The sequence below is a fragment of the Chlamydotis macqueenii genome, chromosome 7, assembly GCF_036417535.1.
Source record: "Chlamydotis macqueenii isolate bChlMac1 chromosome 7, bChlMac1.mat, whole genome shotgun sequence".
In the NCBI taxonomy this organism is placed as follows: domain Eukaryota; kingdom Metazoa; phylum Chordata; class Aves; order Otidiformes; family Otididae; genus Chlamydotis; species Chlamydotis macqueenii.
Window position 1 is genome coordinate 617,555 of NC_141562.1, and position 139,941 is coordinate 757,495.

A 139,941-nucleotide genomic window follows, 5' to 3' on the forward strand; every position below is an offset into this window, starting at 1 on the left:
ATTAAAACAGTTCCTTCCCTCTTCCCAAATTCCCCGCATTTTAGCATAGGCTCAGCAGCCTTTATTTAAGAAGTGGCAGGCACTTACCTTGCACTTCTGTAGCTCACTTCTCTAAAACAGAGTGCATGTTGGTTAACTCACTAGTGCTGTACACTCCAGCACATTTGAACAAATCTGCTTCTCAGCAAGTCTGAGTGATTTCCATAAACAGTGTGCGCAAACTCTGTTGCCTTCAAGAGAAGGAACTGCGCTAGGTAGTTCCTTTTCCATAGACAGGATTGTATCCACACAAATTTGCTACTGCTAGAACACGAAGTTACTCTTCATTTTATTATTGCTCTTCTTTGTCCCCTACACAGCCAAGTCTAAACACAATGAGAGATCATACAAATACAGGGAACAAGAAATTTATTTTTAGGAGAACAGAAATTAATTTTAAAACATAAATTTGAGTATGTGGGGGTTTCATTTCACTTAATTCCATCCATTAACCTACTCTGCAGCCAGACACAGATATTTTATGAAGAAAGCCCTGGTTATGTTGCATCAAAGTCTTACAAGCTTTATAAACTCTAAGAAGAAAGACTGTTCCAAAATAGCTGCTTAATTCCTTGCGGAAGCTCCCTCACCTTTCTTAGAGGCAACTGAACTTCAATGAGCTATTAAACTAATATATAATTGATTCTTCAAGAATTTAAACAGCCCATAAATATCAAAGACTTACAAGTTAGCAGTTAGTCAAATGAATTAGGAGGTAAATATTAACTTACTAACCTAAAACCTGCCAGGCAGAAGCTACAGATGAAGTAAAGGTATTTTTCCAGCTTCACATATTCTCCCATGTTAAATATATTGCTGAATCTGCTTCAGTGTGTTTCTGTTCTGATATGCTAACGTACTGCTCAGAATGGAGATATTTCAGAGGTTATGTCCCAACTTTTTATTTTCAGGCCTCTGATTGAGTTAGTTTCACAGTAATTTATATACACGGGAGATTTACAAATCAGTTTTGAAACATGGTAGATAGAACTGATGATGGAATAAAAACAACAGCTGCCTTTATAAAGAAAAACTGGATACCACCAATGACTACAATGAGTTGCATCAACTCAGGATTATTCTGCAGAGCTTTATGGAAGTGTACCCCTCCTTCCCTGTAGCTAGGATTAAACAAAAAATAAATTCAAACATGGACATTTTCTTTATTTGAAAATGTTTCATACTCCATATTGATTCTTGTACTTTATTTTGGCAGATTATTTTTTTAGATAATTGAGTTCAAGACTACTTAAGCCTCACTCTGCAACATGAATTTTTTAAAGCTATAGTGAAGCAAAGTGTCAAATACTTATCCCACTCGTTTGCATCCTGAGGCTACTGTAACTTTCTCCAGTTGCTGAAGGTAAAAGAAACAGGGTGAAAAGGCCAAAAAGAAACAGGGGCTGCTTCTGCCCAGCTTCCCTCTACTCCAATAGTACCGTTCTACCAACAAGAGAGAAAACTGCAACAGGAATGTTTCTGTCCAAATACCAACCTCTGCATTGCAGTCACTTCCAAAAATTGTCATTTCTATAGCCAGAAAATTAGCCTTTGGCTATGGGATGTTACTGTGTAGCCAGAGAGACTAACAATTTCGTATCTGTTGGGAAACCTTAAATAATACTCCATTGGTTTTTATTTAGAAAATTAGTAAAAACTTAATGCTGTTCAAAGTTTCATGTCATTAAATTGGCAAAACTGTTATGTGAAAAAGTCAGAAGTTTGTAGGGCCTTTTTGGAATGGAGGGATGGAAGAAGAGAGTGCTTTGTTCTAGTAGTCACAGCTAGCAGGGGCAGTTAAGTACAAATAAGTGTGCAACATAATCCCAAATATAAAACACAATTTAGCATGATGTAGTTACATGCAGTAACAATAACAGACACAATAGCAATTATTTAGAAATGAGAATCTGAGAAATTACATTTATTAAAATGAAAGAGACTCAGACTGAACAGCAAAACCTGATGAAACTCCATCAAGCACTGTGGTGCAAAACATGAAATTAGCATGAAGACCCTCACCTAAAGCAAGAGTGAGAGCAGGTTCCAAGGAGCACCATGCACTAGAGGGCAGTCCAGACCTTCCACTGGCTGGCTGGGCCAGAACCACCACAGCTGCAGTCCCACTCACTACAAGCGTGTGACAGGACCCTCCACATTTTTAACAACTCATAGCCATTGCATCTGAAAGCATTTGCAAGAGCAGGAGTGCAACTCTTAGTAAAATAACACTTCTCACTACACCAATCTTTTCTAATGACTTTTTTGCATGAAAGTCCTGTCTGCATACACTACCATCTTGCACAGATTCTATATTCCCTCCAACAAAGAAGTCACAAAATACTTTTCAAAGGACACTTAATTACTGTCCATTATGAGGGGAAAGTTAAGCACAGATTAGGGACAAAATTAGACACGTCCTCCAATCTAATTAAATATTTGTTATATAAACTTTGTTAATAAACTAGAATAAACAATTTACTCATGTTTGTTAGTATGTAAGAAAATGCATCAACAGTTTCAGGCCAACTGATGAGTAAAGCCAAATAGCAAAAAAAGCTCATACACAGACAGGTAAATAGAACTATTTTCATAGATTTATTTGAAAAATACTTACAAAAGCAAGTATGTTTGACACTAAAATAGTTAAACTTATTCTGTGTTTACATTGGTGTAAATAAGCGTGCAGCATTAACAGTCTTTTCTGTTTGTAGCATTGTTAGTTTGCCTTAAGGAAGTAGGGAAAATTCTGGTTTACTGATGAACGATATCTCCCTGCCACTTCCTCAGCAGCAACTACAGCTGTGATCTCTGCCCAAGATCTCAGCACACCGAAAACTGGGTTTGGTTTGCTTTACTAACTGCCAGCCTGCCAAGTGCAGATTTACTGGAACCTGGAAGGTGGGTCAGTTTTTTCCCCTAGGAAGAACAGGAGAGAAAAAGGAGAAGAAAACAAAAGGACTGGGTTTTTATGTGAAGAATTTACCAAAGCTACATTTCATGAAAAAAAAGTCCTTTAAAATGTCCTTTTGTTAGCGGCCATCTTCCTTCAAAATGCGTGCATACTTCCAGACTTACCCGTAAACCAATGACCCTGAGGCTTACCATTCCTACAGCACATTTTTGCTAGGAGAGGCCAGGACTAGAATAGCTAAGATTCCCCATCCAGACAACAGTTCAGTAGTGTAAGAAATGAAATACAGTGCAATTAGTTTCCACATACTGTATAGCTACATTTTTAGACAAAACTGGCACAGATACTGACTGAAAAAGTTTGCTGTCTCCATGTAATCCATGCTCTGGCAACAGCTATAGTTTGTTCACAGAGCGTTTTATTAGGGCACATGGAGTGGATGATATCTCACCAGCCATTATTTTGCATGGTGCCAGTAGCTGCTGCTGCTTGAGCCAGCATATTTCTGTGTGCCCCCGAAACAGGAGAAAAAGTCCCATCCATCACATGCATTGGCAGCATTCGCCTTCTGCCAGGCTGAGGGGTGTAGCTGTTCTGTCGCCAGTCATCTTCTGGGGGCATATCAACTCTTCTGGGACCCGGGGCCTTAACGCAAGAAGGGGGCACAGGACAACCTTGAGAGGCACCGGGGTCCCAAGAAGGCTCACGTGGTATTCTTAAAGTGCTGTAATCTGTGCTGGCTGGTAGCCTGCAACTTGTAGCATAAGATTCATGCACTTGATGTTGTGAAGGCTGCTGGAGGAAGCCTTCCTGTAAACTCTTTCCTGGCTGGCCAGCATGTTTCCCCCAGTGCATCATTCGTTTATCAGGTAACGTGGCTGTTTGCCTGGCAGAGTAGCTCATGTTCAGCCTATGGCCAGAGACACTTGATGCTCCACTTCCTAAATGTGGATTAACAAGAGGCTTTTGCCCCTGGGAGAGGGTGCCTTTGGGCGCACAAGGGAGACTCCCATAGCTCAGTGCCACACCTGGGTAGTCTTCACCTTGGAAAGCTTCACCCCCGTCAGGCACAACCAAAAGTTTCTGGATGATGTTCTTCTGATCTCCTGGCGGGGAGGGGAAAAAAAAAAAAAAAAAAAAAAAAAAAAAGGGTTGCTAAGTTATGTTTTTTATGGTTTTTTTCGTTTCACCCTCTCAGAACTTTTAGCTATGGCCAACAGGTGACAACAGAAAAGTGAAATCCCTACTACATCCAGTTACTGGTTGACATGCAATTCAGAATAAAAGCTAGCTGTACCCTTTCTAGCATTCACTTTCCTCACTGCATTTCCTACCACAGCTGCTGTCACAGACTTCAGATTTCTTTAATAGCCCTTGTGTCATCAAGGAGGAGCCCAACAAAATATTTAAAGGCTGGCAGATCAAACTGGTTTTGATGGCTGTCGTAGGGAAAATAATTATCATGCAGGAATTAGTTCTTTCTATTGGCACAATTACACGCGTGATTTGCTGGAATGACTAACTTGTGGAAGTACTCTTACGAGTCTTGCTGCTACTTTCACACCAAATAAAATATCTTACAAAAATGTGAATATGATTTTATATAAAATCATCATAATGTTTCCATAAAGATTATTCCCTGTTATGTCCACTTAGCACAGAATCACAGAACAACTCAAAAGGGCAGAGAAGAAAAAAAAAAAAAAAAAAAAACCACAACAAAAAAACCCAAACAACCACAACCAACAAAAACCAACAAAAGACACGAATGCAATTTGTCCTTCCAGATTTCTGGAGGAATTCAGGCAGATGGTGAAACATTATTATGAATGACAAGATCTGAAGAGTTGTATTTCAGCAATATTTCTGATCACGAAGGAGGATGAAAAGTCCTGTGATTACCTGACGGTTTACGTGCCTTGCCCACCATGCTGGGCATCAGTACATCATGGGGTAGGTGCTGCACGTGGTTTGGGTTGTGCTGGGGATCAAAGGGAAACACAGGAGGATCATGGGGAAAAGGAAGGGAAGTGGAGCTGGAAGAACGGTGGCTGGTGTCCATTGGCATTTTCCTCGTACTTGGTGCTTCCTTTTATAACATGAGAAAGGAGAAGAAAAGAACATAAAATGATGAGTAAACACAGAGTTGGGTTGAATTAAGCAAAGATGGTATTGATCCAAGGAAAGGGATGAGTCACTAGAACGAAAGCATGCATCTGTATGTGAAAGAGAAATACAAATAGAAACTCCATCAATCCAGTAAGGCTCTCTTACTGCAGTGGTGGGCTACTTGGGAGGATCATGACTGGAAATACACCAAGGAGAGAAAGTCAAAACAAACAAACTACTCCTGGAGGTTTGGTTTGCAAACTGAATCCACAGAATGACAGCAGGCCAGTCAGCACTGGAACCGTGATACTACACAAGCCATGAAACAAAGAAGGGTACTGCTGATCCTTCCTGCCTGTTTTCTAGCAGGCTTTACTGAAAGTCTAGACTATGAACAGATTTACCTGTTGCGGCTCAAGTATATACCAGCGTTAGTACTATTTCCCTCTATATGGAGGAATTGGCTCCCCTTTATATTTATTTTTACTCTCCAAAAATGCTACTTTTACTCTCTAAAAATGCTACATGCTGAAATATTCACAAGAGAGCAGAAACTTGCACATGGTTAGTGGTGTCTTTTTGAAATTATAGGTGTATTAGAAGCTTTCTTGAAAATACTCTAGGTCAACTGAAAAAACGTTTATCCTAGATGTCTTTGGATATTGGCAAGTAATATTAGCTCACATGCTTACCAGCTGCAGCAGGTACTACTCTGCAATGACTCCTGAAGATGGATTTGTTACCTAAATAAAAGCTCATTCTTCTCCCAAAAGAGAACAAAAATTCACAAAGACAAGCTTTCATCATGGCTTATTATTCAGTTGTCTGCCGTCTTGTTTGTTAACTACTAAATGCAGACAGAGAAAATAGCAACCCAAGACACAGGTGATGGCTCTTTGGAAAGTCGCACATCACTCTACTTACAAAACTGTGAGAAGAGACCAAGGTCTCTTCTCTGTTTGAGATGACTGTCCCACTGAGACTGCGAGCAATGCGACGAAAATTCTCTGCACTGTACATTTCCTCCTCTTCTGGTTCCCTGCTATGTTCTCTGGTATACGTGACCTGCAGACAATATCACACATTTCAGAAGAGGCTCTCCATAATATAAATTTCATAATAATTATAAGGAAGAGATCAATATAAATCTCCCAGACTATACTTCAATGAAACTCCATGACCTTTTATTTTTTTGAACTCCTTTATTACAATACTACCTTGAAAACTTAAAACAAATGGATCTGTTTGGATCTGGTGATTAAAAATATTATTCCTCATAGTCTTTCTTTAGTAAGTATACACTGATTGTTTTGTCTAAGCCACATTCATTATTTTATAAATATCTAAAGCCAGGACAAGAAGTCTCTATTGGAATGAATCTACCTAAAGGACTGCCTGCTGCTACAGGCATCACTGCCCCTGCAGAGACAATCGGCTGCAGCTGACAGCCACTCTATCACAGTACTACAGTCTTCTCGTAACTGAAAAGAATGTAGGGTTATTGGATGAGTGCTGGAAGCTTATTAATCTTAAGTTAGCAAGGGAAATGTTTATTCCTTCTTTCTTTTCCTCTGTTCTATATAAGCAAGACCTTTTAAGCTCCTTTTAATGAGTATGGAATTACTATAGGAAATGCCTTTTCCCCCTTGAAAATACTTGTATGTTTTCACGTACAGGCACTGATATGTAACTGCCAGTTATTTAAACAGTTTCTCCCCAGGAAAGAAAAATAAATAAATAAATAAAAAACACCTCCTCCCTCTGAGGTGACCAACTATCAACTGTAGCAAATAAATACCAGATTATCCCCCACTTTCAAAATATGTAGTGACACAGTAAAAAAAAAAAAAAAGTCTGTGGTCCTGCAAGTGGCAACATCAAGCCGCAGTTATTATAAGTTGTGATGCAAGGCAGTTCACGTTAATATGTTCAAAGATACTACCTCCTAAAGTTCTCAGGGATATGTTCCTCAAAGTCACAATTTAGATAATTTAATTACATACAAGCTGTATGTAGCACAACTCACGTTTTCTTAGCTAACTTATCCTGAGGAGCTAGACTGCAGGTAAAAGTCTCTCTAACATTAGTATCAGTGACCCCAGTACCTTTTTCATAATACATTCCACTTCACCCGTTGTAAATTCTTTCACTTGCACAGGCCAAGCCCTTCCCCCTCTAGCACATCTTAAGTAACAACATATCACCTTGGAGACAGAAGAGACAGCGGATCCACACAGACTGCGCTCGATCTCTGCTGTTGGGGTTTTCGAGAGACCCATGCCAGCTGCAGCATGCAGCTGCCTCACATTCAGGTTCGCAGAGACTGGGAAGGAAAATGCTGTGGTTAAATTCAACACTTGATTGCACGTTATGGCCCATTTCTGACTATCTTAGGTCTAACTTCAGCAAAGACAGACAACTGTACACACCGAATGAGAAGTCAGAGATCCTCTGAACATTAATCCATAAGCTCACTCCCAGCATTGCAAGGGGAGACAGTCTATCAGCATCCTCACGCCTGCTTCACTTGCCCTTTTGCAGGCTGCTGGGGAGCAGTTAATGGAACTATTTAGGAGTTAAACAATTTAACTGCATACCAACACTTGTTTGATACAGAGATGAAATAGTTTAGGGGGCCTAAAGGGACAGAAAATCAGCTACCAGAAGCAAGTTACATAAAATTACTTGGGCTAAACAAGACTCATCAGCTTTAAGTTCCCCACACATTCTCACCTGCTTTCTCCCACCCAGTGCTACAGTTTGTCAGCCATTTGTTGTGCTGGTTAAATACTTAAAAGTGTTATTTCTAACTAGGATTGCTACAGTTACCTCACCTTCAGTGCGATCCCCACCAATCAGTTATAATCCTAAAATTTCTCATAGAATAAACAGGCAGATCAAAGGCCTAAAAAATGGTGACAGGGAATATCTCTCTAAAGAAAGAAAGGTGATGTGCTGGTAACAACAGATTTTCTGCATTGAGGTGGCATTTGGAGGATCAAGTCTTTGCTTTAATCTCGGTTGTAAAGCTCCAGTAATGAAACAGAGGCATTTTCACCACTATTCTGAATGCAAAGGTCTGACAAAACCAGTTGATATTTGGCAGAGAGCTTAAACAGCACTTGCAAATGAATACGTAATCCAAGTTAAAAGTGAGAAAGAGCTGTCCCAGACCCTCTCAGGTGATTGTCATCCAGTTCAGAACAGTAGATGCACTGGTTCAAACTTTTTGTTTTACTGAATTTGTAGAACTTGGGAAGAAACACCTGAAAGTCACAGCAAACCACAAGTAAAGATCTCAAACGCAAACTTCACTTTAGAAGAATATCCATATCTCATATCCCTCATATTCGTAGTGTGAAAATAGGCAAGAAAAGTATCGGCATAAGAAATAGGGCATTTGATGACAGAACTCTGAAGCTCCAGATAACACTAAAGCAACTGGGCTTTATCCTGTTAGATTTCGAGAAAGACCTTCCAAAATCAGCAGGCTAAGTAGGAACACATAAGACCTCCTGATTCCAGCCCATGCAAGAGAGTTATCTGCAAGTTTGTGAGGTCAGATCTTGCCTAACTGAAAGAAAACCAAAAGGACAACAAACAGGAAATGGCCACCTTAGGATGTGTCACCTGGTCTGCCAGTGGACTGCAAGATAAGAAAGTTTCATAGAAAACTTGAGCTGTTGAATAAAAACCTGTTCAAGAGTTTACTGCAGTATTCACTCTGGTCACAGCCAGGCTTGCTTTGTCAGGAACGATGGAGGCTCCACGTCCCCAGGTGCAGGGCAGGGGAAAACCTCTCTTGTGTATGTACTGCAATATATATCGTGTGTGTGTGTGTGTATATATCTATATATCACTTTGGTACCCATCAAGTTTCAGGCTGCTTTGTATTTAACCAGAAAATTCGTAGCTCTAATGGTATAACATGGATTATAAAGAAATTTGCTTCACTTGTGCTATGCAGAGAATCAAGTTTCCCCTATCTGAGGAAGGAGATTAGATCAGCTTAAGTGGAACCAGACTGCTGTCATCAGACTAACGGAATGTCTTCAGTAACAGCTAGATGTTCTCACCAACAGCAATAGAATCTGTCTTCTTTCGGCACCAACTAATCTACAAGGTCTCAAGCACATTAACTCATACCATGTTCCCCCAGTGCTGCTTTCACAAGTCATTTTCCAGAACTTAAAGCTGGTAGTCCTTAGGAAAACACAAGTTCAACTCTCATAGATCCAGAAACACTTTAAAAAGTTATTCCCCTCAACCAGGTACAGACTCAGTTCTCATAGACAATGCAATAAGTTAAAAATTCAAAAATGTGGAGAACATTAACTTCAGGTACAGAAACAGTTTAATAAATTCCAGAGGTGATGTAGGACTTTCAAAGAGCAAAATTCAGCAGCCTAACTCAAGCAGCTACCTCCCTACTTGAAAACAGGATGAATTATTTCTATGTTACTCTTAACAGATGTTGCTCTCCATTTGCCAAGATCAACAGCTACTCTGCAGCCTCCTCAGGCAGTGCTATCACACTGCTTCTCCACCTAGATAATTAGAGTGTTTTCAGAATCCACGACCTGAATCTTTCTGCATCTGTGCACAAATTCATGCCCATTTAACCAAATCAACTGGAAAATATACCTTCACCTATACTGAAGTACATAGGCAGGTCAACTAAGAAAAACAGCTGCACGATTCTTACCTGATTGGACAAACGGATACCTAGCACTGTCCTGTCTTCCCAAGAAAGGCCTACTGGCCTGAGATGCCTGCAGACTAGTCTGATAGAGGGATTCCAGTTCTGAGAGCTCCTGTTCTGTGTCTTGATTCCACTGTGGATGCAGATGTACTGGGATCCTGCTCAAGTCATCTCCAACTGCTCTCTGATCAGAAAGGGGTGGACTCCTTCTAGGTACAGGAAGCCATTCAGTATTCTTATTAGCCTTCTGAGAACTGTAATACCTAGTAACATTATCCACCCAACGGTCCACAGGCATAGAGGCAACCATGCTACTAGTAGCTCCATCATCCACCCGTTTCATTCCTCCATCATGACAGTGCCTTTCCAGGGAGGGTGCAGGGTCTGCTATATTCTGTCCACCTCTTCTACACAGCTCTTCACTGTGAGAACAAATACTCTTAGAAGCAATAAGCTGGGCACTAAAACCCTCCAAAGAAACTATCCCATCCCTAATATCCACAGTTGAGTGTAATTTTTCAGAAGACTGGTTTTTGTTCTCTTGGTTTTGATGGATTAGCTGTCTGCAACCAGAGGATGAAGGGTTGATGAAAGATTTTTGTGTTAACTTTGGAGACTTCTCATCCTGACACACTGCAGCAATCCAGCCTTTATCATGAGCACCTTTTCTCTGGGAGACTGCGTGCATTTTCTGAAACTGCTCTGCCAAGGAGCGAACATGTCCCTTTGTACTAAAAGCCTCAGATTTGCAACCATCTGCTGTGCCATATTCATCCTGTGAGGGCAATAAAATCTCATGGCTGTTTGCTCTGGAGCACTTAGTGGTTTTCTGCAAAGGATCCAAGGAGCACTGCCGTGTAGGGGATGAAGTTGCAGGGGTCATTGCATGATAGGCCCCTAAATGATCAATGCTGGGCCGCACTGGAGAGCTTGCAAGTTTGGAACAAGGACTGTGCTGGCTGTCCTTTTCAGGAGATGCTGCTTGTGGTGGATGTGGACAGGGAAACAGTGTAGGCAAAGACCCAGAGTTTACTGTGTTAGCCTTGGATTTGTACTGAGGTGTGAGAACAGGCATGATGTTATGAACCTCTTCTAACTTGCTGCTACTGCAGCATTCCCTATAGTCTTTTGGCCCTGTGGCTGCAGTGTCAGCAAATTCCACACTACGGTGGGCATCATTCTCAGTTCTTGCAGACCTTTCTGCCAAACCTTGCCTACAGGGAAAAGAGGGAGCTTGGTCATGAAAATCAGCAGAAGCAGACTGGAAGTTTGCAGAGATCCTGTTGGATGGATTGCTTTCAGAAGGGGGCAAGGAGGAAGACTCTGGATATAATGATGAGTGCAATTCATGGCAGGAAGCAGGTGGGTGGAATAAAGAACTGGACCCAAATTCCACTTCTTTGTTGGGTTCCAGTGGTACCTCCTGGCTCAGCAGTACTTGGAGCGGGCCAGTCTGTTCACTAAAACACACAGAAGGGTAAACGATTAGCAGTAGTCATTGCTTACATTTATTCCTAGGGTACAGAACTCGCACTAGGTGACATATACCTCAACACGCTTTTCTTTGCTAACTGTATTCTGATGAAGACTTTGCATTAATTCAGTAGATACATACATGTTAGTCCTTTGCTTCTAACTCTGATTTCCTATTATAAGTGATCTACTGAATCCATTTCATACTTTTAAGAGCATTTTGCTACAGTTCTAAATAAAGTACTCTTGTACAGCACCCTAGGCGCTTCAACCAGCAGACTGAGCATGTGGGGAGGGATAACTGTAAGAATAGTAAAAATAGCATTTATATAAAATAAAACAACTGTTTCCAACATTAACACCTTTGATATTTTTGAAAATACTTTGGACACATTCATGATCTGAACATGAACTGAAAATAAGGTCCCTCTCTCCAGGCAACTTCATGAAGAATGGAAGGAACAGGTTGAAATTTCTCTATCTCTGCATCATCATTTGCACCGAGATATTTGTCTAACACATTAAATAAAGTTCAAGCTAAATATGTAACTATTATTTTGTAATAATTTGTATTCTAAGTATACTTCTAAAATAATTTGTATTTTTATGTACCAATGCAAGACAATAATACTCTTTGGTCATACATGGCCTTGGCACTCTTCTGCATTTAGTTAACATTTTAACATGCAGACAGAAAAAACAGTACCAAGTTCATGTGCCTCTGAGAAAATGACAGGCTACAAACACCTCCAATAGAGAACTTAAGGAAACTGTAACATCATTGCTTTGTTTCCTCCTTGAGATGCACAGAATGAAAGTTATCATGAAGACTTAGTTGGTATGTGTAGCAGAATGACTTTGTCCTTGAGTAATTCAAACTTTGCGAGGTCTACATTGTTATTTAAAGCAAGAATACAGAACTCTGGCTATGAATAAATTCTTTTCATTGACTGCAATATTAACATTGGGTCGGACAGAACTTTTTGCAATACTAATGTTCTTTTCATAGAGCAGCAGTGAGCAAGTTCAGCTTTAATAAAATTAGTTTAGAAAGTTCCTTTCTTTAATTTTCTTAAAATCTGCCAAATGCATAATTGGGGCTCTGCATTTCTCCTGTAAAGAGGATGTAACAGACCCCCAATTGACAAAAAGATCAGCCCTCATTACATATAATTCAGCTACTGCAGGAAAAGAAAAGAACATTATGAACTATAGCCTGCCAGGTGTGCAAATTAACTGAGTTTTACTACAGAGCTGTATGTGGCATTTTAAAAAAATAACATCTCAGATGAGAATCCTTTTCATCTAAGCTTCTAACAATACAACATGTAAGAAAGGGAAGAGGGAAGAAAAATAACAGTTCAAGAAACAGCCTAGAAATTGTATAGGGATGGTCTAATGCTGGGAAGGAATGGCACAGGAAGAAAGAAGGATTAAGCTGCATGCTAAAGAGGGTAGGAAGAAAGGACCGGTTACAGCAGAGAGTTAATTATGCTATAGTTAAAGTCAGTATGGAAGAAAGAATCATGAAGAGATAGTGAAGAGGCTTCTAAGCCAGGCTACAGGATGCTGGAAAGCACAGAAAGAAAATGAAGAATGATACAGCATAGGGAGAATATTCAAGGTCCCAGGATCAGGATCCGGATCCAAGAGTTGTACCAGTGCACCACTACAGAAGTGGACTAGGAAGAAAAGACCAGTGTACTTGACACTTCTCAAACTACAGATGACTAAAACACACTGGTTTCTGTTCCCAATATAAAAGCAATTATAGCACGAGTTTTATTGTAGTACACTCTTTCACTGAGTCCTGAAACTGCTGCTGATTATAAACAGTTGCACATTTCATCCTAACACACACTCCATTTTAGCCAGGTTATTGTCTATTGTATCCTTTCCCTTGGTACATAAAACATCGATGCTGCCAGGCACCGACTGCTACAATTCTGTCGCAGATTGCATTTTGAACACGTGCACATTGAATTATTCTATAAAGACTGGGGGGGGGGGGGAAGGTGTAGTAGACCATCTTATAATAGGATTTAACCTAAAGAAGAAAGGAATAGGGAGTAACACTGTAGGATTTGGACTATCCAGGGGAAAATATATAGTTTACTATTTCTTTCCAGGCTGCGTTGCTCAAAGATGCAGCTCAAGATCTGGGTCTAGGTGATACACTTGGACTACCTTGTAGACTGGGCCATGGTGCCGCCCTGTGGTGGGTGGCAGGTTGGCGGCGGCAGCGGCTGCGATGGCTGTTGGTGTTGCATGCGATCCTGGAGGCTCCGGGCTTTTCGGATACTGATTTGCAGCTTCTTATCGACTAGGGCTCTGCTGTGAGTGCTAGCGCTGGCATCATGCATGGCAAGTCTTAGTTTAGCTAAAATGCAAAAGAAAACATAGCAGAAAACAAACAGAAAAAAAGGAATAAAATTGAAAAAGAAAAAAAAAAAAAAAAAGAAAAAATAGGCAGCAAGAACATAAAACATGGACCATGCAAATACTGCCACAAAAGAGTTCACAAGGATGCTATTGTTTCCATTAATGCACATTCAGCTTAGCCAGGTGTCCAAACAGGTTAACTGAAACTAAACCAAAATAAAATGAAAAAAAAAAAAAATTATCCATGTTTTAGCCCAACTTCTCATCCCCTTCACATCGGCTCTTTCCAACCCTACCACATTGATGCTTCATTCTGTCATCTACCCTTCTCCTGTATCCTCCGTACCTGGGACTCCCTTTATGTACAGGAATACCCAGGTGGAATTTGAGATTTAGAACATACCTTGCTGGAATGGAAGCTAACACAGCTATCCCAACAGCTGTATGCTGCGACCCTTTTTCTGCAGTCCATAAGAGCCAATTTCTAAATACAAATGCACAGGAGCTACCCACTCTGTCTGCAGCCATTCTACACAGACAAAGGGGAGCATGGCGTGAGACAGCCAGCCAGTCATAATGGAAAAAGACAAAAAAAAAAAAAAAAAAAAAGTCACATAGCACACATTCTCAAAGGTCACAATGCATTTAAGCACTTCAATGTTCTAATGCTTTCTCTTCTATGAAGAAAGGCTGAGAGAGTTGGGACTGTTCAGCCTGGAGAAGAGGAGGCTGCAGGGAGACCTTATAGCAGCCTTCCAGTACCTAAAGGGGGCTTATAAGAAAGATGGGGAGAAACTCTTCAGCAGGGTCTGTTACCATAGAAGGATGGGTAATGGTTTTAAAGTTAAAAAGGGTAGATTTAGACTAGATACGAGGAAGTCTTTTTTTTTTTATGATGAGAGTGGTGGAACACTGGCACAGGTTGCCTGGAGAGGTGGTGGATGCCCCACCCCTGGAAACATTCAAGGCCAGGTTAGATGGGGCTCTGAGCAACCTGATCTGGTTGGAAATGTCTCTGCTCCTTGCAGGGGGTTTGGACTAGATGGTCTTTAAAGGTTCCTTCCAACCCAAACTATTTCATGATTCCACGATTTTTTCTTCATGAACATTAGGCACGGCATAGCTCATTTCTGTTAATTCAGAGGACTCAAGAGTGGGCTAACCATATTCTTCCTACGCTACACCCTCTATGAAAAACAGGGGAGCTTAATGCACTTTGTAATTTGGCCTGAGGATGAGGAAAAATTTTTAATTTGAGGACTGAGTGGCAGGGGAGTTACCTACTAGGTGCTTGCTGAAATGCACCATTTAGCACCAAAAAGACCACATCAGCACTCCAGTGCTATTACTGCCATAGCGCTGGAGAGAAAACAAAAATGGATGCAAACATGAAAAAAAAAAAAAAAAAAAAAAAAAGATGAAGAGGAACAGGACTAAAACTTCCAAAAGGGAATGCTTGTAAAAAGGAATTATTCTATCTCCCTGCACATTCCTAAAGATCAGCTGGATCCCCATATTACTGCCCGACCATTTAACATGATTCTATGTTTCAGACTTTCTTCTACGATGTTAGTAAACTGTCAAAAGCGCAATAGCTGAGGCAGTTAGAGTTACTTACATATAGCTTCGTTACAGAGAGCCAAAGCTGCAGCACAATCCCCCTTCTGCTCCTGATTCAGCGACTCTTCAAAGATTGAGTCTGCCTCCTGCATCGACTTCTCAAAGCCATCACTCCTCCCTGCAATGGGCAGCATCCTTCATTTTGCTTTAATTCATTGCAGAACCCTCACTTACCCTCATCACATTTGTGACTGCCAAATTCTTCCACATACAGAGTCTTGCAGAAGCTGCACATATCCCAGACCACACCATCTAACCTTCCCTAAGCAGAAGTACAGCTTGAGCATCCTAATACGCTTGATATTCACACAGCAAAACAATGTGAACCAGATTTTTTCCCTCAAATTTTGTTTACTTGAGAGAGTTGTATTGGCTCATTATATTAATTTAAACAGTCTAAATCAATACAAAAGATGGTACAGACATATCATAGAGTCAGTTCACATGACTTCTGTCAAGCAGGAATTAATCTAAATTTAGGATTAAATCTAAATCAAAATATATCAGTAAATGAAATATTGCAGGTCAAGGCTTTCCTTGTACGTTAAGTCCCCTGCCAAAAATCATCTGTCTCCTCTTCAGATACCCAACTACTGCCATACAAAATGGAAACAAACTAAAACAACTGAGATGTTCGGGGAACAAAACTCAGACTTGAGTACAAATGTAAATACCTGAACAAAATGCTTTTACAAGTATGTGTTCAGTGCATACACTCAACTGCTGAGAGAGACATAGGGAATATGAAAACCCAACGGTCTTGCAGCTTTAAGAGTTAAAACACAGCTGTAAGAAGCTGGAGAGGAGAAAGTGTCCAAACAATCTGGTGTCACCTATTGGGCACTATGCAAGTTATGCACATTTAAACAAGGCAGGGCAAAAGAGAAAATAAAACTTGACTTTTTTTTTTGTTTAGGGTGGGGTTTTTTTAATGGAATGTTTCTGTCATTGTGGTAGAGAATGTTAGTATCTTTATGAGCCAACAATAAATCAAGGTTTCTTAATTTGCATAATATATGCTATGGCCTGGCCTGCTCCCCAACACCCTTGTGCACAGAAACACAAGCGCTTTTATACCATAAATCCCAAGGAACTCACATGAAAAGCAAGTACTGCAGAGAGAAGTGAGAGTTGTTAGAGCAGTAAGTTAATCAAGCAGCACATTCACTTTCAAAATCAAGGCTACTGAGGCTTGTAATCAAGGCCAGTATACTAAAGTTAGCTTTTTTTTTTTTGCATGAATTCAGCAGTTTACTTGAGGGAAAAATGAGTCACAAGTGTTCTGGAGTTCTGTATACAAGCAAGCCTTCCAGGCAGTCAAGCAGCCTGTTAATGTTAAGCTATTACATCTCTGACTGGGGTGGGGAGACTGAAAAGGAATAAACAAAAACTTCCCCAGATCTCAAGTTAATGCCTGTAAACTCCACATTCTACTGAAGTCTTTTTTGATTAAGCATTACTCTAGTTTACTTTCTTTTTAACAAGGAAAAGCTAAGCAATTTTTGCTTCTACCAACTCATACAGCAAGAGATCAAAGAGGGGCCGCGTCCTGGAAAACATGCTATTTTCTTTCAAGCAGGAGAAGCAGAGAAGACAACATCCTCATGCTCAACAACAGAGGTTTACATTTCAATTTTTACATCATTAGCATCTATGCTACAAAAGTAAATACTAATAAGAAAAGATAGCTGCCTACTCTGGTACATCAAAACTATTCACCTAGTTAACGGCAGGTCACAGCAGGACTGTAAAGGATAACTAAGTGGCTCACTGATGGTCAGCAAAAGCTATAAAAACATTCCCACAGTCAGACATTCTCATAGAGATCATATATTTGAGCTGCCGTTGGCACAGTGACATTCTGGCTGCAGAGCAGTTGGCATGGCTGTAGGCTGCAGGGCACTGGCCGTGTTGTGCCCAGAGCTGCCACTGCTGTGGGGTGCCCCTCTTCTTCCTGTCCTGTAACAGTAAACCAGCACCCGAACTCTTACCTATGACAGGTTTCAGTAAGCAGTATGGGGATGCCAGGAGGTCTGGCAACACAGCAGGCCACCGTGGGTTTGCCCCAGTCACGCAGGCATTTGTGGCAGCAGAGCCTAGGTGTTCACTGCACCTTCCTTGACTCTGCTGACTCACAACCTCCCAGTTAAATGCTCTACCAGGCTTCAGGCTTCACTCTTGACTGAGCCAGTGCACTTCATCCCACCTTGTCTCTGACTCCCCTTACTGGCTGACAGAGATTTAAGGCTAAAACAAAGGTGCTACATGTGAATCCTGCCATCAACTTCCCTCTGCTGCAGCTCCATCCTTCCAATTAAATCTCTTCTGCTGCCATTCCCTGCCAGAAACATGAGGAGTCATGGGAAAGGCAATCAACCTTCGTATTTGGCTTTTTAATTCTTTTTTTTTTTTTTTTTTTTCCAATTCTTTTTCCTTATAAAAGATATGTAAGATAAACCTAGCTCAGATTTTCAATTAGATCCAGCTTAAGCCTTCCACAGTGCTTGTTCCCACACCCGTGCTGTGGCTGCACAGCTGGGCAGGGAGAAAGTGGAAAGTACAAGGGCAGCTCCATCCTTCCAATTAAACCTCTTCTACTGCCATGCCCTGCAAGAAACATCAGGACTCACGGAAAAGACAATCAAAGTTAGTATTTGGCTTTTACTTTCTTTTTTCAGTTCTTTTTTCTTAGAAATGAGGAAGCTTTTGTAATGTAAGCTCAACCCAGCTCAGATTTTCAATTATTTCCAGCCTAAGCCTTCCACAGTGCTTGCTCCCACTCCTGTGCTGGGTGCATATCACCACAAAAACTGAAAGGAGCAAATATATTAAAAACACCTCTGTATTACTGTGTTCTCTCATTTAAGAATGAATTTGGTCAAAATACCAAATACAGTTTTTCCACATCCTACAGGCTTTAAATTGATGATCTTTCACTAACTGAAGGTATAAAATTGTAATGTGGGAAGGGGGGGGGGGGGAGGGGGAGAGAGACAGAGAGAGACTTACAATAGGAATTAAGTTCAAAGGTTCAAAAAAACATTAGCAAAATTTTATCTTGCAAAATATACTGCATTCCAGAAGTTACCCTGATTCTGCAGTTCATCTAGATCCATGAATCTGCTGGGACGGGGATTAAAGCCCATTGCTGCCTCCATTTCCTTTTCTCTTTTTCTGCGTAGTTCTTGTTCATGTGCTCTCCTTGCCACCTCCTCTTGCAATTCATCCAGTTCACTCTTTAAAGGGACAAACATCTCCCCTCCTTAAAAAAAAAACCAAACAAACGTTTTTTGATATTAAAATCTCTTAAAGTATTCCTTAAAAATATTAATGGAGAATACAATTAACATTAGAAGATAACAGATTGACCAAGCAAAGACCACAGAATTTCAGATGACAAATTTTGCTTTGTTAAACTTTACTTCTAAAACCCTGCCCAAGCCATTTGGTTTCCAATTGCCTTCTCTGTGTCAGCGACTGGCAGAAATGCTGCAATGTTGCTTCAAGCTCCCCTGCAGCACAGCTTGTCCCTGAATTCACTGACCTAAGAAAGAGCAAGTGAAACAGAATCATTGGAAGAGATTACCCTAAGCTGATGCCGAAATCTTGAGGCTTCTTACTGTGCTTATAATTTGTAAATAATGTTATGTTAAATTAGCCAGATCATTAGCTTTAGTAAGTAAAATGGATTCCAACTAAAACACTTTTCATCTAACTGCATAAGCAGATGAAAACGGGAGGAAAATAATACGTATGGAAATCCTAGTCAATGCAGTAGAAATCAATCAGTTGTCATTTTCTCTTCAACTACGATCTACATTCAAAAAGTGTCTCCCCTCCTCCCTTCCCTAGACATTCTCTGGAATAAAGTAATTGTTCAGAACGATACATAATCAGAATGCCTATCTGCAAAAAAACCCTCAGCCTTAGCACAAACATCTTGTAAATTCTAATTTCTGACAATTTTGCATTTTGTATAGCATTATGAGCTTGTTTTCAGGACTTGTCAACCCTACTAAGTTATTGTGAATTATGCTTGGGAAGGTGTTTTCCACTAATGGCAGAATACTGAGTAATGGGAGAGAACAGGAAAAACAGCTTTACTTTATCAATTAAGTCAATACTCAAAAAGGATGACAGAGCAACATGATCAACGGAATATCGCAACAAAGTTTTTTGCAACCCCCTTTGGTAAATCTTATAAGTTATATCTTGTGAAACTGTGTTATGTTCCTCAGTTTTTCTTCTCCCTTTCCTCACAATTTCACTGTGAAGACAAACATCAAGAAAGTAAAGCACAACTCCCACGCAATTTACCTCGCAAACTCACTGCTACCGAGTAAGTGTCTTACCATTTCCAATGGTGTGAGGGCTGTTTGCCCAGCTCCCAATTGATGAAGCAGACTCCACTTCCAAGATGCTGCTACTGTGAGACTTTGGGATGTTACGCCACGCAGGAACCAATCCACCTGCTCGTTTCATATGAACGTCCCTCCAAGGAGAGAGTCATTATAAGTTTACCATTTTATTAATCTCTCCAGAAGAAACTGTATCTACCTTTTTAAAAATCATCAAATAAATATTTACTTGCATTTTAATTTCATTAAAAAACATCTACCATAAGAAAAATCGGAAAATGTGAAAGATTTCTGTACGAGACTTGATTTCTCATTTTGCATACAGCTTCTATCAAGAAATGATTTAACTGAAACAAAAAAGTCTGCGAGCTGTTCAAAGGACAAGCACAGATTTTGGTATTTTAGTCGTTTTTAAATCTTAGACTAAGGGTATGACTATTTCAGAGGCACCATTTTAGTCAACGTTCCTCATTCAACTTAATCTCATTTCTTTTCTTTCTCATTAGCAGTAAGCCATCTGACAAGAAAAGGAATTAAATTCGCTGAGATCCTCTTTCCCTTATATTTCTCCCCTGCCCCAATAAGCCTGCAAGCTAAGAGCATCATTTTGTATTTTTTAAAAAATGGTTTACACCACTATGTAACTACAAAAAAGAAATCAAGAAGAAATCACTCCAAAAATCAAGTTTGTTGAAATCTACCTGTGAATACTTTCAGACAAGGGCATGTCCAGACTAACGGGGCTGTTGCTGTTGCGTTCACTGCTTTCATAGCCAGACTCCATCCTCTGTATTAGATGAGGATGCTGATCCACCGCACGATGCTGGGTGCCCCGGCCTAGCACACCACGCTTGTATCTGATATTTGACTGACTTGATCTTGTTTCTTGAAAAGAGTGTTCCTTCATTTCATTCTCAATAAGCTCTTTACCTGTCAAGACAAAAGAGTATAGCTTCGTAGAAAATCCAAGCTCCAACACCAGCAAATCATCTTCAGGTTAGCTTCTCAACCATGCTTAAACCAGAAGCGCTGTCTTTAATTTAGTGTAAAACTAGCAATATTAAGCAGAAAAAAAACCCCAATGCTTTTACAGCATTCCCAGTAATATTAGGAATATTGAATAATCTATTCAACAAATTTATTTCTGAATCTCTCCCCTTTTGTATAACTTGCCATATTCCCCCCCAGGTAACAATCAAGTCTGGAAACAAAACCTCTCCTCCCTATAACAATTTCTATTTGTACAAGATCATTTTACAGAATACTCAACTGTATTTCCAGTTTATATTTGTCATTGTACTCTGTCATATCTATTTCAGATGCTCCACTTTTTACATCGTTTATTTTACGATTTGATGAGCTTTATATAACATTAGTTCACAAAGGACAGGAAAACTTTTCTTCTTTTTTTATTTTAATTCTTCTTTCCTGATTTCACTGTGTCTTCCCACTTGCCTCTTGTTTGCTCACCCTGCTTCCTTCCCTGGCACTGTGTTCTCTTCTCCCTTTACTCTCTCTATAAGTATTTCTTTATGCTTCCTAATTCTTTTCAACCTTTAGCTCGTTCTAGTAGGTATCATTTGTCTCTCCCTCTCTCCAGGCAGCCCCCTCTTTCTGCAACAGCATCCTCACTAACTACAACTCTACTGCTAGTCACACAAACTTCTTCCTTCTCATCCACACACTGTCCTTCAAGCACTCTGAGATGGGAGCACAGCAGCTCCAGCAGCATTAAGACCATAAAAACCAGGAACTGGCAAACATCTGCTCTCCACACCCTTTGCAGTTTCAGGACTACTCTCATCTTAACAGGGAGTAAAATAACTGTTATATTCATTTGCAGACTGAGAAAAGGGAAGTGGGAGGGCTGGGGCAACAAAAGACAACTCAAGTCGTTTTGCAACAGATTTTATTACCTTCAAAACCAGCAAAACTAAGGACAAAGTCTCTATGTACAAGTTGCATAGCTGCTATGGTGTAAAATGGTCCCAAATAATCACTGGTTGCCATGCTCTTATTCTCATAACAAGAACTCAGCACTGATACGTGAAGTACTCGCCACACCATAGTCTGAGCCATGATGCAAAAACACCGTGACGAGCCAGAGAAAAAACTGGACCAATACAAAAGGCCACTCCAAGGGATGAACTTCCAGATACTTAGCAGTCTATCCCTGTGTCCATTTAAGCAGCACAGATGGTAATGTTTCCCTTATTATTTCCTTACATGTGAAATTTAGCACACAGAAAGCAAAGTATCATACATGCAACATGAATACCCACACAGAAACTCGCCTTCAAGAACATGACTCACCACTGACCTAAATGCCACGTTCAAAATTTCACTTTCCTACTTTATTTAAACAAAATCGGATAGTGGATTAGTATAAAATTCACACATTCTGAGGAAAAAAAGAGAAAAAAAAAAATTAAAAAAAAAAAAAAAAAAAAAAAAATCTTTCTTCTCAAACTCTTACCTGCTTCTTCAGAGAAGGGGCTAAGCTGAGTGTAGCCACAATGTTTCCTCTTGTCTTTACTGAAGATGCTGTCTATATTGAGAGATTCTCTTTTGGGTCTCCAGGTTGGCCGGTACCTGCTGGATGAACTGGATTTAGACTCACTACTGGTACTCTCCACTTCCCAGTCCCGAGAGTGCGCAGATAGGCTTTTTGAGGGTCGTGTTTCTGCCTGATCCATGCTACTCCCTCCACGAGGGGAATTCTGGATGGTTTGAGAAGTCTGCTGTGGTCTGCTGTGGATCATATTGCTCACTGTCTCTTTAAATTCCCTCAGCCTGCTGGTGCTGCTGGATGGTTTGGGGGCAGTTCTAGGGGCTTGTTTCTCCTTCAAGGTTTCTCCTGCAGTTTACAGAGACAGCAAAAGCCACAAAAATAACTTCAGATTAAACCTGCAGCCTTACTTGCAGCATCTTAATGCAGACTTTGAAAAGTAAAAAACCAAAAAAACTCCAACAATATAAAAAACCCCAACCAACACCCCCCCCAAAAAAAAACCAACAAAAAAAAAGCAAAGACAGGACAAAAATGTAGACAAAGATGTAAGAAACAAGGAGGGAAATGCATGTACAAACTGAGGATCTTAAAAACATGCAGAAAAATATATTGATATTTGAAATAAAGTAATATCTCTTGCCTTCACTATGGTATCCTGATGACTGAGCCTCCTCTCCTTTTCGCCGAGATCGGCTAGAACTCCTCTTGCGGTCTGCCAGTGAGCCCTTTTTGGAAACATGCTTCTGATTGCACTCACTGTCAGTCAGGTGCCCTGGAAGGACAGAACACAGTAGAGATGACAAGAGCCTTTGGACTGAGTGTTCTGTGTGCTAAGAGCAGCAGGGCTCTCCTGCTCCTTAGGAGCTGCAGACGCTTCAATGCTAACTGCCAGGTCTGGGTAAGTTTTTGTACCCAAAAGTTTTTGGTTTTGTCTTGGGGAGGGAAGGGTATTCTGGTTTTAAGGCCATAAAAGAGCAATACAGCCCCTCCAAGGACTCTGGTTAATGAGAGCTCATCCACAGGCAGAGGAAAAAGTTGACTCTGCCTTCTCTTCTAATAGTCTAAGGAAACCACTTTCTTGCTGTCTGAATACTTTTTTGGTTTTAATGGCCATGAACATGAAACTCCTAAGGACAGCTCCTTGACATTACTCTGTTGAATGAAGACTCAAACCACATGAAACAGTTACTGTGTAATAATAAATTACTGCACATCATCAGCTGCTCTGCACTAACTATCCATCTGCAGTCTCTTCGCCTGTAGCAAATACTAAGTAATCTGAGTTAGCTTAGTCTACAGTGAAGAAGCCTCAGTTGGCTCTCCAGGGCTAAGCCAGCTAATTCACATCTGCCACAAGCTAAGAGCATACACACAAACCATCAACATGGATCAGCTGACACACGACAACGTTCCCTTATTACAAGCTCATGTGTTTGAGTACTAATGTTTTCTCTTGCACATGATTTATTCCCTATTTCCTCACATCAAATGCAAATTAAGAGTATTTGACATCACAAGTTTTCTGTATCGGCTTTTCCTAATTTTATGGTTGTCACACATTCACAGTCCTAAACCTGCTGCAAGCACAAACACACGCATAGCTTTACTCACGTGAGTTGTCCCAAGCAGAGATGCAGGATAAGAAGGGAATTTATGAATAAGCTACAAAGACTTTTCTCTAGCCTTTACATCACCAACTTTCACCTTGCATAAGATGATAGGAAAGGAAAATCCCTACTACCCAACAGTGGATTAACAGCCCCCGGACTACACAGCTGACTGTTCCGAGCATTCCCCCTTCTCGAGAAATTAACATAAAGATCAACAACATTTAAAGCAGACTTTACACATAAAATTGTACCTTCAACAGTTGAAAAAGTAATTAACTTCAACTACAATTGCTACAAAGATACTACAATAAATGAGTGGGAAAGAATCCAAACAACAAAAAGCAAGCTACACAAGACTGGCACTTCTATTCATTTACAAAGTGGAGAGTGATTTGGTAGCCAAATTCCGTAGAAACAAGTATATTATATAAAAGAAAAGGAATTAAGGAAGTAAAATAGAAATGTTGGTAGTGAAGATAGATGTGCAACATTTAGGTGACTCAGTCAGTGCTTTGGCATAATTTTTTTTTTTTTCCTTCACAGCATGGACTGTCACACATCTTTTAAGGACCGAAAGAACAGCATTATCTTATACCTTGTAGTGGCTCCCTCTCAAGACAGAAGAGGCTTATGTTTCAACTTTAGAGTGTGTAACTTCTCTTGTTAAACATTTTCCCTGCCAAAGTTCTCTCAGCCTGATAGGGAGTGCTTGGTTAGCGTCCTTCAGGAACTGTGATAAAAACTATTTAAAGATATTTAGTGCTACTGGAGCAAGCTTACGGTTTGCATATACTAATTAGAGCCCATCTTAGCCTTGTAGAATGAAGGCTGCTAGGTTTGCATAAGTATTTTCTCCTCCTTTCATAAATTGCAAATTTTGTCGTACTGTCATGGACATTTAATAGCAATGGAGGAGATGCCAAGAATCAAAAGTTTGCAGGACATAGGCTTCACTGTCTCTATTTGGATCCGCCAGAACAAAGACTAAATCCAACAAAATGTATGAATATAGCAACTACAATCCCAAGAACACTGGCTAACACTTTACACTCATTTTTAAAATTTACTAAAATAACAAGACAGTATTTCTGTTGGAGTACCCAATCGTGTACTTAAAAGGTATCCCTTGCTGAACGTATCACTTAAATACCTTATCCTCCAGAGATGGGATGGCTTCATAAGCAAACAGTGATTTCAAAGGAAAAGTTTGTTTTTGTAGGGGTTGTGTGCATGTCTAAGAATATGTTAAAGAGAATGAAATCAGACAGGTTAAGACAGAATGCCCCCCTACTCCCTCCCACTGAAATCTCAGTTGCATGAATAGGGCAGTCAGAATACGCACATTTTTCTCAGCAGCACAGGTTGGTAGGAGCATGAGAGGGCTTACGCAGCCACTCTTCATGTCCCCATTCTGAAGTACCCAGGTGCCTGAGGTCATACGACCCAATGGTGGTCCTTCTCTGGAGGACGATGTGGGACAGGGTCCATAATTTTCTGGGCTGGAGTAGTGAGTAAATGGCCATTAAATGAAGAATCCTGCTCTTGCCCAGAACGATTCAGTTGACAGGTCAATGTGGATGGCTTCTTTATAGCCCCACGGATCAGCATTTGATGACTGAGCAGTTGTATGAGTTGGCAGACTGACTTTTTTGGAAAGGTTTTGGGTGGGTAAAAAAAAGGGGAAATGTCTAGATAGGTGGCTAGCTAAGGGGACAGACTGACTACAGCTAAGGCTGAATCAAGGGAAGATGAGGACAACTTAACTTAGGTGGTGAGACAGGCTAAGCTGAAGGGAATAACATAGGATAGAATCAGTAGGAGAAGAAAGAAAAAGAAAAGGACAAAGTCACTAAAAATGACAGAACAGAAGTGTTACATGCTGAACTTCATGCTTACATGTTTGCAACCATCCCCCTACCCTCCCTTTTCTGTTGATTTCTCCTCTGCATTGCAAATTTTGCAAGGGGAAACCTAATCCAATAAACTCTGTGCCACTTTTGCAGACTATACAAACAATATTCCATTAGCATTTTCAATTTTGTCTTCTTTGTACTCTGAAGATCAACATAAATTTTATTTTCTCATCACTCAAATTCTGCTCCAACTTTCCCTTCTTTCTGACACTCCACTTAGGACTATGACTGGAATCTACAACGTTAAGTATTTACTAAAATATTAGAAGTACTGTTGGGCTACCTAAAACCATATATTAGAATTACTTGAACCTCTGATGAAGAATCAAAGTACTAACAAAAAAACAACTTGAAACATTTCTTCTGGATTTTGATATAAAAATATTTGTACTCTAGATTGTTTCAAACAAAATATGCATAAATCGTCACAATTCAACAGAACAACTATTTTGCAACTAAAAGGATGAAATGGTATGATAGCTGTTGACACTGGTGCAAGAAACAGTTGTTGATTCAATTCTTATGTCTTAGAAAGCCTATTTAAGGTACAATAAAGGAACTTTTCAAACAGACTTAATGGATCATATTTCTGATGCTCGAGAACTCTGACCTTCACTCATACACTGGTTTTTAACAAGTCGTGTTAGAACTTACTGTATGCAGGAACAGGCTGACTAGGGTCACTGTGCATGAACAATAGAGCAGATCTAGGCCTTCAGACTTCCAGTTAACCTCTTTTCAACTAAAGAGTGCTCAGGCAGACTGTTCAGTTGCCCGAAGGAACATAATACAGTTGCCTTCTCATTGCAGATTCTCACTTAACTTACTTCCATGGCACAGGCAGGAAATCATCTTATGCTCCTCCCCGGTGCAGTAAATACTACCAACACCCACTTACACAAAAAGTCCTTAGGGCTCAAGTATGAGAGATTCTGGTCCTGAAAGCCCCTTTCCCACACAGCTGCAACTCCTGAAATGAAGTAACTGCCTGTGGATGAGTAAGTAGCACACACAACACTTACCAAACTGTACAATGGCACTGTGCAGACTCCAACGTACAGAATTATACAAACAAAGAGAGCAGGTAGGATTGTGGACAACAGAAAACATGTCTGTAAATGTTTGTCTGGCTAGATACAAGTCTACAAAAGCCAACAAGACATTTAGAATTATGCTTATTTTTGGTGAATGCAAATGGTTCATTAAAAAGCAAAAACATTTAGGATAATAAACACTGTTTGCTATCCTGTTATAAGTTGTAGATAGAGAGATTTTTCACTGGAATCCACTGCAGTCATCATATTCAATGACCACGATCACACATATATAACAGCATCTGCTACCTGTGTCCCTGCTGCTTTGTGAAGCTGCATCATTCTCCACATTGTAGATGACGGTCCCCTGCGAGTCAGAGGAGAAGTGACTGACTGCAGACTCATGGTGCGCCTGTTTATAAGGATAGCTCTCTGTAGAGGAATCTGTCCTGGTATCACTCGAGATGGAAGGTTCTCTCCCTAGGGAAGGAAGTAATGTCAAATTTCAATCTTTCAGAGCTATTATAAAAGACAGGAAAGGCTAAAAAAAAAAAAAAAAAAAAAAGAAAACAGAGGAAACTATAGAGAAGTTAACAGAAAAACAGAGTACCAAACATACAAACCCAGATTCAAGGTTGCCAGAGCTTATGGGAAAGGTCCTCTCCTTTGGAATGGAGGAAGAACGTAATTCCTTCTAAAAAATTTCTCTCTGAGAACTCCAAATTTACCAAATCCTTTTATTACGCAAAATTAAACTACATCCATTGGACTGAAAGTACACATTAGTATGACACAAACTATTTTTCATTAAATTTTTGACACTGTCAAATATAATTAAAATATGAAATACATTACTTCAGGGAAAGTCAAAGTTAAAAAATTAGCCAAGTACAAAATATTAATAAAGATAAGAACATCACAAGTTACAATGATTAACACACTTCAATCTACTATGAATCAAAAGCTTATCTAGTAAAGCTTTATACTTTTCAAAGTATAAAGCTTTTTTCAAAGGTTTCAAAGCTTTTTTTTTTTTATATATTTTTCAAAATAACCTGTTCCTTTTCAAGAAGTTAGCATTGATCCCCTGCACAAGTGGGACACTGAAAAGAAAGAAGCATCATGATTCAACTTCAGTACAGTAATTCTTAAACTCATTAAAAGAGGAGAAAAAGACAAACTCCTCCCATCACTTTCAGTACATAGAAGTAAAAATTTGAACAGTTTGAAGATTATTGATCTTTTTATGTATGTGACACATACACTCCTGAACACACAGGATATTCACTTCATAATTGTTTCTCAGTGGAGAAATCAAGAAAGAAAAAATAAATTAAAGAAGAATGTGAATGTATGCAACAGGAATCAGTGCTGTGAAACAGAGTACTAGAAAACAATTTGTAAACTGGAGTCTTTATTCAACAGAAAACAAAAAAAAACACTAAGAAGAGTTGTTTGGACTTAGCTTCACAACATTAGGTACTAGCATCTTTGATAATCTAATCACATCAAGATCTGATACTGCAAATTATAGAGGAAAGATGCATTTATCAGATTCCCTTGACAAAACTTCAGGTACAATATTGTAACTAACAATTTAAGAATAAGCAATCTCTGTTCATTTCTGAATTATGGGCTGTGGATATCTGATAACATCGAGGAACCCAGAAGAAGCTGTAGTTATACTTAGTGAGATACAAAAAGGCCATTCTGAAAAAGGTATGTTAGGGTTGAAAACTTTAGATATCTACAAGGTCAGAAGATAATTCACTTCTATTTGACAGGAAAATGTGTAGGGTATGATTTCTCCTGGCACCTTGACCTACAGTATCTCACAAATTCTCTCAGGAGTTTGGTATCAGTGTTGAAGACGGCCGACTACAGGAAGAAGCCTTGAGGACTCACCAAGTGTTTTTGAAATGAAAGACAAGGTTACTCACTAGAGCCTTCTGAATTTTATTTGAAAGGAAATATCTTTTTATATATATATATATTTTTGTATTCAGCTTCCTGAAATCATTTTAGAACAATAATATTAGATATTGCAAAGACAATGAGCAGAAGAGTTAACTGTATTTGCTGGAGATCAATCAGCAGAACAGCAAGTCAAATTTACAGCCTATCTCCCTCCTCCAGACTTCTCTTTTTTTTTTTTTTTTTTTGAGAACAGGAACAGGAAGATGCATCTTGTCAAGTAAGAAGTGAAGGTCGTCTTACCAGTGGGTTTATTTGCATTTATTTTAAGAGGAGTTGGAGATTTACTGGTAGATTGGCAACATATAAGGAGACAGCAGATATTCTCTACAGATTCATTGCCAGGAAGCATAAAGTTAGGTATTGGCCAGAAAACCATAAAATATTCTTGGAACTACAGTTGTATAAAGAGGTTAAAAACCTGGAAGAAAGGTTGCACTTCTGGTTTTAGTCACACCTTGCTGTTCTTGGCAACTTTTAAACCCATCTCTAACTCAGGATATTCTCTGCAAACATCCAAAAATAGAAAAAAAAAAATAAATCTTCTTTTGCAAAGCCATTACAATATAAACTTAGACCCAGTTTTTATTTTCACCCTACCTGGATTGCAATTCCATATATTTCTCAGAATTTATCTACTCCTCTTTAAATGAGGTCTCAACCCTCATGGTGTGACTAAATGTCCGAAATTATCCAGAACTTCAGTAAACCAACAGCCTATTCAGACCACTACGGATACCTTGAGCAGACCGAGTTCTAACCTCTGAAGCACCTTACGTGGGCACCTTCCTAACTGAATGGACTACCATTACAAAGAATTCAGGAAGCAGCAATGTGTTGAAGGTCTCATATGTTAAGTGCTACATATCTATAGTTGTACATCCTTTTTGATGCAAAATAGACCATGAAAAATGAAAAAGTAAACATGACCTATGCACATAAGCCTTTGCCAATCCCTTCCCCTTCAGACTCACACAAATCAGTTCATATCTCTTGCACTGCTTTATCTGATTAAAAGACAAGCCAAAGGCTGAAGATAAGCTGTACTGATTCTCTCTTATTTTTAATATAACAGTGTTTCTTCCCCTTCTCCCCACATCCCTTCATCATCCTAGCAAAGGACTCCTCTATGACATTTCCTTAATATTTCTTCTCCCTAACTTCCCTCCCAAGTTTAAATCTGCAGCTTCCTTTAATTTATATATGTGTTCATGCACCTCTGGTCTCGTTCCCTTCCTGTTAAAATTGCTGATGGATTTATAAACTCAGTCATTGAAGTAATCAGTTATTGTTTTTCTCTACATCCATGCTACAACAGGTCACTCTTTTTTTTTTTTTTCTTCAGTTTGTTCCTCCACACCTTTTTGAAAAAGATAACCACCCAAACAATCAGGTCTTGGACTGAGAGAAAGGTTCAAAGGTGAAACACTGAAAGTTCTCTTCAGAATTCCAAACAAGCTTTTATAAGCAACAAGGACACAGGCTAACAAAACCACACTCAAAGGAAAAGAACTTTTCATTTGCAGCATTACAGCATAAAGGCATAAGGCACATAGTCCAGACTGCTTACCCGAATCCTCACTATCATAGCAAGTCCTGCTATATTGCTGTAAATTCACTTGAGGGGGCAAGTCTTGTGTTGACACTGGAGTTCCTCTTGGATCTGCATACAGTAGCAGCAAAGGCTGATAGTGACCCTTAATGCACTTTGTCACAACATCTTTCCATTTTGGACCAATCTGAATTAACAATAACAATTAAAAAAAATGCAGAAGAAAGGTTTTCAGTCATTATTTTCTAAAATAAGCTCTCTTTTTTTCCCTTGTATTTCCTTCAGAGTTTGATTTTCCACCAACATTCTTTAACTCCTCCTATATCCAGCATTGAACTGGACTCACCAAGAAAGCTCTGGAACCAACCCAACTAAAATCAACGTATTCACCATGTTACAACTAAAGGAATTTACAATTCCTGCTAAAAAAACAACTACAAAAATAATCCTTCCCTTTCAGACTTTTTTCCCCGTAAGAAGCTTTTCATCCTCTGAAATGTTTTAACTTTGCATCAGTCAAAAAAAGAAGAATTTGTTAACAAAGTTTCTTAATGTATCCATCAGCATAAACAAAATGAACAATAAAAGACATCAACAGCATGAAGGCAAAACCAAGTCAAAGCTAACCACTTTGGTATGTGAATTTCTGCTGTTACAGAACCGCTGCAAGCATTTTGATAGGCCAGGCAATAATTCATACAGTTATATTCATCTCAAAAATCTTCTCCATGTTTCTAATATGTTTCACGTAATACACTGAAGATCTATTCCAACACATTTGCTCCATATACAAGTATTCCACTAAAGCACTGCAGTACCTGTCCTTGGCAAAGGTTTGCTGCAGAAAAATGTGACTGAACAAACACAAGGATTAGAGTTTTCCCTTTGAAAACGTGCTTGGCATGACTACAGGAGAAAAATTTTCCTCTCTCATCATTGTGCTTCCATGACTAAAAGGAATAAAAGGAGAGTGGTATGAAATAATGCCAAATAAACTAATGGGATGTAACAACTGTGCCAAGATCCCAGCACTGGTATCTTTAATGTCAAGGGCCTCATGCTTGATGAAAAGAGGCGGGGTGGGGTGGGAGGGGTGGTAAGTACTAACAGAAGAAGCAGAAAATTTGTTGTGGGAGCAGCCACAAGGGAAGACTAGCATCTAGATACTTCAACAAAAAACCCAAAAAGCAGGCACTAGTAGCTATATTGCTTGTCAGCAAGGGAAAGAGATATATGTTAGCTGTGTGCACAAGCAAACTGCAGGCTTTCAATCAACAGCATAAAAGCAAGACTGGCAGCCAAAAGAACAGAACTAAGAATAGGGCTTCTGAGATTTCTGGTATGCTTTTTTGAGAATGCTTTACTTTGCTCAGAAAAAGGAGCAACAGATTAATTGGTCTCAAGTGGAAAAATAGACAAAATTTCTCGAAATCTGTAGAAAATAGTATGGATCTACACACAAGTAGCTAACAAATTTCTAACAGATTATTTTTCTAAACATTATTTTCTCACCTCTTTTACATGAGCATCATCAAAGTACATCCACTTGCGGATTTTAGTTTGGAAGAAGAAGGTAGAATAATGTTTTCCATAGTAACAGATCATTCCCACCAAATACAGCTCTGAGTGTTTTGCTCTGTCATCAGTTACTCTGAAGAAGAGCTTCAAGAAGGGAAGTAAGGAAAATAAAAGGAGAAATTAATTAAATATCCAGAATTTTACATATTGCATTACATTTGAAGACCTCAAAGTACTATAGAGAGGTGTCAGGTTTTTACTTCAAAAAGGATAGAGAAAACAAGGCAACAAATATGTACGTAATTAAGCAATGTTTAAACAAATCCAGTGACATAGACCAGGAACAGACTCCTACCAACTCACCAGATACTCAAGAATCAAGTCAGTCTTGGAGATTGTGGCTGTACTTTAAGGAAAACATTTACAATGATATAATACTATTTCAGAATTCAAAGTGTGGTTCTATTCTGAAAATTTGTATTCTCTATGTCATGCCTGCTGACTATATCAAATACTGCTTAAAATATTAATTCCTCTTTGCTTTGCAGAAACGAAGAGGTTCTGACAGCAAACAGCTGGCATTTATTCTAACTTAAGCAAAGACAAATTTATGACAATATCACATAAAAGATGAACTGAAGACATTAGTAGATCGAAAGAATTCGGCACACATTAAAAAAAATGTTTTCTGCCTATTTAATTGACTATGTTTTCTTTAAAGATGCACAGGACTAATTTTTTAGTGCATTACTGCTTTACTACGCAAGGACCATTGATCAAGCACTGGAATAGGCAGTGTGTGTAGGTTGTGTCAAAATACAAAATACTCACATCTCCCAGTTTTAGGCAAGTGCCCAGACTGTGAATCACATCCTCAGCCAGATCAGAGTGGTCAGAGTCCCAGACCAAGCCAATGGTGATGATCTGTGGAGAGTTCATCAGCACACGACGAATACGGATCTTTTCCCCACAGTTACTCTGAGGATTTAAATAAAACAAAACATTGAATATAATCCTTCTCTTACTATAATGTTAAGGCAAGACGTTACCAAATATAAGTTTCCAAAGAGGCAGTGGTGAAACACAGCACATATAATAAGCTCGCTACCAAGATATGACCTTCTTATGTCACAGATGAGGAGCATTATCAAGACTATCCAGTATTTGCAAGCTTTAAAGTGAACACTGCTGATTCTTCCTCATACTACTGATAAGGATCACAAGGTATAGTGCAAAAGTCAGCTTATTTAGAAGAAGATAAGCAAGCATACATGAAAGATCTCAAAAACATCCTCCGAAATTGCAGGGAAAGCCCACTTTCTTTTGATCAGAATCTCAGATTAAAAATTTTCTTTACAGAGATTGATGCTTTATATGACAGTATCAGAAAAAAACCTTAAAGGTGCTGCTTTGCTGCTAAAATTAGATGGTTGTTATACAAGGTACCTCAAGCATCTCATCTTAGACAGGACAGTGAGGGGCACTATTCATATAAAGACGAGAGCAGCAGCTGGGAGATCAGGAGAAAAGGAGGTGTTTTACTAACCCATAGCAGCTCTTTTTTTCTTATTTCCTGTTTCCCTTCCCACTCTAATCTTTTATTTTTTTAATAACTACCAGTGCTTATTCACTGCCCAGTCTCCCCTCACTCTCTAGTCAGAACACAGAGTTGTTCAGCTTGGAGAAGAGAAGGCTCCAGGGAGATCTAATAGCGACCTTCCAGTACCTAAAGGGGGCCTACAGGAAAGATGAGGAAAAACTCTTCAGCAGGGCCTGTTGCAATAGGATAAGGGGTAATGGTTTTAAAATAGAAGGAGGCAGATTCAGACTTGATATAAGGAAAAAAAAATTTACACTGAGGGTGGTGGAACACTGGCACAGATTGCCCAGAGAGGTGGTGGACGCCCCATCCCTGGGAACATTCAAGGCCAGGGTGGATGCAACTCCGAGCAACCTGAACTGGTTGGAGATGTCCCTACTCCTTGCAGGCGGGTTGGACCAGATGGCCTTTGAAGATCCCTTCCAGCCCCAACTACTCTATGATTCTACTTCTCAGAAATAAGTTTGATATAAAGCTAAGACAATTCTCAGTGGTCCTTCCAATCCATCACCTGTTGGAATTGTGGGCATCTTTAAAGTATCATGAAAAGTTCACCATCTGAATTAAGATATTATCACTGTAATTCTAGTAAACAGTGCTTTTTTTTTTTTTTGAGGGGGGGACAACTATGACAAAGTCCCTTTGCAACACTTGCTTTCCTCTGGTGGCAAGTCACAAAGATACCTCTACAAGATTCCAGAGGAAAAAAAAATAAAAAAAAAATAAAAATCATACTCCGAATACTTTCTCATGTCTACAGAGACAAGCAGAAACAAGTTTCACAAATGGATATAATCATTTCTGACACTAAACTAGGGAAGAGATCGTAAAGCATTTCTTCCCCACAACAATCTAGAAAATTAACCAGAATTTCAGTCCCAATTATCAGTGAGACACAAAAAAGAAAAATTAAAAAAAAACAGAAAGAAACGAGCTTAACAACAAGTCAATAAAGACAGATTTAATTTTTTTTTTAAAGACAGAGGACTAATGTTTAAATGTAGATATGAGGTTTTAATATTAAGATGACTGTATTCACACATATTTTGCAAGGGTCATTCAAAGTACAAGCATTCCTGTGGATTACCTCACAACAAACCTATCTCACTCTCAAATTGTCTTCTTTGCTTCAACTAGCTATCATCAGCATTTTCTGTAAGACAAGAGGAATATGGCATCCTGATAAAAAGCTTCCTTTGCAGGACTTTTAGGACATCCTTAGCTAAGCCTCAATAGAAAAAGAAAGGGGCAGCAAGTACTGGCAAGCAATTTTATCCAACCAATTATTTCACAGTTAAATAGCAGTTCATTCTGAAAAAGAAAGTCTTTCTAGTAAATTTCCCATGCTTTAGTTATTGAATAGCTGGACTCATATGAATCTTTTAAACAACAACACAGTATCTTAATTTCTTTTACTCAGGTAAGTGAGCCACAATTTGCCAATGTTAAAAAAAAAAATAAAGTCATGTTTTAATGGAGACTAAAAGTGAATGTTTCAGAGTTGGAAGATACAGAAAGTGAAGGAGGATAAAACAGAAATACTTATACTGCCTCCAGGGAACAGGCACACAAGATATTCCTGTTAGAGCCTGTATTGCTTCACTGAGGACTGGTGAGGCATTTAACAGTAGCGTTACATGAAGCAGCAATTACACAGCTGTTTCCTGCCCTACCTATTAATCAATACATTAAAAAGTTTGATCATTCTTCTTGCACACTTATCTAAAGCCCTCGATCTGGACACACTCAAATTAAAAGGCAGAACAAGACACCAAAGTCTTGCTTTAGGAAACAAGCCCTTACGATTTATATTTTTTTAATCATTTTATATTTACATGAACAAAAATTTATTTTTCTTAACCCAACTGATATATGGACTTAATTCAGCTGAATTTCATCAGACATTTTTAAGAACAGCAGCCTGTGACTATCAACTGGACACAGGCAGTAACTGTTTCTCAGTGGTTAAACGGCAGTCATCACTCACAACAACCATAGCCTACACTTCTGGTCAATACCTCCCACACTCTGAACAGCAAATCTCACTCAGATAAACAAACCAACACTCCCCGAACTTTTTTTAGCTGATTCCTGCCTTTGGCATAGCCTATAAGCCCTCCACTGTTGGGATATGCTCTGACAGTTGGAAGCAGCAGTCTTTTTCTCTTTCCCCTGACCAACATTTTGGCTGTATGATGCAGGTACAGCAGTTTAATGTATTCCAACTGAAAAGCAGTAATGAAGTTGAATGGAAGCTTATCTAGGCAAAACAACCAATCTTGTACACATGATTACAGTGACTGATAGAAAGGTTCTGCTATCTGTGCCATAGCATGGTACTGCTGGAAAGATTTTACAAGAAATATGTACTTATTTTCTCATGTTATTACTACAAACGAAGCACACTCCCCTCAACAGAAAGAATCACCAGAGAGACTGGGATGAACTGTGGGAACACTGTTCTAAAAAGCCTAGCTAATCAAAACCACTATCAACACACAGAAATCTCCTATAAAACAATACAGCCTTCAAATTCTTTGTCTTTTCTGTTTCTTTAGGTAATATCCCACAACTTTCACCATAGGATGAAAGTAGCATGATTACAGCCTCATGTATGCTAGTGCTGGAGGCCTCACCAACTCTCAGTGAGGCTGAACAGCAAATACGATAGGTGCTTCTAGCAGCAACACAGGCTTGACCAGGAATGGATTGTGCGGCCATTCCTTGGGAGCAATGTAAGCATTTCTAATTTATTCCTCCATATCCTTTTTCTGTGGTTTCTAACTCTCTGCAACATTCATTTTTAGTTTCCATCCAAACACTATGTCTACTCCTGGTCTCACTACTTGTGTCTAGTCAAAGAGGCACTTAACATCAGTAGTTTTTCCCTTCCTTCATTTAATAACTGATAGGTACTGAATTTAAATCCAAAGAATACTCTCTTACCTATCCTTCCATCTTTTTTTATCATTATGATGAGCTAAACCTTGAAAGTGCTCACGAGTTAAAGGTACACACCAGTGTAACTAAATCTTCTCTGTTCTGCCCATCCCGCAAAAGGAAAACTAAGGATACTAACTGGACAGTTTCGCAGGTCTCCCATAGTGCTGGCGTTCTGTAGTAGCTCTCCAAACATATCTGGAGTAGGCTTCTCTCGTCTCTCCAGCATACAAATAGCTTGATTGCTTCAGTATAGAGAAAGCATGGAAAGTAAAAGTTTAATACTAAAATAGAAACACAAACCCACATTAAGTATATGTTTCACTTGTATTTTAAGGTTCTTAACTTCTCATAAAATTTATAACACTTTCATATTTAATACTGTAGTACAGAAAAATAAAATACGTGAACAACTACAACTTCCCTGATAACACCGCATAAAGAAAACAAGTAAACCTTAAAAATAGGAAGTTTCTATATTGGCTTATAAATTTATGTCTTAAAAGCACACTTTAGTATTTTGACAAATACTTGATTTCAAAATCAAATATTTGCTTCAAAACACTTTTCTTCAGTAATCGCAACCCTAGTAAAGTAGCACAGTAAAACACATCCTTAATAACAAAATCTGTAGACAAAAAATAGCATATTACCCAACTGATTTCACTAAGTTGAAAAAAGGTGACAATAAGCACCCAAGAATACTAGCGCTCAAAACAAGTTCACGCTTAAAATGGTTTGAGTGGTAAATAAATATATAACTCTTTATCCGTGCTTTTAAAATAATGCGTGACTTAATACTTAGAGATATTTCATATAAAATATGAGTACCACTTACATAATTATTTCTTGGTTTTCTAATAAATAATATTCTGATACACAGTGTCTGCTGGTAACCTAAAGAAAAACTACAGCTCAACAGAACGGCAGGTAGCAGCCACCAGGGGATGCAACACTCCTGATACACCAGTGATGTGGTAGCTTCTAACGGAGATTTGCATGAGAAGAGCAACTAGCAGTTTTCAAGACAATTTTTTCAGGCTTTGTAACTTCATGTCTCACACGCAGGACAAGAAACAAAGAAATTTTGCACCGCAATCAACATTTCACGAAAGAAGCAAATAACCAACTCCTGCCTCGTTCAGATTTAAGCAACTTTTAACTGAGTAGCCATCTACTAAAAGAAAGAAAAAAAAAAAATTTCTCTCCTCTAGCATTCATTCAAACAAACTCCTACAGAGCTAAAACTACTGCTCTGTGCACTGTCTCTTTTAATGAAAGGTCATGGTGACCAAAGGAGTTCCTCAATAATTAGAAAAAGCAAGACTTATATCCATCCAAGAAAGAGGATTTGAGGTACTACAGGGCGGTCAGTCTCACTCCAGTCCCTAAGGCGATGACAGACCAAATCCCCTTAGAAATCATCTCCAGGCACAGGAAGGAAAAGAAGGTCAGAGCAGCCAGCGTGGATTTACCATGGGCAAACTATGCCTGACCTACTTGATTATCTCCTATCATAAAATGATGAGTTCTGTTGAGAAGGCGAGAGCAGTGAATATAATTTGGTCTCTAGCAAGGTTTCCAAGTCATCTACAGCGTTCTTGTGGCCAAACTGGGAGGTGTGGACTGCACAGGTAGAATACAATGCAGACAAAAACCTAGCTGGACCTTCAGGCTCCTAAGATCAAAACATAACTAGCAGTTATTTAAGATTTGTGTTCCTCAGCAGTTAATATTGGGGCTGATGCTATTTAACATTTTCATTAACAGCCTGGATGATGAATCAGAATACATTCACAGCAAGTTTACAGATGACACCAAACCAGATGGAGCAGTCATCCAAAGAAAGAGAGTGCTGCCATCCACAAGGATCTTAACAGGTTGGAGGAATGAGCTGACAGGAATCTAATGAAGTTCAGTAAAGGAAAATAACAAAGTCTTGCACCTTAGAGCACACTCAGTGCAGAGTACTGCCTGGGCACTGAATGGCTGAGGAGCAACATCACAGAAAGCTGGTAGAGAGATCAGGCTTTGCCAAGGCGAATACAGAAAACACAAGAGGTAAAAGAGACAGAAAGTGAAATTCTGACTGGATGGAAAGAAAAAAAAATTTCACACCGAGTGGTTAAGTGCTGGAACTGGCAGCCCAGAGAAGTCATGGAATTTCTGCCCTTGAACATTTTCAGAAATCAGCTGCACAAAACCCCAAGCAGCCTGATCTAGCTTTGAAGTTAGCCCTGTTTTGAACAGGAAGATGGAATAAATGTCCAAAGGTCCTTTCCAGCATATATCATTTTTCATTTTTCTTATCTTGTTTCTTAACTCACCTGCTCACATATTAAGGTCTTTCAAAATGTACATGAGTCCTTGCCTCTACAGTTGTCAGATGCAGAACCAGAAACAAGTAGACAAACTGATCCATGCCTTAACTGCTATCTAAATCCTCATGTTCTTTATCATAGTTATCAAAGCTCCATCAACTCTGAATAAATCATGTTCTGGACATTTAATCTTGTGAAGCTAAAGATCAAACTGCAATACCAGTATAAAAAGAGAAGTTCTCTTCCCTGTAAAAATCTGAACTCACCAGAGTGAGGTTGTGGAAATATAATGTACCATCTGGATGAAAGGTAACGGGTCAGAGGTGGCACCACAGCTGGTACAAACACACTAAAGGGAAATAAAACATAATACATTGACGAGATTAAACAAGTTATTTCCACAGCAACACTTCTGCTTATATGTTTTTTACCATGGCAATGCATGTCTTAGCAATGACAATCTGACACTTGAGAACTGGTGATTTGTATAAAGCACCATTACCTCACCTGTTCAAACAAGGTCATTGCAAACTTCTGATGGGAAACACAATGTGGTGCAGTGCAAATGTCTTCCTTTGTCTCATCTGCAATGTGGAAGTGAATTCGCATTAACAGGTTTTCCTAGCCAAAGAGAAGAAAAAGCAAAAAAAGCATTATATCATTTCAAATGTAGACAAAAGTTAAAACATAACCCACAAAGCATATGAGATGCAATAATGTTATAAGTGTTATTTAGAGAGACAGAAGGCTCCTGCAAATTTTTAAAAGTTGCTTAGGAAAACAAAGAAGTTGACAAGTCTTTGATATAAAAGAAAACGGCTACCACTTCTGATTTGAAATGCTACGTCAGGTAATAATTTATTTTATTTACTAGAACAGCTAAAGATTCTGTCATAAGATGGTCAAATTTTCAAGCATCCATGAATTTGACCAAGTGTAACAGCCAGAGCAGCTCTGCAGTTTTAAAAATCACCGGGTTGCCACTAACTTCTCATCAACACAAAGCAACCCAAATCAATTTCTATATGCCACAACGGCTTTGAAATATGGCAAATAAGCGACACTCTATCAAAAAGGGGGAGAAGTAATAAATGAAGAGGCAGACTAAATTCTGCATGAAACAAAAGGACTGAACATTTTCTAGATATTGTTTCACACAATTGCACCTCTTTTCAAGTTCCCAGGAGTTCCTGTCCTAAGACCTCCTCTCCTCCTACTGTTGCCAACGTTAATCTGGGGTGCCAGAAGTCTACTATGATCTCTTCCAGCAGCACATTTTTCACTATCGCTATGAGCTGCCTGGATGGTTTACAGGCCTGCAATAAGCAGTTCACGATTAATTATTAGGCAAAATAGCTCTGACTTCGTACAATTTCCCTTCAACTTTAGAACCTAAGCTCTTCCATCATTTAAATTAAATCTCTGCCTTTAGGGCCGAAAAGGTTAACTAAGTGAAAAGCAATGGAATTATCTCTGCGTTTAAGCTTAACCTCAAAAGGGAACTTGTACCCGTTTTAACTATCCTTGTGCCAGTACGGTTAACCTAACAAACCTGCTTGTGGGGCCTCCCACAGCAGTATGAGATAGGCCATTTAGATCAGCTTTCTGAAGGAAGGAACTAAATCAAAAGTTCCCACGTTCTACTGCATACAGAGTTGTGTTCAAGTGCCGAACTATACAGAAAGCTTTTACACAGCTGTGCTCACAGGGGCTCCCGTTTAGGCCAACGTAATTTATTTCACTTTGAGTCTTTACTCATATGATCTACTTCCATTTTAAGCGAGCTCATTGAACTATTGTTTTGTTAGATTAGTATTCTACAAACACAGGATACTTTGGGTTATCATAAGCCCAGAATAAAACCATTTAATTTAAGAGAAGAAATACAGTAGCTCTGTGCATTTATCCCATTTCTACGCAAGTACAAGTGTCAAATTAGGTAGGTACAGGAAATGAAAGATTTAACATATTAGAAAGGACTCCACTCTGATAGGTGCTTTACATGAAAGAAGTTTTACCTTGCAGTAGTTAATCCAGTATGTTTGTACTTTGGTGAAGAATTAACTTCTCTGTAAACAACCAAGTAGGACACAAATACACTTGGGTGAGCCCATGGACACCATCATTTCCAAAAAGGGGAGTAGCCAAAAGTTCAGCAAGACAAAAATACCTCCTCATTAAGTTAAAGAGATTTAGGAGACTGAAGAAGGAAAAGGAGGAAATCTGGGCGAGAAAATCTTAACATACTGGATGCTAAGAACGACTGTGAGTATAAAAAGAAAGCAGTTGGGTAAACCTAGGGATGCAACCACACTGGTGAGATAACCCACTTAAAAAAAAAATAATTTGTCCGATGGATTGCAAATACAGTAATCATAGAATAGTTTTGCTTGGAAGGGACCTTTAAAGGTCATCTAGACCAACCCCCCCTGCAAGAACAGGGGGGGTTGGTCTAGATGACCATCTCCAACCAGACCAAGCTGCTCAGAGCCCCATCCAACCTGGCCTTGAATGTTTCCATGGATGGGGCATCCACCACCTCTCTGGGAAACCTGCTCCAGTGTTTCACCACCCTCATTGTAAAAAAATGTCTTCCTTTATCTAGTCTAAATCTACCTCCTATTTTAAAACCACAGAAGACATTTGAAGATGATTCATTTTACTGTTGCTTACCCCAAACAAACAACTGTGTTGGGTTGTGTTTGGTTTATTTTTACTTTCCCTTAGCTAGAGTTTGTGAAAACACAATTTCAGAATAACTGGCAAACAAAATGTCTTTTCATGCTTTTGAGAGGATCCTTAAAACTAGAATTCTGGATCGTTCTTGCAGTGCAATTTTTTTTACAATTCCTGTTCAAGACATACTTGAGACTGCAAGCATTACGAATGCAAAAGTAACTGTAAAAATGGATAACACTGATGTTTCAATTTCAAAATAATTAACTGATGACAAAAACCAAATACTGATTCCCCACTGAATCACTTCAAGCTTGGAGTTCTCTGTGGGCTTTTTGCGGTCACGCATAAAAAAGTCTGCTGGTGAGGGGAGGAATGGGGTGGACGGAGGGAAGATTGTGTAGTGGGGGTTCGCATCTATGCTTGTCAAACCATCTTTCAGTTACACTCACAAAACATTCAGCAGCATCATCCATGATGCCCAGCTGGAAGCGTTGCTCATCCTGAAATGTCTTTGCAAGAGCAGTGCGCAGGGCATCAGAAGGCAGTACCTTCTCACTGCTACATTGAAACTGGTTGAAGATACCCTAGTAAGAAAACAAAAAGATGATTAAGTTACTGTATTTTCAAAACATTACTCAAGTTATCTGAAAATAAACACCACACCTTTAACTCATTTTAATCAAGCAACAGAGATATTTGTATTGTACAGGGACTACAAGAGAAAAATCCCAGAAGTTTTTCCTTTGAAATTACATCCACTGCTGTGTATTCCTTCCTCTCCCTTCACATATCCAAGGGAGGGTGGGGAGCTTAGGGGGTAAGTTTGCCTCAGTGTCAATCCCCTTTAGATCTTCCTCCAAATTTGATTCCTGAAGCAAACAAAATGGGCGCCAAAACTTCCTCACTTTTTATTCCTATTTCTCCCTCTCCAGTTCACTTTTTCACTCCCATCTTGGAAGCTTTCTTCTTACACATGCCACCTTCTTCCCTTCCCCTCTTTCAAGCAAGTCTTTCCAAATGTCTTAGCCCTTAAACAGCCACAACTTGCTGCTTGCACTCTTCAAGAAATTTACCTTCCGGGAAGTCCAAGAAGTGGGTAAGAATTAGATGACTTTTGGGTCAGCATGCAGGAGGGAAAAGGCACAACGTGAACAGCAGTTCCTAAGTATGGCCAGTTGTTCACTGGTTGACGTAACCCTGCATTTTCATAACTGTAACTCACAGGTGATGTGGGTAATCATTTGCAAAGACAAGTGGTTCTATAAAGAAACACTAATGTTTAAAATGTGGGTTATATGCATAAAAGTTCAGTACATATTCTCAACTGATTAAAACCCCACTTTTATTTCGTATGTGTGCGAGGTATCCAAAAGATCTTCTGAACAGTTATTTAACTTTGCGTCCTTCTACACGAACAGGAACATAATTCTGTATGCAAGATCCTCAGTTTAAGTAAAAACTTCTAGCCTTTATTTTCATAGAAGACCATTCTGTCTCCATCACCACTCTGCTCTACTTTCTACTTCATTTCATACGACAAACAACCATATTCATCAATGTCGATATCAAAATTCTGCTTGTCCTTTCCTATAAAACTTCCCTCATATTTTCCCAAAAGATTGCAGAAAAGCTCCATTCTTACTGCAAAAGAAAAAAAGGATCATCTTCAATCGTACATCACTTGGCTTTTCTGCCTTCTAAACTTAGTCAAACAAGGAGAAAGCTAACCTCAAATTGGTTTGCCTGTTCGGTTTTCTTTCAAACCTGCACTGAGAACCTGTAGCAAAGTTGATCCATGTATCACTTTCTTCCTTAATTACAGAAAGCTTCTCACCAGTATACTTAGGATCTGTATTAATTGTAAATAAATAATCTGAATATTTCTCCCCTTTAGTTATTTTTATTTGTTTCTTATCAGGAAACAAGCAGGTGAACTGGGAGAAGGTTTGTCAAACGGTGCAATTTCTGTTGCTTTGAGGAAGACAGAAGAACACAGAAAACAGCTGCCATGGCACAGCCATGTCCCTGCCATTTCTGGCTGTAGGAATGGTATAATTTACAGTGTTGACATATTATCTAATACAGGTGTAAAATGTCCATCTCTCTTTACTGCTGTTTTTATTTTGGTAGTCCTTACGGTGCTCATTCATGGGTGAGGGTCTGCTGTGCTGAAGGTCATAGCTCTTCTAATAATTGCCTTTATTAGAGTATCAAACAATGATGAGGAAAGTAATGCAGAGAAGGCTGCGAGGCAGCAAGTCTCACACTTCATGAATTACAGAAAATACCTATCCTGAGTTACCTTTCATAAACACACATATAAAAATGGAAAGAATGACAAAGTCTCTGTACTTAATAACCTTGATTCCCATTTCTGTCACTCTGATAACAGAGCAAGTTTCATGTTTCATTCATAAATTTTCTCATTTCAGTGGACCTCAAAAAAAAAAAAGCAGTGAAACATAATTCCATCCTGCTTCAGCAATTTTGATTTATTTAAGAGCACTTGAAAATATTCATGACTATGCTTTAGAAATATATTTATTCTGATTATCAATCTCACTTCACAGATGTGGAAACTGAGGCACTTGCCATCGACTGGCACACAACCTCACTGCAGGGAACTGATGAACAGGTCCTGGTTCCCTTCAGCGAGAGCTCTGAAATGGCTCTGCACTCTTGGTGGGGAGGAGAGAATCAATGCAAGCTCCAAACAAGGTAAAGCAGAAGCAAGTAAGCAAGCCAGAACTCTTATGTTAAATTTCCATCTTTAAAGAAATAGTAGACTTTACTTTTACCTGTAGCACGTGAACAAGTTAACTTACATAGACATAGTAAGGACAAAGCGATTCTGACGATTATAAGCAACTGTTTTTCATAAGATTCAGCATTTTTTTTTTTGCATCACAAAATAATTACAGCCTTCACAATTAATACAAAAAAACCCCTTTCATTAAATACAAGCAGTAGAAAACTGAAATAGGTTACTACAACCACAGAACATAAATAATTCAGTAATATAAAATAATTCTGTGAAGAATTCTAAAACATAAAAATCAAGGAGTAGAAGATCCCAATATTATAGAGAGGAACGCTTCCTAACATTTATAATTATATAGCACACAATGGTATAGTCTTATTTAGATTACGAGGAAAAAACAGTCTTAAAAACCAGTAAGTGTGCATTTTAATGTAACAAAGATCAAATCTTATCATGCCATTGCACAGTGTAGTTTAGACCATATTGGAACACAGGGCTTGTAGGAAGTCCCAGAAGCAACTCAAATGGAGTCAAAAGCACTAAGAACACAGAGGGGTTTGGTTTTCTTTGGATTTTGTGGGTGGAGCTTTTGAGTTTGGGGTTTTTGTGGGGGATGGGGTGGGGTTGTTTTCCCTTTTCCTTATGTTTCAAGATAGGTTCTTTGCTCACCCTCAGAACAGGTCTTTCTTGTCTCTCAGCCTTAGATGGACAGGTGTGGCACTTCCTGCAGCTTCATCACTTCAAGTTATCTATGTCAGATCTCTCCTTAATTTCAGGTCTTGCCCTTCAGTGATACTGTTAATCATTAACATATTTGTTCCATATACAGGTCTGAAAGCCAGCTAGGCACAGACCAGGAAAGCCCTGCTGATTCCGCCCCAGGAGTTTTCATAACACCTTTTCTCCAAGTGCTTCTGGAACTTAACAAGAACTTTAAATATGAAACATTCAAACTTTGTTCTCTTTCAAAAACTTCTTCACCTGAATTTGAAGATAGTGAAAACCCCATTAGTGTAATCACCAAATTAATGATCTCTGTGGCTCCATTCCAACATAAATGAGCATATCCCTAACAGCAGCAATATGAAAAGACACTGCCTAAAAGCTTCATGAACAAGGGAAGTCTCTCATATCGTACCAGTTTTCTGGTAGCTTAACTCTCCTAAATATATATTAGCTTAACACAAAACCTGAGCAATTATTAATATTAAATTAGTGGCAGTACTTCAATTTCTACACTGATGACCTATTCTTGGCACGCTGGTAAGTCTAAGAGCCAAGACAGAACAGCATGAGCAAGGGATTTTTCAGACAGGAAGTTTACCTTCTGGTTACACTGCATTTCTGAGCTCTATATAAAAAAATAAACCCATCTCCCTCCATAACTCCTTCCTTACAGATCTTCAAAGGTTTGGAAAGAGTAGCAGAGACAGCAGAATTAGGAAGCACCAGCATTCTTTAAGAGGAATAAATTGCCAAAGTCCACGTAGCTGCATTCAGTCCTTCCGAAGTACTAAGTCAAGATCAACTACAACTACATAATTGATCTTTCACCAGCTTGCTCTCAGAAGCATCCAAATCTGAAAATTCCTTACCATTCCAGGCAATCTATTGTAGGGCCTCATGTGGCTTATTACATTCAGAAGGCTTCTTCTAGTTTTTTAACTGGAAGCTTCGTGTCCTTTCTACTACAGGTCTGGGACATCAGAACAAAGGCTTGCAAAGTCAGTGGTCTCCCAGTATAACCTCCTCTAGTTTGGGTAGTGTGGGGATCAACCCAAACTTTCTAAAGCTTCAAAGGAAAACAACCTAAGGTTTGAGACAAATAATCTTTATCATACAACTACTCAAGTTAAAGCCTGGCATTCTATTTCAGAATGCTAAAATTCACATGCATGATCATAAAACAAGTTGTTCTTCCTTTGGTTAGAGAATAAAAAATAGCAATTATTCTTTGAGGTAATTCATGGGATTGGAGTTTTTACATTTTAAAGATTTGGAAGCTGAAATATCTGTGAATCTCCCCCTAGTTTAAATGATCTGCTCTAAATTGTCTAGCAGTGTTTGGAATTAGTTTTCTCCCTAGGAAAGAAGTATTGTATTTATTTGGGGTAAACTGACATCTGCAATGTGTATCTAACCATATTGGTGAAACAAACCCCAGACTTGATACACATGCACATATGACTTTTTAATCAAGCATGTAGAAGCAGGCTGGCATAAGAATAAATTGACAGCTGACGACAACAGGCAACAGCTACTGAATCAGATCCGTGTCTATGCACTGTAAATTTGAGTTCTGTCCTTGGCTGCTTTCTGAGAACTAATTATTCTCTTCCAGCATTGTGCAGAACTTCCTTTTGGATGGGGATATCGCTGCAGCTCTACCAGTGTGGTATCTCTTTCAAAGAACAAAACATGTTCCTCCCAAACACTTCTTTCCAGTTTCTGCCTTTTAGCAAAACCTACAAATACTACAATGGCCAATCCTTATCCTTCTCTCGCTACTCAGCATGGCAATATTATTCTTGCTATCACTCAATTGTGACAGTATTTTTTTTCTTTAAAAAAAAATCTCTCTCTCCATTTCAATAGCATGCTCTTCTTAGTTCATTCCATTCACACTTTTTTCTTGTCTACAGTACCTAATCTCCCATTCAGACCATCACACTCTTCTCCTGATGCAGCCTTACTCAGTACAACAACCCGTTTCAATAAAAATTCTAGCTGCTAAAATAACTTTTCTCCCCTTCAACCATATCAGCCTCCACTCACAGAATTCCCACTGCCTTGCATTTCTTCCCCACATTTCCTCATTTTAAATTCACTTTCATGGGTGCAAATAATTCTAGCTTTATTTGGTTTTGTGTCTTTGAATCTCTTTCAAAACCTCCAAGTCTGGTAACAATCAACCTAGATTTTCCCTTTCTTTACAGTCTCTCTCCCATTTTTACTCATACTGTGCCCTAAACATTAACATAAGGTCCCCAATACGGACTGTAAAGTCAGGCACCCCTGGCTACTACCAAAATCAAATAAAAATATACTTTCCATGAGTTTTGTTTAGGAGGGTGTCAGGTTAAGAAACCCAAAATCACAGAGTGTCCACATCAACTAGGTGATACTTTATTAACTGCTTGATCAAGATCAAAAGAGGAGGTCATTATTTGGAAGCTTCAATTGCCAGTTTACTAACTCCAGAAACTATACTTGCTGCTAGTTTATCTGTCAGGCAGTTAACTGCAAGTGCAAACTGGAAAAAAAAAGTTTAAACAATAAAAGTAATTATTTCATATATTTTTTCCTACTGTTTTGCCCTGAAATGCTACCCTGATTTGGAAAAAAAACACAAAGTAACAGGATGAAATCTCTGCAACCAACCTATTACTGTCTGAACCATATAATGAACTTTTCATAACAAATCCTTCCATTTCAATCAAATGGATAATCAGAACAACGAATTATAGTCATTCCACATCTTTAAAGCACTCTAACACCCTACTGTTCTCACCTTTCACCTCAGAAAACAACATCATTTCTACACAGAAAAATTCACATTCTTCCTGCTTTTGTTGCATACGACTAAATTATAGAAAAGACCAGCCCTATTGGAATTTATCAATCAATAGAGCATTCTTCTTTGCAAACTACAAAAAACACTCTGTCCTATATCCTGGCACTACAGAGCTCCCAGTACAATCCCTGGAAGGAGAACAAACTCTGTGGCATGCTCAGTACAGTGGACGGATTTCCCCCTTCCTGCCCTCTTCCAGCTGTGATAAACAAACACCAAAGCGAAGTCATGCTCCAGAAAAGGGAAAATAAAACACTACACAGTAGACTTCAACATTAATAATAAATCAAAAAGCTGTTCCAGTGTTATGGCAGGCAAACCACATAGTGGTAAGGACAGCTTGTATACTGAAAAAAACCCACTTAAATAACACCACATCTTAAGGGATAGTGTGTGGGATTCCAGCACAAAGTCTGCAGGTCTCTCTTGTCTTTTTATAGCTGTTGACACAAAGTTACTCAAGACAACCAACAAAAATATGTCTGGAATGATTTCAAGATTCATTTTGTAGCCACATAAACATAGCCAGGTAGCATGGCAAGTTTCAAAATCACCTTAAGAATTTGTGCAATGGATGTCTTCAGCGTGGTACAAAAATAAAATGTGATTTGATACCAGGTATGACATCACTGTCCTGTGATCCCTCATTTTATAAAAAGTAATTTGAAATTACAAATAATATTTATAGAGCTAGCTGAGCATTTACAGTAAATACCGTGCATGACATCAGAATCCCTAGAAACAGTTGCAGCAAGCCAAGAAAGTAGAGAAAAAAATATCACTACTTTGGTGTTATTCAAAGGCTAAATTTAGCTTACTGAAGACTATTTTCTTCTAAAGTCAAGAGAAAGAGAATGTCACCTTCAGAGCAATGGCTCAAGGCAGAGGAAGAGCGTGAACCCTCTCTGCACAACTTGGGAGGTGTCAGGCATCCCGTGAAAGGAACCTGCAGTGGAGGGGGGACTCGACATAGACTCTTCCCCCCAGGTACTGCCCTTTTCCCAGGCTGGGCTGGAATCTGAACATGCCAGCATGCTTTGGAGAAAAGTAAACGTGTCCTGCCTCCACCTTGCTTGGTCTGGACAGGTATTTTGGACAGATTAACCTGACAGCATGCAAAGCTAATTACCTCTCCCCAGACCCTAATGGGAGATTTTTGCATGGTATAGAGCTCCAAATTCTTGTGTTCCCACTGGATCCAGCCATATCTTCTCCCTCATCTTAGCAAAGCCTAAGGCAAGATTCAAGAGAAAGAACTGAAGGCTAAGCTGGCATTACAACAGTTAAAGGCTTCCAGAACAGACAGGACAGCTGGGGGCTGGGGAAGGGATGATCCTGCTGCACTCAGACACGAAATATGCTCTTGGTGATGCCTGCACTATTAGGCGCATGGTAAGCACATCATGCCATTTGTCTTACACAAGTTTACACATAGTATGGTGTACGGTGGGGGGCAGGGGAGAAAGACGGGACACAAAAAAAACCAAAACCAACAGAGCAGTTTGAGAACACTGATCCAGAGGGCAGCAGAGAACAAGTAAATACCTTAATCAGTTTTTTTTTTTCTCCCCCGCTAAGGAGTTTATGAAGGTGACTGATCATCTCCATGGTTTCATGGTTTAGGACTGTCCCCCTGCACGCCTTTATCACTCAGTATATCCCCATCTCTTCAGTTGCATGCAAGCAAGAGAATCTGTGTTTCTGGTGTTTGGGTTTTTTGGGGAAGATGAGGGGAGGTTTGCATCCCCAATTGCACCTAAACTGACATCCTTTATCATTCATCTTTATACTGTATTTGCCTTGGTAATAACATAAAAATGAGGGGAAGCTTTCAATCAAAACTAAATTGTCTTCGATCCAATTTCTGCTTTTAATACTTATTTCCAGATACCCTCTCATCTTCCAGTCTTAATGTAGCACTTTTCCCCTCATACTGGTACTGCTAATCCAGATGTATTTTCATCCAGTTCACCTTTCAATACCAGTTCCACAGAAGTTCATCCTCCCCTTTTTCCTATAACATCTATTTTTTTCCCCTCTGCTTTTTCAATACTCCCATTCAGAAAAAAAAAAAAAACAACAATAAACAAACAAACAAAACCAAAACACACGCAACCCCTTTAGCCGTTATTTTTATATTAAAACCTCCAACTCTGTCTCAGAGTCCAGTCTACTTTAATTCAAATGGGACCACCTGTCTGATCTGGTATTTCTTTGTCATATCTTGCTGTTAGGTTAAACCTCAAGACAGCTAAAGCTTACATTCATGATAACTTCCTAAATCCTTTTCTTTCTGTCCTAATCTCAGCTACCAACGAATAGAAACAATCACTTGGCAATAGTAAAGGGTATGATCCAAGAATTAACTTCAAATTATCTAACCCACTGAACTTAATAAACTCAAACCAGATCACGCCTAAGTCTTGCCACTTCCCTATAAGGAAGGGGATGTATTTAACATTCCATCTTCTCTTTGTCTGGATAGCTGTATCTCTCACTTCGGATGTGCCACCTTGCTCCTAACCCACTGTAATGTTCTCTTCTGCTGATACTGCCATAAATAGCATCCTGTCTCATCATTTCAACAGACATGTCTTGAGAAAAATTTCCCTTCACAAGGCAATTCCTTATCTTCTTTCATGCCTTAATAGTCTCCCCTTTGCTGCTCTTTTGCAAGGGAAAATCCCTCAACAACAGTCCAAAAACTCACTAGATAAGTTATTTCAAGCCTGTCTCTACCAGAGCACCTGTCAAGTCACCCAACAGTAGCAAGACAGTTATTGTACTTAAATATTGTCTGTGAACTCCAGATTATCCTAATGTAAACCTTGTACTCTGTATTTTGCCATATTTATGAAGACATGCTGTCTGTCCTTTTCATTACTGCACACAGAATTCATGACACAATAAAATCTCTCACAATGAATTTATATATTTAGTTGGATTTTACAGCCCATTTATGATCAAAGAAAATGTCTCGGGCACAATTTCAGAAAGAAAAAAAATCACTGCTCAGGAAGATTAAAGCCGGTATTTTCATCGTGTTTGCATCACGTCCATTTCTCCCACAAGGTTAGATAGAGGGAGTTGTGGATTTGAAGTAGCAAAACTTAGAAAGCAAGACACAAAAAACCAGAGGCACTAAATATTACTGGCTAGAGACAAATGGAGATACAGGATTGCACAATTTACTCAAGTATGTAACAGTACTCAGAATCAGAGCTAGTATCTAGATCTTACTGTCCAGGCAGCATCTATGACAGTCAGTTACTGTATCTGCATCTACAAACAGAATTGATGTTTTTTAAAAAAAGAGACCACAAAGAGCTGAGCCATTTAATGCAGACATCAATATTTACAGTAGAAAATACCTTTTAGTAATACATAATCAACAGTTCTGAACTGAAAGGCTTAAAGCTAAATGGCTTTCTCCATGCTGACATTTATAGTAGTTCTGAAGGAAAGGTAACTTCTGAAGAGCATGCTAGCTGTATACAGTATGATATTTATAAATCAAATGATAAATTAGAAAAAAACAAAGCAAATTGATGTTTTTACTGCCTGAACTAATCTTTCAGATAGCATGAAGGCTCCCAATGATCCACACGCCATTGATAAGAGTCCTTGTATCTGAAACTTTACCTACAGTATTTTCACAATTGATCGGCTTGAACATATTTTAAAAACAGTACCATAAGTGTCTTGGGCCAGTATCTATCAGATTTAACTTTGCTCTCACAAATTTCCAGATGCAAGCTTGACTATACATATTAATCAAATATCAGAAATATTTCTGTTAAGTTTTTTTTTACAAATTGTTTTTAATTTATTTCCAACTTTTACCTTAAGCGCACAGAAGATGCAAGAATCAGCCATACATTTGTGCTTTGTGATTTGCCGGAAACTGCGGCGAAAAATGTCTAGGTGCCAGAGAACCTGAAATACAAAAAGGGGCACAGCCGATTTTATGAATATACAAAAAGAAATATTGCATAAAGCTCCAATTTAAATTGTACATGCTAAATAATCCCAGAAGAACACTAATGCCAGTAAACATTACTTTCGAAACAGGATGCCTTTCATCTAACTGCAAGTTGACATTTTGATCTTTCTTCCTCAGCTGTAGCATTCACAGACATTAATTTACAGTCAGACATCACTCTGAATTTCTTGCCATGTGCTTTTAGATTAAAAAACTCGCTTCTTTGTCCATGTGGCAGCGTCAGCTTGAACAGTACTTGCCCTGACCGCTTCCCAGCGTTGGCACCATGGCCAGCCGCTGTGCAGCCCCACCACAAGTCTAAGCAGAGCTGCCAAGGACATCCCACCGACCGCTGAGGCCAAAACTCGTCTGTCCATCCACCTCCTAGGCAGTCTCCTTCTTCTGAGCAGAAAGCCCAAACACTGGAAAAATGGAGCACCAACAGCATATACATTAACAAGTTCTTGCAAGTCAGAACGATACATTACTAAAAGCCATTATGCCCAATATTACCCATATTAAGTGTATTCACACGCTGTGATTAGTGGCAGATTTCTAACCCTAACCTGTGTGGGCAATTATACTTCTCTCTCAGAAGAGGTGCTGTGCTAACAGCAGGTATGTGACCAGGTATGGTCACAGCACATTAAAGCAGGCACGTTTTCTTATGTTCTGCTAGCAACAGCAAGAGGCAATGTTTGCTGTAACAGCACCAAGTTTTATTCTTAAGTTTTACCATTAAATCTGTGCAATCCCGGGCAACAACCTAAATTCATATCCACAAAATAGCAACAATACCAATCTCTAAGGTGTTCACAGTCAGCTCACATATAAATGTGGTTGGTGCTGCTGGCTATCTCAGCTTCAGCTGACAAAAACTGGACTTTCTTGTAAGCCACCAGCCTTTCAGGAGACAGAAGCCTGCATTGAAAGAAGCCCTGACCTAAATCGTGTCCTGCCAGATTCTGGACAGAGTGGCAAGGTCCAGGCTGGCATATGACTGGCTAAATGCTTTGTCAGCACAAACAGAGGAACGAAACTTCTTATTTCTGATGAATTTGTCCAGAGTAACTGGCTAGAAAAAAAAATTAGCTGAAAACTGAAAAAAGTTGTGCTGGTTTCAAGAAGTGTTTCCAGGTGGAACAATTTCTTAACTAAACCATAGCACAAAAGCTGCATGGTCAGCAGGTCGACAGAGGCGATTCTCCCCCTCTACTCTGCTCTGGTGAACCCCACCTGCAGTACTGTGTCCAGCTCTGGAGCCCTCAGCACAGGAAAGAGACGGATGTGTTGGAGCAGGTCCAGAGGAGGACAACAAAGATGATCAGAGGGCTGGAGCACCTCTCCTATTAAGAAAGGCTGAGAGAGTTGGGGTTGTTCAGCCTGGAGAAGAGAAGGCTCTGGGGAGACCTTATAGTGCCCTTCCAGTACCTAAAGGGGGCCTACAGAAAAGCTGGGGAGAAACTTTTTAGCAGAGCCTGTAGCAACAGGACAAGGGGTAATGGTTTTAAACTAAAAGAGGATATAAGGAAGAAAAATTTTACAACGAGGGTGGCGAAGCACTGGCACAAGTTGCCCAGAGAGGTGGTGGATGCCCTACCCCGGAAGCATTCAAGGCCAGGTTGGAGAGGGCTCTGAGCAACCTGATCTGGTTGGAGATGATCCTGCTCCTTGCAGGGGGGTTGGACTAGATGACCTTTAAAAGGTCCCTTCCAACGCAAACCATTCTATGATTCTATGAAATGTTACCCAAAACTGTATTTAAAACCACATTTATTGAATATTTAATCTGTAAAGTTTCCTAAAATTTCAGAATTGTCATGGCTATCTTTATATAAAACTCTGCCTATACTTAAGGGCCTGGGAGACAACATAAGCCTTGGAATCATCCAATTACACACAACATTCCTGAAGAACTACTGCAGGCTTCACAAAAGGACAAAAAAATAACACACTTAGAAACTAGTCCAATTTTTCGATGTAATTGCCTTTGGAGTTTGTCTTGAATGTTTATAGAAATATTTAAAGAGTAAGGAGCAACAAATATTCGAGAGCCTCTCAGACTAACACTCAATGTTAAAAAATTAAGATTAAAACCCCTAGAAACAGATATTTTATGAAATTATTACCATCTGGCTTTTTTTTTTTAAATTTAGCTTTGACTGTAAATATTTTTGGTACCCTGTCTCTCTTGAGCTTTAGAAGAAAATGGTTTATGCAGAAAACTACAGGCCAGGTCGTATGCTTTCACGTATGGCATGCAGCTAGTGTTAGGCTCTACTTAGTTCTGACCTAGGTTCAGTGACTCAGTATTAGGAGGCAGCTGGTGATTACATCTTACAACTTAACAGAAGCAATTAATATGGTACAGCACTGGCAATTTCACTTTCCTTATTATAAGTTCTCTTTGAACCTAGTCCTGTATTTCATGGCATTTTAGGCCTATTGAGAGTTACTGGTGTTTCTATTTGTATTATTTGCATCAGAGGGGGAATCCTGAAGCTGGAAGTTAGTAGAGAACCTAATTGTGCCCATGGGAAAAAAAACAACAACCACAAAACACCTCACAGTGACACAGTCTGTGCTACACAGACAAGCCATACAAAGGGATGGAAACCGATGTGGAGAAACGTTTTAAACTCTGCAGCCAGAAGGACTGAATCTCAAACATCAGACATTGAAAACATCTGAATGGCAAGAATACCACTACAGCAGCCATACCACTCCACTAAATTTTGACATAAGAAGAGGTTTTTCTTCTAAATCAAAAGGAAAAGACTCATTCATTTAAACTAAGCAACACATCAGCAGTTAGAAAGAAAACCGCACTACATATATAGGATCTTGTACAGGTATTATTATTACTTGACTGGTTCGACAAAAAAGTTACATGTACTTTTAAGAAGTAGACGTACGGCAAGCTATGCTATATTCTATCATTTTAAAATATATTTTCTACATATGTTTTCATCTTTGGTTGACATATGACAAGTTTACACAAAAAGAGATTCAAGTACACTAAGTGATGACTATGTGAATGCTGTTGATTTCACCAGAAAAACCTGAAAATTAAAAAAAAAAAGAAAAAAAAAAAAAGTTGTTCTATAACTCAACTAATCTGCATTTCCAAATGTAGCTTTATTCTGTCTAGGCCCACAAACATGTAGTCAAGCCCGGCAATATTTTTTGCACAGTCGAGCCTGAGAAAATACTGTAATATGCAGAGGACAAAGACACAAACATCTTTTATTCTGTGCTCTTACCTGTAGCGCACTATTCAGGAAGCAACTGTTCTGTCCTGGTTCATTGCTGAGACCTTTACTGGGTGCTATTGAGGTTGTGCTTCGTGGAGTAAACATGCCCTGTACATTCCCTCGACCCACAGAAAAGTAATTTCTTTTCCAAGACATCTTCCAGTTTCAGCTGTAGAATACGCAGGTTTAGGCTGGCAGAATATTTGACCTGATCAGACCCTTCCTTTCTTTCACCAAAACTCAAAACTGGAATAACATCCAATCTTCTCTAAATTATAGTTTAAACAAATTTATCCTTTCATGAGGACACAAGCAGTTTGCTTCTTTTAAATCCAGTCCAGGATGCTAGTCTTCCGTTTGATGCTTATGTATGCAAACGCCTCTTTTATAAGGAATCACACACAAAGTTTGCAAAGGGAAGGAATCCATGGTCGTTTAAGTTCATCTGCTATGCTGCTTCTCTCCCTTTTCCAAACAGGCAGTGACTTCAGGGAACAAATGGCAAATCAAAGAGGTCCCAGAATCAAGAGGAGAAAAACAACAGCTACCTCCCACACCCCAAAACCCCCAGCTTCTCTAATCCTTTTATAATCCTTCTGCAGAAGACGGGCAAAAAACAATTAGTAAGGGAGCATAGAAATCAAAACCAAAATAAAACCTTGGCAGCTCCCTTTCAGTTGCATCTGTCTCGGGTGATGGAAGAGGCATTATCCTCACAGGGGAAAAAAAGAAGCAAATCCAGGTCTTGAGAGTGAAGAGCTTTAGGTAGCGAATCGTCTCCAATTCAGTTCTTCTAATTCTGTGTGCAATCTTTAGAAGTTTCTTCTCCCAATCCTCCTTTTGCAATCGGAATGCCCGGCTGTGCCAGAAAGCTTGAGAGAGAAAAATAATCAAAGGCTTGCGTCATTTAATTACTCTCTTGGTTTTGTGGTGTTCTGCCAAGACCAGTGTTGCCTCACCTCCCACAATAGACTGAATTTTCTGAGACAAAGCAAAAAATACAAACCTTCCTCCACCCAAAAAAAAAATAAAGTAACATGGAAAAAACCCAGAGAATTCCCAGAAAAATAATAGCAAAGAGCCGGAATATGTTGGAAGGGTTAAGAAGGAAGTTAGATTCAAAAAATAAAACAACATTAATGTGACCTCCATGGCAGTTTTCATACATATCCTTTACAGAAGTGTTAAATTTCTTTAAGATCTTAGCCATTCAAACAACAGTCCAAGGATCTGTGATTCTGTCAATACATACTAGCATGCTGTCCCCACTAGAACCGGGATTTTGCACTGAACTTGGAAGGCCGATAAAGGCACAAGGCTCTCCCCTGACTCTGCAGCTCATAGGTCCCTCCAGAACAAAAGTCTCCAAATTTTCTTAATCAGAAACAATGTGTATCTCTACAAAATGTTACTCAATCTAGGTACATGGCATATACAGTGTCTTCCAAAAGACATTGATGCTTCTGAAGGAGCCACAGAAATAATTCAATAGAAACTGCTCTTCCCACCACAAGTTCACTTTTTCCTTCATCTCATAGGAAACATAAAAAAGAATTTGATCTAAGAAATTCCTAGAAACAGGAACTATAAGTTTCATGACCAAATATTTTTGAAGTTCTTGCAAGTGTTGCCCACCTGTATTTAGTTTACAGACAACTGCATAATATTTTCCAGAGATGTTCCCAATGACATTTAGGATTATCCCTTTTTTGATACACTGAATGTACCTATTACGGCTGGTATGAGCAAGATGAACCTCTTCCACATGTACAGAAGTAGTAATTGCAGCATGAAATCACTACAAAATAGACACAAAGAATTTGTGCATCAGCAAGAATTAACTAACAATAATGTCTTACAAAGATATCTTAGGTATCCAGGAAGGCATGTTTTTTGCCTTCCACATAAATTCTTCATCTCCTGTCAAAACACAGAAAAAATTTCAACATCTGCAAACATGTTACAGCAGCTTAACCCATTGCCTTCTAGTAATATTATGTCTGTACATCTATTAAACTCATTCTACAAATATTAATAAGTCTCAGTACTGCTGTAAGGCAGGCAAACACCTATACACAGATGAATATTCTTCTTGGTTGCCAGCGTGCCATGCAGAATTTTCAGATGTGCTTGCAAGTCTGCAGACACAGACCATTACCATGCCTGTCGCACAACATTCCTGAGCGCTTAATATATACAGGATTCATCTCAAAGCAATTTCAGCCTCAGCCCCCTTTCTTTGCTCAATCCCTTAATGAACCATGAGCCAACCATAGTGTGTGAAGTAATTCAGTTTCAAGCAACAATTTAAGGATCTCTGTAAACCAACACCACTCGGAATATGTGCAGTGGCTAAGCCTGCACTGCAGAGATGGACCAGAACGCTGCATGGAATGAGCTGAGGCAAGCAGGCTCTGTGCTAACTCACAAAAACCCCTGAGCCAAGCACTCTGTCATCTCCTTTCCACAACACCTACAAAAAGATGAAAATACAATCCAAAACATGCCCAAGATGCACAGCTGTGAGAAGCATCCATTCAGTGGACTTCAAGCTCAAAACAAAATTCTGCTCTCAAAATGAGCTATAAAACTTTAAATACTTTTTGAGCCAAGCTGTCTCAACTATGACAAAGGGAATACATACTTTTCTATTGATTTTTATTGTCTTGGAACCAGAATCAGTCTGTGCAGGAAGATTATTGCAAGCTGGTCAGGACTCTTGCAGTATCTGCGCAAGCTCACTACCTGCACCGCATTTGCACAGGCTTAACAGAACTGATTTCTCACCACACATTTGTTATGATCACTCACAGGCGCAAGTTCAGTTTGCTCATTTGGCTCACGCCCTTTGCAGAGTTAAGAACAAGCAGAAAACACTTAAGCTGGTAACCACCCAGTTACGACAAAAACAGATCTCTGAAGATAAATGGCAGCTTCACACTTTGCCGAGCTCTAAAAACTTCCCAATGTTATAATAATAGCTACAAAATTGAATCCTAATTAATCTGAAATATATGTATGATACTATTCATAATGATTACTTACAGACCCACTTAGCTTTTGCTCTACTACAAAAAGAGTAACAAAAGGCAAGCAGGAAAAAATAATTTTTGTAAAAAATAATCATCGTTATTAAAATACGCTGTTTCGTTTCCAACACCACTTACAAAGCATCAGTAGAAAAACAAACAAACCAACCCTAACCCTCCCATACTTTAAACAATCAACATACAATTGCTAAGAGAACAGCAGTGATCCATAAGAGAAGAGGAAGGTTATTGCTGCGTAAGCCTGTCAGCAGAGGCAGGCGTTCTCCAAACATGCTACTTCTCCCAGATACAGTGTTAGCTTACAAGTGGCACCAACCACAGAACTAAAGAAAAACCAAAATTTACTTTCTGAAATGAAATCATGGTAACACTGATGATATATGCCACAAGCTTCAGATAATTACACAGTTAAGCAAGAAGAAAACATTTTCATATACTGTTTCTGATTAAAGAAGGTTTGAGAAAGACTGCTCCCCTATTAACAAAACACACAAGCCAACAGCTTTTTAATAGCACAAGGAAAATCCCTACATTCCATTGCCAATGGAGTTTCCCAGCCTTCTGTAGCATTTTAGCTACAGGTGACAACAACTGCAGCTCCATATAACTCTTGTATTAAAAAAAAACAACAACAAAACAAACACCTCAAAACAACAGCAACAACAAAAACAACAACCGCACAACAAAAACCAACACACCCAAAACAATGAAAAAAACACCAAAAGCCCATAAGCCCCCCAACCAGACAGGTTCAAAAGCCGTAGTTACTGTACGTCCCAGCGGCACATCTTGGCATGACTCCAGAAAACTGAGTCTGAAGTAGAAGAGAAAGGTATGATCAGACCTTATAAAATGGTTCTTAGAGAAGAGACAGAATTCTCATTGCTGGAAATTTTACTAATACAGAAATATGACCAAGAGGAGTGCCAGATGAAAAAGTATAATGATACTCTTGGTTCATTACTCAAAACATTGTTTTAGAAACACAATGAACTGAGGCAGAAAGCCTAAAAACTTTACAAGTACTTGAATTCTGTTTATCATGTTAAGAACACTATTCACTGCAATAAAGCACAAAATTAATCTAGCCAGTGTGATTTGAAAAGCCAACTATATCCCTGAAAAGTTGCAAAGCCTTATAATAATGTTACAGAAATATCACAATAAAGAGTAAATAAGATATTAAAAATATAGAAAGAGTATATAATTTTAAAAAAGAAATCCAACATTCTAGGTCTTCCCATGAATTCGTGCTGTTTGGCAGCAGCTCTCTCCAGAAAGGAGGGAGAGCTCCCAACCACTGAGCCAGACTCCACAGACAAGAGAAAGGCACGGGACACCACTCCCATCGCTTTTCCAGCAATGCAACCCCAGAGCAAAGCTGGCCATGGTTCAGCACGTCCTTCTGGCCTGAAGAAACCCAAGCCTGTCCTTGGGACAGCAGAGCACAGCGCTCTACAAGACACGTACCACAGAAAAGTTCGAGTTCCTGTTCATTCTCATAGTCACTTGCTAAAACACTCACACAGAAACATAACATCTCCAGCTGCATCCTTCGCTCTCTGGTGACGTCCCATGATCAGTTCCATTTAAAGGGAAAAAAAAAATTAAAAAAAAAATTGTAACACTCCTCTCTTACTGCAGTCTCACGTCTCTCCAAACATTTTATGCTCTTGCCTGATGAACCATTCCAGGCAGATAGCTGAATTAAAGCAACCCATTTAGAAAAGGATGTGCTTCCATTTAGCATGAGGTATGGCTGAAACCACCCATTAGGTATTTATGTTAAACTGTTAAATAAGAGCATGAGAGCAGAAGTCCAGAATTTATTTTGCATTACTTCTGTTTCTGATGAAACTTTCAAAAACAAAGTAAATGTGTGTGCTTTTAGACAAGTGACTCCTCATCATAAAGACCCTATCACCTGTTCTGGTGGTAGGGAGTAGATTAACAGTATTGAGGGCAAATAGTCATTTCACATGCCACAACACCTGTGAAAGCCTGAAGAGATGAGAAATGGCTTTCAGATCAGGGAGGAAGGGAGGAAGGGAGGAAGGGAGGAAGGGAGGAAGGGAGGAAGGGAGGAAGGGAGGAAGGGAGGAAGGGAGGAAGGGAGGAAGGGAGGAAGGGAGGAAGGGAGGAAGGGAGGAAGGGAGGAAGGGAGGAAGGGAGGAAGGGAGGAAGGGAGGAAGGGAGGAAGGGAGGAAGGGAGGATTGTCCAAGACAATTGATTTTGGTTAAAGTTTTCACCCAGATGTCTCCTAGCAGTGTGGCTCTTTTGGTGAGGAAGCAAAGAACGATCCCCTTGGCTGATCCCATGTCTGTTCTCAGCTAGAGGGAAAAAGTTACCACAGCTAGAGGCCTGAGAACATACTCTCTCCATGTAGCTGAAATGATGAAAGTATTCGCTAATTTCTGCATTGATTAAATCACATATAATTGCAGAGCTATCAATATTAAGACCTTCATTTACAGTTTAAACATCCCAAAGGATAGCCAGCTTTGCAAGTCAGTCTAAATTCAACCTCAAATACGATGAAATAAAAGAGGGACAGAAAGAGTTCCCATTACTGAAGAACCATGAGGCTGGATGAAGAAGAGGGTGAACAGGGCAGTGATCTTAAAGGTAAACATCCCTGACAGAAGTCTGCTGTCACACAACCAAAGAGGGTATGACTTCCTCCTCTTGAGGATACCTCCTCTTTTTGAGATTCTTAGTTAGCCAGAAATACCGGACAGATTTCTTTGCGCACCCACATGATACAGCATAAGTACAAAAAGATAGTTATTTCCATTCATCTCTATCTCCAATAAGTTTTTTATAATGCAAATTGTACAATAGAGGGAAAAAAAACCCCAACTTCCTGCTTTATGCATGTATTTTCTCAGTTTTGATTGCTATACTGGGAGAAAGAGGGGAGAAAAAAAAAAAAAAAAAGCCTGTGACGCTTTTGCTGTCAAGCTTACACCCATTTGTCAGTCTTTAAAGGAACAACTTAATTATCCAGCTCCGTGCTACTTGTGCCTGCTGGGTGGAACCAGGAACTGACAGCACCTGACAATGCCACTGATGACCATGACAGACTCATACTAGTCTTCCTTATTTTTCATTCTGCTATTGCACAATTTTTAGTCTGTGAAGTGTTGTAAAGCTATGACAAAGCTGTGAGTATTGGAGACCTTAGGCTAACTCTCTAGAACCATGTTAGAAAATATACTCAGGAATTTGCCTAAGGTTAGGATAAATGGTCTTTCAGATATCAGGTTATGTTTCTACTTACCTGATGGAAAAGTAATTATTCAAATATCAGGCTAAAAGTTGCTAGTACAGACCATCAAAGTGATCTTGGAGTGAAGACTTGGGGGGGGGGGGGGGGGGGGCGGGAAGAGGGGCAGGGGGGAGAAGCTTCTCCAGATCTACAGATGCACTACTTTAGAGAGTAAGGGTACAGCAGGCCTGTGACAAACAGTACAGGTTTCCCAGAAGACATAATGGAGGCCTTTTCTGAGAAACTACCTCTAGATAATGGAAATCAAAACTGAAAGGACTAGACAGAACTGTGAGCAAATCAGGATAACACACATCCTTGACTAAAACTGCAGTCATTTTGGTCACTACCAATGTATTTGTACAGCCTATCAAACACTAGAAGAAACTTTAAGCAGGATACTGATGGGCCAAATTGGCTCTTGGGAATACAGCTCCCTGAAGTGGCAACATCGTCATTTCCGAACTAGTAGACAGCTTACTGCTTCTACAGTGACTGGAGAGAGAGAGTGAAGAAGTTACTTTATGAAGAAAATGTTATTATACCAACTTTTCAAACCAACAAATAACCCATGAAAAACAAAAACAAACCCACTCTATGTTCCTGTTAACTACTCAGACCAAGAAGCATGGAGAGACCACGTTCTGCAGAAACACCCCAGACTGAGACTCTGCAAGTTCTAGAGTCAAGTATAGTTTTATACTGCATGAACATGTTCTTTACAGTAAGCAGTTGTCCAACTTCTTCATCCAAAATGCTTGTGCGTTTTATGAAACTATAGTGGACCGTCTCTTAAAACAGTGTAATGAAATCTTGCAAACACTTACCTAACATGAATCATTTGATTTTAAGCCTGACAGTCAGACAAATCTATTTAAAGAGCATCTCTCACAGAAGAAGAAAAAAAAAAAAAAAAAAAAAAAAAAAGCATTTGCTTTGAACTGCAGAAGGTTCAGTGGTGGTGGAGGACTGGAAACTTCTACCTACTCGAGCTTGAGGGGAACTCTCTGCTTCTTCTCAACTGCCTGCAAATGTGTCTCTGGAGCTATAGTCTAAGCAGTCATTTCTGCGGCACTTCCTGAAAGAAGGACATCAGCTGACAAATATGTTTTTGTGCAAGCCTACGACCACATAGACTTCTGTTCAAAATAGCAGAAAAGCAAATTATTTATCCCACAGAGCCACCAAGAGAGAGAAGAGTAGGGTAGTGTGTCCAGACTTTAATAAGCAGTTAAGGGGACACTAAGTATCCAGTTGGTTCTCAAATAATTGGAAAAGCTACTAAAATCTATCCAGTAAAGAGCTCTAATACAACATCACAACCATTCAAAAGCCAATTACAATTAAAAAAAATTTAAACATACAGCTCTAAATATCTAAAAAGCCAGCACTGCAGTGTTTTCTAATTGAAAGTAACTTAACCTGCAAGATGATCTAGAAGTTTCTGGGGGAAACCATCTCTTGTTAGAGACTGCAATTTATAAGAGCACAATGTGGGATAATCGAATAATAAAGGGCTTCTGTTCGAAGACAATGAGAGAGATGAAGTCAGAACCAGAGATGCAAAGGCCACATTATTTACTTTGTGTGGGGCTTACTGCCAAAACACACTTCAGTCTCCAGATAAAACCTTTACTCCTATCAAAAACACGGTATTAATAACCACCGATCTCATTCATCACGGCACTGTCGGCACATGCATTTGCTGTGTAGGCTACAGAGACACAGGCAGATGAGCCCACAGCTTCGTGTCCTACTTCCGAAATTCTTTGGAGGCAGTTGCCCCCCATTTCTGTTATACAGCCCAAAAGATCTGTTATCTGAATAACTTTTCTTTGACAGTTCAAGAGGGAAAGAAATATATATAAAATTAAGAAAGCCTGCCCAGCCTGAAGTAAATTCAAGCCATTTCAAAATAATTTGCAGTTCCTTCAGATCTTCCCTCCACAGCTGCCCAGCTCTTTAAGACTGCTGTAGACAATAATAAAAGCCTGCATCTTAACACACCTGGATTTCCAAAGCACTTATCCTAAAGTTTTGTATTACTTCCTACACGAAGGGTAAGTTTACTCTCGCAAGCCTGTATTTAAAAAAATACCCTACCTACCCCTAGGCTTGATGCTGGACACTTCACAATGAGGAAGAGTGGTGTAAAATCAGCTTTTCATCAACTTGTAGAGTTCAGATGAACGGGGAAAACACAGCAGCTTCAAATGTTACGCAAGTCCTCAAAAGCAGTTAAACATCACCAATCAATCCTATGTAACACAGAAAAATCACAACAAATAGGAGCAGGGCAGCTGTCAACCATATGGTGAAATGGAAGGTTCTGGTTTGATTCTAGCAAACGCTCAGCCAACCTCCTGCTGCCAGTTATTTCCTTTCCAAATCTTCACCTTGGGTCTCCAAAAGGGACCTTCAAGATGAATTCAGTATTTTGTTCGATCTCCAGACATACAGAATTTTGCAATGAAAAAGTTTGTTTATTTTACAGTCATCAGCTAGCTATTGCAACAAGATTCCAAGGCCCTTGTTTTCTTGTGAATAAGGTGCCACAGGAAAAATCTCATCTCTCTTCCAGTAATACTACTGATCCAAGAAAACAGATGTTTTCTACTTTGGCTTGCGAATTCCACCCCAATAATGACTGAAGAGTTCCTAGAAGCTTTTAGAAGTAGTCAGCAGTATTCAGCAAGATAAGGCCTAATGACTGACAACTTCTTATATCCTAAAACCCTGGTGCCGTTCTTTCCCTGACCTTGCAGACTTTTACTGAACAGTCTAAAAATATTTTTTTCAGGAAAAAAAATCTTCCTCATCTATAACAACTACCTTGTTATAACTACGAGTTCTGCGAATCTTCACACTCCTTTCCTTCTATAAAACAGAAGGCAGTAGCAATCAACTCCCAAATCATACGCTGTTCACATTACTGCACCACAAATCCCTTTGTTTCATTAAACTCCATTTCATTATACCTTGATTTCAGTAATGTTTGAAACAACTGTGTGTGCTAATATACACACGCCTACATAGAATAAAATTTCTTGCTTACCTAAAAATAGGTAAGCAAGAAATTAATTTTGCAGGAAAACAAGCAAACAGAAGAACTCCAGCACCATCAGTACTTCAATTTCCAAGGAAAGACAATGCAGACTAAGGAACGGCAGCAATACATCTGGAGAAGTAACAGACTTTGACCAAACAGACAGACAGCTTTTGGGTGGAAAAACAGGCCTTTCCGGTGATGTGTTAGGAATCTCGAAGTGAAACACTGCAAGGCACTGCTCTCAAGGAGAAAGGTGGCATCCAGGGCAGAAATCAGGTTCCTCCACACAGGCATTATTTGTAATGGACTTTTTGATACCCATGGCTAGTGAAAAACTGCACAGAGGGTGGACAGACACAATTCCCATCTCCCTCTTGATCAACAGGGGCCAGACAATATATTTGTTAGTACCACTAAAGCACTTATTCCTTCCCTCTTTTCTCTTAGCTGAGGATAGCATTTGGTATTTATATAACAGTTATAACTTATTCTTAAACTATTAATTCTCTATATTTTGTGTTTTATCTATAGCTTACCAAGGTGTAGTATAGAGGAACTTACACAAAGCATACGCAGAGAGAGTAAAGAAAGAGCGAGCAGTAGTTTAAGGTCCCTGTGCCGGGTCCCAGTATCAAACGCTGACATCATTTTTTCCTGCCTTGCTAAAACTGACAAGCAGAAGGAGTGCTGCTGCACCGCAAAACATTATATAGATTAATACCTCTACATAAAAATATAAACCCATGCATGCAGCATCTACAACATGCTGATTATTCATCTTTTTTTAAGCATCTGTGCTGTATAGTTATAAATAACATTTCAGCAGAATCACGAGTGTGCACACACATGCATAAGCACTTAATAATCTCAACTTGGGTTGAGGATCATTACTATTTAGTTCTAGAAGAGTAAGGATAACTAACAAGAACAGGGAAATTCATTTTAGCTTCATTTGGCTTTGTATACAAAAGCCTTTTCCTGCAAAATCCATTGAAGACTTCAGAACCTGAATAGGAAAAACACTTGCAGATACCACAAGAAAAAGCTTACTGAACCAAAACATCCTGTACCCAACAGCACATGCAAAGAGTAAAACAAACAATCAGGTTGGTGGAAACATACCATGATACTCTGCACTCACCAACAATCTAGGAACAGACAAGCAAGGGGAGTAGATCTCAAAGCTGGATTTATTTTCTACACAACTAGGAGACCAGCAGAAGAAAACATCTGATCAATGCATTGAGGGAAATTGCAGAGGAAAAGACTCTGTGCAAGGTGATGAGATTGGTTGGTTTTTTTTCCCTTTTTTAAAATAGGAAGCAGATAGACACAAACAAACCTTGAAACTTTACATCCCAAACTTACACATGGTGGTCTTGCCTCCTACAAGCAAATAAAGCATTTGTAATATGCTGCCATGGCTTCCCTGTGGCTCCTGCACTCCAAGACCAGAGCTGAGGGGACAACCATGGACATACTGTGCCTCTCTTCAGCCGCAGCCCCAATCCATCACACAACCTCATAAAGTGCCCATTGTACATGGCTTTGCGTGTTTTAAAGAAGACAATGACAACTGAATGCACAACAGTCCTGAACTCACAGCTGAACATCAAATACAGGCAAGGTCACATACCGATTCACGCAAATATGGGAAGAAAGCCCTTGTATAACAGGACGTGCAGCCACCTCCATTACCTGATATTTTACTTCCATTAAGCAGCCCCTTACAAATAGACAATTTACCCTGCTTAAATTCTTCTGGTATAAGACATTCTGAAGATGTACTAGAATACATATTTTGGAGAACAAAATTCCCTTGATACCTTTTTATCAAGCAGTTGTAAAAAAGGCCTTCAAATCCAGTTCAACATATTTCATTGTGTGAAATTTGAAGTAGATGGCTAAAACGGGCAGGTAGTTTCTGATTTTCCTATACAGCATATTTGTCAGAAATACAATTCAGAAACGAAAACATTACAGAATACACATAGTGTACACAAATGGAAGTTTCATGTGTGCAAAGCAGATTGTCTCCTAGGAAAAAAGTTTTCTGAAATACAGATGTTTCATTTTATGTTAGAACTAAAAGTAAGGTGAAGCCTTAAGATTTGCATATGAACTGTCACAAAACTCTGGCCTCTTTGAATTCAAAGTCTGAATTCAAATTTCTAAGTTATGATTCAAAAAGAATGTTTATGTAAGCCTTACCAGATGCTACCATAAGGAATTACTTCCATACTCATTTTAAAAACTTATACAATTCTTTCATACAGATTTTAATATCTTAAATTCTTGGGATCTGCTGGAAAAAAAGCTGCTGTTCAACCTATAAAATGTAGATGCAATGATACAATTACCTTGTATCAAAACCAGGCTTATGGAGATGATGTTATTGTTTTCATTCAGAAAGGTTATTTCATCTTCACCATAAAAGTACTGTGAAACTAGCAAATGCAAAAGGGATTATTTTGTGTCCTGCTGTGGCCTGGAGAGAACCACAAAGCATGAAAGAGACTCTTGTTAAGTACAAGCAGGCTCTGTCCTAGTGGGTCACAGAAGCAGAAGCTGTGCAAATGCGGTATAATACAAGCTGAACAGACCAGTTGGGTGTTGGGGTAAGAAAAAGAAGGATGATGTCAACAGCTTTGATTTTTTTTTTTCTCTGCCTGGCGATGAAATGACACTACTGAGTGCCACCAGAAGCTCCCTACAAAACAACCAGGAAGTGGTCGAGAGGAGGTATATACGACGAAAGGAGCCTCTACACATTATTTGAGGGTTGCTCATTGGCAGAAAAAGAGCTTGAAGAGGTCGTTCACAGGAGTTCCTCTCTTTGCAACTGGAAGAAGCCTGTTAAATATGAAATTAAAACAGAATTCTGTGGATGCCCAGGGAAGTTATAACACATTTAACCAGCTGGTACATGCAAAGAGGAAAACACTCTTAAAAATAACAATAACAAAAAAATTTATTAAAACAGAATGAAAAAGAACAAGTTTAAGTGTATGTACACATGCCCCATATACAAAAATGAGGCCTGGCCTGACAGCACTGCAAGTATGTGCAAAGTACACAGCCGACAACAAGTGTTAAAGCCACTGAGTTCAACACCGAAAGAGCAGCTAGAGAAAACAGCAGCCTTGCGCAACTTCAGACAACAGGATTTCAGCCTGGACCGTAAATGAAAAGATGCTTACTTCAGAGATTTAGTTTCATTTCTGTTTCAACTGTTTCAATCCTGCTGTGGGTCTGAGCTCTACTGGGCCAGGCTGGATGAGGCTCTGAGCAACCTGACCTAGTCAGGGATGTCCCTGCTCCTTGCAGGGGGGTTGGACTAGATGACCTTTGAAGGTCCCTTCCAACCCTAACCATTCTATGATTCTATGATTCTATGAAAAGCAAGCAGCTACTTCTGTTACTCTCCCAAATCCGACCCTTCACTGATGGCCGACACCACTTGTGAAACTAAAGACAACATGTATCTGGCAGAAACCACATACCCTTCCAACAGTTACTCCCAGGAGTAATGCAAGGTTAAACACAAAGGATTACACAGCTTCTGGCTTAGTCCAGCCCAGAACACATGAAATTTAGAAAGCACAGCATCCTAAACTTGGTATGTTATATTCTGTATACTCAGTTCATCTTTTTTTTCCTCTGTAGAGAGAAGTACCCAGCCTAAATTGATGTGTCTCATCCCTTCAAGCAGAGTGCCTCAGGGAACAGGGCTGGGGGTGGAGCACAGAGAAGCTTCGGGAGGGAAAGGTCTCGAGCAAGAGATGACAGTGGCTATAGGGGTTCTTCTGCTCCATCACACACAGCAGGGGATGGGGATGAAACTAGATTTCAGGATGATACCATTTATGCAAGTGTCTGGTTTCTCGCTTCTAATTATGTGTGTGATCCTTTAAGAGTGTGACTCTGCCATGTAGCACCCTTGAGGGCAGGTGCAGAGCCCCATCCTGCTCTATCTCCCTTGGGAAGGTACCAAGGGTGTTCAAAGGAGATAGCTCCAGGCACTGCGGGGTATGACTGGTCTTAAACATGGCACAAAACTTGTAACAGATGTTTGGGGCCACTCATTGACAGGCTGGGAAGCAGAGACAGTGGGCAACAGGAAAGTTGCACACATGCATATTTCCGTTTTGTTTTCCCTAGTTCCTTGGAATTTTCTCTTTTAAAAAAAGCAAATTTTCTAGTACTTACTTAAATTAAATTGGGCTTTTTTGATGTTGAAATCCTTTCAGTCTTTTGGGAGCTCACCACAGGAGAAAGGTTAGACACATCCAACCTCAAATCTGTGGAGGACTCGATATCCTGCCATGGCAATCCAAGATGGTCTGTGAGGCTTGCTTCTTCCCACAACTCCCAGTCCAGGTTACATGGCCACTCTCAAACCAGCACCATCTGGAGTTGGTCACAGGACAGAGCCTTCACCTTCCAGTTGCACAGCAGAGTCACATGCTGCATGTTTCCCACACCTCCTCTTGCCAAATCCTGTTAGGACAAGACCTGTTGATACTGCTCCAGGCTCTCATCTCTGAGCTGTACAATATAACTTTTCCCTGGATTTCCTTAAACAGTGTGCTGGTGACACAAAAAACTGCTGAAGGAACATAACACTTGTATTTGACAGAAGAGGGTCTGAGGAAGATAAGCACCTTGGTACAGAAACAGATGCAGATCCAGAACACCAACAGGACAATAAAAGGACAAAACCAAACATTGTCCTGTTTGAAACTCCTTACCCTCAGAAAAACCAGCCTTTAAGGAATGATCATCTGACATCTAGGAAAGCAACATCTGTAAAAACAATCCCTATCAAGAAGAGTTACCACATCACTATGGTATTTTCAATCACCTCATTACACGACAATAGATGCTTTGATGAGAAATCAATTATAAAATTTACCTTCAATACTAGAATAAAGCACTCGGACGCACTGTTACTATTATTACTACCAACCATTGTTTAACCAGCATTACAACACAGAACACTTCCTTATACACACCTGTAAGGGAGACAGGAAAAAATAAGAATATTCTGTCCAGATCGAGAGTCTATGCATCCCTCCTCTGGGATTAAGAAAATAGACTATACATGTGTATGTGTGCACACATGTGACCAACTGGCTGACCTGGAAAAATCTTACATTTCTGGTCAATCAGGACTGAAGTCACCCCATGTGAAGCTAAACTGCTCTAAGATTGAGCAGTGTCAGATATATTTTCTTTGCTAGACTAGAAGGAACTTTTTTTGCTTTTTAGCATTCTCATTTTTTCTTGTCAAGTTTTCCAATTCCAACATACTCTCATGACCCATGCACTCACCAATTATGACAGCAACAGTAATGCGCATTCTCTTGTTGAACCGAGTACACAAGAAACTTAGAGAAAACTTGTGGAATTTAATACATATTAATACATCAGTTTAAAAGACTATTCTTACGATACAAAACATCAGAACCTGAAAAGATGCAACTGGAAAATGGATGAAGTGACATGGCTGTGACATACTGTTCTTTGGAAGAAGTAATCTTGTCTCGTAGCTCACATTCACGACAACTCCCAGGAAAAACAGCAACCGATTGACATCACTTGGCTCTTGGTGGAGTCAAAAAAAAAAAAAAAAAAAGCGTATCATACTGTAAAATCTTCCTACAAATGCATTTGTTCCAGCTCTCTTTGTTTTGCTTCTTGATTACTAGAAAAACTCTTTTTTTCTTGAGTGAAAGTACATAGATATGTTGCTATCTATTCAGAAGGGTAGTATGAGCATAATTTTCTCCAACACATGGCTTTGACTATATCCCACTATTACTCCTTCCTGTGATACGTCAGTCTCCCTGCATTTGCTTCTAAGGGCCCCCAGATCTATCATAATATTTTCCATTTGTAAGTGCATTATTAAAACCTGCCCCAAAAGTTGATGGTGCCAGCCTTCGTCAGCCATTTGTTACATTATAAAGCAAGTACTTCTGTTTTCTTTCCCTCAGAGAAGATGGAAACATACCAAAAACATCTATAAAACTATCTGGTTGTCCTCCAAATCACTCCTTTCCTGCCAAGCATGGAGAAGCGAGGCAGCAGGTGTGCCAAAACCATTGTTCATCGTGACAGCCACCACAGTCTGCTTCCTTCGCTCCTCTGGCTGTTTGTCATGTTTCTCTGGCCTTAGACAGGGAACCGTAACCCAGAATCAGCCTGTTTGGGTTTTTAAGACACTCAAAACTCTGAGATTACTGCTGTAACCTATAGGCATAACTACGTTATAAATGAATAACTTCAGAAAACACACAAATCCCTGTACATTCACTGCAATGCTTCTCTGTTTGTCAAAGAAAAGCAAGAGGTTTCTTGAACTGCCAGTTTTAACAAAAAAAAAAAAAAAAAAAAAAAAAAAAAAAAAAAACAAAAAAAAAAAAAAAAAGGAAGGGAAAAAAAGCCTACGGCTTCTCTAAGTCCCACCAAGTGCAACATACCAGAAGAAGGATCTGTCATCTCAGACAGGCGATGTATGAGAGTCACCTTCTCACATGGACAAATGAACCCAAAATCTCACCAAAGCAGGGAGGAGGGCACTCCCCTCTCTCCACCTCAGTGCTCTGGGGCAGGCAGCTAACCTCACCGCCCTTTGGCTCACAAAGGCAAATTCAGATCACAAAATAAGCACTGTTGGGGGGATGGGAAGAGGGGAGGAGAGGGGCTTGCTTTATTTCCTACTGGTTTGTTGGCTTGAATCAATCACGAAATTATAGCCAGGGCAAGGATAGTAAGACATCCTGTGCCACGTGTGGATCAGTTGAGCTCTGCCTCGGCAGACTATGATCAATCTTTATGCCCAAAACACAACAGGATTACAAAATAAATTATTGCTTTAAAAAAAAAAAAAAACTGGAATGCATTTGAATAGGCAGAATGTGTTTATTATACTGAATAATGAGAAGTGGAAGTGATACATAATTTTTTTTTTCTCCCCTCTGGTGACAAACTCTAGAACCAGATTTATCATTCTGTGGAATCAAAACCTCTGCTTAGTATCACCCAATGTATGAAAACAGTTTGTGGTTTTTTTCAAATCTACAAATTTAAACAAATATGTACCTCATGCTAAGCTAAAGCAGTGAGAAGTATGGAATAGTAGTGGGAGACTTCCAAAAGTCACAGGATAATTACTATTTATTTTGGAAACAAGACTCCTTACAGAAGTCAGAGGATGAGGAAACCAGCCAGAGCAAGTTGACTTTTACAAATCAACACATTACAATAATAAAGAAGCTCTACATATATTTAATACCTTATCTCATTATCATCTTTCTAACACAGAATTCAAGAGGTACAGGGAAGCAAAACCACATGTAAATTATCAAAAAAGCAGTGCTGAGAGCTTTTGACTATGTAATAGTTATACTGTAAAGTAACAAGACTGGGAAATGAACTGCCAACATCCCTTCCAGCTGCGACAAACATTAAGGTGAGAAGAGATTCTGACTGGTCTCATCTTCAGATTTATCAAGGATCCTATTAGCCAGAAGAAGCTATGGTGTGGTGGACCAGAGGCAGCTTATGGCTTAGAAAGTGCCTTTCACACAGGTAGCAGAACGTAATTAAAACGTACACATACAAAATACCATTAGACAGCAAGACTAGAATATTGAAAAGCAAACTACTAACAAACTGAAGTACCATTCTTTCTTTGCATCTTAGAAACAATGACAATCCACATTGAAAAGCAGTATTTTCTATCTTTCAGTACCACATATAGGAGAGAATTCCTGTGACAACTTGGATTAAATAAAAAAATCAGTCATGTCACAGCGGTGGTGACATTGAATTGAAACAAGAGATTTAAAAGTCAGAAAGACCTACCTTCAGAAGCCACTTTCTATTGCGTGAGCTCCACACTGGTATTGCAACAAAAGCTGGAGATCAGAGCGGTTGGGGAAAATTCTCAGAGGACTCAGTACTAGAGTAGCTACTCTGAGTAATACTTGCATGGAAAAATTATTTAAGGGAGGAGGAAAGAGCTAGAATAGCGTGGGAGGGGACAACCTGCTGTTTCAAACAATAGGAAGCTGTTAAAACAAGAAAACAAGGGCCTCCCTCAGCACAGGAAAGTCTCATTTGAAAAGCGTTGCCCCCGCTGCCACCTACCAAGCAGGCAGCTCTGACAACAGAGATAAGGCCAGAGGCCCGGCCCGCTTACCAACAATTCCCTTAGGAAACAGGGCCAGGCAAGAGGGAGGAGGGTTTTCCAAACCCTTTATAAAAGAGACCAGACTGGGGGCAGAGGAGAGGGAGATAGGGCTGTAAAGGCTAACTTCATTGTACAGCAGCCGCCTGCCTGTGCGAGGCAGGCCTCCTCTCAGTCCAAGCTAACTGGCAAGGGTCCGGCAAACCGTTCAGTTAAACACGAAGGATGTTTTCCCATAGGAGAGATTGATAAACAGGAGCAACATGTAGCCAGGACAATTCCTGGAACCATCCCCTGTAGTTCAAAGCCAGTGATACTGATCAAGGAAAAAAGAAGCTTGTTCAGAAGAACAGCTTCCTACCCCCAAAACCTCACATAAGCTCAGTTATTTAAGCTCAGGAGCAGCATTACTACATGATTATTCCCAGACTCTAAGAGCACAGCTCCAGACACTGGTGCCATCCGCATTCAGCATCAATCTGTTCTTCTATCACGGTCACGTTCATAGCACAGACAGGGAGAGTTACTGTATATCCAAGACCAAAATAACTTTAAAGAAAACTTTGGTTATGTTACAAAAAACAATGCACAACATTGTCTTTCTGTCCTAGCACAATATAATGCTAACAAACAGAATTAGACTGAAATATAACAACGCTTTGGACCATACAAGGTATTGAAGATACTATCCCCATTGGGACCATTTACCTAACAGAAACAAACAATGCAAAAAGGAAGCAGTTGGAATACAATTAAATCAGTTTGCCTTAAAAACAGTCCAGTCTCACAGGATAGAAAGGGCTGAGCCAAGTTTTAACTATGTCTTTCCATAATGATAGAGTTTTAGTGAGACAAAAATAGGAGTTAGAACAAAAAAGGAAAAAATATAGCAAAGGCGCAATACTCGAAGACGGGTTTTACCTCATGATGCTTGTACATTTTTTTTAATTTAGATTGATGTGTGCAAATTTAAAATAAGATAATTTTCTAAAGTGTACTAATAGTGGCATAATTGTGAACAAAAAATAGTACAATGTTCAGTAACCATGCCGAGCTCAAAACCTGCTCCACAGCTGTGTGTGGTTAAAACAGCATGTTAACTCTGTAGCACTCTTCCCTCAAACAACTTGTTTCAAGGAAGCCAAACCACTTAAAAGCACAGTTTGCAACACCAACACAGACCTTTTCCAAACAAAAGCAATGTGCCGATCCTCATTTTTATCATACAGAAGGAGTGATTGAGTCCTCCACGTGCCTTGCACCGTTACTTCTATCTGCAAGTTTCCTTTCAAATATCAGTGTAAGTCTTCCCAAGAGTTAGGAAGCCCATTTGTTCAAGTGGCATTATGTCCAGGGCTCAATGACCTGAGGTTGGCAAGCTCCCTTGCGGAGACAAAACTAGTCTCTATGCTCCCTTCCTCCCTCTCATTCCAAGGGATGAAGCATTTGCCTTTCCTCCTGTTCTGGTTTTGTTAGTGAGGGGGGGCCTAAGGTGGTAGCTTCTGTAGCAAACTGCTAGAAGTCGCTCCCCTTTGTTCAGTGGACTCGGCCGGGCCTAGGGCGGACCTGCTGCTGGCCAAGGCCGAGCCAATTGGTAGCAGAATGTCCCGTGATAACGCCTCTGCAATAACGTATTTAAGTAGGGGAAAACAGGAAAAAGAGGAGGAGAAGATGTGAAGCAGCTGAGCGGGGGGCAGAGAGGGGGAGGCGCGAGCCTCATGGGCCTTGCAGGCCTCACCCTCTGGCCTCCCGCCCGGCAGCCGACTGGGCCCAACTCGGCCCGGCCTGGCTGCAGGAAGTGGAGAGGAGATGAGAAGTGAATAAGATGTAAAAAGGATCCTGAGAGACGTCTGCCAGCCTGTTGTGAGGAACGGCTGCAGACGCCAAGGTCAGTGAAGGAGGAGGGGGAGGAGTAATATGGCTCCTGGCCAAGATTCCTCTGCAACTCGTGGTGACGACCATGGTGGAGCGGGTTGTCCCCCTGCAGCCCATGGAGGTCCACGGAGGGGCAGAGATCCACCTGCAGCCCGTGGAGGACCCCACGCCGGAGCAGGTGGAGGCCTGAAGGAGGCTGTGGCCCATGGAGGGCCCGCTGGGACAGCTGTTCTAGAGGGACTGCACCCGTGGAAGAGATGACCCACGCCGGAGCAGTTTCACGAAGGACTGTGGCCCGTGGGAGGGACCCCACGCTGGAGCAGAGGAGGAATGCGAGGAGTTCTTCCCCTGACGATGATACAGCGGCGTAAAAAAACGCGTGATGAACTGACGGTGACCCCCATTCCCTTTTCCCCCCGTGCCGCTCGGGAGGGGAAGGTAGTAGAGATAATGTTAAGCCCGGGAAGAGGGAGGGGTGGGGGGAGGTTATCTTGTTCCCTCTCTCATTCTCCTGCTAGTTTTAGAAATAAATGAGTGTTTTTCCCCAAGTCGAGTCTGTTTTGCCCGTGACGGTAACTTTAAGGATTTCTCCCCGTCCTTATCTCAAACCTTGAGCTGTTTTTTCTTATATCATCTCCTCCTATTCTCTCGGAGGGTGGGGGGAGCGAGAGACTGGTCCTGATAGTAGTCTGGTCCTGATCAGGGCTGAACTACGACACCTCCTCAGACACAAAAGCTACATAAATGCTCCTGTGACTCCACTGATTTCCTTGCTGAGGTGGTGTGGGCCAACACTTACAAAATGGTAGAAGCACCTAAATCAGTAGTATCAAGAGTTCTGTAGTACTGATGTTTACAAAGTCCTATTTGCTTCAGCCTCAGTTTCCATCATTTCAGAACTCTCTCAGCTTTTTGCTAAAATGTACATACTTGAGTAACTGCTAGAAGCGTGGATGTAGATCGAATTGTAGATATTTTCAAATACCTGCTTTGACACCATTTTACATAGTCCTTCAGCACATGGACAGTGGGGACTAACAGTTACCTGTGTAAACAATATCCAATTTTTCAATACTTCAGTGTGTGAAGAAAGTGTGAAAATTATTTCTAGAAGCTCTCTTTAAAGCAAGATAAGTTCTACTTCCATCACACCTAAAATTAAAACTTTTAAAAAATCATACAGCAGCAAAGGACAGGCAAGTGTTTTACTACTAAAACAAATCCCTCTGCACCAAATAGAAAATACAATTTCATTCCCCACTGCTGACGGTCAAACAGTTCAGAGAGCAAGTGGGCCTCCACGCCCCGAGCAGAAGCAAGGGGACACATCCCCGCCCAAAGCGCTGCTGCGCTTCCAAGAGATCTTTGCCAACCACACCAGCTAAGCATCTGACTCACTGCCACCAAACTAAAACAATTCAGAGCAATTACCACATTTCTACACAGAACAGGAAGAAAGAAGGGGAGGGGAAGGAAAAAAAAAAAAAAAAAAAAAGAAAAAAAAAGCTTTTCCACCATTTCACCTAAATTAGGACAGCACAGCAACCCTCAAACAGCTCTGGTCACGTACCACAGCCCTTAGGGCTACCAGGACCTGATAGCAATGATGGCAATTATATAGCCATAGCTGTCTCAAATTGAAATGAGGCAGGAAAACTGAGCAAGATAAAGCAGCAGAAACAAGTCCAGAATCTCTCTCTCTCTCCCTCCCTCCCTCGCTTGCTTTTCTGCTTTGGTTCAGAGATCAGCAATCTGAGAAGCAAATTATTCCCAGGCAACCCGATCTATGAGAAGCACACGTTTGCAGTTGGCAAGACAAAAGAGATTGTCTAAGAAAATGATAAATCCTTAAGTTAAAAAAATTCTGTAGAAACAAAGTATAGATGACAGAGAGCTGTGATAACCATTCAACACTGAAAACAGTTATTTTCCCAATGTCTGCAGTCATATGATTTCAGCTTCCTTCTGCTGTTGCAGATCACGGAGCTTCCTACCCCGCAAAGGCTCTGCTAGCCCTTTCCTTCACCTTCGAATAATTTTCCACCACATCACTCCTACTCATGGAGCTGTAAATGTCAGCACATTTAGCACAGTTTAAATACCATGAGTTTGTCTACATGGAGGAGTTTGTCTACATGGAGAAGTTTGTCAGGAATAAGTGCTACATGGTGAAGATGTAGTTCCTTGACTGCCTTCACCAAAGAAGCTGGTTGCAGAAGTTCCTGCCCACCTTTCACAGAGCACTCATTCCTGTTCTCACCTGATGCTCTGTTCTGTAGATGGCAGCCTATGTAGGACCACGTTACAAATTGCACCATGAAAACAATCTGGGTTTAAAATAACCAGAAAATAAAAATATGAAGGGGGCTACTTTCCTAATTTCAGTTATTCAGAATACAGTGCAGTCCTGCAGTAAGCAATTTTAACTGGCACAACACAGATCAGTCAACTACAAGAGGGACAGGACAGAGAAGTAGTAGTTACAGCAGCTTCTTTTATGAGCTTTGCCACCAAAGCCAAGATACTGTGTAGATGCTGTAATTCCTTGCACAGGTAACTTACAGTGTGTTTTATGATACAGCTATGCCAGCCTGACAGCTGCTCCTAGGGTGGATCCGTCCACCATCACGTGCCCCTTCTGCTCACAGCGGGCAGCCTGCAAAGTGAGCTAGCACAGGGTGGCAACTCAGCAAAAAACAACTCTACCAATGGAAATAAAAACTACAGATTTCTTTCATCAGCTAGCTAACTCAGCATTCAGAAAAGCAGGCCTAGTGAGCAATGTCTCTTGACAGTGGCCTGAAGTTAGATTCTTCTACGGAGGTAAATAAAGCTGCCCCTCCATCTGCAGTCAGACAGCTGTGTGGCAGTCAGTAACACAGACTAAAGGTGTGGTTTCATTTAACTGTGAGAAATAGACTGCATCAGCCTGTTTACTTTCCCTAGCCTCATGCTCCCACTGCTTCAGAGTATTGCGTTTAGCTGTGAGCCGGTTGCATGAGCCACTTCAACTGGGAGCAGACACACCACACGGCCAAGCAAGGAGAGAGCAGGAGCACCCAGCAACCTACCCAGCCCGTTCCCCAAGCAGTCACAGTGAAACTGCATTCGGTTAACATTGTGCTGCACTCCACGAAAGATCAGCTCAAAACAACTGCTGCAAATTAAAACTCCTGGTTAATCTTTTCTAGCCTCTTTGTTTTAAGTAAGTGCATTCTTCTAGGACATTTCCAGTATGCATCCCCTGGACTTTTAAGAAGTCTGAAAACAGGTGTTTGCCCCCTTCATTGAAAATCTTTGAGGTCAAAAATGCTAATTCCATTAAGCGGATACAAAGCAATGACCAACAACAACTTTTTTGGGAGGTGGGGAGGGTGGAGAGGACAGGTTGAGGAAGAGAAGCTCATGTTCACACATCAGCAGTGCATTTTTCAAGAGGGAAAAAAGCCAAAAAAAAAAAAAATATCTAACAACAGCCTAATGAATTTTAGGGCAATGTGTTCAAATTAAGCAGACACATATGCTGTACTCAGCTGACCTTCTCCACATGGCAAGACAACTGCTTAAATTCTGTCTGGGGTTGGGGGGAAAGCACAGCAAAATCTTTATTTTACTTTGCCGACACAGCTTGCTTTGGTAGTGTGGACATAGCCTTAAAGTCAAATGGATCCATATAATGAAAACTGACAAAAATAAATACTGCTTTCTCCCTTACCATCTGAACTATTATTTTATTAAAATCAGATTACCAGGAGCTATTCCAGTAGCTTGTAAACTACAAGATGAGCAAAAAGCTTTACTTGCCATTTCTCAATACTTCTAAAGAATAACCAAACACACTGTTGTTTTGGTAGTTATCAACAGAGAACCAGAAATACTTTTCAAGACTATTCAGAGACAGATTAATGTGAAGTCAGAGTTTCTATGCCCTCCGCTTTCCTTCAGCCTCTGAACTTTTCATTCTCATCCTCGTGCAACTCATTCTAACATGGCAACACAAGCATCCATGCGGCCACAGAGACAGCCTGCTCCGGGTAAACAGCGACCAAGTGGAAAGACAAGCCAGGATAGTTTGAAGTCAGATCTGTTCCTCAATATTACCTACACAGCCCCACAAGAATCTTGGGGGGGGTGGGGGGGTGGGGGGGTGAAGGAGGGTGTGGGTCAGGGTGCTAGGACCAGTTAAATTATTTGAGAAGCTGTGTACTGTAGTCTAAACTTAAATGTAAACAATCTTTAAAAATAAGCTTAGGAGCAGTGAAGGCGAAAGGATTCCTTAGTATATTAAGTCCAGTCCTCAGCTATCAAGAGCACTACCGCCATAATTCCATTTCCAAACCTTATGGTGAATGAATCCGGTCCATGTACAACTTTAAGAGTAAAAATAGTTTGTATATACAAACAGTTTGTATACACACTCAATATTTTCCACTTGACTGAAGAAAAGCTGCCTGTCTTCTTTCTTATGTGTATGTACTATGAGGCAGAGTGCTCCTCATTGAAACCAGTCTTCCTTTTGGCAGATGACTCAAAACAAAAAAAGAAATACTGGGAGAAAAATAAAGCATTAGTAACCTGAGCAAATCATTATGAACATAACCTGCTAGCAGTTCAACTTTTTACATCTAGGAATTCTAACCTGGTGCTTCGAACTAGTTTTACCTGTAGCACTGGGAGGTCTGGGAGTCCACGAAACAGCCAGGGTTTAAAGGTCACCAAACACAAGGAGGAATCGAAATACCACGCTTTACCAAAGAGATACACCCACAAATACCACAAATAACTGCATTTCTTGTTGCTACTACACTCCTAAAACCAAAACAAAAAGAAGAAAAGCAATTTTATTGCATACGTATTCCCAGTGACTGCAAAGCACAGTGCACTGCATTTAATCCATCTTGCTTTACGTGACTTCCATGTCAGTATGTGGACCAAAGACAAAATAATGTTTTATAAACATCCTATCAAAAAGAGATGGTAAAAAGTCTTCTTGACTACAAGTAAGACATCAGGTTATAGACGCCTATTAATCAAACAAAGCACTGCATTAAATTTCTTAGTCAAAGGATAAGCACATTCTTTGAATGAGTGTGATGCCATGCCACATGCACAGACACAGACAAGACTCCTGTCACCTGTGTGGGTGGGGAAGACATACACGCTGGTTTATGCCCTAAAATGCATGGCAAAAAAAGTTGTTTCCCTGTAGGAAAAGGAATTTTCTGTGGTTTAAATATGACCCAAAGACATTCAGGAATTAATTTACAGTTTCACTAAGCTAGGAATCAGAACATAACTTTTCCTATGTAAAGCATGCACATGGTATTGGACCAGCGTAACCGGAGCGATAAATCCATATCCACTTTTCCCAGTGTCATCAAGAACTTACACAACTTTGTGACCCTAAATTACGGTACTCAATCTGTAAACCTTGATACATCAGGATCTTAGCGATCCTGTGGTCCTTGATGAAAGGCTTGCACGAAAGTCTTGAGAAAGAAGGTTGTGTGATTGCTTCATCTGCCTGCATCAAATAAAACCAATGCTTTTCAGGCCCTTATCTGACATAAAAAAGGAGGCAGAAGAGTCACTTTGGAAACTAACTTACATCAGTGTGAAACCAAAATGAAAGTAAGCTCAGAAGAAGGTTCTCCCTGCCCATACTCACTTGTCCTCTTTGACACTCTAGTTCCTTAGCTTCATTAATTTACTTTTCTATAGCTTAATTTAACAACAGAAAAAACAAAATCACAAAGCCACAGTTATAGAAAAGGTAATGAGACTCAAAATTTTATCTTACACTATTTTAAATTTCCTACACTAATTATTTTCCGTTATATCTTATTTTTAGTGTTTGTCCTAGGACTGAACCTTGGCAGATTGACATGCAGTCAGGATGTACAGCATAGAACTCCCAAGACTATTTAAATCCATATGATGATATTCAAGAGCTGAAAACAAAAGCACAGGTAATTCCAGGAATCACCCCCAACATTGGGGAGGGTTGGAATCAGTATTTTAAAACAAATTTTAATTTGCAATTCATAAGTCTTCTATGAAAATCTGTCATGAGAAAGAAGAGAAGTAACAGCATTTCTTCAGTTATCTTTCTTTCCACCTTGAAATATTTTCTAATTATTTTATTAGAACAGCCACTATTTCTTAAATCTGCATGCACCTTCAAAATCCATTGCAGATGCTTAATTGCAGAATCACAGAATAGTTAGGGTTGAAAGTGACCATTAAAGGTCATCTAGTCCAACCCCTCTGCGAGGAGCCGGGACATCTCCAGCCAGATCAGGTTGCTCAGAGCCCCATCCAACCCAGCCTTAAATGTTTCCAGGGTAGGGCATCCACCACCTCTCTGGGCAACCTGTGCCAGTGTTTCACCACGCTCATTGTAAAAAAATTCTTCCTTCTATCTAGCCTGAATCTACATCCTTCTATTTTAAAATCATTACTCCTCATCCTATCACAACAGGTCCTGGTGAAGAGTTTCTCCCCATCTTTCCTGAACAGCCCCAACTCTTTCAGCTTGTCCTTATAGGAGAGGTGCTCCCGCCCACTGATCATCTTCGTGGCCCTCCTCTGGACCTTCTCCAACTGGTCCATGTCCTTCTTATGGTGGAGGCTCCAGAGCTGGACGCAGTACTCCAGGTGGGGTCTCACCAGAGCAGAGTAGAGGGGGAGAATCACCTCCCTGTGACCTGCTGGCCACACTTCTCTTGATGCAGCCCAGGATGCAGTTGGCTTTCTGGGCTGCAAGCACACATTGCCAGCTCATGTTGAGCTTCTTGTCCACCAGCACTCCCAAGTCCTTCTCCTCAGGGCTGGTCTCAATCCATTCTCTGCCAAGCCTGTCTTTGTGCTCAGGATTGCCCCGAGCCATATGCAGGACCTTGCACCTGGCCTTGTTGAAGTGAGTTTTTCAATAGTACATACAATCACATATTATGAGGGTTATTCTTTGTTTCACAGCCAGTTAAATGAAATCGGCTTAAGATGCTAAAATATCAACAAGGAGGGTAAGAAATAACTGATGATTTCCAGAGGAAACAATAAGCCACGCACCAAAAATCTATGGAAAGTCACATCCATCACAGTAAAAGGTGCTGTAACGAAAAAATATACTTAGCCGTTAAAGAGATTTTCAGGTACAAAAGTAATTGACCAGATTTCACCCTGTAGTCTAATCCTACTATGTCCTGGATTACCTACTTGTTCACCTCAGCCTGGCGTCCTAAAGCTGCATCACCCCTTTAGACTACAAATCTGCTTCTGACAGAACACTGGCACTCTCTGCCTAACTATGCAAAAAAAAAAAAAAACAGTACTCATTAAACACTATAGCAATGTGACATTCACTCAGAGGTTCCTCTCCCCTAGGTGTGAGGCATACACAAAGCACAAGTATGCATTAATACACCTAAATATAAACACTCCATTGGCCTTAAACCATGCTAGATTAGATTAACGTACCTCACCCCTTTAAAAAGTTCACTGTTAATATAAGTCAATTGGGATGATGCATATTCCAAGACAAAGGGTTGTTGGAGCCCATCTACCCATGCAGGATGCCCACTATAAAGAGCAATACAGAATACCAAGTAGTGTATGAACATCAGCAGCTAAATTTAGAGATTAAAAACATCACCCGTTGCATACTGATTAGATTGAAACATTATCAAGGCAACAGATAAAGGAAACCTGCAGAAAGATAGATTCATAGGTGTGCATTCAAAACTAAAAATAGCATGTATCATAGCAAATACATATGGCTACACACAAAATTATTTTTCTTTATTTTAATGAGGAGTTATTCCAGAATCCTGCTGTGTAGATTTAGAGACTAAATCTGCTTTGGAATTTAATGCAGAAATTAGATGTGGTAGAGATAGGCCTTTCTAATTCAAGACTTCAAAGGAAAGTCCTAGCCTACATTTTTAGCATAAGAATAACAAAAAGACCTTCCTCTAGTCAAGAGTCAAGCCTAATAAAGCCTTGCTTTACTTTGTCACATCCTTCTGCTACCCAGAAAATGACAGGCCCTCCTGCCAACTTTATCTTCATGTGATAATTCCCTTGAGCCTGCAATTTTTTTTCCATTATTTATTTCTGCCAATTTTAACTTATCTGGTCAAAAGTGAACACATAAAACCAGAAAACAGAACCGCAAATATAAAAGTGTATTTGTCTTGGAGATGAAATGAATGTTCAAAGAAAGGTTTCAAGATCTCTTCTACCTTTCTTTAAAAAAAAAAAAAAACAAACCCAAAAAAAACCCCAAACAAAAAAACGCAACACAACCAAAACCGCACAAAACCAGAAAACCAAAATCCACACTCGAAGCCATAATCAATACTTTGCCTTTCTTCATCAGAACTAGCCAACGCAATCCCTGCGCATAAGAAGATTTACCTGGAGCAAATGCCGCGTTGCCATACGGGCTTGCGCATTCCCACCTAACTGGCCCAGGGCGTGGCCATCACCCCTCACCATACAGGTGGGCTGTCATCTTCCCACTGGCCACGGAGGAGAGCTGCTCTGAGACACCTGACATCCCTCCTGCACTCCAGACTCCGGTGTTTTGAACGGCCTCCCTTTGCCCAAGTGCCACGAGTTAAATTTAACAGAGCACCTTCTACCAAGGACAGGCGGTACAGGGCGTAATTCATCGCCACGAGAAACAGAAACAACTAAGGCACTACCCGCTGCTCGTCTACTATCTCTGCAACAGTTTAAACAAGTGAACACCAATGAAGCGTATAACACACGTACGCCTGTACAAAAAAAAAAAAAGCTAAAAATTCTGTTTGTAAGTCATTAAACGCTCTGCCCACAGCACATTTTTCCAGCCCAGCCTACTGAAGGAGAACACCTCTCATCTGCTCGCACAGCCGGCAGCACAGCCCAACCCAACCCCACACCTGCTGCAGCGGACCCGCATTGAGAAGCCGCTCCCCCCTCCCCGCACCAGGAGCCGGCTGCGCGTTACGCGCCTCGCCCAGCCGCCGCTCGCCGCTCCCCCGGCCCCGGCCCCGCACCCTCACCCGCAGGCCGGGCCCGCGCGCGCAGCGCCGCCGCCGCTGCCCTGTCCCGCGGCGCGGGCAGCGCGGGAGCGGGAGCCGGAGCCAGGGCCCCGCCTCCGACACCATGACGTCACCGCTCCGGCCGCGCACCTGATCCCCGGGCAGGTCGGGCCTTAAAGGGCCAGCGGCGGGGAGGCCGCCGTGTCCGCGGCCAGCTCCCAGAGCCCGGCAGCCTCCCCCGAGGGCAGAGGTTGGAAGCTCGGGGCCATGCCTGTGCTGCCCGGGGCCTTCCAACGCCTCGAACCGGGAAGAGACCACTCAGCCGCGCTCGGCCCTCGGTGCCGGGGCCTCTCGCTCCAGCGTGGCCCGACGCTTGCTGACCGCCTTCCCGGAAAAAGTTGTCCGAGGGGTGCTGCTTAATTTGGGTAAGCAAACCGCTCTCCTGGCCGATATTAGCAGCGTACTTCAAATCTTGTCCCTTTCTTTCCGCGCTTCTGTTCTCCACGAAGGCGCACCGCCAGCACAGGAGGTACCTCCCGACACCTGCCGCCGCCCATCCAAACAGCCGTGCTTCTTAAGCCCCTGAAGGCTGCAGCTTTCTGCTTTCACCCCAAAAACGCAGTGCCAGCTTGCCCATCTGCGAAGGGAGGCTTGCCGGTTCTCGGGGACATGTACAGAACAACTCCTTTAATGTTAGATATTGTATTTCTGCCAGAAGAAGCCAAGCAACTTAACCTGGCACAAAACTGACAACCGTTTAGTTTGTACCATCAACACCTGGCAAATGAGACACTCAAAAAGTAACTGGGACAAATCAAACCACTATCACTATCCTCTTCCCTAATCAAAATTAATTGTCTTGTTACCCTGCTCAGTGATCCTCTCTGCTAAGGAAATGTGCTGGAGGACAAGAGACCTTTAAATCAGTATCTGCATCACTTCCACTCAGCTGAGCAAATAACATTAAATGTGGAAGAGAGGAGAATTAAATGGAAGATACAAACACGAAAGTTTCCTATTCAGGAAGCAAACTGGAACAGAAACACAGTACTTCCTATACTGTGTCACCCTTAGTATTTATATCTCATCCACACAGAAAACATTGTATTGCCATACAGATCCAGTCACGAAAACACATCAGCCTCACTTAAAGCTTGAGGAGGTTGCTGGGAATTCTCACGCTACAGCCATGCAGGCACTTCTTTTATTTATTTCACTACTGTTAGCATAAAGCATCCCCCAACTTTCAGGGCAACTTCATGCAAATCAATGAATCTCTGTCTGCTCCAATTCCTCATCTGTAAAACATCAACAAATGATACTTACTTTCCCAATTCTCACTTATGCTTTCAGTGATAGTTCTTTCTTTTAGATATAAAAGATGAAATTATAATAGAGCAAAGTGTCACTCATTGTCCAACAAATATCAAATATTTTCTTTAACTTTCTACAGCTACCTCCAAACAATTATTTGATTTTGCACAAGTCCCCATTTTTATTTGTTTCTATGCATGAGTGCCACCATCAGTTATACCAGCACTCTTCAAAAAGAGTGTTGGCCTCTGGAAGTGCAGCATTCAGAGCAAAAGATGAGACAATGTTCTGGTTTGCATATAGGAACAGGCTGAGTTATGCTTTAATACAATATATTATAGCCTCATACACCAGATTTTGCTTCTTGCTTTGGTAATAATGGAGATACCGCAAAAGACAGATTTATTAAAATACCTGAATTACATTCAGCTCTCATTTGGTGAATGTGATATGTCATCTTTTCTAAAATAGAATTTCACATTCATACTAATCTCAAACTGCATGGACAGAAGTTTATATGACATTATTTTATTTAAGTACTTTTTAAAAAAGGTTTTAGAGTAATCTGAATTAAATTGCTATTGGTGGTAAGCACCAATGCTAAAGAGAACACAGCTCTCTAGGCTATTACTCAAGCATTAAAAGACAAAGTTTCTTGCTTTTTCATCTTTCATTCTAAGCTGAGAAACAGTGTGGAGCAATCAAAACAGTTATATCTACACAATAATTTAAAAAACATTTATTGTCAAAAGCTAGGTTGTCAGTTCATTAGTGCTGGTGTCAATTCAGCATCTCATTTGCAAAATTTTAGTGGCAAACAAGCAGTGGGATTTTTTTTAAGTATATTTAGAACAGATTATCTTTATTATTGATAGTATTAAATGTGGAATTTAAATACACTCAAATACACTTTTCCCTCAATAAAAACAATTTTAATCACTTTAAAATGTCACATAAAAAAATCCCTAGCTTGATTGTTATCCATCCTGTTTGGTGCCCTTTTGATCACTAAGCTCCCACCCTTACAGAGACGGCTCTGCAACTTCAGTTGGAGCCTGGAAGTCGGCTCTTCACAGCTGACAGATCGACTATTGTCTGTAGCATGTTTGCAGCGCTATTGCTTATCTAGACTATTGTGTTGCCTTCCTGTAGCCTTCCCAACTATTAAATTAAACCAACATATTTACATATATTACCATCCAACATAGCTATCAACTGACAATGTTGAATATTCAAGATTTCACAATTAAAATTACAGTTTAGTTCTGTTTCACACAGTGAAATTACAATAAAGTTACCTTATTTTATGTAAAGACCACTGGATTTTTTTCCAAATCTCAGTAGTCTAAATAAATTCAGTGTCATTTTAGTAGCTTAAATAAATTTGGTGTCATTTAAGAACACTTAGCTACTAAGTTTCTAACATAAGACAAACTTCATCTACTTCTGTTGCGAGGAGAGTTCAAACTCCAGTTTACAGTGAAAGTTGGTGTATCCATCTGATAGTCCATGTTTAGGCACATAAAAAAAAAAACTTGCATTGAAATACTGCTGAAGAGCAACAGGATAGTACAGTTTAGCACGGTGGTCTGTGCTCAAGAAAGCAGAAAGGATTAGAAGAAGGACTGATTGACTTGTTAGCCTTCATTTTTCACATCAGCCACCTGTGATACTTGCAAACGACAACGATCTTACAATAAAGATGAGCCACATCCCATTTTACAAATGCATCAGCACTCAGTGCTGTGTTAAGCATGGACCATCCTCCACTTCCTTCAGAACTGAAACATACTACTCAAACTTTAGGCTTTGAGACATCACTAAAGTGCAAGTTTGGATTGTAATCCTGCTAACAGAGTCTTCATAACACCACACTTCAACTTACACTTACAAATAAAGCATCTATTATGTACCTTAACATTGTAATTATACCAAGAGACAGACAAATACTAATTCCACGGTGAAAGACATCCTTCCTTTACCAAATAAAACAAGGCAAAAGTAACTTTCGTTGGTCAAGAGTAAGTTAATTATTAACTTCATTACATCAAACACAGAAAGCGCAACATGATGCGCCAGAAACAATAAAAGAGGTGGTCTGTGCTTCCTCAGTAGATTTTCAAGCACAGCTAAGCAAGGCAGAAGTCCAATTCTATTAAAAGCTAAAGTATTTAAAGCATCCATATTGCAGGTCTAAGAAAAAAATAAGGTCATGAGTTTTCTGATCTACCTGTGGCTTTCAAAAACAATAGGTAAGATACACCATTAAATTATCCACTGACCAACAGCCCTCTGCTGCTGAGATTCCATTGCTACCCAGCCACACAGGGGAAAAGCAGCTCTATTGCCCTAACCTGGAGGGCTGGCATGAGCTTGGCACTCAGCTTGGCAGCACTGCAGCACTCCCAAACCCCAGGCATTCTCAACTAGATCATGTGAATTGCACCAAATGCTGGTTTTGCCTCATATACTCGGAAGCATCAGTACCGCCTAGAGCTGGTTGATGAGGCTGCAACATCTTGCAACTTCTATACTATGGTATGTCTTTATTATACATTCCTCCTACATAATAGTCTCATCCTTCCAGTTCAGTGGCACATGCTATTGGCATTCTCTCAGAGACTTAGTATTTTTGGCATGTTTTTCAAAGATTATTTTATCACCAAGTATTCATTGGCAATAATTGCGTTACTTTGCATCCCACTACAGTAAGGGTCCTCCTATTTATTCCAAGTATCTGTATCACCTGCTAGATTCATACGACTAGCTCTAAATTTTAAATTTAAAAGCAAGAATTTCTGGCTTTGATCATTAAAATATCATTAAATATGACCAGAGCCTGAACAAGAACAAACCTGTGAGTTCTCCCACATGTATTTGTCTGGAAATGTGAAAGCTAATAATCAACATTTAAATAATCAATGTCAGCAACAACTTCCCTCGCAAATAATATGAACATGACCATCCAGCTAGGAAAGCAAGATATCTGATGAAGGAAAAACATTAGAATTTACAGCATTTAGCCCAAATTCACTGTGGGATGGAGAGGCAAAATAGCAGGGTTAGAGCAACCAGTAATCTAGCAGAAGAGTCAGGAGTTCAAATCATCCCCTCATATCCAAACCAAAAACAAACATATCTTTCAAATCACCTTGATCCTTTCTGTGATATGAAAAAAAAAAAAACCTTCTTAAAAGCTTCAGCATGTTTCCCTGCAGAATGCTGGAGCCCTAAAGTTTCCACATCAGACATCTGGTCTATGTTTAAAGGCTGCTCACCACCTCTTGCCCAGCTGTCAGAACTTCCAGGTTTCCTCACATGAACATCTCAAAAGGGCAAAGAAGTAACAAATAAGTAAATATATATATATTTTTTTTTTTTTAAAAAAGGCAGAAATGTATATTGGAAACAGCTCACAACAAGTTATCAGAAAGAAGCAATACTGAAATGATAGCATTTTCTTCACATTTACTTAAACAAAAAGCCCCATTAAGTACTTGAAGCTGTGACAAATTCCACTCTCAGGCACAGAATTCAGGTTTGGCTGGCTACACTGTACACAGGCTGTTGGCTCTGACTCATGAAATCACTTATTTCTCTTTGAGAAAATAGAAACTTAAATTGCTATGCAAGGTAATTTCCAACTGCGATGATTAAAGACGTGCGCTCTCTGGTATAACAATGCAAATAGAGACTCAAAGTATGCTAACAACACGTTACAGCCTCAGGTAGCTGAGGCTTCCACTCATTTCTCAGTGGAGAAATGCATAATGGAAATTGGGAAAGATTTTATAAACAAAACAATTACCAACAGTACACTCCTTGTTTTCTTATGATAATAATATGTTGAGTCCCCAAAGTGCTGGACTGACAACTGAAGTAATTATGAAAATGAGAAAGAAATAAAAGTTGACTACTGACAGGCCTGTTAAGGGTCTGTCAATAGGAAAAGCAAGCTGAAAATCTTGTATGGTATACCTGGTACTTATGTAGCGAGGTATCAACAAAAACAAGATAAAGGCTACTGAGTTGGAGGACATTAGAAGTGTTGTAGTTTAGCCCCGCTCGGGACAAAGCCACACAGTTTTTCACTCACTCTCCCCACCCTCTGAGAGGATGGGTGAGGAAAAAATATAACAAAAAGCTCAATGTTTGAGATAAGGAGAGGGAGAGATCATTCAAGTTACTGTTACAGCCAAAACAGACTTGACTTGGGGAAAACGATTTATTTATTAACAAAACCAAAGCAGGATAATGAGAAAGAGAACAAAAATCCAAGTTCCCCCCACCTCTCCTTCTTCCCAGGTTTAACTTAATTTCAAATTACCTCTACCTCCTTCCCCACCCCAAGCGGGACAGAGGGGGAATAGGGAATGGACGCTGCAGTCAGTTCATCACATGTCGTTTTCTGCTTCTCCTTCCTCCTTGGGGGAAGAACTCCTCACATGCCTCCCCTGCTCCAACGTGGAGTCCCTCCCACAGGCTACAGTCCTTCACAAACTGTTCCAGTGTGGGGTCCTTTGCCATGGGGTGCAGTCCCTCAGGAACTGGCTGCCCCAGCATGGGCCCTCCACAGGCCACAGCCCCCTTCAGGCATCCAGCTGCCCCAACATGGCAGGTGGATCTCTGCTCCTCCGTGGACCTCCATGGGCTGCAGGGGGACAGTCTACTTCACCATGGTCATCACCACAGGCTGCAGGGGAATTCTGGCCAGAAGTGACTTTACTCCTCCCCCTCCTTCTTCACTGACCTTGGCATCCACAGCCATTTCTCACAATCAAGCTCAGGCAGACGCCTCTCAGGTTCTCTTCACATCTCCTCTCTTCGCTTCTCTCACCTGGGCTGGGCTGAGTCGGGCCCAGACGGCCACCGGGTGGGAGGCCAGAGGGCGAGGGCCACAAGGCCCACAAGGCTTGTGTCTCCCCCTCTCTGCTTCTTCACTCCTTTTCTTTTTTTTTTTAGTTATTTTCCCCTTCTTAAATATGTTATCACAGAGGCATCATCACTGTTGCCAATTAGCTTGGTCCTGGCCAGTGGCAGGTCCACCCTAGACCCATCCGAGTCCACCAGACAAAGGCGAAACTCCTAGCAGCTTCTCGCAGAAGCTGCCACTGTAGCCCCCCTGCTACACAAAACCAGGACAACTGGCAACGCGGAGGCTGCCTGCATCACCTTGTCTAGTGGATACTGTCTCAGGGTAAACTGTCTCCATGTACAAACTGATAATTTTTTAAAATCAGTAACATTCCAAGAAAGTCTATACGTACTGTTCATCAGTCTTAAAACAATGTTGTCATTCAACATACACCTAAATAAAGAAAATGCCTTATGAGAATCAACAGTCGGTTATCTCAGAAACTGGTCCTTTGTTCGTGGTCCAAGACCTAATATGCATTTTTTTTACAACAATTTAAGATCACTTGTCTTGCCCTACCTCTCATGGATGGGCCTTACACTTGAAAGCTTCCTATCTTCTTGAAATAGCCTACTACATACAGACACACAAAAAAATAATGCCTTCTAGTTCTGGTTTTGGGGCTGGCACGCTCCTCCCTCTCCTTGCTTCAAATTATTTCAGTCTTTCCTATCAGGCCCCATTTTCTAAACCTCATATTATTTGGTTACTCTTCTCTCAGCATCTATTGAGCTGAGCTGTATTTTCTTGAGGCCTTTGCCCTAAACAGATGCAACACTTCAACTGAGGACTTACTCATATATTAAAAAAAAAAAAAGATTGTTCTGTATGTTTTACAGCCTATATTCATATTTTTATCCCTCGTGATATAACATTTGCCCTTTTACAACATCAGGAATTCTGGAGAATTATCACCTAATTACTTGTTCCCTACCTTGATAACGAAATAATATTTCATTATTTCTGTTTAGAACTTCAATCTGTCCCTATTTATATCCTAAGATTTTCTCAATTTTCTCAAAATAATGTTGTGCTCTTAAAAACTTGTGTCCGATGTATATACATTCTCTCCCAAGTTTTGGGGGCATTTTTAGTGAATCAGTTTTGTAAGCACACTCTCTATTCTGTCATCAAGGTCATTAACGAAAAGACTGAAGCGAGGCAGAATGACTACAGACCCAACAGACCGTGGCGGATCCACATTCAATACAACCATTTCATTTTGACAGACAATCATTAATAACCACCCACTAGGCACAGTCATCCAACGAATCTTGCTCCTACTCTACAATAGTTTCTTTCAGGCCACTTTTCTTCACTTGTTTGTAAGGTTATTGCATGAAACAGTGCCAAAGAACTCAGGAACATGAAAATAACAACATTCACACTTTTCTTGTCAATTCACAGGCCTTATTGTCATGTTACAGAAGAAAATTAAACTAGCATGAATATTTACTCTTTAAATTCATGGTGGTTGTGACTCATGTTCTTGTTGTCTCCCAGAGGCTTATACTTAGTGCAAGAATTTGTTCAAAATGTGGAAGATGAGAGGAATGGGCTATAATTTCCTGGCTCCTTTCCCCTCCACCTCTTCATTTTCAAGTCTTCTAGCATCTCAAATAGCAGCTAGTGGTACTGAGATAGCTTCTGCCACTTTTTTTTTTTCCCTTTGAAGTGTCGAAGGCTAGACCTGATTAAATTTATCCTAATAAATAACCTACTCAAGTAGTAAGAAGTATGCAAAAGGCTTGCTTCAGATTTGCCATCCACCTTACACATCCTCCGTGCTTTTTATTTCCTTCTTTTGCTAAGTGCCGCTCACTTCATACTCCTCTTCTGCTCACGTTTTGAGGATATTTTCACAGTACTTACTTCAAGTACGTGTTACAGAACTGTGCTGGCTATCACCCCCCACACACACACACACATTACAGAGCCATGGGTACCTGGGCAGTTGGAAGCACACGGCGGTGAGGGCAGCGGAGCTCCCGTGCTGGCTGCAGGCTGTGCAGCCCCCCGGGACGCTGCAGGCAGGACCCCGCAGGAGGCAGGGGGACGCTAACGGGGCGGCCGTGCCTAGCTCAGCAGCAAAACGGGGAGATCTGCCGTAAAACAGCAAGGCGAACGGCACTGGAGCTCTGCAATCCAGACTTGCAATCACACCAGCCAGGGAAGCACAATTAGCAGATCGTTTGCAGCGTATTAGCGTCGCTTCTGTGTCAATTATGAAATCTGTCTCTGTACACCCAGCTAGGCAGACAGAGCTGGGAGGGACGGGTGGGCTCATGCACATATACTGAATAAGGGATTGCAGATTAAAAAAAAACCCACCAGGATTAAGCCTGACACAGATGATCCTGCAGATACTCTGGCTCTCACCACGTACTTGCTCTGACAGCACAGTGCACAAAACCAGCGACCCTTCCGTACGTTCCCCACGTTGATGCACAATCACACTCAGAATGTTAGTTACTCGCCGTCATTGCCCAAAATTAAACTACATAATAATAGACTCTTATTATAGTACATGCATATGTGGCAGTTTAAGATGTAAATCTTTGATTTCATTATGTTAAAATACCAACAAAGAACAGGAAGAAAAAAAAGTTTAAAGATAGCAGCAGCTCTAGTGCAGCTCTGCTGATTTTTGCCAGATAGCCAATACCTAAGTTTTCTTAAGTGTATTGTAGGATATTCACCATGCACCTAAATTGTTTATTTACTTTTAACAAGAATTATACAGTGATTACACATAACTGAAAACTGTTTGTTATCTTCTGCATACACTAAGCATACTCATAGCCTTCCAGCCCTTCTCTTTATTGAAAAATTTCGTCTTGCCATAAATACCAGAGACCAAAAGAAGTAGGATACTGTAATACAATTATAAAATAATAAAAATGGATAATTAGGATGCAAATGGATCTTTTAAATTGATTAGTTCCCCTAAGATTATCCAAAATTCATCTGACTCATGGTATAATTTTGTGACAATACTTTATAAATAGAAGAGCAAAATCTAACAAGTTTAACATCAGAAGAAAAAGAATGAAAATACTACTTGCATAGGTTAAGTTGGTAAATTAATACTCAGTTTTTGGGAAGTATCTGACTTTATCTACTTAACAGTAGAAATACTAACGTTTTTGAAGAAAAAATAAAAATAAAAAAACATTCCTGACATACCCTGCTTTGTCCATCACAGAAGGAGGAGGCTAAAACACTGATTTATCATGACTTAACTGACCATCAGCTGAACTGTATTAACTGACTAATGCACTTCTAGTCCAATTACTCTGAGAAGCAAAACATGTTAGTATAAACCACTAGTGAATTATCTATATATCCTCAAGGGAAATCTCAGACAATATACTAATAAAAGAAAATTTACTTTGCAACTGTTCGGTCATTAATTTACAGCTTACCACATTTTTCCTGATGAGGCAAAGTAATTTATAAGGATAAACATTTAAGCTACAACTGGTGGGATTTTGGGCATTTTTTATTTGTTTCCTTTTTGCTATAGGCACATCTTTGAAAAAGATTAATGTTTCGTAATAAGAATATTACAAATGTTACTGTTCTTTTTATTGATCCTTTTAGCAATAATACTAATCACTATTAGCATTTTACTGGCCAATTTGAAGTGGGATGGCAGTCAGTATATTTTGGAAGAGACATTAAACAATAACTGTGTTTGACTTCTTTTACATGAAGTAGATTAATTACAATAGTTCCCACAACATAATAATTTCCACTCAGAGCTCAAGAACTTAAAGTGTTTAGGAAAATTAACATAGTAAGAGGCACACCTTGCAGACATGGTTTTGCAGTGCTATCCACAGCTATTTCCACCAATACAAAAAATTACATTGATGTACGCTCCCAATATTACCTTTAAACTTGGAAAGAAGCAAGTGCTCTCTCATATCGACTTCACTATCTGTTACATGTTTAGCTTCTATGCTTTATTCACAACCACACTGGAATTCAATCCAAATACATATTTAGTTTAACAATCCTCTAAAAGAACTTGACTGGTTAGTACAGTCTATATTCACAATGCTTGTTCATGCTCAGTTGCATCCTGTCTATCCATCTTTGGGACCCATAACAAGAAGTAATTACTGCCTATTTATCTATGTCCAGAGAAAGACTGAACTATGCAGGTGAGCTTCTGAATTAAAACTAATTTCTCTTGTCTATAGACATGCACATAACTTATATCAGCAAAATCATCTGCTAACTCATTGAATTAATTGTAATGTAGTTTCATTATGCTAATTTGCATATCCTCCAAGATCTCCTGCCCCCCCCCCTCCACCCCCCCAAGAAAATAACAGATTTTAGAACTATTTCTGTAAGAAGACAGATAGCGCAAGATCTGGTTCCTCTTCTCACTGAACTGAGGATGTGACAGCGCTGGAACAGTCAGAACACCCAAATTCTATTCCCAGTTCTATGCTAACATCCCCCAACAACCCAAGCCTCTGTGCCCATCCATTCTAGCTACTTATGATACTATGCCAAAGTAAATTTGTTGAAATCTCTGGACCGAAAGACTCAAACCAGAATTCTGGTTAAAAAAAACAAAAACAAAAACAAACAAACAAAACAAACAGAAGGTGAAAAACACACTGAGAACTAAGTTTACCTAGATTAATTTGAAATTTCAAACAGTAAAAGGAATATTGCCGGCTTACGTAGCAAAGACAAGAAAATCCTCAGCCCCTTGCTTGTCAGAGGAAGCCTTGTTTCTGGACATCCATCACAACAAGCTAGGGAGCGGTGCCATATAAAGCAGCTGACCCTGATTCCAACACATTTAAGCCTGGGTAACTGCTACATACAATTTGACAGGGAAGGCTGGAATGGAGACTGTTGTAATAAATACCCAATGGAAACTCATGCTATCATGGCCCAGTTTTCATTCCTCTCAATTTTTAAGTGCTGTCATCTTTTCCATAGTATTAACTCACCAATGGTTACTACTTGAAAGGATAAGTTACACCTAAAGACATTATGGAAGCAGAAGTTGTGCATATTCCTTAAGCATTTACCAATAAAGTGAGCCTGCCAGCCTGCTCTCCTATTTATACTTAATTCTGTGATGGGTCAACACTTTTGCAACTTAAAAATTGGATACTTTGAAACGACTAAGTTTAAACTGATTACATTTTTAAAAATTAGATCATGTCCATAGCTCAGTTTATAAATGTGCTTATATTTTACTAAGTACACACAACTTTTGCCAAAATTATTACTTCAACAGACACAGATGTTTGTTATCTCCGGTTAATTGGGCACAGCAAGAATGAATCTAGAGCCAAAGAAAAACAGAAGTTAGACAACATACTGTCTCACTAAAAACACCTTCCACAAGCAACCTAGAAAGCTGTGCAACTGCACAGAACACAACAGGATTGTTAAACACAAATATACTCCCAGCAAGGGCTAACCTCCCCCACAGAGCAAAGCTGCAGTCAAACACTTTGGGTAAGAGTGCTAAAAATCTGTGTCTATCATGGACTGTAGACCACATGGTCCTGTACACAGATTTCAGTGAGATCTTCCTAGGGCACATAAATTTAACAAGTATTATATGCATAAATCCATTGTGCCTCTAAAGCTTGACTCTCTCATATAATTCCACCACATCCATGAAATATTAAGGTAGAACCACAAAAGATAGAGCAAAAGACGACAAGAGTAGATAGTTAGGAAGGGAACAAGGGGACTGCAATAAAGGTCTTAATATCACAAGTGATTAAGCATTATTTCACAATAGTATAATCTGGAAACTAAAGAAATTACGAGGTAACAGGTTTTAAAAAAAAATAGAGATACAAATTTACTATACATCACATAAATTGTGGAATCCCCTACCACACAATGTTGTCTATGTCAAAATACAACTTAGTTCAAAAAAAGACTAGACTTAGTAACCAAGGGCAGGTCGATCACAGGCAATTACAGATTATTATCTGGATCCAATGCAGGATACTCCTAAACCACCAACAGTTGGAAAGATAAAAAATAAACAAACAATGGAAGATGTGTCTTGTTTTTTCAAAACATTTCTCTAGACACTTTCTTTAGGCCACAGTTGGCACTGCTTGACCAATAGAAATGATGTAACCCCAGACAAAAGCCCTTCCCCAAAAAACAATGCCAAAACAAAAAACCCACATCAAACAAAAAGATCCCATAACAAAAAAAACCCAACACTGAACAAATAAAAAGCCATTGAAACGAAGACAACTAATTAACCAATTGATTGTTGGGGACAAAGAATAAGAAACAGCCGACTCAAAGAACAAATTTTCAATAAGGCAACCAGAGAAGAGCACCAAGCAAAGTTGTTTCCTTTATTAACCATTCTCCCTGTTGTTAACTACCAGCCTACCAACAAAGAAAGACAACAAAGGAGGTATGATATTAAGTCCAAATACATGAACCCTGGTAGCAAAAGGTGTAAGCCTAAACTAAAAGAATGACCTCCTACAACCCTACCATAAAACTGAGGGCAAGGAGGGGGAGAGAAGACCATAAAGCTGAAAAAAACAAGTAATTCTAGGGAGCAACCAATGAAAATAATGAGGTGGCAAAAGTTAAAAGATTCAGAAATATAAAATGTGTGAGCTGGAGGAGAATACCAAACAGAGTACCTCCTTACTGATTACCAACAGAATAAGAAACTGGGCTAAGTAGATTCTCAGTCTAACTCAACATGGCAGCACTTAAGTTTATCACTGAGAAGGCCAGGAAGACCAAATGTCATGAGCCAACTCAGTACTAAGGCTCACAAAAGTTTAAAACCAAAACACCAAACTCAATTTCTTCTACATTTTCCTCTGTATTTTTTTTCTCTTTACTGCAAAGGATCTGAAAGAGCTAAGTAAGTGAGCAATGTCACTGTATTTTAATAAAGAGGCAGATCTTGCATAAAGTGTAAACATGCAAGGTACATCAATTTATTTCCCAATTACTTACATAATAGATATTGCTGCTTTGTACTAGTTCATCCTGCAAATTTACACCATCTCAAAAATGTGTACTAAATACTTAGCCTAGCAATTCTATCTGATTATTTTTTCTACTAGGCAGAGTTATACTTCTGATGAAAACATAACTCAATATGCACTCAAGTGAAATACAAAACCTATGTCATTCATAACACAAAGCTCTCAATGCTGGCATCCTCGCTGCATCCAGAAATCTGAAGGTTCCAGCAAATATATTTTCCTGTTGCCTAATTCAGTGGGAATAAAAGAAATTTCACAAGGCTGAAATTTAAACAGCATAAGAAAAGAGGACTGATTCCAGCTGTAAAAACGTCTATATCTCCAATCCTGGGCTGCTGCCTAAGGCAGCCACTGAAGTCACAGAAATTCTCTCCTGGGAGAAACTTCTGTCTGCAAAAGAGAGGTTACTTCAGTTGTGGAAGCAGGAGAACTGACATAATTAAAAGATAACAAATGCTGCTCTATATTATTCTAGTCTAAATTCCAAATAATTTCTACAGTACCAGTATAGATCCATAAAATTCTAGTGCAACAGAGGAAAAATCTCTCTAATGACTAAAGAATCTCCAAAGCAATTTTGCCTTGAAACAAAGATGCCAGTATTTCCTCCAGGAAGATACTTTATAAAAATGTCAAGTGGATTTTTGGCAAAGATATAGTTTTCTTATTCCAACTTCCAGTGTTCAAAACCATGATTTCAAAGACCTCAATCTGCCGACAGGGCAAGAAGATAAACAAGTTGTGATATTAAGTCCAAGTAAGCTTAGAGGAACGCACTGGATTTGGCATTGCATTTCCCAAGGAACATGCATATGATTGGCAAACACATACACATGCTTCCCCCTCTGCTCCCAAATTCAGAAAACAAGACATTTAAGTGAATGCTATTGAGGCAGAAGAATATCATTTTCCCTCTCTAAAGTCATTTGGATAATTATAGTCTGCAAATGGCACTGAACACTTGAAGGAACTATTAAGTAATTAGACTTTGCAAGTGTGTCATTTATTTTGTAAAACCCAGACAGGAGAAAAGAAATTGGCACATACACCTGTTTGACCATGAGCTTTTCCAGGAAATTTCATACTAATATAGAAAATTACAAGTGTCTATGTTTCAAAAGCCAGAATTGAAGCTATTAGCTTTGCTAGACTGATATGTGTAGTGCTCCAGTAGTATTATTATGTTTTTACAAGATCAATAATAAAAATCTTCTGTGCAAGCTGATTGGAAAAATACAAATGGTCTTCCAGAAGTGCATGGACAGAAGATAAAGCCTCTGTAGGGTAATGGAAAAGTCCTACATATCAGCTGCTGTTGCAAACACCCTTTTTGTTCAGGAAGTACATTGTGCTACTATTTCTTTTCCTTCTGAAGGGCAAGTTATTTCTTGAACTGCTTGTCAGTTGTTACTAACTGTGTGCAGTCCAAAACAAGCAGCTGGATCTCACTTCGGCATTCACACCAGAAAGCATCGCCAGCGCCTACCTCATATCAAAGTAATTTGGCAAACTGGAGCGGCCATGCAGAACACCACCACGCAGCACCAGCAGCTCTGCTGCCGCAGTCAGGCCCTGAACCTGGAGCTCTCCTTAAAAATATGTAAATGAAAAATCAACTATTTGATCTTCCTGCAACACTAAACGATAATACTGAAGTATAAAATGGGGATTTAAAACAAAACTGACCTCGGTTAAGTCTAGGAACAGTTTCATCAAGAAAATATTACTACTAGGTAGAGAAATAAGACTTCTTCCTCCCCACTGTAACTTTAAGCAGGTATTAAACTCTTTGTAAAACTATACTAATTATACTATAGAGGCATAAATTATGGTAGTTTCTATAATTTTTCCTTTCTCATAACTTAACGCAGACTCTGAAGACAAAAGGATTTTTTTAAATATAGTCTCAAAAAAATTCTCCTGAAGATATTTTTTTTAATCTAAATGCATCTTGTCTTTCTTCTAAAAGACTGAAAAGCACCTTTTAAAAACATTTATGCAGCTCAGTCTGCTTAACAGCTGATTGCAATTAAAAAAAAATATATATATTTTTGGCTTCTTTCTTTCTATTTATATCTCTAACAAAAAACACAAGAAAAAAAAAAATCAAGTTTAGTTGAAGCAACAAGCTCAGCAACAGGCACATTGTACAGAGCCTTGGTGACTTCCTGCTTAAAACCAAACCCATGTGATACTCATCTGGGAGCTCTGGAGTTCTGTCTGTTTTATTAGAAGAAAGAGCGGCCTGGCTCCCTTGGTCTAATTCTTGTGAGCATTTACCTAAGTTACGCTATATCCTCCCAACAGGTAGAATTTCTTCTGAATATTTTGCAATACGTGTCAGAGTCCTCTATTTCCTGTACAAAAATTAATGTTTGCTTAGTCAAGTTCCTCCATAATTTATCAGAATTGAGAACACAGAATTTCATAATTTGGTTAAGTCCTTTTAGGAAAATGCATTGATCTATGATAAATCTTCACAGAAATATTCTTCAAAGCAGGAGTTAATCTATCCACAGCCTCAGCCGCTTCTCAGGACAGTTGGACAGCAATTTCTCTGCACTCCTTTTCTTCCTGAGCTGGTGCCTCTAATTCTTCAGTCTCATGTGATGGCATTCTTACTGAAGGAATTTCCTAAACACTCCTCATGATCACCTCATCAGTTCAGAACAAAGGATGCTGAAGAAGAGGAGTATGATCAACAAGTAAATCGGAATCAGAGAATAACTGAGGCTAGAAAGGACCCCAGAGGAGGTCTCTAGTCCAACCTCATGTTGAAAGCGTGACCAAGAGGTCAGATCAGGTTCTCAGGGCTTTATCTACTTGGGTCTTGAAACTGTCTAAGGATGGAGACTGTACAGCTTCTGATTCAAATGCATGACTGTCCTAATGGAGAAGAAAAAAAAAAAAAAAGTCTTCCTTACAACCAGTAGAAACCTCTCTTGTTTTAATTTATGTTCATAAATTTGTAACGTACTTCACATACTTCCTGATGAAAGTTCCTACTACTTACTTAGAGTGATTTTCACAAACCAAATGAGGATATTAATACAACTGGACAAATGAAGATATTATGATGTCCTATATAAAACAGAGACCTACTGGCACTCCCATTTAAGCTCAATAGGCTGGCATCACACAGTAGTAGTAAAAATTTGGTATGTAAAAAACAAGGAATTGCCACTGAAAATTCTCATCAAGTTCACATCAAGAGCAGCATTTGCATTGTTTTTCTGAAGTAAGTATGAAAATTCGAGTGTTATTAATACTCAAGGCCATTCGCAATTACAGATAAGATGAATATCATAATTCATTCACATATTTGGATAACAATATGGGCCCCAGCATTTAGCATTCAAGTCATTACTCAAATAAATTCCAGGCAAGCTGGAATAAGAAGGGGAAGGGAAGCCCATGAACAACTTCGAATAGTGTTGCACTTTTTTTTATTGACACCATCAAAATAAACTGGGGGGGGGGGGGGGGGGCTGAGACATGACGAAAGAAACATTACAGATAGCACAACCCTTTTCAGACCTGCCAGATAGCTAAATTTGAAATAAAAAAAAATACTAAACTAAATTAGTTAATGTTTTCTGGTGTGAAAATCCAAATTTAAAAAACAACCAAGGATGTTTAAAGAGTTTACAATTAATTAGAAATCTTATTTTAGGCTTTGGATTCCTGTTAAAACAATTTTACACTTTTTTATTTACTATGCATACATGAGATAAAATATCTCAAAGGTTAAAATCTATTGATAAATGATCTATCAATCCTAACTCCTGTACAAACAGTACATACACTCCTTATCAGGGGAAAAAGAAGGTATATAATTTTCTAATTGATACCTGAAGTAATATCTTTTACATCAGAATTAAGAAATTCAGTTGGGCATGACATTGCAGCAGTCATGCATTTTCCATCTTTTCTTTCTCAAAACCCCACACATTCCTTTGCAGTATAATCCTGAAAAATACGATCTTGTTAGTACTGCTGCTTCTGCCTAGAAATGCTCCCGGAGCTACACAGTCAGAAAAAAGCAACTTCAACTTGAAAATGTAATTCGTTATCCTTAATCCTGAGCAGCTCTCTGTTCTGGTAGAGATTACAAAACTCCACTGTTTTCAGTCTGCGAACACTGCCAGTTCCTACTGGAGCAAGAATCGAATACAGTGGAGCTGCCCAGGTACCTGCCCAGGCTGCAGCCGTGGCAACAGACAAACAGGCAGAGGAGAAACCCATCACAAGCAAAATGTGAACAGAGAAAAACACAATGGAGAAGTGGTAAATAGCTTAATTTATCTGATAATTATACTGCTGAATATGACTGCTATAATTATTAAGAACAGTAAATGTACTGACTGAAGAAATACATTACTAAATTATTAAATGAACTACCTTTCTATCTCTCCCAGAAAGGAAGAGCCCTTTAAGAAAACACATTTCCACAACAGAAAGTACTTCTTATTACAAGATGGCTATTTCCGTATCAAATCTACAGTCCTAAACCCAGCTATCTAAAAGGAGAATATACTATAAATACCTTATTGCTAACAGGAAAGTTATATTCTCTCCTTTCCCGTTCTATCCTAAAACAATGCATTTTAAGAGGAATGTCTGAAACAATGTTTTAAAAAGCTTCCCTGAAAAATTTGTGGAAGTTGTCTAGCTTTGAGAATTTAAACAAATTAGGAGCACCCTAAACACAGCAATTTCAGTCAAAACTGTTTTTCATCCTGCAGCACTGCCAAGCTCCCACTGCAGCATTCTTTCCTGGTTCTCTTTGAGAAAAATAAATAAATCTATATTTAAAATGTATCAAGCATCCATAATGAAAGGATCCTAAAGTTTTTGTTGGCAACATCTTTTTTAACATACTTCAAAAGTATTTACAAAAACTCCACAGATACCATCTATTACAATGGAAGTACTGCATAGATTGGTTGTGCGTAACAGACATGACAGAGAATGCTGCAGTTTACTAATTACAAGTTTTATGAAGCTTTGCTGTCTACTTATTAGGTACAGTATAATGGAAAAGTTTCAGGGAACTGGCAGAGTATATAATCAACACTTTTTTTTTTTTCCCCCATCCCTTTCCACTACCATGACCTATTTTCTTGAATAACATGCAGACCTAGTGAGGACATTAACCTGTTTCCACGTCACAGTACAGCTCATGTACCGATGTGCTGAGATGCATTAGCTGTTGTTTATTGATCCATTTATAAGGTCTTTCTACTGGGAATACCAGCTGGTGGATCAGAAAGTCTTTTGCTATCCTCTGCTTTGTGACACACTTTACTGATTAACTATTTCCCAGAACACATCTATTTTAACATTTTGTGGAAATGCTTAGAGAAGATTCCTCCTCTTCAAATAGTCTCCCACGTCTGAATCACTCTTACATATTTTTAGTCCATTCATTATTTTCAAAAGTCAAAATGTAATAAATCACATTCCTTTTTTTTTAATAAAAACATAAGAATTACATGCACCAAACATTATTTAATACAAATACTGATTTACATTTTACCAAGCATTAGAAATTAACAAGCTAGCTGTTCTTTCCTTAAAGAGTGTAAAAATGCCAAAATATGTTTCATGCAGATAGGAAAAAGAGGGGAAAAAAAACCAAAAAACCAACCAAACAAAAAACCCACAAACTAGCTTCCCCTTGACTCCTTACAGGCTTCTCGTATGTGAACTGTTCCCCTCACACACAGTATACAGTGTGTACTTCTGTATAAATTTTAGTGAGTCAAACTGTACCATAAAAAAAAGATTTCTAGAAAAGACACTAATATGTGATCCTTATTTATTACAGTTCATCCTACCTTCTTTTGCTTTTAGCATTATTAACCTTTGAACCAGCCATTACTTACTGCTTCTTTGCAATGTATATACTCATAAAAACCTACCTTTGCACCAAGAAGCGTTTCTACCATTTTGTAAGCTTGACTACATTTTTAATATAGATGTCTACAATAAACCCACATTCACTGTTCCGATTTAAACAGGATGGGAACGCAGCTGAGCTTTAACTGTTAGAATTTTTGGAGCTGTAAAAGATGACAGGGGAAAGTAATTCCAAAAGCCAGGCTTCTAGCCTTCATATTCAAGGCCTGCAAGCTTGACCAAATCCATGCATGAAATCAATTATGGCAGAATGCAACAAGCCAGGGCCTACTGCAAAATAATTAAGCAAAAGACCATCAGGGTTCATGTCCTGTCTCACTTTTACAGCCAAGCACAACTCAGTGAAGTCTTATCTGCAACATAAAATGGCATCAATTCAGGCTTGAAGAGATGTTCAAAAGAAGGAAACATTCACAATTTATATCTACGAGTTTTAAAAACCTGATTTCTCCAATTCTCAAAAAAAACCCAAGGATTCAGACATTTTGCTTTTAATGGCAGAACCCCCGGGAAATGAGTGCAGCGCAATCAAAAAAGTGGGAAAAAATGACAATACAAATACGGACCACATCCTGTATGCCAGAAACACTATGCAAAAAAAAGAAAGATACTGCTCTAAGTGGGATGCTCTAACTGAAAAAGGGGGGGAAAACAAATGGGACCAAGGATACAACAGACAGCAGGATCATAAGCCTCATGTCATTAGTAACTAGGCAGCAAACTATTTTTATTGCCTGCAGAAGCATCTGACCAAAATCAGTTTTCTTCCAACACCTTTTGAATCAGCTGGCCAATTTTGAAGTTAAAAAATAGAGATCTCAAAAACAATTATGGTCCTATACACTACATGAAAATTGATGGTCAGGTAGAAGAAAAAGACTCAATTTGTACTTTCAGTGAGTGGGAAGTAGGAAAATTCACCTCATATTTGATTTGGCAGTGAATCAGTACAGACTATCCACAGCACTGTCCCTTGTTATGGAAGAGAAACAATAAGGAGATAAAAAGACAATCCAAATACACACAAATGTAAATTTTATTATTTCTGCAGCTTACAGAAACTATGACCTGCAGACAGTAACTAGTTTTAATAGCCTTACAAACTGAGAATAACTTGGACAAGTATTTACATTTCTAGACCTCCTCCTGTTAAGCAGGTTGCCTGGAAACATCTTACCTCAAAGTGAATGGAAAAATGGATTACATGCTCCTATCTGTGTATTTCAAATATTTTGTTGAATCTGTTTTATGAAATCCATGAAAATAATTTTCTATTATGCTTTTTACAGCATTGCGCACAATGAAGATGCTCAATGAAGAACAAATGAAGTAGACATATAATAATGATAATATACTCTGAAAAGGATTCCATAGGCAAATACAAACCTAGATACAACATGCAGAAGTGTTGGTGGGATGACTCAGCTCCTAATGATATTTCATTTAAGTTCATTTTCTTAGCAGCAGCCTGAGGTTATTAATAACTCCCAGTATGCTACTTAGACCTGTGGGTGCCTCTTTCTGTTAATGGTAGCAATACGTTCTTTGTTAATGGTTTTAAGATAATGCTGGATTTTGCCATATGGTTGGATTTGTACGAGGGTTTCTCATGAGAAGCCAGAGAGTGTAAGAAATTGTTGCTATATTTAACTTCAGTGTCCTCACACGCACAGCAGACAATTGGAATGGACACTATTCTAGTATTTACAACTGCAAACGATGCTCAATATTTACTGCGTATTCTGTTGAAGAGGACTACAGGGACTTTAAATAAGAGAACATATGGATAGGTCAGAGGACTGGTAATGCAACGCTGAGCTTTTCACCTGTAGGTCATTGGTTCAAATCTAAACTGGTCAGTAATGAAGGCAAGCTATTATAATCTGACAGCTCTGGCCTTTGCAAATTGATCTGTCAGGCTCAGACACGTTCCTATCAAACTCAAAATTCAACACTACAATTTGCACTCCTGAAAAAAACTTCACTCCAGCAAAGTAACAAAGAAATTGAAGAGAGACAGAAATAACCTTGTTCTCCTCAGGCACTGTCTCCAGACCAGGACCTAGGGAGAGTGCTGGAAGAACAGTGAAAATTACACCACCAGTTACACTGCACATCAGTCTGTGGATAAAGATTACTTCCGCCTCTCAGACAGCCACTTATAATTACCTCTGTACCAGTACAAAGCTTTCAGGTTTTTTATTACTAAAGAAAGAAGACAAGAAAGAAGAGACACCAATATGCAGGTTTAAAAACTGAAATGTCACAGTGCTGCTTAAAGGTGTCTTTGTTCAAAGATACAGTTCATAAGGCTGAAGATTTTGAAGAAAGTGGTCACAGTGCCCTATAAAAGGAATACCAAATTTAACATCTATTTTGTTGGGATGTATTTGTAGACAAAAAAATATTTAAAGACCACTTGTAGCAGCAGCACATGAGAACTGTATTTCCTGCAGATGAGTTTAATTCAGAAATGGATTTACTTACAAGTTACCCTGAATGATACTAGGGAAATCATGTTTTTACTGTATTTCTTCACAGCTGTTAGAAAAATTTATGGATTAGTCCATAACAGCATGTAACTTCCCACATGTTTTCATAATTTAAACAAAAATGCCTTTAAGCCTCAAAACGGTAAGTCTAGCCTCTTCCTTTGCCTCTTAATAGTTTGGCAATAATCAGAGCAGGCATCCTGCAGGTACCACAGTTCTCCATTTTACCAAATGATAACTGCTACAAAAATTAATAGAGACACTAAGTTTTAATATAGCACCTTTACTTCATATATCTAGGGCATTAGACAACAAAATCTGCTGGAACTCCATGAACATGAAATGTTACGTCTAACATTTAAGACTACAACAGAATACATAGAGCTCACAAATCTTGGAAACTGTGGAAAAAATGACGTAATAGAGAGCCTCCTGCCTTCCCTGAATGTTCCTTAGTTTTCAATAAGGTGTTGATAAAATACTAAAGTTTTTCCTTCCTTTTCCAACAATTCCAGAAATAGAACACTTACTGTAACTTTAGGAAAGCCATGACAGGTCAGCTTCCGAACTGAATGATTGCATATAAGTTCAGCAAGCTGAATGATTGAGCTGGCATGTTGTCTCCTGCTACAAAATCAGAGTAGCATAGCCAAGTGATACTCTAGTTTGGCCAAACACTAGTCCTGTGTCCCATAGACAATGGCTGGTGAGACCCACCCAAACCTTTTAACTTTCTCAAGTCACAGAACAGGAAATCCCATGCATCACGTAAAATAATGGAGGGAAAAGAAGGAATAAACTGCACGTTAAACTTGTGTGTCAAGAGACACGATAATAGATGGACAGAGTGTCACTTGCCTTAGAAAGTGTCCAGGCTGCCTCTAGGAAATGGTTCCTCCTAGCAGTCTCACACCCAGGGTGCAAGCCTAGGAAAGGGGGCTGCCTACAGATGAAGGCAAAATCTTAAAGACTGCCTATTACTTGACTTGCAGTTGACAGCAACAATAGAGAGATCCATGCAAGGCAACCAAAATTCCTTGACAGTTAGTAACAAGATTTCTTGCTGCTCCTCTCTGCCATCAAGCACTGCATATCTATGTTCGGGAATGACCTTCAGGGACTGAAATACACAATAACTTTGGAATGGTTACTGCAGACACTATTGACAGAAAATAAAGAAATTAGAAGGCAAAGTGTAGACAAAGGCAAAAAGTGGAGCATTTCAGAGAACAAATTAAAATAAACTGTTCAAATAAATGTGGGTGGAACACACATCTCCTAACATGGAAACTGAAGGATGTACAAGGGATTTACATTTCAGAAGGCTGCATGAGAAAAATGAAAAGACTAATACGTTCTACAGGTGCCAAAAGGTACACTTATTATAAGACTTGTATTGGTTCTGAATAGTAAGATAAGTAGATTTTAAAAAGAATAGTTGTGGCTTCTTATTATTCTTTTATCCTCCTGCTTCAGTTTCCTTTTCCTATCACCTCCTCTAGTTTGCATAGTTGCAACAAAAGTTCTTTGGGACAGCCGCAACTGTTCTTTATATAGATATGTTTATAGAGTACTCAAACACAATGGAGGCTGAATTTTGATTAGTGTGGATAGAAGCTACTCTAACTACAATAATCTGATACCTAAGAGCTCTGTCACTATTCTTTTTTCTCTAGGTAGAAGGTTTTTGAAGCTCCACACACTGGGAAATAAACACACTTTCTCTTCTATGTACTCTCCATGAAAATTCACATAAGAAGGCTTAATGCCTAATAACATCACCAGGACTGGATAAAGAAGGATTTAAACTCCCATTATCCTTTTTAATGAACTCATGACTACAGTCTCAAAATAGACTGTTAGCCTAGAACAGAGAGAAGAACTGACATAATTTTTACCTGCAATGACTGAAAGAAATGAATTGAAATGCTTTTACACTGTCACTAGCATAAAGAAAGCAAAATTTCTAAATTCTCTGGGATAACACTAAGTAAGTTTGTCTGTACGGAATAAATCAAGCACATCCTTCCCCCTCTCCCCACCCCAAGAACATTATGGCAAAAGGCTTCTTGGCTGGCATCACCCAGGTGAGGGGAAGAAAAGTAAAAAAAAAAAAAAAAAAAAAAAAGAAAAAGCTCCTATTTTATTCAGCCTGAATGATATGCAGCATACTTTATTAGATATACTCTTCATTAGGCTCTGGAAAAGAATTTAAAGAGTATCTTGTCTAGTGAAATTACAATTATTTCTATCACTTCCTAAATGAGAACAGATTTCAACGGACTCATTCAATTTTTAAGCCCATAATACATTTTTGGTAATTATTTTTAAAAGCTGTCATGTTCACGTTATGTATTACCTCATCAATTTAGTTCTCACCACCGCAGTACTTTCTTTCCCTCTGGAAATAAACACAAGACTATCTATGTTGCTATTGTTGCAATTCCTACTGTTGCTATTGTTTTCCAAAACTGCTATTCAATGTCAAGTACGTTGCAGCACAAAGCCTTTCAGTTGTAGATTTTTAAAGTCTGAAGAGTAGCACAACCTTACAGAGGTTTGTTTTCAGTACATCTTTCTTTCAAACTGCAGGAGAAATTACACGACTATTATTCCTCCCATTTCACATGCATATTTTTTCCATGACTATAACACTCAGAATTTATTCTGAAATCTGCAAAGCTCTTTGAATTCTTTTCATGCGCACGATCAGCCACTACAGTCCTCAAAACAATTTTACTCAGCTGAAACACCAGAAAGCCATTGTGCCTGCAACTTTTTGAAAGCAGAAGGTGTGTATTGTTATGGTTTCTATCTAGGGCTGTAATCCTCACAAATCCTCGCTCGTAATCCTCCTACTGAATGAAGAGTTTCAAGAGAAACCAAATCCTGGAAGAGCAAACAGCTTTTGCCTACCTTGCACCGACACAGTAAACACAACGCGGCAACTGAGCGGCTGCTTCCAACCAACAGCTTCCACACAAGTGTAACTTTTTAACGGCAGCTGATCACGTCCCAGTTATTACCCAACACAACACAACGCCAGTGATACCCATTTCAGAGAAGATCTTCTAGCCCGCAGTACCCTCTTGCTCTCGTACCCGCTACCCCCCAACTTCTCCCACAGCGGAGCAGCCGCGGCCTCCCGGGGGACCCTTCAGCCGCAACGCCGCCGGAGGTCAGGCCCCGGGGCCGCGGCCGAGCCTCGGCACAGAAGCCCCGCTGAGCGCAGGCTACCCACGCGTGGGCTGGCCGCGCCGCCACCAGCAGAGGCCAGGCCATGCGGCCGCACAGGGCTGCGCCGCTTTACAGAGCTGGCAGAGCCACTGGCGGGGCTCCAGGCACACGGGGCAAGGAACGCATTAACGGCTGGGGTCTGCTGCTTAGTTTGACTTTGCTTGTTTTTTGGTTTGTTTTTTCCCCCTGAAGGGACGGGACAGGAGGAAAGAAACCCCAAGTATTCCCGAGAGCGGTGGCTCTGGAGTTCCCGCCGCGCCCCACGGGGACAGCACCGCAGTACAGACTGCCCCGGCCCCTCGCCCAGCCCGCCCGCCCGCGCCCCTCGGCGCGACCCCTCCCGCCCTGCCGCCACCCAGCGCCGCCCGGGTCAGGGATGGCTCCGGACAGTCGCTGCGGGACCCCACTGAGCGAAGGACATAGATGGCGGCGACAGGCCCCAGCCCCTCCCCGGGGCGGCAGTACGGTGAGTCCCTACCTGCCGGCATCGGATCCCGCCACAACACCCCGTCCCCGCAGCCCCGCTCATCCCCCGCTGCTATAGCTACGGGGAGCCGCGGCAGCTGCCTCTCGCGAGAGGCGCCATCTTCCCGCGAGAGCCGCGGGCCGCGCCGGCGGCGGGGGGCGCCACCTCTCGCGAGAGGGCGGAGGGAGCCCTGGCCTGACCTGGCGTGGCTGGCTCGCTCAGGCCAAGCTCGGTTTGGTGCGGATTGCCCACCGCCACTTTTCGTTTCCTGAGCCCAGGGCAGCCCTCCCTCGGGCCGGAGAGCTTCAGAGAGTCGGGGGCCTTAACCCAGCGTCTCATCCCAGAGGGGACAAGAGGTCTCCGGTGTATTTAACTGACCCCCTCGCTGGGAATCGGCCCGTAGTGCTGTTCCCAGTCCCGCCCGAGGCGGGGACGTAGCTAGGAATAATTCCAGGTGTGTGTGGGGCTGACTGAGTGCCGGCAAAGCTCCTTCCTCTGCGGCGGTGGCGGTGCTCGGGGGTCCGCGGTTCCCGGGTCCGGAGCGGGGTGGGCCCGGCCCGGCCTCGCAGGGCGCCCGCGGCTCGCAGCGGCGGGGCTGGTTGCGGCCCGAGCAGCTTGGCTCAGGCTCAGCGCCTGCAGAGAGCTGCCTGGAGAGAAAGTGTCACTGTCGTGCCAGAAATGAAATAGGTGTGCTTGCAGAGTGTGTATCATTCCTAACAGTTGCAGAGTATGGGCTGTGGTAGCTGTGGGGTACGGCTGCAGCCAAAAGGTAACAGCCCAACACGTGGATGCCTAGGAAAAGTTTACTTGTTCGTGTTAGAGCTGGATTTCCTCACAGGTTGGAGCCATAACATAGCATGTTCAAAATCATCCATCCAAATATTTCTGCTGTGAATTAGACCATCGCAGGATCTGGGAAAATTTGAATAAGATCTTTTACAAATTTGTATTTTGATTTTCTGAATACTAGACAACGTGTAAAATTAATATTAAGCTCACATTCCCTGAACTGCATCAGCTGCACATTGCGGTATATGATTTTCCTGTCACCAGTGCAGAGAGCTGGTAATACTATTAACTCTGGCATAGTAGTATTTTTTGTGATATCCAAGAAACACATTTCAAGCTCACTGAAATAAAATGGATCCTTTCCTGTGAATTCAGGATCGTGCACGTAGAGAGAGAGTCTGAAGATGACATCCCGCCTAGTGGATGAGGGAAAGGCTGTGGATGTTATCTGCCTGGACTTCAGTAAAGCCTTTAACACAGCCTCCCACAGCATTCTCCTAGAGAAGCTGGTGGCTCATGGCTTAGACAGGCGTACTCTGGGTAAAAAACTGGCTGGATAGCTGAGCCGAGAGAGTTGTGGTGAACGGAGTTATATCCAGTTGGCAGCTGGTCACAAGTGGTGTTCCCCAGGGCTCAGTCTTGGGGCCAGTCTTGTTTATTATCTTTGTCAATGATCTGGATGAGGGGATTGAGTGCTCCCTCTGTAAGTTTGTAGATGACACTAAATTGTGTGGGAGTGTCGATCTGCTCAAGGGCAGGAAGGCTTTGCAGAGGGATCTGGACAGGCTGGATCGATGAGCCAAGGTGAATTGTATGAGGTTCAACAAGGCCAAGTGCCAGACCCTGCACTTTGGCCACAACAACTCCATGCAACGCTACAGGCTTGGGGAAGAGCGCCTGGAAATCTGCCCGGTGGAAAAGGACCTGGGGGTGCTGGTTGACAGCCGGCTGAAGATGAGCCAGCAGTGTGCCCAGGTGGCCAAGAGGGACAACAGCATCCTGGCTTTTATTAGGAACCTTGTGGCCAGCAGGAATAGGGAAGTGATCGTGCCCCTGTACTCAGCATTGGTGAGGCTGCACCTAGAATACTGGGTTCAGTTTTGGGCCTCTCAGTACAAGAAGGACGTTGAATTGCTGGACCATGTCCAGAGAAGGGCAATGAAGAAGGCTCTGGGGAACAAGTCTTATGAGGAGCGGCTGAGGAACTGGGATTATTTAGTCTGGAGAAGAGGAGGCTGAGGGGAGACCTTATCGCTCTTTACAACTACTGGAAAGGAAGTTGTAGTGAGATGGGTTTTGGTCTCTTCTCCCGAGCAATTAGCAATAGGATGAGAGTAGGTTTAGACTGGATATTAAGAACAATTTATTCACTGAAAGAGTGGTCAAGCATTGGAACAGGCTGTCCAGGGAAGTGATGGAGTCACCATCCCTGGAGGTGTTCGAAAAACGTGTAGACGTGGCACTTCCGGACATGGTTTAGTAGGCATGGTGCTGTTGGGTTGACGGTTGGACTTATTGACCTTAAAGGTCTTTTCCAACTTTAATTATTCTATTCTATTCTATTCTGACTGGGAGGACTGCCATTTCCATGAGCAGTTGGTATCTAGCACTCTGAATAAACAATGTAATTAATTACTCAAACTGAAACATCAAGGTATGAGGGCTAATATACTTTCTTTTCTGCCCTTGTATTTCAGCATTCCCAACACCTGAGAGATATGTCTTTTTTTAACAATCCTTAGAGGAGTGACACCAGCTCTGTAAGTTGTGGAGGAAGTTCTTTTTATCCAGTTGTTGAGCCCCATTTTTACATATAAGTGAGTTGATGCATAATGTTCTGTATCTAAAAGATGTATTTCTGCATGCTAGAATTACCAGCTTCTGATAATTCAGGAATACTGTCAGTGGTATATCAGATATATAGAGTGCGCCTGAGGGACTGAAACTACCTTTTGTTCTGCCCAGAGCAAACACTTAAAGCGTACTGTTTGTATTTACAGGTGTATGCAATACTGTTTGTGCCACTGCTGTTAATACGGCATTTCTAACACCACTAAAATAATAATAATAATAAAATTTGTGCATTGGGAGGAATGCTTGTTTACTTGTTGTGACTTCCCATCCCTTTTCAGCCTTTTGCTTTAGGAATCAAGCCAGTCATGCTGGGAGAGAGAACAAATCAGGAAGGCCTCAAGCCTCTCTTAGGGACCAAAGATAATGAAGAGAAACATTTAGAGATAGTAGATATAATGAAGCCCTGAATCCATGCTAGCTTCAGGCCTATTGAAGTATGGCTGTTTTTATCATAGAATATGGAAGTAATTATTCATCTGAGCCAGGCACTGAGTTTGACTAAAGCGCTCTTCAGTGTAATTGAATTGGTACAGCATCTGTGAGCAGGGGAGGTCCTGTGCGATAAGGCCCATAGGTCATCCTTAGGCTGGCCAGCAGAAAGTTTCTAATTTGTTTGTTCCTCCTTCCAGGGGCCACTTTGTTTTTCCTGCAGTGATTGATGTATAATGAGATCGTTGCTTAAGGCAGGAACTTCCCCCAGTAAGAAGGGGAAGTCTGCAGAGTCCTCATGTACCCTTTTGTGTAGAGGGATGTTTTGGAGCACAAGTAAAGCATCACGTAGTGAGTAGCCTTTTTCACTGCTGTCAGTGCCCTCTTCGTGTGGTTTTTTCTCCCTAGCTACAAATGCAGGGACCTGGAGAAAAACAGTGGTGCTGCCCTGGGCTCATGTCTGAGCCTGGGAAGAGTTGAGATCTTTATCAGCCTTTCATGGTATGGTTGTACCTTCCTTGTCTAAATTTTCCAAAAATAAGTGTCCCCAGTAAGCCTTGGTAGAAGAACAAAAAAGAATAACTTCTTTGGTTTGGCACTAGAAGAACTCATAACCACAAATTAATCTCACCTTATTTATGCATTCATTTGTTTACTGTGGATTTTTGAAAGGCAGATGCTCATTATAACTCTGGCTAGAGCTATACCTATAACTTCTTCCTATTTTTTTTTTGAAGTATAGTGGTCCCTGTCTGCAAATTTATTTGTGTCATTCTTTTAAAATTAAAACTCTTTGCACAAAGCATTTTGGTTTTTTTATTGTTAATCGAAAGGTCAAAACAAACAAACAAAAAGAGCCTGCAGATTTTCTTAAAAAAAATTAGAAAATCTACATTAAAAGTTTTGATATAAATAATATTTCTAAAAAGTATAATTGAAAATTAAGGGAAGAGTTTATATTTGAGAATTTGTTTATTAAGCTGACTGGAGTTTAGGTTGCATTTAAGACCATTGCTTCAGAGTGGCTTATGTAGTTCTCTTCCCTTTACTGCATTAACTGTTAATTAACACCATATCTATCTGAGCAAGCACTTGCACTCATTAAAACATCCTGTAAGCTGCACTGCAAGCATAAGATGATCATCAGAGAGAAGATGGCACTTACTGTGTATTAAATACATACAGAGCAAGAGGTACAGCATAAAGGCACTAATTAATTACATTAGCTGAAGAGACTTTTACTAGCACGTTAATATAATAATAGTGTCTCAAATCCCATACTCAGCAGTTCACAAAAGTTGTAGGGTTCCTCAAAATGTGTGCAATCTTGCTTCTGCATGTGTCTGCAAATTCTGCTTGATTATCTGTGGTCCTGGTCAGGCACCTCTTCAAGACAGAACAGGCAACTTGTCTAAACTAGTTTGTAACCTGCAATTTGAGGACTTGGGCATAGATGAGATTGCATATAAATGTATTAATGTGCTGTGAGCCAGCAGGCTGGCTTGCAAACTTTTTAAATACTTATTCAAGAGAAATTAGCATAAATGCTGCTGATGGGCAGCGGTGGACCCTATAAGTTGCCAGAGGAGTGCTAAGAGCAGCTTGTTGTGCCAAGGGGCAGTCCTTTGGAAGTGGGGCGTTTGCCAGATGATCGCACTTGTGGCAGTCTTCTGTGGAAGAGAAAATATACTGGCAGACAAGCTAGGCAGGAAAAAAACTCAATGCAGTGAATGTTTAAGCCTTGCGCCACAAGTCAGCTCTTCCCATGGAGGGATGATCACATGCAGACCTCTTTGCTCCATAACAGAACGATCATGTTCAGGCTCTTGGCTGTCTGGTGCTGCCAACTTGTGTAAGAGAAGTGAATACATTTTAAGTATTCACAGGATAATTTAGAAAAAAAAAAGTCACACAAGACAAAGCTCATATTCTCCTAAGAGCCTGAAACTGTTGCAAATTTTATTTCAGAGAATCACTAAGCCTAATGACAAAGCCATCTCCTCTAAATGCTCTGTCAATAACAACATCAAATGTAATTCCCAGATGTTAGTTGTATGAATTATATCATCGTGATCGCTAATGGCAAGCTGCTCACATGAGAGAGACAATTATGAGATGCAAATCCTTTGATTAGGGAATACATTGAAGTCAAAGGGAAGATTTTCTGAGCAACACAGAGAAGCATAACAACTGTGCTACTACCTGCCAAATATTTATACCATCAGCTATAACTTCAGGCAAGATTTTAAACATATGAGTCCATATTTATGGATAGTATTGCTGAGATTTTGTTAAACACCTTTTACATTAAAATGTGGGCACTATTTTTTATGTTTTTTCAGTATGGCTTGGCTTCTTTACCACACAAGTTGCCTTACAGGTAAGAAATATTTCAAAACTTGAAAACTGTAAAATTATATTCCTAAACATAACACTGTAAATAAGTAAAATATAAGAACTTTTTGTTCTGAATGAAAGATCTGAATGTCACAAAATTTTATCCAATCTGTTTTTCATGGGCCAGCCTCTCTCTATTAAATGGATTTCTGTCTGCTGTTCCATGGAGTATAAGCTTAATCCAGTACATCCTCTATGAGGGAACTGTAGCCTGCCTTTACAAGGGGATGGGCTCAATAATTTGTTCGTTCTTTTTTATCTCTAACTACGATGATCCTGCTTAAAAGCAGATAACTGTGTTTCCATTCTGTAGCTCCTAGCATGTGCAGGAAATCCACTGTAATTAAATCTTATAAAATCCTCTTATTCCCAATATAAATAATTCTCTGAGATAGGTGATTCCCCTGCGTCTCCATCATAGCCCAAGGAAAACAAAGAGCAGGAGCAGTTACTTACTTTCTCTTAAATATTTGATCATTTTGGTCAAACTTCTGCCCTGATTACAGTAGCTGCAAGCCTCACTGAAATTAATTATTTTTGAGAAAGAATTTGAATTACTGATTTTTCTCACTTTTAATGTTACTTTGAATAATGTCTCTTAAGCTATGTAAACAGCAAGACAATAGTTGTCTGAATTGTTCTACAACATGTAGTGTTGTATTTCTCGTTTTGTACTAGAAACAAAAGCACATAAATCGTGCATGACTGGATTTGAGATTGGAAGTGTACTGGCAAAAGAAAAGCCATATGCCTCATTAAGCAAATTTACCAAAACTGAAGGATCCTCTTAGCTTACAAGTGTGAATTGTAGCAATATTATTAATAATTTGCAGTGATACAATACTGATTCCAAGCACATTGCAACTTTTTATCCCCATTTAGGGTTTGGGATAATGGAGCTCACAGGCCAAACTCTTGTCCAACAGTACGTTATGAACCAGAAAGAGCTTTGTGTATATACCCAGGCCTTTGACCCACTGGCTGGCTGATGTTGCCTTCCTTCTGCATGAGAACTTTGAAACCACACCACCAGAGAGCACTGTGCTTATTTCTGCACTGTATTTCTTACCTTTCCCTACATGTTTAACGACCTATTTTATTTAGTCTTTTTTTTTCTATGCTCCAGTAGAATTCAAGTGATTGTTGTGATTATACTGGAAATCCCAGCCATTTTGGTATCATTGCTTTGTGTGCATCAACAGCCCTTAGTTGCCCTGAGCAGCCTCACCTGGGACCTTCACCCCACGTATGGCCAGAAATCTAATTTAAGCTCAGTCCTAGGCCTGAGTCCTTGTCTGAGCTATGTTGTAGAGGTGCTGGCCTGCACTCTTGTCTCCCAGGTGGACCTGAGACCTGTGCTGGAGCTAGCTAGCCTGTCTTCTAGATGGACTTTGGACCACAGCATAGCTTGTGTCCAGCCCTATTTTCTTTTGCTCCTGACCAGACTCTCTGGATGGCCCCCGTGCCTGATTCATCCCCTCATCATGTCTGGGATGATTGATGGACCCTGTCACCCAGCGCTCAGTTCTGCCTGCCATGCTTAGATGTGGTGGGCTTGTGTGCTGGTTGGTGAGGGCACTGCCTGTGCTCACCCCTCCTCGGAGCAGCCATCCCTCTCTGCACCTTGACATGTCTAACTGGCCCATAATCTGGAATACCTGCTACTGAAAATAGACCATGACATACAGGTACCAAACTGTCTTGTTTCTGCTACTCCTGACATGCTTACCATGAAAGCAGCATGTATTTCACTTTAAAAAATCATGTGATTCAGTCTAAAATCCCTGTCAGAAAAGGGGAGGCAATAAATTGTATATTTTGTGGGAAAAGATTTTGCTTAGTGTCACCTGGTTTTCTCTGAAATTTCCTCTGTCTTTCCGAACTTCTGGCATTCTCTTTGTGGCCTGGATTCTTGTAATATAGTTAGAATAGTTTTCAAAATGGAAATGAAATCCCTCCCCCTTAATTACAATGCAGTTGAAAACACTAGATTGATTTAAAATGTTGGAAAACTCACAGCAAACTCACGTCCAGACACAGATCAAATACTGAATAAACCAATAGTTTAGTAGAATGTGAGAACTTCCATTTAAATGTGTTTCACTGGTGAAATTTGCATGTATTTATGTAGGCATTAGAAAAGAAAATCAGTGTGGGAAATGTCTTTTCAGCTAATTCCTGGATCCATTTTTATCCAAAGAAACAAACCAGGTTTTTCTGAGGATTTGTTTTTAATTCAAACTTCAAATACTTTGTAGGAACATGTCAAAAAAAGACAACCTTTTTCATTTTTGTTGAAATGTTCTTCAGAAGATCAAAATACGACCTTAATGTTTTTAAGTTTAGTCACAGAACTGAGTTATGGATACTTCTTAATCATTTTATAGGACATAAAATAAATGTTATTTAGCCATTTCAGAAGAAAAGTTTGGAAAGTATTCATTCATTACTTCTGCAGCTTGTTATTATTAGCACAATTCTGATGAGATCTCAGGGTAGCCCTGGCAGTAACCTTTTAGAAGAGTGTGATAAAGCCAACCTCATAACTCTCCAAACAGAATAAAAATCCAATATATGGTTGCAGGGATTTCTAGACAAGGAGGAAAAACTCCTAACTTGAAAGTGCTTCAATAGAAGCTGTCCCTGTAAATAAGCTGTTTAGCCCTGTTTATAAGAGGAAATGGTGATCTAAAGAAGGCACCAGGACAGAGAATTCCAAACCAGTCTCCCTGCAGACTAAGCTAGAGAAATAGCACTCTTGTATGTTATGTGTCAGAGTGCAAATGTTCATGAAACAGAAGGTATTTCATCTAGAAAAATAAAGTTCTTTACTGGTTTTCCGCAGCGCCTGCCATTCTTCCTGTATGTGTGTCATCGATAAAACTGTTACAAGAGATGGAGTAGACTTTAATAGGGTGTATTTGAGTAAGCAATGCACTGTGGCAGGTGTGAAGTTGTTTCTGTTGTAATTAAAGCTTTTTCTTTCTTGCTCTGTAACTATGGACAAGTCATCTCACTTGAGTGTGTCTCTGTTCCTTGAGGAACACTACTGCTGCCTTAGTCTCTCTGTGTGAAAAAAAAAAAACCTGCTTAAGCTATCTCCTATTTTATACTCTGGAGAATTGAGTAATCTTAGGTGACAGGGAAATACTTTAATCTGTCTGTTACACTGACAGGCTGACTTGCTATTTTATCTCTGATGCTGTTATGATTACCTGTATCATTTCCTCTGAAGGTCATTGTTCTTCACCATCAGTTTGGCAGTATTCATCCAGGCCACCTTGATGTATACCTGTCTTATGACCATCCCCATCAGTCCTTGATCTTTCTTTCCATGCTAACAGTCTAGTTGTGAGATTGAAACTTTTGTTATTGCTAATCCCCAAATTGATTCAACAGCATTTTTTAAGGAGAAGACACAAAGACTTTTTTCTGTCTTGGTGTTTTATTACTTGTTAATATATGACAAAACAGATTTATTATGGAGCAGACAGGCAGCATTTAGCATTGCTAAACAGAAAAACACTTCTTAGTTTTGCCCTTTTATGCCCTGGTGAATAAAAAGCTCCTTTCGCTCAAGCTGTTTCTGGTATGGATTAACACCACAGCGAATATAAGTTTAGAACCTGCTAGGAACTTGTCTGGGCTAAGGGCAAAAGAAAGGAAGCGCTGACAGAACTAGAGTTGCACTTTTCAGCTCCTTACGGTCAACTTGCAAATAGAAAGGGCTGAGAGAAAGGGAAGGCCTTGGCACTGGGGATTTACAGCTCTTCTGTTTCGCCACTCCTTGGAACATTGACCTCAGTGTGGTACTCAGAGGAGTCTCCTGAAGGCATCCAAGGTATTGGGGTTCTGTTGAAGGAGGGTCTGTTGCTGAAATTTTGATTATATATCATGAGAGATTCTGGAAGCAAAGGGCAGATATCAAACTGGGGCACTTTGAAGGTCATCCGTTTGGCTGCTTTCTCATAACCCCCATAAGGCATGGCAGTCCTGGTATAGGGGAATACATGGCGTTAGGAAACAGAACATAGGTAAACAACAGGATTTAGAAAATAAATAATCAAAGTTATCAAGATTGTGAATTTTAACACTGCTGCAGTTGACTGGCCAACAGATCCTTCCCCAGAAAATATATGTATCCACTGCCTATGTACTGAAAAAAAAAATTAAAACAAACCCCTTTCTGTCTCTTCCTGTGCACTTCCTTCACCCCTGTTGCATCAATCTCACTCAAACTTTACACCTTTCGCATCTCTTGGTACCCCGTACATGCAGGAGGCAGAGTCTGCGTTATTGCAGGAATGAGTGGGATTTTGGGTTTGTCCTGGGTAGTGATGTCCTGAAGCTATGGAACTGGGTGGCAAAATTATATAGAGAGGTTATCAGAAAATTGTTGCTGCTCTAGAAATATTTTTAAAACTTTAGTTCTTATCAGAAGCAAGAAGATCCCGATTCTTATCTGAAGAACTTTGAAATATATGGCTTCTGATTTTAAGTATTTTTTCTGAACTCTTGAACTTTAAATGGCTGCAGTAATAAACAGTGGCAAGCTAAATCTCCCTGGTCAAATGGGGGGAGAAAGAAAGGGAAAAAGGATTAAAGTCCACTTATCCTGCTGCATAGGTTTTCTGTCCATAAGCTGAATTAAAATCTCTAGCTCTTAGTGTATCTTCTCTTTGTAGGCCTCCAAACGTTTCATCCACAGGAGACTGTGGTAAGCAAAATGGCATGCAACTGAAACTTACCTACATTGCACAAAACAGGAGGGCTTTGGCCAAGGTTATTGTGTTTTCTCATGCTGAATAAACTGAATTCAATATCCAAGAAGACTTACCGGTTAAAAGACTTGTAATGGGGAAAATCAGCTTTGGGACTATATGACAGTAAGTCAATGGTGAACTGACTTTTGTCCTCAGGGCTGATACCCATTGCTCGTTCCCAGGGGGAGATATAAGTTTTAAATACAGTGACTTTTTTCCCTCCTGACTTTCCATCTGTAAACAGAGGAAGGTAAAACACTCTAGTTAGATGGTACTTACTCTAAATACGTTGCCTCTCTATATTCTGCTATTGAAGTTGAGACACTAGCTTGGTTTCCAGATTCTCTAACTCCTAGATCAAGTCTGAGATTTTATGGTTAGATTTCTCTTTAAAAAGATGGTCATACACCACTTCCATCCTTATCCACAAAAGCAGGTGTACCGAAGTCTAAGAGCCACTTATCCAGGAATTTGCATTAGAGCATATATTTAAAAGCTAATCTTTCATTGTTCTCTCTGGTCACTCAAATAGAAACCTCTCCCCTCAAGAACCAATGTCCTTACCCTATCATCTCTGTAGCTACCTTGAGGGAAGCTTTATCCAAGGCAAAATGCTACCTAATTTCATAATTTACTTCTCTCTACCCTATCTTATCATATCAGACATAACCCCTGCACATAAACCTCTTCATCATCATCAGATGGAACAAACAAAGCCCGGAATGAAAACTCCAAAGTAGGCTCAAACTTTGAAGTTGGCTCTAACTGACCAAAAACCTTTAACCATTGTACTTCAGGGTCTTGGCAACCCACAACGATCTTTACTAACGTCTTCCTTAGTCTGTTCTTGAATATTCTAAAATTACCATCATGTCCCTTGTCTCAGTATTTTTATAAATTGGCGTCTTCTTTGTGATTACATGAACACGTTTGTATTTTCCCCCTCCTGAGCCAAGATGTCAGAAGCAAGTGTGGCTCAAACACCTCAGCATGGCTAAAAGCAGTTTGAAAATGTGATGGGGTGTCTCTCTGGAAGTTAAAATCCTGTCAGTTGCAGAGCTGCACTTTGCTGTTAAGTCAGATACTTGATGGCCAGAAATTTTAAGTTAACTTCTGGCCATTCCATTAAGCAAATAAGCTTAGACAAGGGTTTTCTGTGTTCCTCTTTTTTTTTTTCTTCTTTTTTTTTTTTCTTCCAATTTTGTATAATCCCACCTTGCTAATAAGAGCATTGGTTGTGTATTGATATGTAGCACACTTTTATGATCCTCATCCTTCACAAACCTTAAAACTCCTGAGCCATCACTTGCACTTAGCTTGATTAGGGCAGATGGGAATAGTAGGTTAATGGAGTTAAACATTCTGATCCTTTCATGGTGCTGCAGTTTGTGTAGGAAACATAAATTCTTATTAATTAAGTGGCAAAGAATAAACACTATTATCTGAAACTTTCTTCTTTATCAGACCTTCTTTCTTTGTTTTGCTTATGTTCTTCAAACCTTGCCAAATCCTGGGCTTTCCTGGTTTCAGAGAATTGCAGACATGTAAAAGAATCTCATTTTCATTCAAAAACTAAAAACAACTACTGCCCTCTTTCTGTGTGCAGGACTTAAATGAAGTAATTTAGAAGTCAATTGATTGCTCATGTTGAAAAATAAAAGCAGTTGAGATCCATCCCTGAAGTAAAAGCTGTGGGATTACATTAATTCTCCTTCTCCCTACACACAGAAATAGGATAACAATGGAGAAAAATCTCCTATAAGAAGAGAGTCTATGCAAATTTCCTTTTCACAGGGATACCCAGAAATGTAAAAGTTGATTTTGATATAAAATGAATATTCTTCCAGAATAAAAATGAAAAACCTTGGATTTTATAAGTCACTCATTTGGTCATTTATGACAGTGGTTCCTGGTTCCCAAGCAGATTAGCTTTTTGTTGTAAAATCTCATAGGGACTGTTAAAATAACAATTTCACCTGCTGATTTTCATACAAAGGATTTTATTCTAGAGGTTTCTGGCCAAACTAAACAGAGGATAAAATTAAGCAAGGACTAAATGTAATGAAAAACACTTTTACTCATAAAATATTGCTTCAGTAGACCAGTGGTGATTACCTGATAACTTTTTGAAATATTGCTATTCCTTTCTGAAGGAGATCATCCAAAAAATGCTGTTCATTTAGGTGGAAACTTTGATTTGAAATCAGGGCTGATAAATTCGAGGCTGATGTGTCAGGTCAGACTACTGAGCTAAAGAGCTAATACTACTATTTCCAGTAGCGGTCAGTGTGAAATCCTCGAAAGGAAAGGGTGTGCCATACTGGCATACTGCTGTATCAACCTTAGGAGCTCAGTAGTTAAGTTTCCCATAATTTCTTTGGTCTAGCCAAGGAATATTTTCTGCTTGCCTATGATCAACACAGAAGCATGCAAACAAAACTATCAAGCTAAAGGCAATTCAACTTTTCTAGACTTTGCGGTGGAACTTCGTTTGTAAGAATCCAGGTTTTATTCAAATCAATTTACTTGTCGCTAACAGTAAGGGAGGCACGAGCTCTGGTAGCTTTATCTATTTCCTGTTCTTGCAGAGAGATACTTGCCTTTCTCAGTACCATCAGCTCCTTCTCCACCACTTCCAGGCGATTCCCCAACACGCTCCCCTTCGCTGTCCCCGGGGCCTCCTTTGCTTCCAGGCCTAGGAGGAACAGCAGGATACTGCTGCTTACTGGAGCCGTGCTGCCCAGCGGTCACTCCTCCTACCATCCGCCCATGGGCATAGCCATGAGCATCTTCGCCGTAATGCCCTCCTGGTGGGATGTACTTCTGAAAGTGATCCTAGGGCAGGAGAAAAGAGAGTAGGAATCCCTGTTACAGGACATGGTCCATTCACATTTGCAGTGCTGAGTCCCAGAATGTGAACTCCTGAGACCCCGTGATCTGACCAGTTTTGTGTCTCAGTTACAAAACCAGTGGCAGAATTTCATGGGAGTTATTCTCTATGTTCAGTATAGGAGCAGTTGTAGAACAGCAGCAAGGGCAGTGGAAGCACACATTTTAATGGACATCTCATAGTCATTTTATATGATCAAGGTGAGAAGAGAGGGACCTGTGTATTGTCCCCAGCAGTGATCAGTAAGAAATACAGGAGGAAGGGAAAGGAAATAGAGCTTTTGCCAACACAGGTGAAGATCCAGAGAGAGATACATTGGCTAACCTGTGGGAAAGCAAGCTGGATAAGAAATAGGAAGTGTTTTCATGTCAAGGTTAAGGTAGCCCAGCAAAGTCAGCTTGATTACAGTGTGGGAGCTGAGTGTTACAGGGCACCAGAACAACAGGGTACCTGTGACAACATAAAAGCCTGTATGTCTGTTTTCTGTATATATGAAGGTCTGCATGGTGAGGGGTATTTACACATTGAGAAAGACTGAAGAAATAGCAGCCTGGTAAAAGATGAAGGACTTCCTGGAGACCACAAGAGGAAAATGAGAAAAAGGAAGAGTTTGTAGCAATATGTGCATTAATGGTTCAAATCTAACCAGCAAGAAGACAAGAAAGCAAGCTGGATCCATGAGTAAAATCAAGTTGTTCTTATTATCCAGGCCATCCACTCTCCCCAGTCCAGACTAGAAGGTAGAATCCCTGCAGTACATAGTGGAAGAGCAAACAGTCTGTGCAGGATTTATAGACCCTGTGGTGCCAGCCCAGGGTCCTGTCTTTGCACTCGGCAATTTTAATAAATACTTGTGTGGACAGAAACTGATACAATATGTTCAGAAAAATGTTTTAATTTATGGTCATAAGTGAGATCAAAGCTTGAACTCCTGTCAGATAGAAAAAAAAAAAGTATCTCTTTTGTATTTACAGCCCACACAGCTCTGTAATACAAATAACCTGAGTTATATATCACTTATGGTCTTTCCTGTTGGACTAGGGGATTGGCTGTAGATGTGCAAAGATGTAACAAATACAGCTGAAGTGAATGAATATGTGGGTCCTTATGCCACAGTTCTGCTTGTATAAATTCGTCTCAGGCAGTCAATGAAAGACAAGTGTGCCATCCTCAGGGCTGGCTCTCAAAGGGTTAAGGCTTTCTCCGGGCTCTTACACCTAGTACAGTTTAGCAAAAAGAAGCTTTCCAGGCTGTAAACAGGCTTCCAAGGCCAGCTGTTCGGTCAGCTAAAAATAGATGAGAAGTGAAAACCCCACAAGGCTCAAGGCAGAATTATCTAACCCTCTGCTCCCTGTGTCTCCAGCAACAGTGTCCAGGGTTTCACAGCAGGTCACCAGGCTGCAACCCAGGCAGGCAGCCAGCTGCAGGCTGAAGTGGCAGAGCTGGTGCCCCCAGGGCCTTTAGGGACTGTCTGTCCTTCTCCTAGCTGTAGGGAATTCCCTTTTTAGGAACAGAGGAGATAATGTTCCCCTGAATGTCAGGAAGCACTGAGAAGGGAGACGATTGTGAGCATTAGGCTGTACACAGGAGCTAGCAGGGCAATCTGTTCAATTACGCGTGGGAGTTATGTAGCTGTAAAAAGGCAAACTGAAAAAAAAATTATTTTTGAGGGCTTGGGGTCAGAATGAGGTTATTCTCAAAACCTTAATATATATGCAAGGTTAATGCTTCTACCGATTTGCTCAGTAATTTCAAAACAGGATTTGCATCTGTTTTCTTTCAAGTTTCACCCATTCTGTGTGCCCTTCCTGAGAATTAAACGCTTATTTCTCTTTTCCTCTGGTTGTTTACATGCACTCTCCTGGGGAAAAAAAAAATAATCACAAAACATCAGCATAACATGAGCTACAGTAAAAAGGACTGGTTTGATTTTGTGCACAGTGGTATTTGATGTGACCAGGAAGGGGCATCATTGTAATCTGCTGTTATTTTAAATTGCAGTATTATCACTAAGCAGGAGTGAAGCTTCTCCAAAACATAAGGTCTACCTCAGGAAAGCCACATCTAAATCTTATTTAGCTGCAAATTGAATTAGTTTGATTGGTCTCAAGCTAGTTCATGATTCTTCATGGACCCGCTGAGAAAACATCCTATGTTCAGCAGACATCTTCATTCAGATTGTATTTTCCATGCAATACCCCAGTGTACTCACCTGCTAGAATATAAACATGATTTTCTTTAGTTTTGAACACCACAATAGATTGTCTTAGCTCAAGTTAATAGCAGAATCTTCTTTTCCTATAACAGGAGGCAAAGCCAAATTCATCTTTCTGAAATCTTGAACCTCAATGAATTCCAATGAGCTCATTCCAAGAGAGCAGAGCTCAGGAACAGCAGCCTTAAGCAGGAGTCTCGACGTCGTCAAAGCTGGGTAGGTGCAACTTTGTCTTCGTTACTTACAACATGCCTCTGGTCAGAGTGTTCAGGGTGAAATGCAGCTTTCCCTTGAGGGGAATGCATGTCTTAGGCCATCGCTAACAGGATGTGGAGCTTTTATGTATATGCATGTTCACATCACAAAGCTGACCTCTCGTTTAGCATTGATTTACCCTGTGGTGGAAGTCCCAGGAGAGAAGCCAAGGAGTGTCAACTGAGAAGGCTGATAACCTTCTCCTGTTGGCTCTGGGGTCAGATCACACAGTCCCGGCGTGGTAGGGTCTGCCCTGTCTGTGCATTGCTTGAAGTAGTGAATGTTACCAGTCCCTGGGTGTCCCTAAATCCAGTCTAACAAGAGAACAATTGTGGCAAGTTCATGTGATGTGTAGTCCCCTGGGTGGCTAAACAAATTGGGCTCATGTCTTTGAAGTCCTTAGTGCTAGCAAGAGTCTGATCCTGCAGGCTGAGTGCCTAGATGGATGAATTCTGAATTCTCTAGAGCTACTGCATGTGTCTCATGAAAAATAGATAATGAAAGATGATCCAACTAATGGAGCTGAGATCTCTAAGTATCTCAAGGCCCTAACGTCACTGCAGGCAGTCCCCAGGAGGAGACACTGTGTGCTTCCCATCAACTCCTTGCTGTGCCCTAAAGAAGAATGATTGAGGCCACCAAATGTGTTTCTATTTCCACCTCGGTGATAAAGAGCTTCCCAAAGGTTTGATGCCTATGTGGTTACTAACACTTCTGAAGTTACTGTGACGGCATCCTCTCAGTTGCAGCCACTCAAATGCTCCTTAATGGTGGGATGAGAGATTTAAAATTCAGACACTTGGAGAGTCTCATAGACAGCCTGCTGTTTTTATCAAAGTGTATGCCTCTGTCCTTAATTTGGAGTTGCATAGCCTTAAACCTATGATTCACTTTTAAAAGAAAAGGATGAAAATAAAAAGTAACCTCAGCTGTTAAAGTATCTTAAGCTATTTTTTTTTTAAACGTGCCCCCTCCAAGAGGCACAGTTCAGTGGATTGTGCTCCTGCTTTCTGTTTCCAAGTCTACTTCTGACTTGCTTGCAAATTATTTCTCACTTCTATGCCTGAATTTACCCATCTAAGTAATGGGAACTTTAATCTAATACTACCTCAAATTATTTATATCTTATTTATTTATTTTATATAATCCTTGACACATTTTCTTTGTGGGTTTCAGAATTTCAGTCCAAAGTTTTCTCACAGTGCTCCAGCAAACTGCTATGGAAAATAAAAGGCTCTTCCTCTCTGTCATTCTGCTGTTTCCACAACAGTAAATTCTTGAGTGAGAAGGCATCAGATTTCATGTTCATTCTTCTACAGCTTTTGGTATAGTTGAGACGTCTAGGTCTTCTGCACCAATCCAACTGTAGCACAGCAAGGCTCATTTTGTTAGAAAAGTTACATCTCAGCTGGCTCTCTCCACTTAAGTCATAACCTGAGACCGTCTCATATCTCAAATTGTAGTTAACCTGTAATGTTTGTTCAAGAGGTTTAATATTCCCTGCAGAACAGACTTCGTACAAAGAATGTGTTACCTAACATTTTCCCTATCACTCTACCTCCAGTGATCTTGGTTGACATTCTTCTAAGTATATTAAGGGGCAAACAGAGTCATCAGTGCACACTTGTGCATTAAACCAAGTAGCTGCATGATAACATCTCTGTTCCTTTGTTCTTACGCTTTCCTTCACATGCTTTTCCTATCATGTCTGGCTACTTAACATGTAAGATCTCTGAGGCGGGTTGTTTTTGTACTTGTGTCTGCTGTAAGGCACCACTTTTGGCATTGTAACATAACCACTTCCATTTTCTTCCTGCAACACCTGCTTGCTCCTCTGAGTTCTTGTTCAGCAGCAAAAGGAATTCGGGGTAACTCCTGCCATTACCTAGAAGAATAGTAATCCAATTTTTAATCCTTTTTCATTTCCTATGTTTTGTTTCACATTTGGTGGCTTAGCTTATCTGAAGATACCTCTTGACCTGAAGTCCATCAGAAATTACTTGCCAACACATGTTCATCTTGTTTTCATATAAGCATTGCCAAGACGTGGAAACTACATTTATTTTAACTTGTGGGTGAGTCTGAGAAAGTATCAAGGTGGATTTTTTTGTTTGTGAGTCTGGAGTCTTTTGATGTACTACTTCTGGTAATTGTCCACTCAGATATTGGTTATTCCACCTTCCTAATGGTTTTAATTTCAGATCTGGTAGGTAAAGCAAAAAGGGGGCGGGGGAGGGGGCAGAAAAGACACTAATCAAGTCTTTCTATCAACTGCCTCCTGCATGTAACTCAATTCAGGCCACAGGTTTTAACTAGCACTAAGACTTTTTAAGGATCCTTACTGGAAGTAAAACAGCATAACAGCAACACTTAAAAAACATAACTGTAGGTTTTTTTTTCAGTTTCTACTTGATGATAGCAAGGAGGTCTTACACAGAGGTTCACAAAGCAGAAGTAGAACCTTAAGGGGACTTAGAGCAATAATGAGTGGGGCTGTAAGATAAAGAAACATAGCTTCACATGATCTTCGTGTATTTGATGTCAAACAAATTTACCATTGTGAAGTGGAGAAAAGGTCTGTGTACTGCTGCTCTATTAATTGCTGAACAGTGAAGTGGGATTTAGGAGACCCAGAGATAAGACTGAGATTCTCTCTATGATTTTGAGTGATTCCTTAACCTACTCCATGGTTCAATTTCACTGTTAAAAAGTAAACGTAGTCATTTCCTTCATGCTATAGTTGATCTAACGCTACAATTAAAGAGCACATAGCAAGGTAGGATTTCATCATAGCCTTTAGTCAGTAATAAATTGCATCTTGCAGCTCCATAGTGAGGTTGATAATATCCTTTGAGACATGGAAAGAACTACAGTTCCTGCAACAGGGTGGAACAGCCTGGAGTGAGGAAAAGAAATCCTTCTGGTTTACTAGACAGGGCTCAGCAAAGCCCAGCTTCTTCAGCACAGCACCAAACAGGGAGGATGTCACATGAACTCTCCCAGTTTGGCAAGATATCAATGTGCTAAAAGTGTCAAACTCAGCCCTCCCTAAAAACATCCCCTTGTACTGTATATTTACAAGAGAAGAGGGTCACAGTATTGAAAATAGCAATACAGTAGGTAGTGCATTTCCTGGTGCTCCTATGGGAATGGTCAGTCCTTTTGACTCTGGGTTTAGCTACTCTTTGCCTTTAACTGGATGGGTGGAACCACAGCAGTGATAGAGTGGCAGGTTCTCTCTTTTGCATGGAGCTGTCTGATGTTCATGCACACACAATATATATGTTTTCTGCGCTAAAAGTAAGGAGAGTGATCTGATTGTCCAGTATGGTTGTTTGGGTGGAGGAGAAGAAGGAGGAGAGAAGCAGGAGGGTAGATCAATGACACATGACTGCTGAGATCTTCTCCCTTGTGTGGAAGGTTTATGGCTACAGCACAGGCTATTCTGGGACCCCTTATATGGTTTGGATTTATTTTTAATAACCTTTCCCTTTGTGTGTTTTATATTACATTACCTTCTTGTTAAACTTTTTTTTTGGGGGAAAGAAACAATCTGTACTCCCATCTCAGACCTTTCTTGCTCTGCTTTGCTAAGTGTGTCCTGAGAATATTCGATGACAGTTAAGAAATCTATTATCTAAAAGCAGAAAACACACCATCAGCTTTAAATCCCTTCACTGTCCCACAGTGTTAAAGCACAAGGACTTCTTTGGGATGGGGAACAAAGGACAAGAAAATTAACTGGGAGGAGGAAGTAACTGGAGGTAGCAGTAGGAATTCTTTACTCTGCCATTATCTTCCTCCCACAGTTCCCTTTTGTTTAAGCCTTCTTTTTTGCATCTACGTGTAAGCAGAGCTGGGAGCAAGAAAGGAAAGGAAAAGAAACCTAATAAAATATTGCAATCAAAAGGGCTTTTTGATTGAAGTTATTTGATGCTAAGGTCAGGCACTGTCCTGATGATTTGGAAGAGAACAGTGAAGCCAGAGATCTGTTGCCTTTATCTGTCCAAGAGCAACCACTGCTCTGAGAGGATGGCTTCATTGCTGCGATTGCTCAGCTTTTCTTCTCACTGCTCTGACTGCCAGCAAAGGTGCTAATTCATGCTGGCTGTGGTGATGAGAATAGTTATCCACGGAGGCAGCGGATGCAGCCTGGCAGAGTCCTTCCACAGTGTGCAGGGCAGCCAGCAAATGGTAACAATCATGTTTGTGATCCTGCTAAGCTGGCCCTGAGAGAGGGCTCTAGGGCAGTCTGAAGTCTTCCTACACTGACCAATGGAAATTCATTATCTGTACCATGAATGTGGACAAAAGATAGCCCTGAAAGTGAATCATGGAGGATTTTAAAGCAGAGTACCAGCTACTGTTTGGAGACCATGCCTTTGTTCTCATATAGCAAAGCCATGAAGAAAGTCCTAGGCATGTTAGTGTCTTATCTAACCCCCAAATATGTTTCTCTGCAGCACTGTATCTTACAGTCCTGCTCCAAGAGCAGGGATGTTCTTACAGAATAGAGGGAGAGATTCATTACAGAAGGGGTGAATGTCAGGCGTGGATGAATGAACAAGTAGGAAAAACAGCTAATAAAAAATAAGCAATTGTCATCAGCCTTTGTAATGTCAGTCTTGGAGGGACTCTGTGTGTGTCCAGTTTTGAGGCAGTTTGTCACAACTCATTCGCTTTGTGTTTCTCTGATTGGACACCCTTAAGTGACACCCTCAAATTTTTAAAAGTTTGGAGTTCGGCCTTTTTATTCTCTCACCTTACTATTTTCTCCTCACTGCAACAGATTCTGACAGATTAACTTGGCCCTCATATGTTTTAGGAGCCATGAGATTGCTGAGTATTTGTAAAAACAGCTTGCATTTCTGTAGGATTTTCATCTGAAAAGTCCAAAGTTCAACACACCATTCATTCTTACATCCTTTCTAGGAGATAACTCACTGAAGAGATGAACTACCTAAAGCACAAAGAGATGAAGAAACTGCCCAAAGTCTAACAACACCAGATATGCTTGCTGTATCTCTGGTCTGTCATCCCTGAGCTGTAATCTGACCTACTATTGTAATTTTAATGACTTATTTTTTTTTCAGGCATCTTTCCACATCCTGCTTTCCAAATTGTCATTTTGAAGTGAACTAGAAAGATTTACTTATTGCTGCTTTTGAAAACATCAGAGGACTAAAAAATAGAGTGTTTTTGTTTGGCAGAACATTTTCTTCATCTTGACTTTTATTATTTTGCCTGAGTTTCCTTAGACTGGAAAATAGATGCCATAAAGAGATAAAATGACACTAAATAAATTTTAAAGAAGATCAGAAGAGGAGATGCTGCATCAAAATCCATGTGAACCTGAAACATTTTCTATTTATTTTACTGAACTGCTGACAATCATGTGGAAGGAGAGTTTCATTTGTAAAAGTTTAAGTATCTTCAGAAGACTTTACACTGGCAACTAACTGTTGAGAGAAGTTCAAAGATTAAATAACAGTACTAACTCACAGGAAAGAGGAAAAAAAAGTCTGAATTTATACACCATATCTGATAGGAAAATACAAGAAGAAAAACATAGCTTCTAGCAAATAAACTGAAGATATTGCAGTGTCAGGTTAGAGTTTTCTGTCTGAATTGTCATTTATGGTATTTCTTGCAGAAAAGAGCAGAGGACTCTGCCCAGCAGGAAGCATAGAAGTGTATCCTGGGGTAAAAATAGAACCGCACCTACTGGAGCTGAAGTCAGACTTGGATGGATCATTTCCATCTTGCAAAGAAGAAACGGAATGCCTACAAAAACAATTAGTCTTGCTCTGTGCAGGTCTGCACACCTTCCAAACATGCAGTCCTTCCTTGTCACTCAGTGCCGAATTTTCTCATGCTTCTGCATGTGTGATACCAAGTATTTGGCAAAAGAAACTAATGCTGCTGCTGAAAGGAAATAAAACTTGTTTATACAATTTTAGCTTTTTCCTGCACTTCTTTTCCAGTAGATCCGCCCCCCCCCCCCCCCCCCCCCCCCCAGCCCATGCACATAGAGACAGAGAGCTTGGGCACACTCCTTTCCTGTTTCCCCTGGGTGTATGGAGCAGCTTTTTAGTTTTTATCTCCAACCTACCACAGAATTGTCAGTGAAGGCATCGGGGTTATTCTCATAAATGAACTTCTCCACCCTCAGCTGACGTAGTTTGAACATCTTGGATCCTTTGTTAGTGAGAAGAGAAAGCTCTTCTAGCATCACATCTCTGGGGATGCTGATCTTCTTCCCCAGGTTCAGCTTGGACACCTCTTGTGGCATGACTACAAAATATATGAAATAGGATGCTTTAGGGAGTGCTCTGGTCCGAGTCTCTTGTCCATTGCTTCCCAGCATAGTAGTGACTTCAAAGCAGCCAAATTGTCTTCTAAATTAAGCTTTTAGGAAATAACCTCTGCGCCAAATTTTTACATTGATTATACTTTGGATATAGATGGGTGGAATTTACTCTGGATTTCAAGCAAAGCAAATCTGCACAAAGAAGTGAGTCAGGGTGGAGCCTGATGCATGTCCCACATCTGAAGCTCCCAAGACAGTGCAGCAGAGTTCCTTAGTGCTGCCTCAAAATGCGCCACTGCCTTGTCTGGTTACTGCCCTGCACTCGCCTCCCCTCCCCTGGAATGAGATGAACGGCAGTCAGCTCTTCGGATTGGGCTGACGTATAATAAATAAAGACAACTCTGGCATGCTTTGGTTTAAACATTAGCCTGAAACCATGACAAGATTTAATGTTATATATCTTTTGGGGATTTTTTGTTTTAAGGAGCATTTTTAAAGGGAAAACTAGTTGGAGTTCTCTTCAAGTCTTAATACACTGCTTACTCGACAAGTCCTTTTCCATTTAGTTTGGTACCACCAATTCTCTATCAAAGCAATGGATTCAAAACTTTTAGTGTAAAAATCTTGAAGAAATGCAATTTAAGCTTTTCATTCAGAAACAAGCAACTTTTCTTAGGTTTTCTTTTTTCTGTATTAAGCAAAGTTAAGACCACTTATCCACTTCTACATCTCATTTACAACAGAGAATGAATCTCCATCCTTAAACTAGTATAAAATTGGTACAAGCCTGTTCATTTTATTAGACATTGTCTGAAGGAATTATTATTATTTAGCAAGCCAGTTTTATATAGCACTATTTTATAGCACAGGAGGAAATGACCTTTAACTGAAAACTGGATTTTTACTTACTTGTTTACCTGAATAAAGGATTAGGGACAAACAAAAAAATATACCTGTACCTTAGCAAAGAAATTTCTACAGCCCTTTTTTGGGGCTGAAGAAAGGGACAGCACTGAATTACTACTTTTCAAAAAAAACTTTCTGCTTCTAAAAACCTTCCTCATACTGTCAAAAGTAAAGAGAAGATAAGGATATCACAGTTAATTGAAAGCCACCCTACCCAATACACAGGTATTCTGTAGAAAGAAAAGTGTCCCAAGTTTTATTATTCCTGCTGTATTACCCCCGTAAGACACTTTGATTTTTTCAACTAATGAGTGCTAGAATCAAATGAATTATCCCACATAGAGGAAAAACAAATTAGAGACAAAGATTATAAGAGAGAGAACAACATACAATATAACTAGGCACTGCAATATTGATACCCATAATCATGTTCTCTTCCATTCACACTGGTATGCATCCAAATCAATGCTACAGGAGAATTTGGGTTTCCAAATTGTAATCTAGGTCAACATTTGACCTGAGTGTGTGTGCAATGCTTTCGAACAGTAAATTAGAAAATGTGATTTGGTTGAAGGCTGAGCTTTAGCAGTATTTGTGGCTCTGCCTCCTGCATATCTTGCTCTGGGAGTTCAGTTAGGCAGGGTGTGAATTTTTAAAGGCTGAAATTCAGGTTGAAATCCAAACAATTCTCGTGTGCAGTTTTGCATATCTTACCTTCGTGTGTCAGCTTCCCAATGAGTTTAGTGGACTTTTTCCTTTTAACAGGAGCAGGAGTCCCTGCAAGGGGCATTCCCACAAAGAGTTCTCTGCTTTGCTCTAAACACACAAGGAAATGGAGAATGAAACACTGGAAAGGTCTTTCTTGCCTCTCTTTTAGTTGTCATCTACAGTTAAGAGACACACAGCCTTCACTTCACACACAGGTTCTTTTCTATCCCTTCCACATGAAGGAGCTAGTGAATAGTATCATCCTATACAGAACATCATCAGCAGGCCATGGTGATGTTCTCTGGAGACTTAGCATCATGACACAAAATATGGCAGCACATCACAGCAGAAGCATTGCCAAGGTGCCATATAGCATTGCCATCCAAAACAGGCATAAAATTGCAACATGGCAATCTCTCAGCACCCGCATGTGCCACAGTGGTACTCTGTTATCATCCTGTGCCGCAGTAACAGAATGTCAGTTTGAAAACTTGCTCTATTATACCATATTATAATACCATGGAGTTATCATTAGATGGTAATAGATAATTTTGTATAAAGATTTTGAGTCTGTCCATGAGTTATTTGGGAGCATTTTGAGTAATGTGCAAGTTTGATTTGGATATTTAAATAGTCCTATTAGAATACGTATTTAGAAAACCACTAGACTGCAAGTTCTGAAAAAAAAAAAAGAAACAACACAAAACCCTAAATAATTCTATCTTTTATGACAGCTACTTTTTGTTACAGAAGAGCTGGAGAGAGAAGACACAGGCAAACTTGTTAAAGGAAAAGTTGTTTGCCCAAGTTGTTTGAAGACACTTGCACCTGTATCTTATGTATTCATCTTATCGCACATCATTTTGGAGGGGGGAGAAGGGGAAAAGGGAGATTTCTTCTGATACAGTGTTCCCCATCTCTGTCTCCAGATAGGATAAGAGATCTGTACTACAAAGTCAGGGAAAATTGGAAGAAATCTCAGTCATTCCACTTCAGGCACCTTCTCAGAGTCCTTCTTGGGTGTAATCACACATAATGTAAGCACTTCAGCACTGTCCATGCCCAAACAACAGCATATAGGGGCACAGATCCTCACCTAATACAATACAATACAAATAAAAATGAGCAGAGACTCATTGGCTTCAGCAATAGCAGACAATAACTAACGATCTCTGTCCTTGTGCTTCATTGCACTTTAGTTGCTTAAAATTTCAGAACTGAAGACATTGAACTATGGGTTATATTTTGAAACTAGCAAGCAAACAGGTGGCTCTAGGAGTTTGTACACTGCTCTTACTGTGATCAAGAGATTTTTATCTCTTATGTATTTTGCAGTTTTATTCCACTATTGCTCCTTTTGCAACGTGATTTTCATGGGATGAGGTGATGATAACTGCTAAAAGAAGCCCAGCCACAGCAAACCAGCTCAAATCACGTTGGCAGATACTCTCTTGGATTAGTTTTTCTTTCAGATTACCAAGCTTTTCTTTTTACTGAGATGCTGCCCATGTAGTTCACATCATAAAAGAGCCCATCCTGGTGTATTCCCAAAGCAAGCGTGAGCAGGTGCAGCTATAAAGCACGCACTGCACATTCTCCTCAAGTAGCCGGACATCTGCTTGGCTATATAAAAGAAGCAGGCCCTGCTTGACAGAAAAGGGGCAATGCTGCCAGGAGGCGGGGGGGGGTGGGAGGTTATGGCCCATCTGAAGGGTCATGAGGCTGGCAGAACACAAGGAAATCATCTATATGCCCCAAACGTGGACTCCCTGGGACAAGGCACAAAGGGCTGGCCCTAGTGGGAAAATGTGCTCCTCTAGCACAGCCATTTCCAAGGAGCAGCGAGGGCAAGTCCATCCCATTCTGCTGTCCTCCTTTACTTATCCAGCACTATTGGGGAGTGGAAAACCTGCTGCATGCAATTGGTCTAGTGTAAGGAAAGGGGCAGCAGTCTTTCACTATGGACAGGGTCCAGAGCTACACTAGGACTACTGTTATTTCAGCCACTCCACCATGGAAAGGCTGCTGGAGCCTCAGTCCCCATCCTCCCCAGTATCCTGTAGGTAAAGGCAAAGCTGCAATTATCCTTTTCTCCCCTGAGCTCTATCCTTTGGTGTAATTCCTCTGTCTTTTTCTGCATCAGTCTTTGCAGCAGTCATTTCCCTGGTTTTGCTGCAAACCAAACCAGTCTTTACCCTCTCCAGCACCTGCTCTGAACTATTTTGCTGCCCAGTCAACTCACCTCAGGCTTGCAGTGCCAGCTCACGCACCTGCCCCAGAGCTCGGCAGCGGGCTGCTTCCTCCCAACCCGTCTCTGGGTGCTGCTGGGGGGACTTGTCCAGCCGCCCCGCTCACCCAGGGTGCCTGGGCGCAGGCAAGCTCTGCCCAGCACAAAGTGCTGATGCAGAGTGCTGTGAATTTGACTCCTGAAGGCTTCTCGCACAGGCATCCTGCAGTTATTAATAGCCAGCGGCCAGAGGGCAGAGTCTCAGATAGCACCACCACCAGCCCCAAGGAGAGGGGAAAGGAAAAGGTTGCTCCTCAGGCCTCCTGCAGTCACTGCCTCAGTTCCCAGGAAGACCAGGCACTCCATAGGTGCCTCACTTCTTCCTCCTCTCTGTTCAAATCAACATGCCATTCCCCTTCTTCCTCCTACTGCATTTTAATGCAATTCATAAAACCTTCTTGATATCCTGTTCTTGGGTCTTGCTCTGTTGGGTCTTGCTCTGTTTTACACCCTCCTTCTGCCCCCTCCTCACTCCAGCATTCAACCCAGGGTCCTCTAGGCTCTCATACGTAATTCCTAAAATGCCAATCCTGTATTAGAGTGCTGTAACCTGTGCCTAGGGTAGGAGGTAGACATCTATGGACAATACTCAGCCTTGGAGTCAGGACATGTATGGCAATCTCCTGGCCTAAAGTTTCCCATTTTCCTCTCATTTGCATCCATATAACCTCACATTGTGCCTGTAGCATAGCTCTTATTCTACATATACCTCACATGTCTCTGTAGCATAGCTCTTATTCTCCCTCGTTCGTGTCTACTGTAACACCATGCTGTCTTCACTGAGTCCAGCAGATACACCAGAATGATCCATGGCGGGGGCGGATGGCCCAGATCCTGCCCCCACACTCCCATGCCAGTGATCTGGGAGTACCTCCTTGGAGCTCTGCCAATGTAAAACAGGTATAGGGGATAGCGCAATTGAACTGTGAACAGCTACTGCCTGCTCTGGGACCATCACAGAGCTTCACATCTGGTGAAGGCATCTACATCTGCTCAAAGCTGGAGGGTGTCAAATACTACTACCACAACTGGCCATCTGTACATGCTGCACATCCCCTCTGCACAAGTGCCAGTAGCCACAGAGGAGCAGGTCTCTTGGTGTTGGCCAAGCCCGGCTCACTTGCCGGTTGCACAAAGTAGACTATTTTTTCATCATGTTTATTTCTCTTGGATTAGTTTAGCAGCATGCTGGGCATTTGCCCAGAGTGCCTGCTACGAAGTCCAGTGGTGCTCTTTGAGATGCTGCTCCTCTATTCAAGTTCCCTGCATTATAAACCCTGTTTATCAAGGGAGCTATTGCCTGTCACAAGGTGATGCCACGAAGGGGGGCATTGTGAGAACAGACACAATGTGCTGCTATGTTGCTTAAACTCAACAGCCCTTTGTCTCTCCTTTCCCAAAGGCATGAGGTACAGTTACCTCTTAATTTTAGAAAGTTTCTAGCTCCATTTTTTTAACAATGTAAGAAATTAATGTGATTTATATTATGGGGTGAGAAGCTGAGAAATGCAGCTACAGCTATATGCCCCTTCTGGCAGTCACTAGAGTGATGCTAAACTCTGCCTCCTCTCTGGTTGCTTCCAGCAGCTGTTTTCAGACCAATTTATAGCTGCTGTATTATATCTCCAGTCATCTCCTGTGCCTGCCTGAGCACAAATTGCACCTTAGGGGAACAGTTTATGCCAGATGGAGATTGTATGGAAACCTGCTGGATTTTGAGGCATGGTGTAGCTCCAAAAGATGATGTAGCAGGAAAGTATGTGGTTGCTCTTGCCTGCCACGAGCATGACATGCTGCTCCTCTGCTTCCTCCCACCCCAGGGGTCTACAGCTGCTCCTGCAAGCAGGTTCGGGGAGAGAGGAGCTGAGCAGGCTGGGAGGGAGGAGAATGCCCCATGGCTAACTGGTAATTGGAGGTGTGCAGGAAACAGATGTGAGCCTTCTTACGAAACTCCAGAGAGACTAGGAAAAGCAATAGTAAGGAGATAAGTAGAAGGCAAGTTTTGCATGGTGTCTGAAGATCTCAATCAGGATATGGGCAGGTGTGCCCAGCAGTTAGGACCAGGAGCAAGGCACTGACAGCAATTCAGAGTGAGCCAACTCCAGGAGACAAGACTCCTCTGTGGATCCCAGGCCAAAAGGGCAAGAGGCAAGCAGGGTTAGGGGCAAGGCCAAGGACCTTGAAGTCAAGCTTCAAGGACTGATGGGAACTGTGGTCTGATGGGAACAAAGTATTTGTATGCCAAGTCAAGGTCTCGCGTGAGAAGTAGTCATGGTGGTAAGGAACTGGAAACAAGACAGGTTGAGCAGGCATATGAAGGCAAATAAGCTAGGAGTAGAGAGTACAGGGCAGGATCTTTATCCAGGGCTCAGAAATAGTATCTGGAAGCTGAAATGATAAAATGGGAGGATTCCTTTATTCCCTAGATGTTAGTGGGTAGTATTTCTGTTCCTAGGCCAATCATTGGACTCCTCAGAAACTCCAGTAGCAAAATCCAAGGTTTAAAACAGCCCCTTGTCCAGATTTTTTCAGTGCTGGTGTGCCTGTGGCTGTCATCAGGCTCAAATTCTGAAGAGACCTTGGGCACCTCCACTTTGAAAGATGATCCAAAGCCCTCATTCAGTGCTAAGTGAAGTCCCATTCTGTCCTTGCAACTCTGGTCCTCCAGAGGTTATTCTCATCTGTATGTACATATATACATACACTGGGTGAGACACAGGGCCTAAGAGTGCAGCTGGAGTGTACAGCACAGAGCCTGAGCCTTGAACCCAGAAGGAATATAAGAGAGGGTTTATCCTATTAGTGTGGCACCAGGATTTATAGGATGATTTGGGTAAAGCCTTGTCAGTCTTATGTCTGACACTTATGCAGCAAAGCATATCTTTAACGGAGATTCTCACCTCCTACTCTGCCTTCAAATAAAATTATATGTCTCCATTTTCAGTTACCAGGCTGAGAGTTAAGTCCTGTTTCTTTCTCCTCTCTATGCACAGTTTCTCCTGAGAGACAGAAATGTCTAGTTCACTAGATGAGAAATGTCCATGGTGTGCCTAGCAGAGACTTCGCTTGTGCCCTGCCATGGTGTCAGATCCAGCAGCTCAGTGGCTTTTTCTGCTGGGAATATTGTCCCAATCTGTTATCTCTGCTGTAAGTAATACGATCAAATCAGCATAGATAAGTTGTTATGTAGGGCTCTTGCTATTATCTTACCCACTTATGCTACTCAGTGCTCAAGGTTTTAAATCATTACAGGCCTTGTTTGATGAGCTGTTTTAGTTTTGGGTTGGAAGGGGGGCAGAGTTTTACCAGGAGTGTGGTGAGGTTTGGTGCCTAAATTCAGTCTTTGCTTGAGTACATGGAGTTTACACTTAGGTCAGCGGGGTAGTACATGTGCTGCCTGTAGAACATTTCAGCACTTCAGGGAGGAGTTTTTAATCATACAAGGAGCTGCCTGTATCTCACTGTGACCACCTCCCTCTTTCCAAATATACCCTTTGCTTAAGTGGCTTTAGGAACAGCCTGCACAAAGCTTTGCTTTCTCTGACTTGTATCTTCAAAATTAACTTATTTTTGCACTGAATTCTTGTCCACCTAATTTCAAATGCTCTAACTTCAAATTGTTGATGTCTGCAAAATTCAAGAGCAGCAGATGAGATCTGTCTCATTACACATTGCTAGAGGGACATAAGCAGGAGCTAAGACAGGCGTTGTCAGCAGGGCTGTCTCCTGAGCACATTTTGATCATGTGAAAGTCTGGCAAACAGTGTCAATCTGGCAAATAGCCTTCACCTTTTTAATTTTCCGAAGACAGAGAATTAAACCTTCACCTTGCTCTTCTTTTTCCCTGGAGCCCAGGACTGATCTGTGCTGAAAGCATTCATAAGCAGTAGATTTCAATGATTCAATCTGTTCTGAAAAAAAAGTTGCAAATCTCTTGATTTGTTTTTTTTTTTTTGCCGTTTTTTAATTTTGAAATACATAATATTCGTTATTTTAAAATATTTCATATATGCCTTATCTCTTCCACTTTTACACAGACAACAGGAAGATTTGTCAGTAGTCTGTAGCACCACAATAGGAGAGAAGGAGAAACAGTTAATGCTGGGCTCCCTCCTGCCACTACGTGCTTAGTGCACTCGAGATGTAGGGCTGGGACAGGATTTGATCACAGAGCTGGAAGGTGTGTTGAAATGGCCACAGCGTGCCACTTGCTGGGCAGCCTGTTTGCTGGCGTGCTCCACATGCTACCATCCAGGAATCCCCTCCAAGCTGCAGCAAGCCTGTGGGTGCCAAAACTCCCTGGTATGAGGCTGGCCTTCTCCTCTAGTGTGTGGGACTGAGCAACACCATATGGGAACACCAAAAGAGAATAGATTAGGAAGAAAGGTTTTCCTAAGATTTTAAACCCTCCAGACTTAACACCACATCAGGCGTATGCCAAAACCCCAGGTAACTCAGAGAAGAACAGTGGCAACATCTAGCGGCCGTTGAAGCTACAGGTCTGTACTGCCTGGGAATACTCTTATTCTTCCCACATAACATATATTCGCCCTGCTGTGCTCTTTGCCAGACAGTTCTTCTTCCGTCGGGTATGATTGTTTGGGGGTAGACATCCCCACGAGGCACCTTACTATTTTCTGGTTTTAAACTACTCCCTGAGTAGCGTGCTGAAGTCCAAGTCCATCCCTAGCCTGCTGCAGAGCTGTTCAGTAATCCTTCAGCTTTGCTTTGGGCCAGTAACCGCAGGGCTGGCTCCCGTTCCACCTTTGAAGGTTTGTTTGTCTGGCTTCTTCTGACATGATCTGCTGGGAGAAGAAACGACTCTCACTTGAGAAGGTTGTAGAGGTTAACAGGGAATTTAATCAGAGCCCTGGACACAGCAACTGTCCTGCAATGTGTCAAACCATCTGGAGTAGCTCATAATCCTACTATGTCAGCTTTATTAGGCAAAACAAGATGTAGTCCTAATCTGCAGCCTGTGCATCTGTAGACTTATTTCTTTTAGAGCTGTGCTCCTGGTTGGACAGAAGCTCAGGTTTGGCATTAGCAAAAATCACTGCCCCTTTGTGCGTTTCCTGTCCGCAAATCAATCAGAAATACGCTGGATAGTCCCAAGACCCACCTCCAGACCACTGCATAAGGGTCCCCTCCTCGGAATTAATCTGAAAAACATCCACAAAATGATACCTGGACAAGTGTCCAGAGTCTGCAGTGCAATTCTACAGCTAACCCAACATCTCCTGCAGTGGTTAGGAATTGCTGTCTGTGAGTGACATACATCTGGGAAAAGCAACCTCCTAAACACTTTTCCTAAACTGAGCACAATGAACCCCTCAGGACCTAGAAATTGAGTAGACTTTAACATTAATTGGGTTAGGGTTAGAGTTAGGATTAGGCCTGGAGCCTGAGGATACAATGGGATATATTTGATTTTCTGACTGATTTAGTTTTCTGATCTCTTTGTTAACATGAAGTTG

General features: G+C 40.4%; 2 protein-coding genes across 9 annotated transcripts; both read right to left on the bottom strand.

Annotated features, from left to right (window-relative positions):
- Nucleotides 1-2,614: 2,614 nt before the first annotated feature.
- USP54 (ubiquitin specific peptidase 54) lies at nt 2,615-108,692 on the bottom strand. Of its 7 annotated transcripts, none has more exons than XM_086751817.1 (23): nt 108,674-108,692; nt 54,831-55,693; nt 51,429-51,521; nt 41,700-41,834; nt 39,079-39,192; nt 38,838-38,920; nt 36,390-36,495; nt 32,542-32,688; nt 31,705-31,854; nt 30,211-30,379; nt 26,976-27,146; nt 22,750-22,881; nt 22,074-22,454; nt 20,299-20,527; nt 19,592-19,731; nt 18,328-18,501; nt 15,238-15,357; nt 13,425-13,617; nt 9,768-11,224; nt 7,267-7,385; nt 5,987-6,127; nt 4,856-5,042; nt 2,615-4,059 (listed from the first exon to the last, which is right to left on the bottom strand). In XM_086751817.1, exons 2-23 carry the CDS (start codon nt 54,975-54,977, stop codon nt 3,401-3,403), a joined length of 5,247 nt encoding a protein of 1,748 aa, XP_086607943.1. In that variant the 5' UTR covers nt 54,978-55,693; nt 108,674-108,692; the 3' UTR covers nt 2,615-3,400. The 7 variants fall into 7 exon arrangements, with proteins under 7 accessions (XP_086607943.1, XP_086607941.1, XP_086607940.1 ...); XM_086751815.1 differs by lacking the exon at nt 108,674-108,692 and adding an exon at nt 83,312-83,345; XM_086751814.1 differs by lacking the exon at nt 108,674-108,692 and adding an exon at nt 72,062-72,177.
- An 8,864-nt stretch (nt 108,693-117,556) lies between these two features.
- On the bottom strand, nt 117,557-134,576 carry MYOZ1 (myozenin 1). 2 transcript variants are annotated; one of them, XM_086752635.1, is made up of 6 exons: nt 134,420-134,576; nt 132,184-132,285; nt 130,366-130,547; nt 121,494-121,728; nt 118,968-119,127; nt 117,557-118,123 (listed from the first exon to the last, which is right to left on the bottom strand). In XM_086752635.1, exons 2-6 carry the CDS (start codon nt 132,257-132,259, stop codon nt 117,892-117,894), a joined length of 885 nt encoding a protein of 294 aa, XP_086608761.1. In that variant the 5' UTR covers nt 132,260-132,285; nt 134,420-134,576; the 3' UTR covers nt 117,557-117,891. The 2 variants fall into 2 exon arrangements, with proteins under 2 accessions (XP_086608761.1, XP_010113750.1); XM_010115448.2 differs by lacking the exon at nt 132,184-132,285 and having other exon boundaries at nt 134,420-134,575.
- Between the last annotated feature and the right edge of the window lie 5,365 nt (nt 134,577-139,941).

Excerpts from the sequence above, each read along its gene's own strand:
- USP54 (XM_086751817.1), bottom strand. The coding sequence starts at position 54,977 with ATGTCTTGGAAAAGAAATTACTTTTCTGTGGGTCGAGGGAATGTACAG. Across the intron at positions 30,380-31,704 it reads ATGATGCTCATGTAAAAGAG|ATTGGTCCAAAATGGAAAGA; the intron begins GTGAGAAAATAA and ends TTGTTAATTCAG. Across the intron at positions 4,060-4,855 it reads CAAGGCACGTAAACCGTCAG|GAGATCAGAAGAACATCATC; the intron begins GTAATCACAGGA and ends CCTCCCCGCCAG.
- MYOZ1 (XM_086752635.1), bottom strand. The coding sequence starts at position 132,259 with ATGCCCCTTGCAGGGACTCCTGCTCCTGTTAAAAGGAAAAAGTCCACT. Across the intron at positions 121,729-130,365 it reads CCTTCACTGACAATTCTGTG|GATCACTTTCAGAAGTACAT; the intron begins GTAGGTTGGAGA and ends CTCCTGCCCTAG. Across the intron at positions 119,128-121,493 it reads AGCTGATGGTACTGAGAAAG|ATGGAAAGTCAGGAGGGAAA; the intron begins GCAAGTATCTCT and ends CTCTGTTTACAG.